The sequence below is a fragment of the Chiroxiphia lanceolata genome, chromosome Z (assembly GCF_009829145.1).
Source record: "Chiroxiphia lanceolata isolate bChiLan1 chromosome Z, bChiLan1.pri, whole genome shotgun sequence".
Classification (NCBI taxonomy): Eukaryota; Metazoa; Chordata; class Aves; order Passeriformes; family Pipridae; genus Chiroxiphia; species Chiroxiphia lanceolata.
This window is the reverse complement of record NC_045671.1, coordinates 21309387-21436254: the sequence shown is the minus strand read 5'-3', so window position 1 is coordinate 21436254 and position 126868 is coordinate 21309387. Positions and strand designations below refer to the sequence as shown.

The following is a 126868-nucleotide window of genomic DNA, read 5'->3' as shown; positions in this document are numbered from 1 at the left end:
AATAAGCAGGGTTTAAAATAAGGGAGAACTGGTTTTTGCTGGCTTTTGAACTGAAACAACTACATCACATTTTAAATCAACTTGGAAAGAAGACCAACTCTGCATGCAGGCAAGCCTTTAAGCTTCAACTTGTTTGTGTGATGTACAGACTAGACAGAACAAAGGGTATAATTGTTCTCTCACCAGCTCTAATCCACACATCTCTTTCTTCACTTGTTATTCTCTGCTGGACCTGTGAGGTCATCTCAGTTTGACTGGTCATTTGTGACTGCAATAATAATTTTTTAGAAGATGCCACATGTGGTGAAAATACCTGTCCTAATACTGTTAACAGCATGGTGAAAGACAGGCTGTTCACCTGGTCAGGGCTGAAAGTAGACTCTGCAAGTGCTGTTTTCCTTGTTTGGGGCTGATTTCTGTCTCATGTCTATTTGCCAGCATAACGTGATGTCAGATTTCAAAACTACTCGGAGGAAGGATTTGCACTTACAGCTGCACACTGATGAGTGCCCCTTCTGATTCCCTTCCCCCAGCTCATTAACATGCATGTCTTCCCTTATTGGTGTTAGCCATTATGTGAACAGCTGGTAACTGTTCTGTTTTTCTTCTCAACAAAAAGAGGGCTTCACAGCCATGAGGAAAATTAGTATTAGGTACAAGTAATTTTTAATACTGACTCCAGGTCCATTAATTTTTTCATTATCGTTATCATCATCATCATGGCAAGGGTGGGCAAGTAGGCTGCAGGCCTGATTCTCATCTCACTGGGAGAAGTATAAAGGGAGAGAAAGTCTTTCAAAGGCAGCAGAGTTACACCAATGCAACAGTGGTAAGTGCAGATCAGGGTCTGACTCTCATTACATTTTTCATGGCTGCCTCTAAAATATGAGTGGTTTCTCTTCCAAATCCATTTTAACTGTAATTAACTGTAATGAAGATTTTTTTTTCCTACTTGTATTCCTCAAATAGGTGCTCCACCAAAGATTTTAAATGACCTCTCTGACTGCATATCATGATCAAGGTAGAAATTATTTCTCTCACGTATGTAAGGAGAGTAATAGGATAATTGGTAACTAGACATATTTGCTGGGATTCTGACTTTGATTTTTTCCTCAGTAGTTGACTGGTTAAGATGGAATATGTATTTTTAGTGGACTATCATGGTTGTATTCAGCAAGGACAGGTCAAAAGATGTTGTGAACTGTCTGAAATACTCTAGAATTTAGATCTCCACCTTCCAGGTTGGATTTTTTAATTATTTGGGAGAGTTATAATCTTCCATGGTTTTCATCCACATATTTTCCATTTTCTCTTCTCCATCCATAAGCCTGAGAACATATTTACTTTCCATAGGAACCAACAACAATATACTCTTTAATTTTTTCCCTGGTGTGGGAAGATCAGTTATGTAAGCTGTAGTGAGATAAAAGAATACAAGAGCTGAACTTCTGTCTGGCAGAACCAGTTCAACTCTTCCTAACTACAAGTGCCTTTACTAAGACAAAGTCTCCAGAAGTAGTGTCTGATGGATCTAGAAATTGCTATAGGAGATTTCCATATGAATAAGAGTTCTCATGCTGTCTGGGATGAATTTAATTCTTTTTTTTAACAGTAAGAATAATTAATAATTGTAGAACCATATTCTTAGTAGTGTGCACTTCTTACACATTGAACGCAGCTGATAACAGACTGTAAATAAAATAATTGTGGAAAAGAGACAACATGAAGCATATTCTGTGCATATGTAAAATTACATTTTTCCTGAAAAATATGGTACTCTAAAGCTGTGATATATGATCACTACAGATTAGACCAGACTCAATTCTTTTTACAGGTTAAATACAAGTGCAAAGTAGTGAATGGCCTGGTCTTTAAACCAAAAAGCCCCAGTATGTTTCTGCAATTAAGTTAAAATATAGCTTGATGCCACAGGTATTGGAAATCAGTTCAGATCTTACTTCTGTCCCCATCATATCTTCCTCTGTACCACTATTCTCTCTTATTATTTTTCATTTGATTCTAATCTCCCATTCCAAAGAAAAGTAATTTACAACAAATTGGTAGAATGGTTTTAAATGAACAGAAGTCTGTAACCAGTCAGATGACATGAAAATTAAGGAAATGCTGGGAACACAGTGCCAAAATATAAATAATGAAATTGGGTTTGAATGTTGAGTTATTTCCCTGTCTTCCAAATGAAAACAGGCATATAGTGATTAATTGTCCGAACAAAGTCAATGAGACAGTACGTCTTCTGCTCAGTTTTTCCCTGTAGGATCGCATTTCCATCTCTGGAACTGTTTATTCTCAGCCACCAGAGGGTGCCCTGATAGCAATATTACCGAGAATTTATAAATAATCGTTTCAGGGATTTTTGGCTTCTGTGGAGCTAGCCGTGGCTTTAATTCTCAAGTTCCTGCTTGTTTTGGCTGGTTTGTTTGCTTGCTTATTTTCCCTTTGTCTCTTTATTTAGAGCTTCTGCAAGGTGAGAAGTTCTTGCTGAACGAGTTAATACTTCATCACCTTGACGTTATTTTAATGGCATTTGTCAGCACAGCACAAATAGTCTCACTGTGTAGCTCCTCACATCATGGCCAAACATGACTTACTACTCCACAAATGTAAATTCAGCATTAAACAACGGCTTCCAGGTGATTAAAATAGATGTGGTAGAATCGAGGACCACTTCAGGGTAGGGAAATTTGTAGCACTTGGTTCATGCCCTCCTCTGTCCACTACCAGACATAAGCATATTTGTCTTCTCCAAACTTGCCAACTTCTATTTCCCATGCGAGGAGATATTCCATGTCCTAAAACTATTCACATTGTCACCCATACTAAAAAGCCTAAGCAAATATACAGAACTTGCATAAGCCTCATGCATGATGAGTGTTGCAGTTCTTCCTGTAAGTACATTTCACTGCACTATGTAATGTCACCATCCTGTGTTAAAAACCTCCAACAGGTGGGAGCTGTTGTTGTGACTTTGAGAACTTTGTCTGTAGACTCTTTCATACTCTCCAGGAATCATATACTGGTTGAGCTCAGTCATCTGAGCAATTGTGATTGCCCTGTGAGTGAAAGATCACTATCATGATTTACTGTTCCAGCAGTATGAGCGACTCGGAGAGAAGGGGAACATCATCAGCCTTTAAAAGAACTGTTTGATGGAATAGGGAGAAAGCATAAAGCAGAAACCTGATTTAAGGGATCACCACTTAATTACAGGAAAATTAGGTAGACAAAGCAAACAGCATAGTCCACAATCTTGGAGGTGAGAGAAAGATAGAGACGGAAGGCAGTAGTTTGAAAAACTGTTATTGCTCAGGAAAATTATTATTTGGAATGGAAAGCCAAGGTGTGTCCCTGTAGACAGGTAGGGCAAAAACTGCAAGAGAGAAAATGCTCAAAGAGAGAAGAGGAAATAGATACAGGGAAGAGAGAAGTAATGAGATGAATTTGGAAGTTTGAAGGGAAACTGAGGCAGAATAGTCTCTGCAAAAGCACATTTTAATGAAAATTAACAGGTACTGTCATAAGTCTAAGGCAGCACAATTTTTTTCCTGGAGTTCGTTTCTTTCTTTAGCTGAAGTTGTGGTATTCATTATTATCTGAAATTACCCACTATGGAAAAATAATCACTCTCATACAATGCACTGAGAAATCCATTATGTCATTTTAAAGGTCAGATTTGAAAATGGATTTGAACTTGGTTTATTGATATGAGCCTGAAAACATTGCACACAGTGATTTCTGACTGCAAATAAAGAATATTTTACCTGAGTTGTGGGTGAAAATGGCCTGAGTCAGCAAACAAGTTGCAAATAGTTGTATACTGTTGCAAATGGTCTTGCATCCTAGATTTTTCTAGAAGATGTTGTTCTCAAGTAGGTAGGACTGCCCTCTGACCTGTGATCTCATGTGCTCATTCTGTTACCAGAAACGAGTTGAGGAAGAGTGGCAGCTTTCATACTCTTTGTCCTTGCATCAGAAGTTGTCACTCAATTGAGTAGTGCCTTTGCCTTTGTGACTTTTGCAGATAGTGCTTTGCTTTTGGAGACCTCATAGTCTGTGTGGTGTGATTTTCCAACCTCAGGGGCCTGTAAGCAAATCAGTCAGTCAGTCTGTGCCTCCTAGGGGCTGAGCCCAGGGTGCTCAGACATCTTCCCAAGAAGGAAGCAGATACATCCCCCTACTACACAGCCATGCCAAGCATGTACAGCAACCCAGCACCATGGTAGAACACGGGAAGATAGGGAGGAGCTGGTTATCACCACTCCAGCAATTCATCCATACCCCTCTGAAGTCTACAGTCTGGATGAGCTGCAGGCTGCAACCAGACTGGGAGTCCTTGGCTTACAGATAATCATGTTACCACTTTTTGAGTAGAACTGTTGATATGCAGCAAGCCGTTCAATGACTCATGTCCCGCAGTTTTATCAATTTCAGACTGCTTTCAGGACAGAGGCACCAAGGTGCTGTGCATGGGGTCACTGCACCTCTTTGTTGCTGCCCTCCCAGCATTATGTGTTGAACCCACCACAGCCTGTGGTGGTTTTGCCATGTGCAAAAGACTTCTCTGCCCTTTGTGCAGATATAATTTTAACACACCTACTACCACAGCTGGAAAGAGAGACTAAGCTGTAGTGAAGACTCTTGGATGCTTCTTGGAGGACAACACAAATTATCTTTGGTGCTTGTGGAAATAAACAGATTGCAGCTGTTGTACTAAAGACAGCACCGTGCAGCTCAGAGAAGAATGTATAGTTCTGCCACCAGATCCTTCAAAAACCAGTATATTTTATTATGCTTTTTATGATTTTTTGAAGTGTTTCTGCTCTTCAATTCCTCTACTCTGGAAATTGTTTTTCTCCAAGCCTGACATAACTACAGCTAGCTTTGTAGACACCATTGAGACAAATATATATAAAGGATATACAATTTTAATGTGACATGAAGTAGAATGGTTCGGTGACTTTTTTTCCTGCCAACTGCTGGACTAGAAAATCTTCCTGATATTTCTAAAATTAATTCATTTCAACCATTCCTAGAGTAACTCTTTCTTGTGTGTGTTTACACTGGTTCATCCATGTGTATAATAGACAGCAAAATGCCAAGAAGAGGGTTGAACTTTCTAAATTGAGTCTGTTTGTAGATAGCCATGACTTTCACATCTGAATACCATTTTTTGGTGGAATGGCTCTGGGTTAGACATTATAACATGCAAGGGAAAGGATTCTTCTGCTGCGTCTGTCTCAGTAGTTGTTCAGAAGTGATTGTGTTTGTGCAAGATCATCGCATTATTGCAAAGAGATCAAAAAATCAGATTATTTCTGTACAGTGGGCTGGGTAGTGCTTTCTTAGAGCAATAATACTGGAGAGGTTTCAAATGCACCTGTTAAAATATTTGTATTCTAGCAGGTGCCAAAGCATTCCTTTGTAAACATTGTATTAACACGTCTTGCACAGGCATATTGTCTTTTGTCCCAGAACTAATGAGTTTTAAAAATGTCAGTGACTCACATGAAGTTTGTATTCATCATAGTTATCTTGGCATGAGCCCTGTGCCTGTCTATCCATGCATGGATGTCACACAAGTACACAGTGTGTGACGTAATCATCATCTTTGACAAAGGATTTCTTACAACACAGTCCTGCTGTGGAATGCTCTAAAATAGTGGAATTCACACTTGTGTGTTTGAAGCATTGCCCTGAGAGATTATAGGCACAGAATGATTCATGCTGCTTTCTTTTTTTGTGCTCCATCCAAGTAACAGGATTCTGCCAAGTATTTGTAGCTCTAGAAAGCCATGCTCATGTCTTTCCAGGACAGAAGTATCTTCAGTAAGTATGCAACCTGCCAAGATGAGAAGAAGAATTTTCCTACAATGGCTAAGATGAATACTGCTAATATTATTTCATAGCAAAATTTGTGTCAGTGAATACTCAACAGCAAATTCCCAAAGTTATTAGTTACTGTTTGTTCATGGGAGACAGTAAAAAGTGTCAAGAACTTTGCTTGAGCTAGGGAAAATTTTTATTTTATGCTACTTTTAACATGAGTTTGCTCTGCAATGCCTTATTTTTTGAAGAACACAGCAGTACAGTCAGGAATTTACTGGGTTTCTTTCAACTGAAATTAGATATTCTGAAATTAATTTTCTGAATTAGAGAATGTTTCCTTCCTCTGATTCTCCTAGTGGCACAGTTTATTACAGAGCCAGGAGTGGACCATATGGTCCACAAAAGCTTTGTGCTGGATAGTGGTAGAACAAAACATTGTCTTCATGTGAACTTCACTGAGAAAAAGACCTGTCATATACTTGAGAGCAAGCAAATCTCATCTGAAATACATGGTGAAGTGTATGTTCCCTATTCTAGACAAAAATAGCTTAGAATGCTTAATTCTGCTAGACTGGCTCCTTGAGTTGGGTTTTCAGTATCTATAGCTCTTCCTCATAGTGTTGTGTAGTGTTCTCTTCTGATTTGCAGTAAGTCTAGAGAAAAGTGATACCCCACGTGAGTATTTGCCTCGTGTGATGTTTGAGGCTTTCTGGCTTGTAGTTTACAAATTTTACTGTGTTATTTTTATCCTAATTTTATATTTAATTACTTTTTATTTACTTCATAAGAACAGAAAATAACCCCATTAGACCGTCAGTTGAGGACACATCAACAATAAATTGTTTGTCTGTCAGCCAATGAACCACTCCAAGGCAAGACAAGAAGCTACTGTACATATCAACTGATGCAATTTATAGCATCAGCTGATATGTACTTAAAATATTATGGCATTGACTGCATACAAAGATTACACTGTAAAAGATTAACTAGGGTAAATTAAATAATTGATACACTCTGAAGCCTATAGATAAGAGGATTGATGAAGGCTCCTGGAGTCTTTTACTCATGCTAGCAGTCCCATCAAAGTCAAATGCTATCAGCACTCTCTGAAGTCTGCTGGAAAAACTTTGAACTGAGACCCCTTACTCTGAAGGGCAACCATTCCATTCCATCCCCTTGTTTCTGCAGGTCAGGCTCAAGAAGTAGGACTCAGAGTGATTCAACAATTTCATGCCTTTGTTGTTGTTGTTGTTTTTGGTCAGAAAGTCTATGGAGATGTGGCAGTATGGGATCAAATCAGCCCTTCATTTCCTCTGAAAGCTTTTGAGACAGCACTAAGCAGTGGAAAAGCTTGGCAGTACAATATGTGTCCAAGAATCAGGCACTGAAATGCAGCTATAAAGCCCACAGCTTTGTCAACTTTATGTTTTATATAAAATGGCAGTGAATTGTTCAGGAATGAAAATCTATTACTATTGTTACTATTATTTATCAACGTTATTATTATTATTACTATTATTGAATGATACTTCCTCTCTGAAAAATTATTGTTTCTTAGCCAGTGCCACAAGCAATACTTTTTTGAGTACATATCACATGACAAACCTCTGTCAGGCAGTGTCTTGTTCATCCAGCTGTGCTCTACCAGAGACTGTTGTTAGATATGTATTTGCCTCAGCCTCTAACATCACTTGTCAATGATTTTTTTTTCTGTTTGTCCTTGTGATGACCTGAAAACCTGAAGAGAGATTAAATCCAAGCTAGCATATAAGGACTAGATTAAAAAAAATTAATGAATGAGAAATGCAGGGAAAGGACTGTGAGGAAACTACAAAAATTCTACTTTGCTGTATCCAAAACGTAGTGTTGTGGGCACTGTTGAGCCCCTGTGTCCAGATGAGCACCCTGCCCTGATTGTGATGCTGGTTTTGGGTAAGATCCTTCTTCCTTCTCCTGGGTCTCTGTTGCAAAGACAGCATGGCTGCACAGCATGGCAGAAGTAATAAATAGTACCTAATTTGTGCACCTGGGGAAAGCAGGGTCCCAGAGCAGACTGTGATGCTTGCTTCTCTGACATTCATTTGAAATTACTGGGCAAAGCTGATTCTGAGATTTCCAGCTGGCTGTTTGACACCTGGTGCTTGTACAGAGGTGCTGAAGAAGAAAGGTTATACCTCCTCTGAGACCATATCAGGGCTGCAGTCCCATGTATCCAAGAACATGGGTGTTTGCAGCTGAGGCTGTAGCAAACCTCTCATCCACCTCGTCCATGCAGGACCAGAACCTTTGAGAGAGGGCCAAGGACATGAGCTCCCTGACAATAGCTCTTGCAGAGGTACAGCCACAGAAGGGGGGATGGTGTTCTGACCTGCTTTTGAGGACATTTCCATATATGCATTGTCTAGGGTTTCTGGGGAGCTCAAGGATTATATTTGCTGACTGTGTGTCTTTTCCCCTAGAAGTAGGGCAGCTCTTCACAGTCCCTAGCCTCAATCTGACATAACTTGCTAACCCACACTGGTTCTGCTTCTCCCCTCTAGAACTAATTTTCTGCACAGGTTCAGTGTGTTGAGTTTATTCTGTGTTGTGATCAGGGGGGGATTTTTTGTGGTTTTGGCTAGACAGTTGTTGTGACTTGACCACTACTTATCCCACAGCTCCTAGTCATCTTTAATGTTGCTTTGCTTTTGTGACATTCACATGCTCTCCACTGCCTTATGTGCAAGCCTTTGACTTTTTCTGAGTAGGGATTGCTTTTTGTGGTGTTATCTGAATATCCTGTGGAGTTCCCTCATTGAGGCCTTGCATACCACTACAGAGCATTGACAATATTAATGAACTCAGCAGAAATAGCAATACTGCAAAAGGGAAAACAGCCATTAGCTGTTTTTAAGACATGAGGGAAGAGTACCGAAGTGAGACCATCAGGACAAGTGCAAAGGTGTCATTCCCAAGATGATGTTTTCCACCTACATGGCACTTGCTGTAAAATACAATATCTCAAAGATGAAAATAAGCTGCTTGAAGTATGTTTTTGATCCCACCTCTGGCAGTTGAGATTTGCTCCAGATCATGGTCATGCTGCTCTCTCTCAACTCCAGGCAGTTTGTCTCCCCTTTCCTCGACCGAGGGGTTGGATTTTACAGGAGGATCCTGCAAAGCACTAGCAACGGGCTATCAGCTCCGCTGTCTCCCAAAGGCTGTGTAACTCTTAGCATGCAGAACCATGCCAGGCTCAGAGCACTTTGTTCGCCGGACTTTCCCGAGAGCTTTCCCCCATTACTAAATGTTCCCGGTCAGGACAAACAATGATATGTACAGGGCGAAGGGATGCGCCGGGTGGTCAGGATAACTCGGGAAAGCCCTTTGGCGCTCCTTCCCCACTGGAGCCTCGGTGGCGAAACTCATCTTCCTGGAGCGCTTCCAGCAAAGCAAGGTCGGGCGGGCGCAGGAGCTCCGGAAGGCGGGTCAGCCCCGGGGAAGGTGGTGGCGGCGACGCCCGCCCCTCTCACCTGGGCAGCCGGGACGGAGCGCCGGCTCTGCTCCCTTCCGCTCCTCGGAGGATGAACGGGCCGGAGAGGAAGGTAAGGGGAAGCCAGGTGGGTCAGGGGGTGGAGGGGCGATCCCCGGGGCTGACCTCTGCTCCGGGGCACCCGAAGCCGGGACACGGTGGCGTCGGATGCTGACACGCTGCGGGCGGCGCAGCGGGGTCGGAGGGGATGTGTCCTATGGCCAGTGCCGCCGCGGCGTCTGCCCGGCCCCGCTCAGCGCGGCTCGGCTTGGCAAGAGCTGTGCTCAGCGGTGGCCGGAGCCCCAGAGCCTAAGGGTGACCACTCGAGAGGGATTTGCTGTGTAGATATTCAAATGTTCCCGGAGTAGAATCAATCAAGGGAGCAGAGTTGTGTCGTTAAAGTAATAAAGAGTGAAGAGTAAGGAAACGACCACTGAATGGGGACTGTTCAGTGCTGGCGGGAGAGCTGCAGTTGCTTTTCTTAACTTTGAGCACTGTGAAGTACTTGATTCCATCCAAACCAAAGGGTTTGCTGGAGAGCAGCAGCCTCAGCCTTTTAAATGTAATCACTATTGTCCTAGAAAATTTGCTTGTAACTAGAAGTATCTGACTACTGTGCTGGGAAAAGTTAAGCTCCTCCAGGGTAATAATGCTAATACCAATTGCTACTGCTGGTAGCTGAAGACTGTCGTTGCTATGTGTTTCTATATGTTACTCTTCTTCTTCAAAGCAGTGTAGTAAAGGTATACTGTGTCTCTCAATATAACACTGATACTAAGAACAATACCAGCTTGGCCCATTCTAAAGAAAATGACTGCAAATGTCCATCCCCAGGAGGGAATCTTCATCCCTGGGGCAGCTCACCACTTGTGAGGAGTGAGGAGCAAAAGCCCAGGACTGCATCTTTCCCTATCCTTAGAGAGGGAGAAACAGCTGTCGACAGAGGAGAGCAGGAACCAATGCTCTTCCTTGCTCACACACAAAGGGGTGGAGAAGGTAGAGAGTGAAGGAAGGCCTCCTGCCTCTCTGTGCACTCTCAGCACAGTTTGTGCCTCACAACACTTTCAGTGGCAAGGGCTGCTCATGGAAAGGGAACCAGACTGAGTTCCCTCTTCAGCTTTGCTCCCTTGAAACAAGCTTCTCCATGAGTCAGTTTCCCCACTTGCAAAATAATGTAAAGGATTTTATAAACTTCTGGGGAAAACTGAGATAACTCGCATTGTCCAAGCCAGTCATAATCTGAGTGTTAAAGGAAGGCCAAAGGCAAGTCCTATAGTGAGTTTAGCAATCAATCCCAGCGAACTCCTTCTGACCGAACAATTCCTACCTGAAGGTATCTTATTGTAGGATGTTGCTAATAGGAAGCTGTTATTTGTAGCAGTCACAGACACAGTGTAACACACCCATGGTAAATTAAAACAGTTTTGCTGCAACAAGTGATTTTTCAAAGTTATGAAATGAAAGTTTGGGGCAGGAATTAAAAAAATAGGATGGTTTTGGTTGAGCTGGAGAAAGGTCATTGCTTTCAGTGATGTTGCTCTTTATTTCATTGTTTAGAGAGTCATTGGATTTGTGAACTGAAAAACACATTTTGCTCTTTCTCAGGCAAAAGAAATAACCTTCACCATCTGTATTTAATATCTTTTTGTTTTGCAAGTGCTATCATTTATTGTATTTTTGATGAGTAAAAGCATGAGATTAACATTGTATAATATAGATTATCAAATACTGTAAAGGTGGGGATTTTTTAACAAAACAGAGGTATGCAGAAAAGAATTCTATTCTAGCTGTCGTGGCTATTATTTTTCTCATATCTAGTTTAACTTAAAACACAGCATGTAGTCTGGATAATTTACTTTGCTCTAATCTGGGTATGCAGCATGTTAGTTTTTACTGTAGTTTAGAAATTTTTTGGACCAATACGAAAGGACTGAGCCTCCTAACTGTTGAGCTTCCTAAGAGCCTAGTGATTTTTATTTTTTTTTCTTTTGGTACAGGCTTATTTATACATTCTTAAACTGGTTTTACAGTAAATGAACCATGAATAGAGGTAACTGTCGTCTATAACTGGTTGTCAAGTACCAGATTTTCATGTCTCTGTAAAATGCAACCTCTGAAGTAGTATATTCTTACTGCAATGAACTGGGATTTAGAGATGTTACTTCCAATAATGCCAACATAAACTTAGCAATCTACTCGTAGCATAAAGACTTAATATTGAGGTCAGAGAGAAACCTATGCCTGGCTTTGGAAGGGATATAAAGTTTGGAGGAGCATATATTCCTTGTTTTGGAGGGATTTGCAGGTGTAAACACCATAGAGAATGTATACCCACTGTTTTCTGCTAGAAAAAAACATACAAGATGTTTCAGGGTTCCACTGCCACATTCCACAATCAGTCATATGCTTAAATTCATCATGCTGAAATTAGTCATGTGTAAGAAATTGGTTTCCTGTGAGCATAAAATTTGTTAGGATTTATAAAATTGCAGTTAAAGCCAGTGAACACTCTTTAGTAGTGAAAAAACTGATACATATGAATATTTTCCAGTGTCTGGATGTACTGACTTCATTCTAGGGCCATACTAAATATGCGTTTCTGAGGGCACTACATCAACTGTTCCTTGTGTAAGTCATTGGTTGAATTAGCACGTGCTGCTCACAGTAAAGCCTTCTGCTTTAGTGGACATCTGTCAAAGCATCCTGGAGCAAGATGACTGCAGGAGCATGACTTGAGTGTGCTACAAGAGGTGGTGCAAGTGTGCATGCATGTGTTTTAAATATTTCCTCTTTCTCCTTGTTCAGTTAATTCATGGTTGTCTTCTCACAGGCAAGATTCAGGAAGAGTACTAATGTTAGGAAAAATAATCTTTAACTTTTCATTTCTTCAGTTCCTACTTCAGCAAGAGACAGTCATCCTTCTCCTCTGCACCCACTCACTCAGTTCCACTTCTGTTTCTGCTCACACTAATCGTCACTTGTTTGTTCTGTCTCTCTAAGTTCCTTCTGAGCCCCGTGTTTCTGAGGAGAGACTGGGAGAGTTGGGATTGCTCAGCCTGGAGAAGAGAAGACTCAAAGCATATCTCATCAATGTTTAACTGAAGGAAAGGTGCAAAGAGGACAGAGCCAGGCTCTTTTTCAGTGGTGCCGAGTGAGAGGTCCAGAGGCAATGGACATAGAACAATTTGGAACATGGGAGGTTTTCTCTGAACATCATCAGGGAACTGTGAAGGTGACTGAGCACTGGAATAATTAGTCCAGAGGGGTGGTCTTCATCTTTGGAGATATTAAAAAACATCCAGATATGCCCATCCCCAGCAAAACAATTGAGATGGCCCTTCTTGTGCTGTGAGAGTTGGGCTGGATGACCCTTCCAAACTCAGCCATCCTGTGATTCTGATGTCAGGCAAAGCATTGTTACTCTACCCACTCTTCTGTTGCTTTTCAGCAGTCCATACAGTTCCCCATCCTGCAGCCTTCACTCCTCTCAAGCACTCTGGCACTTTGCACAGGCAAGCTCATCTTCTTTAGTGATGCCCATTACCCTAAAATAAACAGTACAGGGAGAGCTACTTGAGGATTGCATTTAGCAAAGCTTCTCAAGAGTTGTGACTTCTTATTCCTACAACTTATTTTCTGACATCAACTCAAATGTTATACCTAAGCAAGGGAAATGCATGTGAGAATGGGCAGATACCTGCAATGCTGTCTGAAATCAATTGCAAAGTTGTCACAGAATTCAGTAGGAACAGGGCAGAAACTGGAATACTGAGATGTTAAGGAAACCTGGGTATGGAGTGACTGATGAAATATCTGATAACTGATATCAGTTCAGAAAAATGGACTGTGAATAGCCAGCAACACAGTTTAGGGTGTGACAACATTTTCACCAAGCTCTGTCTGCAAAGTCAAAATATGGTTTATGTTCACATCCTTTACTAAAATTCTAAATGCTGTTGATTCCTGGGCTGGTTAAATTCCCATGAACAAAGTCTCAAACTATATAGTCAACAACTCTTAGATATCTTTTGGGGAACATTGTTTACACTAGTGTATGGGGTTTGAGTGGCATTCCTGAACTCCTACTCTAGTGCAAATCTCAGATGTAGTCTTCAGCAAATCTTCAACTTTAATTTCCCAACCAATAGTAGAAAAGAAGAGAGACTTGAAAATATTGCAAGGAATACACATAAGTGGCTGCTCTTTTGTTATTAAATGAGCTTTTAGGACACATTTATCTCCAACTAGGTGCATTATGCTCTGAGAGACTGTGAGGTCTCATCCAGAACTGCAGACTGAGCAGCAAGAAAGGCTGCATGGTTGGGTGATGAAGCACAGTCTGCTTCATTTTACTTACACTGAGCCTGTGTTCAAAGTGATCCTCAAAGACAGCCACCAGCAGAGCAGTGTGGCAGCAGGCAAACATGCAAACACGTGCAGGATGTGAGCCACAACTTGATTTGTGAACATTGACAACTAGCAGGGAAAACAATTACCTAGAAAAATTTGATTACCAGGGCAACAGGGGCTCTCTGTGGTAACCGGAAAAGGTAGAATACTATGTCAAACAGGTTGGTGATCTCAGTCTAGTTTCTTAATGGCTGAGTGCCGGTCTATATTTCCATAATTGCAATGACCCATGAACTAGATCAGCAGAAACAGAGTCTAAATGCTTAAAGTCTCTCTAAACGGAGGCATTTTAGCTGTGAAACTTCTGAATAAACTTCTGAATAAACTGATACCTAATCCATGAAAGCACTTCAGGAGCATTAAGAGCACAAATAACATGTTCAAACCACTTTATCATTCAACATTACAAACTTTGCACCAACCATGCTTCACATTTCTAGTATTTTTACATCACTCATTAAAAATGAGGTGGAGAAACGGCAATCACACATCAGCTAACACTCCAAGATGAAGAAAAGGTGTATACACAAGTGTTCATTGGTAACTGAGTGTCAGATAAAATACTTTCTTAGGCAGGCAGCATACTGCTTGGATGACATTACCAATTCCTGAAGGATTTATTATGTGCCATTGAAAACAGAGAGATTTAAACTAAAATCTTGCAAAGACTTAAAACCCACATGTTTAGTTTTACACCTCCTACATAGTTTCACTGAGGTCAATGAAACTATTCACTGTGGAAAGCTAAGAAGGTGTGTAAATCTCTGCAGCATTAAATATTTTGCTTGATTATCTCCCCAGGGACTGAAAACAGGGATTGGCAGCTATCAGACATCTAGGGTAAAATGGCAACTTGTGTCATTGAATATTGGCTTAATTGAAAAACAGCATTAAGAGTTGTAGAACAATTGTGGCCTTTTTTCCTAACTTGCAGTGAGTGCTGTGTGGCTCCAAACTGCTCCCTGCAATACCCCCAAGAAACTGACATTTGCTCACCCATGACTAAGGCACATTTTGACTGTCAAAATAAGTTTTGAGAGAGAGAGAGAGAGAGAGAGAGAAATGTCGTACATACCCAAGGCTTGAAAGTAGACTCTCTGCCCGGGTCGCGAGAAAGCTGCATCGCCGATGGTGATGCTTCTCCTCCTCCCCCTCCTCCTTCCCCTCCTTTTCCCCCCTGACTGGGTGCAGACTCGGTGGCCGCCAGCGCTTCGTAAGACGCAGCCGAGGAGGGGAAGGGGCTTAGCGGACCTGGGATCCCCGGAGGCGGCGCGGAGGGCCGGGCGGGGGTGCCGGGGAGGTGCCGGAGGGGCGGGAGCGGCCGGGGCAGCGCTGGCGGGGGGAGGCGCCGGTGCCGCCGGCGCGGGGTGCGCGGCGCAGGGGCGGCGGCCCCGCAGCCCGGGCGGGCGGGCGGCAGGTGTGAGCGGAGCGGAGCGGGCCGGCGGTGCAGCGGGGCGGGGTGGGTGGGGAAGGGAAGGGATGGGCTGCGCCCCTAGCATCCACGTCTCGCATAGCGGTGTGATTTACTGCCGGGACTCGGAGGAGTCCAACTCCCCCCACCAGACCACCACCATCTCGCAGGGCACCGCCACCCTGCACGGCCTCTTCGTCAAGACAGACGCAGCCGACTCCATTCCCTCCGTCCTCGCTTACCAGAGCCGGCAGCCGCCGCCCTCCGCCGCCCCCCGCCGCAAGGAGCGCAGGGAGTCCGGAGGCGCCTCCGCCCGGTCCAGGACGCCCCACTGCTGCAGCGTCGAGGCGGAGACCCAGACCAGCAGCTCCAGCGTCAAGGTAAGTGGTGGCCGCTCCAGAGGGGTCTCCAGCGGGGCCGCTGTGGGTCCCCGCCGGCCGCGGCAGAGGGAGGGCAGTGCGCGGAGCCGGCGCCTCCTCCGCTGGAGGATGCTCGGCGGGCGGGATGCAGCTGCCGGGAGCGGTGCCCTGGTGCCCACTGACTCACCGCAGCTGCAGCGGCCGGGCCGGGCCGGGCTGGCACTGCTGCGGGGGGGGCCGCCACTCCTGGAGCTCGCCCGGGGGGGAGCAGCGGCCACCGGGCCCCTCGGGCTCCCTCCGCCTCTCTCTGCCCCGCTGATCCTCGCTTCGGAGCGGCTCCGGGGCGCCCTTTGCTGGGATCAGTCCTGGACACCCCGCGAGCGGGGAAAGGGTTCGTTTCGAGCCTCTGTGACTGATAGCAGAGAGTAGGCGCCTCTGGGAGAGGCGGAATAAAATCTACTCCCGTGTAATTCTCAACTGCAGCAAACCCGTACCCGCTGCTAGGTTTACTTCACCCCTTTTCCTGCCCCCGTGTCTGGTTCGAATGAACTGTTGCTGCGAGGCGTGGATGTTCGGCTGAGAACAGAATCACTGTGATGCGCACACGTATGCAAGTGCACCTTGCTGGCGTAGGGCTGTGAGGATGCTCCCAGAAGGGCGGCAGGGTCTGTGTCTGTAGGGTATCTGAAAGGCTTGGGTCTCCCTCTCAGTACCTAAGGCAGGTACTGCTGCGACCTGCTTGTCAACGTCTTCACTTAAGTTTAGCACTTTAAAAGAGATGAATGTGCTGGTTTTTTTTTTTCTTTTCCTTCCCCCCCCCCCCCCCCCCCGATCACAGTAGGTTTTTCATTAACTTCTCTGAAAGCTTTCTAGAAAGTAAGTTTTACTTTGTTGCCCTCTTCCAAAGCTTATTATTAAAAAAAATGGTGTCATGATCCTACCTGCACATCAGATTTCTTTTGTTATAAAACAGGATACCATGTCACAAAGTAATTCCATGGGCTTAAACAGATTGAAATATTTTGTTAAAAGATAATGAAGAAATTAAAAAGTTTTATTTCTTTATAATTTAAAAAATCCAGAAATCATCTTTAGGAAAACATAAGTGAGATAGGTCAAAGAAAAAAACCACCGAATACCCCCATAATCCACTGTCAGTTTGTTTATTCAAATGCTGAGAAACTTGCAGAATTGTCTGCGGTCAAATTGACCATTTCACTCATTTAGAAGAACCTGGACAAAGTTCAAGAACAACTGGAATAAAAAAATTGTGTTTCTTGGATTCAGGGATTTTGTTGTTTGGGTTTTTTTTTTACATTTCAAAGTGGAATATTTAACACAAAATAAAATTTCTTTTTTTAATGTGGAGGAGAACAAAATAGAAATACTTTCACAATAAAATTGAGAATTGAAAAAAAATGTTAAAGTGGTAATTCAGTTCTTAATAATTATTTATGATTTGCTGTTACATCATGTGCTCTTATAAACAAATATATTTGTCAACTTTCTGGTTATTAAAACTGAAAATATTTCAGATGTTTTTGAACTTTGTCATTGGCACTGTAATCTTATTGATTCAACAAGGCCAAGTACTGTCTGGGTCTTGCCCTTGGGTCACAACAACCCCAGGCAGCACTACAGGCTGGGGCAGAGTGCCTGGAAAGCTGCCAAGAGAAAAAGGACTGGGGGTGGGGAGAAGGGGGAAGTGTGAGAGTGCTGGTCAACAGCATGTGAACATGAGCCAGCAGTGTGTCCAGGTGTCCAAGAAGGCCAATGGCATCCTGGCAATAGTGTGGCGAGCAGGTTCAGGGGAGGAATCATCCTTCTGTACTTGGCACTGGTGAGGATGTACCTCAAATCAGGGGCCAGTTCTGGGCCCCTCACCACAGGAAAGATAATGAGGTGCTGGAGCAAGTCTAGAGAAGGGCAACAGGGCTGTTCAAGAGTCTGAAGCATAAATCATATGAGGAATAGCTGAGGAAGCTGGGAGTGTTTCTCCTGGAGAAAGGATGCCCAGGTGAGACCTTATCACTCTCTACAACTACCTGAAAGGAGGATGTAGCCAGGTGGAGGTCAGCCTTTTCAGGTGACAGGATGAGAGGAAATGGCCTCAAGTTGCACTAGGTGTGGTTCAGGTTGAACATCAGTAAGAATTTCTTCATGGAAAGTGTTGTGAAGCATTGGAATGGGCTGCTAAGAGAGGTAGTGGAGTCACTATCCCAGGAAGTGTTCAAGAAACGATTGGCTGTGGCACTTAGTGCCACAGTGTAGTTGACAAGGGGGATTGGTCAAAAGTCGGACCCAATGATTTTGGACATCTTTTCCAACCTAAATGATTCTGTGATTCTGTAATTATTTTCTATAGTTTCAGTTCTTTTTACTAATTATGGGTTTGTTAGGTTTTCTGGTTTTGGGGTTTTTTTAAAGTTATTGACAAACCGTTTCAATTATATAGTAGAAATATTCTCATTGTTATAAAAATTAAGATATGTAAAATTTTTTATACCATTTTTAAAATTGAATTAGAGACTCCATTCTTACTGCCAATCTTGGCACAGTTTCATACAGGTTGTCTGACTAAAGCAAGGTTGACTATTACAGAACTATCATAAAGGCAAAATCATATATGATACCTGATGGGCTGTAAGTGGAAAAGTGTGGAAATATGTTTCTCTAGTAGTATATGATAATAATATTTATTTCCATAGAAGTTCAAAATGAAAGAAAATATTTACAGAATATTACAGAAGGAGTATCTAGCAATACTACGTGGTTTTAACTGCTTAGTTGCATGTATCAGCCATATTTGATATTCCATACCATGTGGTGTCATGCTCAGTATGTAAAGAGGGGGGAAGAAGGAGGAAGAGAAGGATGTTTGAAGTGATGGCATTTGTCTTCCCAAATCACCATTACCTGTGATGGGGTTCTTCTCTCCTGGAGATGGCTGTACACCTGCCTGCCCATGGGAAGTAGTGAATTAATTCCCTGTTTTGCTTTGCTCACATATGTATCTTTTTCTCTGCCTATTAAAGTGTCTGTATCTCAAGTCACGAGTTATTTCACTTTTACTCTTCAGATTCTCTCCCCATCCTGCTGGTGGTAGAGTGAATGATAGCTGCCTGAGGCTCAGTTGCCATCTGGGGTTAAACCACCACAAAATCTCATCTAACTCTGTTCAGGGGACAAAACAATGGTCAAATGGCTGTGGGCACTATTATGCATTAATATGATTTTCCAGTTGTGTAACTGGTTAACCCACTTAAACCATGCTGCTTGGTGTTTTGTGTTGTAAACTGATCTTTAATTGTTTACACAATCAAGTATTGCATTATTTACATTTGACCCTGTCTTTATACAATGTTTTAAAACTAATCCACATCATAATATGAAACAGGCATTACAATAAATCAACCTGCAATGATTTCAACCCTATTCAATTTAAATAAAACACCAAAAAGGACCTCAAACCAAAACCAAACCAAACCAAAAAAAAAAAAAAAAAGACAAAGCCAAAAAAAACCCCCAAACACACAACGATCCCACGTCAGTTAGAATATATGACTTATCTAAACCTTACTTTTAAAGTCTATCTGATCTGTATTCGTTTGGGGTGAGATAGTGTTACAAAGGCAAGAGTATTTTTTCGTTTTCTTCTCCTTTCCTTAATGACAAGTTCTGAACTTTCAGAGCCATGAGATGTGTTGGTCCTATCCTACTCACAGTGATTATGAGTAACCATTCAGCAGTTCTGGTATGTGTGTGAGTTTCTTTGTGGATTGAAAGCTTGGTAACTAATATCTAAAGCTTGCTGACAAAGATCTTGAGTGGACTTGTTAAGTATTAGAAGATGCACCTGCACCCTGATTTGGAAAAGGACCCATGGTTTCTGGTGCCCAGCCATACACTGTGTTACTAAGGTACTTGGTCAGAAGCACTCAAAAAACAGACATTCCTTGCCCCTGTTCCTTCCTTAATAAAACTAAACAGTATCAAAACAAAGAGTATTAATATCTCAAACCTTACCTCAGCTTTATATAAAGATACAAGGCATTTAGCTTACATCACTGAAGTATAGCTTTGAACATGGAAAGATGCTAACGTATAAAGGCTGATTGACCCATTGCTCAACTATTGCTGGTTCTGAAGTGCAACAGAACCAGCAAGGTTTAGCAAGGAGTAAACAGTTTCTTGGACACTTCCTTGGAGATTTAAAAAGGTAAAAAATGTTTACCTTATCTTTGTTTACAAGTACATCTTTTAATTATGGCCAAATCTTAAGCAGAAGTGTGTGAATAGATTCTCCTTTCTTGAACATCTTGAGGCTTTGGCATTAGCCAAACTTTAAAAACTACAACAACAGACAAGTTTCAAAGCTCTTGTTGCTAACATGTAAGCTAGATGGAAAAAAAACCCCAAATCATCCGCAGTCTTCTATTGATTACTTTATTGTATTTTTCATCTTGAAATTACAAGAACAGCAGGTGTAATGGTTTGGGTTTTCTTATGGTGTGTTCTTTGTGGAAGAGAAAGGTCTGTTTATGAACCTCCCTTGGTCAGTCACAATAGGAGCAGGTTTTGACAGTTTTCAGACTTTTTATAGCAAAATGTTTATTAGAAGCAAAGCTCAGAAATAAGAAAAAAATACATGGGACGGTATCTCTTACCAGAATTGGTCTGTGTTAAGTTCCAAGGTGGAAGTGTTGGAGTGGGTATATCCTTCTCAAAATGTCAAGAACCTATCTTTTACAATTTTTTTTCTTATATCTGGGGGAATATGTAAAAGAATGCAGCTGCCAAATACAAACTGGAGAGCTTTGAAAAATCCAGGTACTGAGAAAGTCGCATCAGGTCCAGAGAAATGCAGAAAAGCATTGCCTTGATTTTGAGTACAGTTCTTCCCTTTAAAGCAGGATCATGTGTAAGAAAAATCGCTGTATTTCCTGTTCTGTTTGAAGTATACTCTTGTTTAATTGTCTGCTAGTAAGTTCTGTAGCATATAAAACACACCAGACAAGACATTTCTTGAACATAGTTCAAGCAGAAAAGATTGTGGAGGCCAAAAAGTATTGAAATATGTTATGATGCAGAGCCTTGTTAATTCAGGCTAGATGTTCTATAAGAGGTGCTGGCCTGAATAACTCTTACCATAAAGGATATTGCTAGTATAGAAGTGGCTCTTCTATGACTAAGCCCAGACATCTTAAATGAATACACTAAAAGGACTTTCGTAAAGATTTACTGTTCTTTATCTGACCTTTCCATTCCTCCTTCAAATGATTCAGGTAAACTTCAGCAAGCCCTGTAGTTATGCTTTTAAGCAATGCTAGACAGAAGAAGTGTTACAGAACAGATAATACCGTTTCTTCAGAAAATATTAAAGCACTTGGCAAAAAGAAGCTTGGTGGATTAAAATGTGACTGCACATTGAGTCACGCAGCATTCTAGACTTCCAAAACTGTTCTTGATGATATGCATTTATATAATTAAATATAAAATGGGCACACACACGTATAGGAAAAGTGTTGGAAGCTTGTAAGAGAGCCACGAGCCTCAACCATTTCATCACTGGAAGTCAGCAGAGTCCCATGGCCCCTCTAAGTTCTCCGGTAAAAAGTTATTTTGGAACATTTGCTTTCAGTGCCCAAAATACCAAGCAGTTTTGAGCAAACTGACCATTATTAGCTTGTGTTTTCCAGTTTTTACTGTTTGCTATGGGCAAAATGAGACTGAGGTTTTCACCTTCCGCTTGATGTGAATCTTTTTACAGTTTCTAACACTCCATGATTGTGCTGGATGCAGATGAAAGGGATTTAAAATAAAACTGACCACACAGCTGAAAGACATAATGCAAGCTGAGGAGTTGTACCAGATATCTTGGGGAATAGTGCATGTTCTTATCATGCAGGAGATAGGTTTCAATTCCTGCAGCTGAGAATGTTTAATAATCATTAGGGTGTGATACTATGTGGGCACATAGTTTCCCATTTTTGTCCTTCAGGTGAGGAATAATCTAGTTTTCTATCATATTTTAAGTAGTGGTTTAGACAACAGAGAATTTAAGCAGGTTGAAGTAAATGTGTATACATGATCTGCAGGTAGACTAAGAGAGGTACGACTACCAAACACCTCTTGGAGACATTTCCTTCCAGCTGATTTGAGTGTCCCTTCTGTGTCTTGGACATCTATCACAATGAGATGATGAGCTAGACCTTTTTGCTGTAATGAGCATGTAAACACCTGATTCTCAAAAATGTTTCCTGTTCCTGATGGGGATCCTTCAACTTCTCTGGGGCTTTGTTATTTTAGACAGGTTTCTGTATTTCCATGGATTCCCAGATCAGATAGTAGTACCAGGCTGGATCATAGGCAACATAGGCACTCCTGAAGTAAGGAGTAATGCAAGTCTATATTTTCAATAATTTGGCAATGCTCTGTGAAGTAGTTCTTAATTTGCTGCCAGATCTCAGTGTACTTTACTATCTATGTAGAGTATTCTCTGCCTGTATCTCCTCTCTGCATGTTTGTCACTCCTCTTATGTTTTTGGAAGATTCAACTCTATCTCAACTCTAACTCAACTCTGTCTACAGGGTTTTTCAGTGTAGCCCGAAGTGTATGTAAAATGTGTAGAATTATCTTTAGTGTACATGTAATTTTCTGAAATTGCCTTTAGCAAAGACTGTATGTAGCTGTGTGTCTCCTAGAAAAAAACATGTGAAGTGTTTTATGGTGTAGCAGAGTTTAACTGTCTTTAGTGAGTCTTGCCATGGTAACCAAAGTCAGGATTATGGCTTCAGAAAATCAACAATCACATTTACTGATGTAAAGATAAAAGTACAGAACATTATGAAAGGCAGCCTGTGTGTTTGAAGTGGTTGAGGGCATGAGTTTATAGTAACAACTGCCACCTGATGATCCCTTGTGTAGTACTGTCTCCTCTGGCACAGATCGATAGGGGTATTTCTAGCCCACTAAGTCATCAGTCTGGCAGGGCAGCAACACAACACCTGACTGTCCCCTTGCTTTTCTGAGGGCATCTTCCTTGGGGTGATCTCACAGACCGCAAAGCACAATGAGCTGATTCTATAGGAGCTTCCACAACTCCCCCAAAACACTGATGCTTTTGGATTGTGAAGCTTGAGTCATCTTTCCATCTGTGTGAGGAAGAAGTGCTGTCCAAAGATACATTATTAATTCTGAGTAAGGTGACATGCTGTACAGCTTTTTGGAGACAGTGTCTAGTGCAGGTAACTTTCTTCACTTGTGAGGTCCATTTGCTTATGAACTTTATTTTTCCCTTTCAGGTCAGCCATTTATGTCAACCACAACCTTAGCCTTCAGCATCCAATTATTTATAAATTACTTTCTCACCCATGTTGTCAGCTATAAAAGAACAAAATGCATTAGAGACATGCTGTTCCTTTGGGTTACCTCTGACTCTGTGAATAGAGAGGTACTCTGGAGAATAGTCAAAAAAAATCCCTGCCTATCTCTACGCACTGATTTGGCTTTCCAGTGACAAATATTTCATATCTTGAGTATAGAATGGGTAGAGTGTAGATTTATGCTGAGAAACCCCTCAGCTAAATGGTGCTACTTTAGAATCACTCTCTATATTAAATTCCTAATAATGTGAGTTACTCACTTGGAAAATGCAGAACTAATTTTGATGTAGATTTGGGATTCATTGACCTCTTGCCCTGGATTCATGCTGCATCTGAAGAGGCAGTTTGCTTTCTAACAGAATGGGAAAACTGGACCAACACTGGTTGGTTTCATAGCATGGAAGAGTGGAGTAGGAATTGCAAAGATCTGGGCCGCCTGGACTCCAGCACACAGAATTCACAGAGAATGCAGCCAAGTGTAAGCATGAGTATAGATATTATAAAACTGTTTAAATAAGGATTCCAAAGAAACAACACTTAGCTGAGAAACTCTACATTAGTAGGGTCAGCAAAGTCCACTGCTGAAATGGGCAGAATGGAGTACTGAAGCAATGTAGCTGTTAGAAATCAAGGTATTCAAGGTATTTGTAAGTCTGGGACAAACTGCTCACAGCCGGTTTGCATATAGAGCTGTAACCTGTTAGATTTAATTACTATTTATTAGTTTATATTTGGAGGGGTGAGTTCTGATTTCTATCTCGTTATATACATGTTTTAATCAAATAGTGATATACTTACCTGGGGCATACTTTTCAGTGCTGTTAAAAAATCAGTTTAGTTGTGTGTGGAATTGGGCATGAGGTCTCTGTTGTTAGCTTTGGAGCTGCTTCCAGCAGTCAATTTTCCCTTTGCTCTTAGGTCAGCCATTTTGCCACAGGGCCATTGAAAGTGGTTTTCCTCTTCCCCTGTCACAAATTTGGATGGCTGTCTGAGGGCATTATGAACTTGAATGTTGTCAATGGCCATTGTTCCCCTGCAGTTATGTTTAATAATCATTGCATCCATTTTGAAATGCAATTTATCAAGCCATTGTGCTAGACAGAAAGCCAAGAAATCTCTTTTAGAAAAGGAGAGATAAAATTAGACTTTAACTTTTTGTGTGTGTTTTTTTCCAAAGTTAGTCAAATTTCTTTTGAGATCCCAAGGTAGGTGGTAATGTAATGGCTAGGGTTTTTTCTGGAGATGAGACACTCAAGTGCAAGTCTCTGTTTTGAAAGAGTCTAAAGAGATTCTCCCACGAGAGTACCCTGCTTCCTGGACCGTTGGCTATTGTGGGTTTCTCTTCCTCTTGCCTCTGGCATGGCTTCCCTGAAATCCATGCATTCCAAAGAATCCTGCCTGAAGAATTACTACTTCCTCCTTGTTGCAAAGACAGATGTTTCTTTAACAACTGTTTAATTATATTGTGAAATAATATAAGGTTTCAGGAAAATGTGGTTATATTCCATTTCAGAATAAAACCATTCCCATGTGTTAAATGGTTAGGGCTGTGTTAGTGTTCCACGCAGTGTGGTGACTCATGGAAGTGGAGTAGCTGCCATGTTGAGTACCTTGTTGTGGCCTCGTTTCAGCCTGCTTCATTTTGCCTCAGATTGCAAAGTGAGGGAGGCCAGGATAGCAAGACATCTCAAACTTTAGAACTCTTACATTCTCATGGACATGTTGTGGTGGGCTGCAGCTGCTGAACAGCACTCCATCCCCATGGAGCTCTGGATGGCAGCTGCAGTGCACTGGTGGAGACCTTGGATATCTTTTGCTACCTTTTTTCTAGAGTCTTGTGCAGACATGAAAAGGTCAGCTGGAGTACTATAACAGTGTGGTGGATGGTTAGAGAAGACATGGATGAAGTGAAGATCTGAGATGAGCTAAGCAATGAGACATCATTGTTCAAGCAGGAAAAAAAATGTTCAATTTAGCCTAAGCTGGAGTGGTTGTGGAAGGGGCATCTGTTGTGGGCTGGAGGAGGCCAGGACAGAGTGTTGTGCCAAAGGGGGTGGGGATGAAGGGGCCTGTGGGTAGAGAGGTATCTTAGGGGGAAAAAAAAAAGATCTGTTTTGGTGGCACAGGATGCCTTTGACACTGGTAAGTCTTGAGGATATGTAATGTCGAATCTAGTGATTTCTGTCCAGATCTTATAATAGCTGCACAACAAAAATGTATCTTACCGCTCAGTGCTAAGCATCATATTGACTGATGCAACAGGAAATGCCTAGATGGTGTTCTGTGTACAAAACTGTAGTAGTGTATCCACTGCTACCTAAAGTCATTTACTAGTCTGTGATTGTCTGGGTTTTATAAACGATCCCATCACAACGGCAGAGGACTCCATCTAAGTCTTGCAATTAAACATTTGAAAGCAAGAGAAGTAGCTAGTATTTCTCTAGACAAATTGAAGACTCCTAACCAACTGTCAGTTCAAGCTCTATATTCTCTAAGGAGAAAAAAAACCTCTTACCTCCGTATGTTTTTTATTCCTTGTCAGAAGTACTACTCCAGACAAGCTGTGCTGGTTTGTTGTAATATCCTGATAGTCGCAAGAAGAATGTTGGTAGCTAAATCAATGCTTTTACTATAAGACAGGAAAAAGAGCTTGCTGGGAGGATCTTGTTGCACTAAAGAGAGTTTTCACAAAAGAGGGGGAAAAGGTACTCCCCCGAAAACCAAAATAACAACAACAAAACAATACCAAAACAAAACACCAAGCAGAACATAAGAATGAAAATTGTTCTAATATGGAGATACTTCTGGTATAACCGGTTCTGATATTCTGGGAACTTCTGTGATAACTTTGTGTAATGACAGGATGCACTCCTGTTTTGCAACCACAACTAGAAGATTGCCAGCAGAGGATTCACAGGGTGTATTACCTCTGTGGGTCTGGTGCATAGGAAGGAATTTAATCTTAGTGGTAGGTTTTTCTTTCAAAAATTATTTTGGATAAATAACCACTGTATTTGGTGCAACAGTTTCTTTGATATATTCTGGCATTTTTCTTATTTCAGTGTGAGAGAGTTTTTACTCCTCTGGTCCTTCAGGTGGGCTTGGATTGAGCAACACAACTTAAGGGTTTTTTCACACTGTTAGTGGCTTAAAAAAAGATGTTTATAGATATTGTTTAAGACTCACACTCAAGACAAAAGAAGTCTTAAAAATAATATGTTTAAAATTCTATCATTTTAAGTTAGATTCTGTGCATCATGGTATTAGAGATATCAGACTTCTTTCAGGTTTGTGAAAGTGAAATATCATAAAATTATCAATAGCAGAAGAACTAGTGGTACTGATCAGGCCTTCTCAACCAGAAAGGGTGTCTGTTTGCAGATACACATTAACTAGAACAGCCAATGCACATACAGATCTCTTTTGGCTCTTTAGCATTTTAGTGGCGTAGGGACTATCCATACAGTTCAAAGAGTGCAGTAATGAACTGTCTTCAAAGAAGGGTTTTCGTGGGTTCCACCAGATTTATACAAGAGGCTATTTTTAGATCAAGAATTTTTTGCCCCCTTAGAGCTATGAGACATCTGTGGCCTTGCCTTAGATTTTAAAAATCTGTCTTGCTGAAAGTAACTTCTTTAGTCCATCCTTTCATGTTTGCTTTGTTGTTATATTTGTTTGGTTGCAAATATCTGCAAATCTGCAGACAGCTTAAAACTGAAAAAGGTTCTATATTTCTGTAGCTCACATGTAAAATCTTACCAGTGAACACTGTTTTCCTGCATGGTTGATGCAGATGGCTGCCTCTCAAAGGATGACCCTTAATCACCACACTCACGGCTTATTCTCTGATGTCAATACAGAGCGCAGTTCACCTATCCACATGTATGTTTGCAAATTGCTGTATGATACATATATGTTTTTTGTTCTGTAGCCTGTTAAATGGCAAATGAGTAAAGAATGTCTTCTTTGTTTTATTTGGGAACACGTCATATAGCTGCGCAGGATCCACTGGAACAAAATGAAAGAAAATAGAGGCAGCTTGCTCACAGTTGCAAGGTGTTTTTGTTTGAGTTGCTAATATTGTAAAATGGATATATGCAGATATATATGATCATCTTTGAGTTTAGTCTGGAGAGCTACTCCAACAAGATACTGTCATCAGGCAGATTTAGGAATATCTGACTCGGAAAGAGCAGCAATAAACTTTTGTGCACTTCAGAAATTTTTAGGAGAGAGATCAGGTTAACTCTCATTGTCTGCACTTTGTAAGAACATTTAACAGAGCTAGCTTTCTAACCAAACAGAACTAACAGAACATGAAGAAGATGAATGTGATTATTCTTATTATATTTATCAATTAGTACTCTAGAATTTTTGTATATCATTGAAGGAAGAGGAACATTTTATTTCAAAATTTAACAAAAGAGCTTAAAATAAGAACAGTAAAAACCTGGTATCATTTTGCACTTCCAGCTGCAGTACAGAAACGTGAAATTCATACATGTAGTCTAGCGGTCCCAGTTCAGAAGTCACCATGTCATTTGTTAGGATGCAATCTAGAAAGACTACACTTCATCAGAGAGATGAAGATCTGGCCTTTTTAAGATAGGCAATGGGCAAATTTAATTTTTTTTTTTACATTTCCCCACATTTTATTTTTAATTCAATAAAAATAAATGATTGGGCCCTGATAACCCCCCTGGTTAAGGGGTTATCAAGGACCAGAACAGCTGGCATTATATCACCCACACAGCCCTTAGTTATTTTAGCTGTAGTTGGGCTGGGCAATGGTACTTCTTTGAATGGTTTGTTCCTAACCCTCCCTGACAGGTGTTCAGCATTTCTTGATGTGTGAAGGAGATCGTAGCAGAGCATAGGTGCATCATGCGAGATTTGCATCACTTGGAGATGCCAGCAGTGGTTCTTGCCACCACTCCCTTTGGTTGATCTGCCACTCTCTCTCTTACAGGGTTTTTAATTTTTTGCCTGTTCTTTCAGCACGGGGTTACCAAGGAAGTGATCACAGAGGAAGAAGATAGTCTGCCTTCTTTGAACAATGGGAGATCCTTTCATACGTTTGTGCACATACTTGCTGTGTGCTTATCTGCAGGTTGGGTGAGCCATCTGCTGGCGCCTCTCCTCTAGTTTTGTTTGGTTTTATTCCCTCCCAATCCTCCCCCACCCACCTACCCATTTGACCAGTTGTAGAGGGATTGCCATTGCTGAGAATGGGATCAAAGCAGGATACATTTAAATGTGCGGACAGTTCATATCCTGTGTCTACCAGCTGCCTTCAATCATTCTTTCTCACTCTGAAGGAGAGGTGTTCTCTATCTATTCTAAGTATTATCTAAACTGATTAGTATCTGACAATGTAGGTATATCTTCTTTTCTGCTACCAGCATACATGCCATGAACAGGAAAAAATCATGACACAAATGTGTGATATAGAGCAGTACCTTCATGCTGCCTGTCACAGGATTAAGCATAAAACAAGGAAGAACCTTCTGTGCGTCTTCTCTAACCTCCTTCCAAACTTTTGCTGCTTGTCTGCTCAAAAAGTCTTGGCAACTGACTTGTATGCCAATGGGAAGTTAGTGTGAATTGGATTTCCTGTTTGTTTGAAAATTTCAATTCAACAAGTGAAATATTTCAAGGACAAAATTCTGGGAAAATGTTTCAAGTAAGTCAGAACTTACTATAGTCAGTTTGAGATTCTGTTTATATTTTGATAAAAATCTTCACCTGATTTACTACTTCTTCTAGAGGCTTTATTTTTAATAGATTAGTATTTTCTGGTTGCTGGGAGGATCCAGCTGAAAATTTCTCGCTGTCTGGCATTGCTAACTTCACTTGATGCTGCAATGCAGAGGTCCAAAGACACGTTACCATAGAGATACCTACAGTAGTTTTAAACCAACTTTAGGTTACTAAAGTTTGAGTGCTAATGATTACTGCAACATCAGCTGTAGAACACACACTGTGAGGCTGGATATACACTTCATCAGCTGACTGCACTGACTACACCTAACTGGAGCCCAATGATGTTCCCTTTGGAGACTGGAAGAGTAGGACTGAGATCTTACAGCTCTTGCTGAGACGCTACCAGTGTTGTACTAAGAGACCTGACCAGGTGCATAAACACCAAGTTGTGCCACTATTATAAGGGAGAAGTAAGTGGCCTTGAACAACTGGGTCAGCTCTACAAAGGCCCAGTGGCTCCCAAGATGGGATTGCAGTGCTTGCTGCTGCTCTTCCTCCTTGCTTAGTAGCTGACATGTTTTTTTTACTTTTTTCAATGATGTTGCATCTTGGGCAGACGTTGCACTGTTAGATCAATATTCAGGATGAAAAATAAAATGAGTGATTATTTACTCTCCTCACCATTAGCCATAACATCATCTATGTTGTTAGAGGTCTGGTTTCGCTGTGTGTGTTTAATGCTTGCAGATGTGTTCAGTGAGAACATGCAGAAATGAAAATCTATTCCCTTTTGAAGGAAAAGGTGAAATGGAACACTAAAATGAAGAGTTTAGCAATCAATCTTTAAATAAATATGTTTTCTGATTTGGTATGCTTCTGACCCCAAGTCAGTGAAAAGACACTAAGCAAGGTGGGTGAGTAGGTTGTTACTGGTTCTGTTGTCGTTATGTTTCTTTTCATAGAGTACCTAGTCATATGAGGCAGCACACGAATGAAAAGCTTACCTGATATTGCTGTCAGCAACAGAAAGGTAAAGTGAATGACAACTGGTCGTGTGTGTTCTGCTGTACATATAAATTCATGAAGACTTCTGTACTGCTTTGTGCTGTATACATTTCAGTGATAAGTAATAATCTCAGGCAGAAATGTCTGCAGTCTGCCTGTCAGAGCAACATAGACAATCATTAAACCAAGAAATCTTAAATAAGATAGGCACTCTTGCAGCTGTTTCATTTTCTCAGAATTGGTATTTACAGTAGAGCTCACTTATAAATCCTTTCCAAGTACAGTGTATTTATTCTGTTTGTACAGTCACAGCATCTGCACTAGGTTCCAGGGAAAATAAAATTATTTGTGGTGGATACCAGTGAAATTACTGTGTTCATAGTATAATCTTTGTTACTTGAACCTGTGTAAAATTTCACTGCAATTTTAGCAAGTGTCTTATGCAACAAAGATAACTCAAAGTAACTGGCCTGCATTAGAAATGGAGGAATAGTTTTTATTTGCTGTGAACATAAGTAAGGTTTCCTCACTTTCTTAATGTGATAACATGATCAATAACTACTAACCCATTAGGTTTTATTACATGTAGAAGCAGGGTAAACTTTTTTTATGATCTGATATAGGAAAAGCTTGAGATTTTGGTGTCTCAAGTTCTGAGATGACCCAACGCCTCTAATGATGTGGCTTTTTCCCCCCAAGATAAGTGGTTGCAGAGAGATTTTCTGCTTTGTGATAAGGGTTCCTGCAGCACCACAGAGGCTGTCTCAGTGTTGCCGAGTGGAAGAAAATTCCAAGTTGATGGTTCCCAACCCAGAGATGAAGATGCCATTCCGTAGAAAAAATGGAAACTGTTCCTAAATTTGCTTTTAGTTTTCCTTCGGAGACTTCCAAATATATATTTCTTAGCTTACTCATGGCGTTTTGAGGCAATCATGGTTTAAATGTGATAAAAGTGACTGAATAAAGTAAAAATATCTCTGCATGCATCATGATTGAAATTAAATACCAGATTAGGGAATGACTTTTTTAATTTTTATTTTTAATGGCAAAGGATGTTTGTTGAGGCAGTTTTAGTGAAGTGAAACATAAAAAGAAGACCATTAACACAAATGTATTTCATTGGAACTCTTACAGAAAAAACTGTATCTGCAAATCACCTCTCTGCTGGAAGCTGCAAGAGGAATTTAAACGTAAGAAACTTCTAAACCATGAAATATTAAGCATAACCTAGCACTTAGGCTTTTATGGGGAAAATGGTGCTTTTCAGCGTTTCATATGTATTCAGTACACATTTTTTAAAAATTGATACTGAAATGGGTCAACAGTGCATGCTTCTGTAAACTCCCCGTACTTTCATCACTGGCAAAATGACTTCTCACCTTCTTTCTTATCTTACTGCTAACTTTCGGGAGGGCTCCTTTTCTGAGGTCTCTTTAAAATCAAATTATCTGAATATGGATCTGAGAAGCAGCAGTCTCAGTTTCTGCAGGGAAAAAAACAAACTACTAGACAAGATGCATGTAAGTGGTGTGTCATGGCCACTTGTCTTTTAGAGTACACAAGGCAAATTGCCATTTCAGAACAGATCTCTCTGCACGGTAAGTCCATCAAGCTGACTATAAAATTGCCTTGAAGTCTATCAGAGCTGTTGTCTCTGACCTACTGCAGATTCACACCTACTGCAGTGGTGTGTCAAGGCCACTTGTCTTTTAGAATACACAAGTCAAATTCCCACTTCAGAACAGATCTGTCTGCAAGGTAAGTCCACCATGCTGACTGTAAAATTGCCTTCCAGACTATCAAGGCTGTTGTCTCAGACCTACTGTAGATTCAGGGATATGTTGATTCACACTAACTTTGAAAATATGACTTTATCTACCTTGAGGACTTAAAAATGGCTTTGCTTTATTTTTAATAAAAGTTTTCTGAGTAATCTGTACCTGCTATATGGCAGTTTCTGTGAAAAACATAATGACTGCAAATTGCAGAATGTGTCAGACTGTGCCGTGCTTCGCAGCTATGTATAAAAAAAGGAGCTAGTGTTCCATGGAGCACATAGCATGAGTTCAGAGCGACTCTGAAAAAAATAAGTAAAAGAGAGATTTTTAGGGGATTAATAACTAAGAAAATTACTTCTATATGTTTTGGAAATCTCAAGGTCTGCAGTGGGGAATGCAGGAGGTGTCACACTTGCTTATTCTAGTGTGATACATATTATCCTGTGTTGATCATTTTCAGAGTCATGATGTTGGCTTGGTGGCTTGGTCTGACCCAGTGCAGCTGTTGTTGCGTGTTTGCAATCCTGGCCTTCATTGAAGCCTGACTTAGCAAAATATTTAAGCACGCGAGTAGAACCATCCAGCTTGACTGGAAAAACCAGAACACCAGTTTGACTTACATTTCCACAGGGTCATTGCACCAGAAGTCTAAAACAGCCTTGGGGTGGTCATAACCTGTGTCTGGCAGCTAATATAGAGCGATTGGTAAGCTCCATGTCACTACAAAGGTCTAAAAAGGAAAAGTATTATTTTCACATATGCAGTAGAAGAGCTGCATATGTGAAAATTCATTGTTTAGTAGTATGCAGATCTGAAAACTTGAGGTCTAAATTCTGTGAGGAGGAGTAGTATTTTTTATATTTGCAGTACCTTAATGGAAATAATCAGGGATGCTCTTATGTTACTCAGTGTGAGAATCCAGAAATCTATGTTGTCACTTCATTACAGGGTTTCTGCAGGTGGGACCAGTGAGCTAGTCAGAGTGTTTTATGTGTGCCCAAAAATGAACTTTTATGGTCATCAACTGTAACAATTACAGACGTTTTAGTACAGATGAGGAGGCCTCCCAGCCCAATGTCTCTTACTTACTTTCAGTAAAGCATTTTAACTTTAACAGTAACTTGCTATGTGAAGTAAAATAAAATTTCTGGACTCTTGGATGAGAAAGCTGGCCCCTGCAATTGTAGGAAGCCACCTTCTGTATCTCCTTTGGTTTCATCAAAGCTTTGAAAAAGTTTTTTTCAGGTCTTCTCTGAGTTTACTGATGGGAGTCCTAAGCTGCCATTTCTGCTTTCCCTGATATATTCAGCTAAGAAGCTTCTAACAGATAGCAACATACATAAGTAATAGTGGCTCTCTGTGTTGTTTGAATTTCAGGCTCATTTCTAGACTCGTGCAGTCAAGGTTCTCTGCTACCCTACCTACCTCGCAGTTGCTTTTTTTTTCCTGCAGTTTTTTTAATACCTTTACCTCTGGCATTCCAACAATCCCCTTCATCAGTCTTGAACAGGAGAGGTTTATTAAGTTTTCTTCTCTAGAAATATCTTTTTTAATATTTGTATGTTTTATATATTTATATGGGTTTATATTTTTGTATGTTTTTATATTTTTGATGTGGTTTTTATCCATGGTTATATTAGGGTGTGCCCCATACATTTTGTAAAATGGTATTGATTTCATCGTCTGTTCAATATAACTCAATGTCTTTGTTCTTCCATAAAACTCTGTCACAGACTTTCAGCATGAGTGGTCTGAGTGCCCGATCACTTTCCCTGTTCTCTTGGCAGCTCATTTCCCCCAGTTTATGCCAATCAAATATTCCTTAACTTTGAAAACTAAATGCAACTCAGCAAGAAACTTAGAGAAGTTATTGTTTCCTGTCTTGTGATATGCACTTGTGAATAAGTACAGTATTAACAGGAAAATGTCATATTTCCCTGCAGAGTCCATCCAAAGACAGTTGTAAAATAAAGATGTCATGAGAGAGAGATATAACAGAAAACTTCAGGAATATGTTTTTGTGTTGTAATCTCATGGACTGTAGTGTAAGAGTGTAAATAACATGCATAAGCAGTTATTCATTGGAGTTGTACATGATATGGAGTGTAACCCACTAAAATGAAGAGATCACGACTTATAAAATCTCTGTTCGTGAAAATGTTTGTCTGTGAATTGAAACTAAAATATTTTATGGCTTTCAGAGATAGTATTTCTAAATAAAGTTGTTTGGAAAGTGTCACGCTTTTGACTGTGCATGTGATCTCTTGGAGAGGAGATTAATACTTGTCTATGGTTCATGATATGTATATAGTTCCTGTTGCTTAATAAGGGTTTAATTCTGTGAAATGCTGAGCATTTGGGCCATGCTGCCTTTAACTGTGCAAGAAGCCCTTTTTGTCTCCAGCAGTATTGCTCATAAAATAAAATTAAACAATCACTGAACTGAATTCGGCTTCTGCAATATCAGGCACATTGAAAATAGGCAACTGTAACTATTCTTTAGGGAGACAAAGTTCGGCAGTTAACACTGCACTCAGCCAGAACTTCTACTTTCAGGTGTGGATGTTCATACTGTGCATATGCAGAAGCTGTAGGAGAAGATTAGTTGTCATGATTTTTGTGAGAGGGTTGTGCTTCACTATTTGTGGAGAATGTAACAGTGCCATTTTTTTATCTTCTCAGTAATGTGTTGGTAGTAAGTTGCATAATTACATCCTAATGACGGTGGACTAAAATGACTATATTGTGTTCAAATAGATATCAGTACATAAAGACTGGAGTAGCATTAAGAGCACTCTGTAGAACATGGCATGACTCTTATAATGCTGGATCTGAAATGTGGCACTTAACTTAGTGGTGCTTCTCCTTGTTAAGACTGGAACAAAATGTCCAAAAGAAGTTTTTTTCCAGAAAGCTTTTAATTTCACACACATACACTGTGTAAATAGTGATGAGTAATACCAAAATCAGTATTGCTTATTGCATAAGTTATAAATTGCTCTAGCGCAGCAGAACAGAGGAAGGACTATGCTTAGGCCTTCTTTCTATGCTTTTGCAGAGCTTAATGGGATTGCAACTGTATGCAAAAGTTAAACACTAAAATTAGATTGCTGATCCTACCAGCATTTACATGACTAGAGTAATGGGAGTGAAATTATCATGACTGCATTCAATTTTGTAAGACTTAGTAATTAATTTTCCAGATTTATCAGGCCATTTCTTACTTCTGCAAGGTATGAATTCTTCAGGTACATCTATCACCAGCTACTCTATTCCTCTGCATCAGAGCTCCCTCTTCCTCTGACCTATACCTACCTACCTTGTAGAAATACTGCTTCTACTTTTCCTCGGTCTTCATCCATATTTGGATAGGGCTTATAGATTATCAGCCCGTGTGCCCTATTATGAGACATATTATAAAAGCGATAGGTGATTTCTGTCTCTGAGGATTATAAACTAAAATAGATGAGACCAAGCTTCATAAACAATTTAGTCTTGAATGACAAAATAGAGAGGGTGAAAAATGCTGGGTTTGGGTAACATCTATGTGGCTTAGTTAGATGACTCACCAGTGGGCAAGACAATGTGCGCATCTCAGAAGGTGATATCTGGATATCAGTCTTGGAATATTTGAGACATGATTGCTGCCGTCTGCAGCAGCTTTGTCAAAACTAAAATAGAAACTTAAACTGAATTAAATGTGATCATGAATTATTCAGTCCATCATGGGAACCTTGGAGCTGTTTATTTGATGAGAATTTGGCTTTGATTTTCATTGTCTGCACAATTTTTAGTGTGAGATATGGCAGAGACTTTCATGTTGATAATTTGTAGTTGCACAATAACAGACAGTACAGCATCACTTGTGATACTTCAGATGGTAGGGTCTGCTCTTGAAATAATTCTATTTGTGGATTCTAATTAAAAGAGTGACAGCAAACTATTAATTTTGACATATATTTAAATGCTATTTTGGATTTCAGAGTCAATATTACGTGGTAATGGGAAAAGTGTCCATATGTACCTGTTATCCTAAAAACTTGGGAACATTTAATTTTGTTTATTGCTATTTGTACTGTGTATTTGCAATTTGGAGTGTTGGGGTTTGTATTTTGTTTTTGTTTGTTTGTTTTGATAGAGTTTCTAGGTATAATTCTAAGACATATCTTGCAGATGCTAACATTTAATTAAAAGGCCAAACTAGTTGTTTCAGCTGGCTGTCCCCAGACTCGAACAAACAGGACAGAAGTGCTGTAAAACAAACCCTATCTGACTGTGAAGGAGCAAGGAAGAGGCACCATTATGTCTTCAAAGGACATATTCCTGTTCTTTAGATACAATACCCTTTTCTTTACTGGAGCTTATTTTGGTATTTTTGTGAAATGTAGATCAAGTTCAATGCTGAGTTTTTTCTAAGTGAAACACAATTCAGAAAACTTCAATAAATGCCTCACTCTCATCAGAACATGTTTGTTCTGGTTTTGTTGGGTTTTTTTGTCCCTTTGTTCCAGTAGAGGAATGTAGTGTTTTATAGAGGTTTTAGGCTGAGATAGTATGTAGATGCATTGCTGTAGCTGGCAAAAAATGATAGGAGCAGACCTCTTTGAACCAGGAAAAGAATTCTTCCAGCTATGCGTACCCAAGAGAAGAAATAAAAGGAGGTGATACTAAGCCAAGCTCTGATGGTGACATCCATCATGCATCTCTGAAGAAGCAGCCTTCTACCCACTCCAGCCTTAGGCGATATTGATAGCTAGTAGTATCTACAGTGAATAGTGTTGGAGAAATGGTAGATTAAAAACGTAGGCAAATACCTTGGGTCAAAAAAATTTTTTTTTTCCTTTAACCCTTGGAGTAGAGTCCATAATGCCTACGTGTGCACTTGCACATCAGTATTTCAGCGCTGCTGAGCTCTTTGGGCTGGAAGTCAGTTTAAAGAAGACAGAAGTTCTCCATCAACCTGCACCTCAGGAAGTCTTCCATCATTCCCATATCACCATTGGCCAATCAGAGCTCAAATCAGTCCAGGCAGTTTAATTACCTAGGTAGCCTCATCTCCTCGGATGGTAAGATTGACGGAGAGATAGACAACAGGTTAGCAAAGGCATAGAGTGCTTTTGGAAAGCTTCATAAAAGAGTTTGGTGAAATAACACCTGAAGAAAAGTACGAAGATCAGTGTTTACAGAGGCCATTGTGCTGTCTACTCTTTATATGGATCTGAATTATGGGTCATCTACCGCCACCACCTGCGACTCCTAGAACGCTTCCATCAACACTGTCTCCACACAATCCTAAACATCCACTGATCAGATTATTGAGCCAATACATCTGTTCTAGAACAAGCAGCAATCACAAGTATTGAGGCCATGTTATGAGAACACAGCTGTGTTGGGGCAGGGCACGTCTCAGGGATGAAGGACCACCACCTCTCTAAGATCTTGCTTTATGGTGAACTTACCACTGGCTGCTGCACAAGAGGAGCCCCAAAGAGAAGATACAAGGACTCCCTGAAACAACATCTCAGCCTTGGCCATATTGATCACCATAACTGGTCTACGCTGGCCTCCAGTCGGGAGATCTGGAGACACACCATCTATAACGCTGTGGATGCTTTTGAGAAAGCACGCAGGATCACCCTTGAGGGGAAAAGACAACGCAGAAAGAATCGGCCTTGCAGAATATACCACCTAAGGACTCTTTCTGCTGTGCCTTTTGCAACTGGACATGTCTATCTCGTATTGGCCTTTTTAGCCACCAACGCGCTTGCAACAAACATGGGTAGAGCCCTTCCCAAATCTTCATTTGCGAAACCCAGCCATGATGATGATTTCAGGTGCTGCGTCTGACTGTTCTCAGGCTATTGAGGGGCTAGTCTTAGTGATTTTGTTCACTTTCAATAAAATTCTGTATAGTTTATGTTAAACATGGAAGCCAAGACAACAATATTTATGTCCTTCAGTAAGAAAACAGATAGGTGATTTACTACTGTAACAGTAGCATTAAATTAATTGAGAGCATGCTATTTCTTGTCTATTATGGTTTAGGAATGGCATCCTTCAATTTAGTATCCTGCTAAAACCACACTGCTGCTTCCCCTCCTCCCCCTCCAGCTGGAGGCACAAAAGAAAAGATGGTGGGTTGAGATAAGAACAGTTTACTGGAAACAGCGATGAGATAAGAAAACAAACAGTAACAGTAACAATATAATAGCAAAAGGTATAAGAGAAAGAAACACGAAAAGCCCCCGACAACAAACAGTGCTGGACCACTCCATCCACCAAGTTTTCTTGCCTGGAAGGAACCCTTCTTCCAGGAATAGAGAGAGTCCTTCCCTCCTGCCCCCAGCAATGATGTGAGTGGTATAGAATAAATACAGGGTCTTGGCCATGCCCCCTCCCAGCTACTCCAAAAAAATTAATCCTGTCATGTCTGAAACCAGGGCATTGTCAACATCTATCTGAATTAAAATATTTTCAACAAGGAGCAACAGAAGCCAGCAATACATTGATGAAGAGAAAGGAGACAGATTACCCTTTCCTAGTAGAAGTAGACTTGCGGAAAACTCCTGAATATTCACATAGTAAAATACATAACTTCTTCCTTGCTAATTTTCAAGAAGAGTTTCAAATGTGATAACTCTCTTCCAGCAAGCTCTTGCTGACATCACAGAACCCTGGAGATATGCCTCCCACAACCCAGCACAGAAGTAGAACTTAGGATTTGGTTTTGGCAAAGCCAAGGGAACCAAACAGTCTCTAGGGCAAATGCTGATCTCAGAGACTCTCAGGTGCATGCAGACACTGCCAGATGCTTTTTGTTAGTCAGTGTTTGGAAGACAAAGTTAATTTTAATTTTGAAGTAATTGTTTGATTGCAGACTAACTGTATGCTTTCTAAGTTATGAGTATTTACCTAGACCAAGAGGTGGTGAAGAAGATTGTGCTTATTTCACTAACATCTTGCTGCAGATTTATGCTCTAGCTGTTTCCATTCATGTATCTATTATCATATTATCTGAAATTTCTGATATTGAAACGCTCTTCAATTTTTTTTATCAATTTTAGTAGCCATGCACAGAACTGATGCTACTGTATTGAACCATAGGTCTGTCTGCCTGTTATCTTGTCTCGGGTAAGCACAAGGAGCCTTACGCAACAGGTAGAGAAGAGCATAGACGGAGAGGGATTGTTCCCTGGGCCTCTTTTAACCTATAACTGAGGGGCTTGTGAATTGAAGTATGTTCCTACTGATGTGTTCTGCAGCAACACAGGGGCCTACACTTGGTAAATTTTGTTCAACTGCTGTTTTAAACAACACCCCCTCCAGTGGCCTGCTTTAAGGGAAACATCATATTTCTTGTATTGTGGATACTATTGATGATCATTCTTTGTTCTGCCCTACACTGTTCATGATTTCATAGATGCCTATTCCATTCCTTAGATAGCTCTCTTCTGGCAGAAGCAGCCTAGTCTTTTTAGTTATCAAAAAATGCCTTGGAATACAGTGATTATTCTTGTTGCTTTCTCTTTAATTTTTCTAGTTTTGGTTAATTTATCTCAAGGAAAACAAAAGATTATGTACAGCATTGAAAGCGTGGGTTCACCATAAATTTACATGGTAGCATAAGGTTGTTTTTTTGGATCTTTGTTCCTATCCTCACAGTAGTTACTTTTTTGGCTAGTTCAACATACAAAGATGAAAATAGGAATAATTTTTAAATCTTTCTATCTATAGTCTTGAATTTTGCTCTCTCGTAAACACCAGTGCATGTATTTCTGAAACAATTCAGGCTTAGTTGCTGTGTTTTTTGCTAGGGTTGGTGTACAGAGATTTGATTGGATCCCCCCATAAATTGGATTGGATTCCCCACTAATGTGTGTGACTCATGCTCCTTCAAATTTGAGAATGGACAGTAATTACAAACAGATTTACAGAAAGAGATCTCACCATGCCAAGACCCACAAGTCTTGGGCAGATTCTGTTTACTTTGATAGATGTTTGGAAAAGTTTGTTTTCCCCTTGCATCTTCACACTGCAAGGACATAAACATAACTTACCTGCCATGCATATTTAGTGACGTGAAATGTGTGTGCTGACAAAATAAACACACTTTCAGAGAAAATTCTGTTGACAAAGTCGATATTCAAAATAAACTTGATGTCATTGGTGACTGCATTCTGTAGTTGGTTTTCTTTCCACAAATCTAAGAACATTGTAGTTTGGGAGTTAAACCATTTGTCCAGTAAATAGATTTTAATTCCTTTCTTGTCCGTACAGGCTGTGGTGTAATTGCCTGCACAGCAGCCATGCTGAAAAGGGATCCTTGACCTGTGATAGCATTGTGATAGCACTACTTGGAGGGACTAGATGACCTTCAGGGGTCTCTTTAGGCCAAAAGTTTTGTGATTCATTGCTGTTCCGCTGAGTATCTCAAGCCATTAATCAGGCCCTTCTTTTTCAGATTCTGAATATCTGGGAGAAGGGGAGGCCATTTCCTACCGCTGTAGATTTTGAAACGCTGTACATGGTCAGTGGAGAAAAGTATGATCTTAATTTACATGTCCTGCTGTTTTGTGAACAGGAAAGCATAACCTGAGATGAGTTATAAGCATCAAGCTTAGGTGGTGTAAGGAACAGTATCACTGTGCTTGCCCTGGTTTTGCATTTTTTAGTTTACATCTGCTTTTGGCCACTTCTGAAGATCAGTTATTGGGCCAAGATTTGTTCGTCTGACCAATTTTTGATTGTTTCTCACAGTGTTTCTAAAAAGAACATGGGAATTTGTTTAGACGTCTCCCCAGAGATTTACAGTGTTTTATTAAGGAACATCCTAATCAAATATGTTCAACTAACTGTGTCTTGGACACCAATTCTGTTTTCTGCTGACATCAAGAATCAGAATTTTTGAGTGGTCTTAGTAGCACCTAGGTGCGAATCATGACCATTGAATCCATACGAGAAAAATCTGCATGATGAGAAACTGTGTGTACAATCCTGCAGGATTGCTTCGATATTCTGTTGAAAGCCTTAATCAGCAAATTATAGAACTGAAATACGTCTGGACTACCCTCTATGGATTAAGGGGTTTTGAGCGTTTGTGCCACTGACAGGTCCATAAGTAGCTGCTGCTGTGAGCAGAATTGAGGGCTGCCCACAATAGTAGTTTGTTTGTCAAATGTAGCTCCGTAATGGCTGAACTAGTGTCTTTTCCACTTGATTGTTCTATTGTCCCATTATGACAATGCATTCGCGAGGCAGCCACTAGTGAAGTATGACCAGAATGCAAAAAGTCCTAAAATAATATTAAATAATATTCTTTCTTAGGTTTTCCTTTTATCAGACACATTATATTAGAGCTCATAGGATTATTTTACAAGTGTCAACTTGCTTGTTCAAGCAGTCATCTAAAATCTCTAGCAACCTGACAGAGGTACAGTTTTCTTTCTCAGTTTTTGTTGTCCTTAGGATGATCCATTGATTGTGACTGTTTGTACTAGCTGCCCTTTGTTCCCTTTTCTCTTCTCCATGTCTTTCAGAGATTTGTGTGCATCCCACTGGTTCACTTTTCTTCCCTTACCAATGATTTTAAATTGAAATAGGAAGTTTATGCTATCACTGCTGCCTGTAATTGTTTGATGAATGAATTATATTGCACAGGGAAAAGGAGTGAGATACAAAGAAAACAGACCTCTGGTTTTGAATGCTTACTTTCCTAATTTCTTATTTGAAGCAGAATACAAGAAACAGTATAGAGAGGAGTGAAATGAAGGAAGAAAGATAGAAATCTTGACATCTGTTCCTGAAGCTGATTCTGATCAGACAGATCTTTTCAGCTTTACCCAGAAGCAGTTGTAGGAGCTGACTCTGAGAACCAAACATAAAAACATTCAATATGTTATCAACTTTGTAATTCACAGAAATTCAACTTCAGGCATTTGATCCTTACTTTGATGTTTTTATGAGGACTTCTGCTTATCTCCAGAACTGCTGCCAATCTCAGCTCTACTAAGCTAGGAAGTCTTGGCACATGGCTCACACTAAAGAATACGTGGAGTTCACAGCCAGACATCTCTATGGCAGGTCCCCTGAAGTTAGGTTGATATTCTCAGAGCATAAGGGAAATGCAGAGATGACAGTGGGCTGGTGCATCTGGTGTATGATAGCCTATGGTTAGCCATGCTTGGTTTCCAATGCTTCTCTCCCAGATGAGTGCTCTCCCACCAGGTGAAGACAAGATTGGTGGGAAAGAGGGAGTGGGAAAGAAAGTTAGGCTTCTTTTCAGACACAAGTCACTGCAAAAAAGGTGTTCAAGGGTCATGATTGAGAGTATGCAACAGGAGCCTGATTTCCTCACCCAGAGGTGAAAATGGTCACGAAAGGGAAGGCTCTACTTTCCCTTGACTTTGTTCCTCTCCCTGGTAAATTTTCAATTCTCTTGTGTGCAGGGGCATAGCTTTAACTGGAGGCATCGGGGTGGCCTCATCCCAGTTCTGCTCGCTTTTGAGAAGCAGAAGGACCAGACACAGATTTGTGAACTCTACCCTTGAGCTATATGCACTTACAAAGCACAGTAGAGCCTGCCAAACCTAGATGTCTGTGGATTTGGGGTCCAGTTTTTTGCCTGTGTACGTAGTGTTTTCATGCTGCATGCCTCAATGTGTGTTGTCACATATGTCACAAACAGGCTACTTCTTCAAAATTCATATGTATTTTTTTTAGCCAGTTCCTATGTATCTGATGGGTCAGGCATCTGTTACAGATGCTTGCAGAGATTGCAGTGGCTGTGTTGACAATGATGAAACCTTATTTCTTCTAAACGGTATGTGTGTTTGATCATTATTTTCAGAAATAAATAACATGACCTTGCATTAACCTCAGAGTTGAGCTATTCAACTATGTAATGCTCCTCTGGACTCCTTGGAAAGGTAGCAGCTGGCTGGCATGAGGGGAGCAGCTTGTGGAGTAGAGTGAGTTGGCAGTCCTCTAGTGGGAGCCAAGAAAATGAGGGGCATGAGCAGCTGGGGAAGCAGATGCAAAAGTTAACTGGAAACCACAGCAAGGGGAATTCAACAGGAAAAAAAAGAAAAAAAAGGACCAACAGATTCTGACAACAGAGGTGGCAGAGAACAGTGGTTCCCGAAAGACAGTAGCTGTACTGGTGGGTGGAGAGGATAAACAGAGGCAGCAGGTCAAATGAATGAGGGAGGGAAAGATGGTGTCTGAAAAAGCCACAGAGGTCAAGCCAGAAGGCGTCTAGTTCAGAACCAACTCATCAGCAGTATGAGTGTGTAGTGATTTGTCCTACTTAGTCTTTGACAGCTTATCATTTAGGGACTTTTTGACTCAGAGGTGGAAAGAACTTTGTAAATCTGTCCACAAATTGCTGAACAGGTCAAGTGATATTCTTTGTAACAGTTGAAGCTGGAAAAGAAACACGAGGAGACTCCAAACAGAGAAAGAGTTGCGAAGTGTTAAACTACACAAAATGCCAGTGGGTTTGAGTTGAAAGGACCAGAAGTGATAAAAAAGTAAAAGGTGATAAAGACTGGGATATAGTTCTGCTAAAGAAGGCAAGACAAGAAAAGGAGTGTGACTGCTAACAGTGGGAGAGAAGCTGGGCACCCTGGTCAGGTGTGCTGTAGCAAGCAGAGGAGCAGGACACCAGCTCCAGGCCAGGGGTGTTAGAAAATAGCTCTGTGTCCTGTGTCTCATAAGGGAATTCAAGCTGGCTAAGGCCTGTGTTGAGGTCATACATGGTTGTAATTCTTTTCAGGACTGTAGTTTGGCCAGAGGAAAAAAAAAAAAAGAAAAAAAACCAAGGGATTTGAGATTGAAAATAGTGGTACAATCAAAAGTGGAAATGGTAAGAGCCAAAGGACAGGCTGAGTTGTCAGCTCTCACCAGTGGTGTGGATGGAGAAAGTGAGCTGGAGAGAAGTGCAAATGAGCCCTAGCAAAGATGGGAGATGTAACCAGGGGAAAACTGGGTCAAAAAGAGAGTCCTGTTACCCATTTGCTAAACCAAAGGTACAGAGGTCTGAAAACATACTACAAAGGTGAAGGAAGGGATGCAACAGTGTGAGAGTAACTAAAGAAAAAAAGATACAGAGGGAAGGAGCCTTCAGGGCAAAAGGGTGTCCAAAGGGACCTTGGCATCTGTGTGATGCTTCTCAACTGGCACATCCATCCTGAGCCTTTTCAGGAGGCTGAACTCACAACACCTTTGTGTAGTGGGTTGACCCTGGCCAGATACCATACACACTAAAGCTGTTCTCTCACTCTCCCTCTGCAACTGGACAGAGGAGAGAGAACAAAAACAGCTAAGGATTCATGAGCTGAGATAACAGCTGGAGAGGTCACTCACTGATCACCTTCACAGGCAAAACAGACTCAAAGTGGGGATAGTACTTAAATTTATTACTAACAGGATAAGAGCCAAAGAGTGAAAATAAAACAGTCTTAAAACACCTTCCTCTCCCCCGTCCTTCCTTCCATGTTCTCTCCCTCCTCCCCTCCAGCAGTGCAGGGGGAATGGGGGTTGTGGTCAGTTGTTGTTTCTGCCGCTGCTCAGAGAGGAGTCCTTCCCCCCCTGCTCCCATGGGATCCCTCCCACGGGACACAGTCCTTGATGGACCTCTCCAGTGTGAGTCCATCCCTCAGGCAGCAGTTTCTTCCTGTAGTGGTTTGGATTTTGTTTTCCCCCCAGAGGCTAAGAAAGTGGTAGCCCCCAAGGGGTGGAAACCCCTGGAAGTTTTGAAATTCTGCCCAATAGGCGCTCCTGCAAAAATGTAAACATATCACAACCAGACCGGAAGAGAAGAGTTGTAGTTTTGGTTGGAAGAGGTGGCCATGTTGTAGAGTCACGAGGAAGGGCTCTGAGCCCCTAGGGGCCTCTGGGCCCCCCCCCCCCCCGATTGGGGCTGCAGGGACGTGGAACAGTGTTAAGCTGGACTATGTATCTGTAGCTATGAACTGGGGAATGGTTCTTCACTGTGAGCAGCAACCAGAGATACTGAAAGCCGTGGCAGCCAGCACTGACCAGAGGAAAAGCGGTGGCACAGAGCCAAGAGATAAGAGAGCAGCAAAACAACCATGCAGCAAAGCAGACAGAACTTCTGCAAGCTGGGAGAGAAAACAGCAGCAGAGAACGAACTAAGTTCTACAGGGAGAGAGTTTGGGGGTAAGAACTGCAAAACTCCTAAACTTTCTTTGAGATCCCTCCAAGATGGAGGGGGTGGACTCTTACTGATTAGAAGTCCTAAATGGGTAAAGGAGCTAAGAAGCTCGGTTGTCCTGAGAGCTCAGCCAGGACAGTGTATAGGAGGTTGACCTTGGGGCCCTCCTTTGCTGCAAGCTGTAAAGAAGCTCACAGCCATCTTGAGGCAGGGCACAGAAGCTCTTCAAGGAGCTGGAGTCTCCTGAAGATACCAGACCGTCACGAAGACCCCCTGCGTCTCGTGATATGACCGTGGTGATAGCGACCTTTGTCTGGGGTGAACGCAGCCCACGGAAGACCCCTTTGCCTGCATCAAGGGGCTGAGAGGAGCTTGGAGGCCTCCCTTGTGAGTGCTGGCAGAAATCCAGCCATCAGCTGCTGCATGAGAAAAGGACAGATGACTGCTGCCTTAGAGACATTGCTGCTCTGAAGAAGGGATCTGTCCTTCTTTCCCTCCTGGACTTTTATTTGGAGGGGAGAAGATCTGATCCATTGTAAATACTATATGTCATGGTAGAGATAGTTGTGATCGTGTGTATAATGTTTATAATATTTATTTTTACAGTCATTGTAATATATTCCCTTTCCCCCATTCTGAGTCTGGTTGTGTTTTGTCTGGAAAAACCCATCTCACATTGGATTGAGATGTGGGAGGGGGAATGGCTAGGGAATTGGATTTTGAGGCTATCTCAAACCATGACACTTCCCAAACTCCTGTCCCATGGGTCACTCCTCCATGGGATGCATGAAGGAGGCTGTGACCCTATGGGAGGCCCAAGATGGAGCAGGGTCCTACCAGGACCTGCAGCCCATGGAGAGGGAAGCCCACGCTGGAGCAGGTTTTTCCCGAGTAGGACTTGTGTCGCCTGTGGGGGACCCACATCAGTACAGCTCCACCATGAAGGACTGCACCCCATGGAGGAGTGACCCATGGGACAGCAGTTTGGAAGAACTGCTGCTCGAGGATGGACTCACACTGGAGAGGTCCATCAAGGACTGTGTCCCGTGGGAGGGATCCCATGGGAGCAGGGGGGAAGGACTCCTCTCTCTGAGCAGCGGCAGAAACAACAACTGACCACAACCCCCATTCCCCCTGCACTGCTGGAGGGAGGAGGGAGAACATGGAAGGAAGGACGGGGAGGAAGGTGTTTTTAAGACTGTTTTATTTCTCACTCTTTGGCTCTTATCCTGTTAGTAATAAATTTAAGTACTATCCCCACTTTGAGTCTGTTTTGCCTGTGAAGGTGATCAGTGAGTGACCTCTCCCAGCTGTTATCTCAGCTCATGAATCCTTAGCTGTTTTTTGTTCTCTCTCCTGTCCAGTTGCAGAGGGAGAGTGAGAGAACAGCTTTAGTGTGTACTTGGTATCTGGCCAGGGTCAACCCACTACACCTTGCTTCACTGCTTGTTTGGCTGCAGCTGCAGTTGTTGCTTTGGAGCAGCACAGAATTATGCAAGAAGATTTTTCTGTAGTAATTAGTCAACACTAATTACAGTGGTGTGTTGGTAATTATTGATGATTCATAAACTGCAGGGGCTGTAAGTCTGCAGGCATAAGGGGGTAAAGATTTTTGTACTGATAATTTAGAAAGGTGGAAATTTAACGAAGCAGTAACTGCATTTTGCCTAATGTCACTGCTATGATAGTAAGGTAATTGATGATCACTGATTTACAAAAAGCATAATAGTTAAGAAAGTGCCATTGATTTTGTCTAATTATTTGATTAATAATTCCTGTGGAGATTGCTTAGGACGTTATAATGGTATGAAAATAATATTAGGCAGTTTAAAATGTTAAACCAAAATTTTTTTCACTTTTTTAAGCTTTTAGTGTTTCCAGGTCGTTACTTTTTATTTTTATTTCTTTGCTTCCAACACTGTGTCTGTTCCTCTGCTCACTGAAATTGGGGATTTTCTCACTGTCCTCTTTGGAATCAGGCTTATCTCTCCTTGTTTTACCAGAAAAGTCTGTTATGAGCTACTACACCAATTGATTTAGACTGCAGATCTATTAACAGTCCTTCCTAGCAGTCAGTCACATAATGAGAGCTTCATTTAAATTGGAAATCAGCAATGTGATATTCCCTTATGTGAGAAAACGAACAGCAGTCACGGTATCACTGCTATGCCATGTCCACATGGTCACATTCTTCTGGAAGTTCAGAAGATGTGGAATTTGTTCCTTTAGGCCCATGAGAGATCCATAGGACATTTGTGAAGGCCAGACACATGTCATTATTCTTGTTGCCTCCTGTAGCTGAGTTTCGAAAAAGTGAGTCAGTCACTTATACCCACAGTAATTTGGGCATATAAATCCAAGGGTCTGATTCAGCTTGTAAAACAAGACTCAGGAAGGAGTATTTCAGATGTACCTTTTGCTATATTTGACAAGAAGGTTTATTTATCCTTCCCATACTCAAGTTCATTACCAGTCTTAATTTGACAGTTCCATCTGTTTCCATGTGTTGTATAAGTAATGAAGTTAGTAATTTTGGGGACTTAAAGGCTATACATGGCAATCTTTCATATATAACAGTACCTATTTTGCATCCCTCTGTGGTTCTGACCCTATCATGTCTGCACAGAGCAGGACAGGGACAAGTTCACCTACATCAGAAGGCTCAGATTTCCCAATTTTCATCATGCTTTCCTGCTGTTAGCAAAGGCAGGAACACTCTGAAATTGAAAGGAAGGGAGGAAAGAGAGAAAGACCCTGATTTTTATGTTCTTTTTTTCTTATGTTTTCTATTCCTGAGGCTGACACAGAAGCAGCAGGGAGAAAAACTCTGAGTCAGAGTCTGAGTGAGTGGATTATTTTGTTGTTGTTGTTTTACAATAAACAGGATAAGAAAAGTGGCTAATCTATAAAGTAATCTCTGTAAAGGATCTGATAGACTTGCCTGCATTGATCTATGTCTTGGAGACAGTTATTCCATTTTTGGCAATACAGAGTGACTAAAACTGGATGTCCTCTGAAGTGGAAGGAAGTGGAAGGCATTCATTTACAATGTGAGTTCCCTAGCGTATTTCCCTAGCATTAATAAATGGATAATAAATAATATCTGTGTCCTAGCATACACAGATGTATCTGTGTTCTTTTGTTGAAAAATCCCAGGGTCTTGATCCACACATTCTGAGACAGTTTGAGCTGTGCACTGTCAAAAAAGAAGCTTTTGCTCTGACACTGACCCAGATCTGTTGTGTAGTCTTACAGATTTTCTAAACATTCTTTTTTTAATAAAAATAAATCAAGATAAAAAAATGTATTGAAGAGTTTCCTAGATAGCACCAGTGGAGTGTGAATGTACTGTTTTTCTTTCTTGGCTGAAGGGGAAGAGAGGGTGGGAGCTTTCAGAGAACTGTTTATCTGATCTTACTCTCAAGTCATGGTTTATGATAGGTGCTTTCATTTCTGTTGAGATACGCTTACAGGCACTAAGCTACATTCTGCTACAGCGGGAGCTCAAGTGGGAAGTGAAGCTTTTCTGTGAGAAAGGGAGAGGTTAACTACATTTATTTGGGGGCAGTTCTTGCTTTGGAGAACAGTGGCAGGCTTTGTAGTTTAATCTTTTGGAGTAGTGCCCATTACCACCTTCTGTAGTTGTTGGGCTGAGAAGAATCGTGCGCAGTGGTGCATGAAAGCCCAACGTGCCAGTCGTAGCTATACATAATACCACAGTCTCACGTGTAGGCAAGGCTGTTAATACTTCACAGTATTGTACTGTCAGAAGGAAAATGTTGAATACTGGTACCTTCAATCATTTTGAATATTGTACATATTCCTTTGAAAAATGCATTTTTAAAGTATTAAGTGTTGCCTGTGTAAAAGGCTCAAACTTATTGAGCATCACAGAGCAAAACGCCACAGAAATAATGCTCCAGGATTCCTATGTGTCAGGGAATGGCCCTGGGACTCTGTCTCTTTGACCAAATTAGGATTTTGGTCAAATTACATGTCTTGGGGGGTGATTGCTTTAATTTGCTTACCCCAGGCACCTGGGGTAACTGGTAACTGGGAAAGCAAAAGAATCTGCCCTTTAGGAGGTTGGTAACTTGCAACTAATTCTCCATATGCATGAGAGGAACAACATTTTAAGGGTTCAAAGACTCAAAAGTATGTGCATCTGTGGGAAGACATATGTATTGTTCTGTTGCTTAACAACCTTCTGTAGCTAATGGTCTGAAGTGAAACAAACCAGTGGTGTACAGGAGAAGTGTATTGAAATGTATCAAGATACAAAAAGTATTAAGGTAGTCCAGCTCCTAGGAAATATAACAAACAGAGCAGCCACCACCTACATCTACTGGCTTTCTTGCAGTAGGTTTAAATTATGATGTGCTCTCATGTCTTCTGAAAATGTCATGGCTCACATGGTAGTGATGTTTTTACCTGAAAACTAAATTTGTTCTGGGAAACAGCTTTAAATCTGCAACTCAAACAAGTTCCCTTGTCTGAAAAGTCTCTTCTTTCCTGATCAAACTCATTAAAACATTATTATTTAGTTTATGTCACAAGACCTTTAATACAAGTTCTGTATTACATTCAAATGAATAGGGCAATTTTTAGCCAGAAATAAATGGCTTTCTGTAGTCTTAAGCAACATACAAGTCCTTCTATGTAACTAAAGTACTCTTTTGGGGAGAGAGGGAAAAGGAAGTGGTGTTTCTTGGTTCCTTGTTTAAAACCCTACAATTTTTAACTTGCAGGCAAATAAAGCAAAATTAGGAATTTGGTGAATGATCATGTAAGATACACTTCAAAGCAGCCAAATTGAGGCTGCTAGTCATATGCCAGCCTACCTTTGAGCCTTTTTCGTGGTTCTGTTCTATCTTTCCTTCTTGCATGTAAAATGCTATCTTATTAAGACCTGGACTGAAAAAAATATCTATATTGCTCTTCTTTAGCAGGCTTCAACTACAGAAATACAAGTTGGGCCCATGAGACTGACACAATACCCAATTCAGGTAAGATGCTCCTTCAGGTTCTTGATACAGCCAATTCAGTGTTAATAGTTATAGTTAAGTATCTTATTTTCATTTCACTTGTACAAGGACTGTGAGATGGGTAATAGGTGTTTTGCTGTATCTGATTGCTTGAGAAGAGATTTACAAGTAAATTAAGCTGGTAAACAATATGCTTAGATTTCATTAATGTCCCATCATACCCATATGTCCTGTCACTAGGAGTATGTGTGTATGTGCATTAACAAGGGAAAGAGCTTCCTCTGTGCATATTAAAATTATTCAGTTCTGATATACCAAAGCGGAGAGATTCATGGAGTTTAAGTACACATCCAGGTTTTCTGGGTTTGCACAACAGGACAGAGAACTGTAACAGGGCAAAGAACTGTGGTTCTACAGATCCAAGAAATCATATGACTTCCAACAAAACAGGTTGAACTTCAGCTTAAGGAGCAACAGCTGTCACCTATACCTGCTTCTTCTTCTGTAGGTTTTATTCCTGTGACAGTAAACAGATGGCAAGTGTTATTTTTTTTTTAGCTTATAGCAGGTGTTGGAACTCTCAGATTATAGGAAATTAAATAGTTTTAAGCTTTAACATTGTTCTAGTGATACATAATTCATTTGAATTAACGTTGGAGTCACTTAATTCTATAAAATATGGAGACATTTAGTCACCATCACCTTTTCTGTGAAAAATCTATGTGTGTAAAAAATGCTATTCTTGGGGAAACTAAATTGTATATATGCATCATAGAGCTTTACATTTTTATGACTCTATTAAGCATCTTAATTATGACTTTATTCAATGAAATATTTGTTGATATTGTAACAAGATTGTGGAACAGTGGCTTCAGCAATAGAACAGACTTTGGTTTTGCAAGGAATTTCAACATAGAAATGTAGAACTCTTCACAGAATAATATTCTTTAAACCATGATCATCTGAGAAAGATGCTAAAGCAGTCCTTTAGCAACTACAAATACTCTCAGTCCTTATGTCAGTGTATTGCATTGTAGAAATTGGATTTGCCAAAGTATCATCGTATCAGTGTTAGCCGTTACAAGTGAAGATTTTTCATATAAGAAACAAAAGTGGTATTTTTTTAGTTTTAAATCTGACATTCTTCTTGCTATCTTGCCAGATGGGGATATTTTTTGTCCCTTCATAGCAGAAGTGAGAATCGGTGTAAAAATCCGTGTTAAGTAAAGCAGAAATCATTCTTTAAGTAAAATCATTAACCGAAGAATTTTCCACAAAGACGTTGCCATACACTAACTTATTATGGTAAAGGTAAAACACTTCATGTAAACCCACCTCCTTTGTTTGTGGAACACACCATATTGCCTCAGATAATTTGGCAAGTGTTACACACATCCATACATTTAAAAAATGTGTGCTAATCTTTTATTCCATCGTAACAATGCAATTACATGTTTCTCTGTGCAGTGCAAACAGCTACTGAATATCACATTTTAAATGTCTGTTTGTGGGTGATTAATGTTTACAATTGTCTGAGAAGCAAGTTCAGTTAGTTAAAACAATTGCCACTGGGACTTTTCTATTTTTCTTAGCAAAGTTCATTTTATTCTGGTGTGTGTTTTATGCTATTATGGGACACCTGTGCCAACCTTGAAATGGCACACATTTTTTGTCTGAGAGGTGACCTTACTTGTGACCTTATGGCTGTGACCTGCCATAAACCTTTTAATAGATTCCTCACTGGACTTTATGACTGTATATGTTGGAGAAAAAATCCTTTGGTTTATACTGGATCATGACCCAGGTGCTTCTGGCCTTAAGAGGCAAGGGGGAGAGTCTAAAGTAAATGAACAAGCCCTAGCCATCCTAACATGCCACATATAGCTTGCACATCTGCCCCAGTTTTGCACCAAGGCTTGCAAATAGGAATGGTTGGATTCTGAGACCTTAGAAATGACCATGATAAAAGTACATGTAAATGTGCCCTTTCTGGAGGACAGAGGAGGTAGGTGGTTTTCATAAACATTTAGTGCACATTAAAAAGGTGTTGTATCTTGTTGCGGAAGTGTTTATTAGGGCTGATAAACGTTTGGGTGTGCACTTATTCAAATGCTTCATTTTCTCCACTTTTTAGAATATTCATTTGCCATAATATCTTTCACAGCATTGACATCAAACTCCATTTCTGGTCTGATGATTTTGAAATTCCCTGATGAGCTGCAAATGAACCATATTGATGCACAGCGTTTTATTGTTTCCTCATGCCAATTTTTGGACTAAAATTTTTGTAACTTAATTCAGGGATACTATGTCTTTTCCACCTTAAAAGTCTCTTGCTGGGATATGATGATGTGAAAATAATTAAATAACTTCTTAAGTTGCTGTAATTTTCTGTTTTCTTTGAGTATCCTGCATGTCCTAAGCTGGTGTCCCTTATTTTATTTCAAGCTCTTTAGAGCAAATTTCTGTCCATTTTCTATATTTGTACAATAAACTGGGAGCAAGATGTGCAATAGTTGTGTGAAGCAAGTACTTAGAAAGAGAGTAAAAAGTACATCACCAAAATTATAAAGGTCTCTCCACAAAGAAAGTTCATGGTGCTCCTAAACCAGGGCAGCACTGATTTTTACAGTAACACTGGCAAATTATGCAGCAAAAAATAACTACCTGCATTTTTTTTTGCCAAGGGACAGAGATCAAATTCAAGCATTTCCTTGATCGTGTTGTTTATATGAGTTGTTATACTTTTATCTTGACTTTGAGAAAGTATCTTACTATACTTCTATACTTCTAGTTAGGTTATGTTTTGGTGATTAATAGTAAGCTTCATACAATGCTAATGAGAAAGCATAGTAGTAAAACTTTAAAACAACGTTTAACGTTAATATTCTCGGAAGGACTTGCACACTGATAATTAGCTACCAGTGAGAGATTGGGTGGTTTAATTAAGCTGCGTTATTTTACAGCTGGTAAATTATTGTATTTTGCAATCCTTTCTTTCCAAACTGGAAGTGCTGAGAGAAGGAAGATACAAAATATGCACACCCCCATGCCAAATTTTTCTGAACCATATTGTTTCAAACAAAGGAACAAAGTAAAACTAATGGCAGCTGGAACCAAACAGAAGATTCTGTCTGAGTAGGCACTTCACCCAAGAATGGGCAGACAAAGTCTGCAGCTTGACCACATCGCTGCTTTCCATGGCTGGAAAAAAAATCAAGCATTAGGTAGAATGACAACACTCACCTTGGATGTTGTGTGTCAGTAAACCAAATCTAGTTATTATTAGTTGCAATCAAAACTGTTTCTAATAAATTGAAATTTCCTAAGTTGTTTCTTAATAATTATGGAAATTCTGAGCACATAATTTTCTTTTGAAAATTATGTTTAATGAAACCTTGACTGGTTGTTCTGTCACAGTAACACTGATTGATTTTTTAATTGTTTAGAATTCAACAATCCAGATAGCTCAGGATAAGAGGAATATGCTCACCTTTTCTAACTTCTAGACTGATGGTGTTGAAATTCATGGGCTGACACCACAGCTGCACAAAGCAGCACAGATGAAAGGTTACTGATTTCTCTTATGGGCATTTGGAGAAAAATTTTGCGAATTTTTCACAGACAGGTTATTTCATTGAAGTCAGGGATGACTTTTATTTGTGAAATGAACAGGATTTTGCTTTATAAGTGATTACTATCTAGCTGCTGCCTTTCAGTGCAATTTAAATAGCTGTGGACAAACTTTTGACTTTGTGAGCCCTTCTTTTTCACAGTATATTTGCACTAAATTAGCCCTTTTCTTCTCTGACACACAGAGCAGCATGGTCAGTTACCTGTCGCTATGGTAAATATGCAAATTGTAATGAGGAATGTCTGCGTGACTTGTGTTCCTTGCTGAATGAATTGTACTCTGATAATGTATGTATTCTAGAAGTGGATAAAAAATTTATTCTCTCCTAAAAACATTTTCTCTTACATGAGAAGCACAGAAACAGCCCTTTTCAGTCTCTATTCTGCATGTCAGTTAGCAAACAGACTTCGTACAGCATCTCCTTGCTTTTCAGAATGGCATCTCCGTACACATCCTATCCAATTTTGCGTGAGCAGTTCCTTAAGTGTTCAGCTGAAATTGTTGAAACTACCTCATATATTCAGGGACAATGTGGGACAATTTATTGAGTACAAAATTGTGATGTTTGATTTTCCACACACACACACTTAATCCTATCCAAAACTGCTCTTTTCAGTATTGAAATAATATTGGTTATGAATAAAACTGTGCTATGTTAATTGTTTTTCCCTTTTCAGGGAAAAGTGATGATTAGTTACATTTCAGACAGTTCCTTACAATCAAAAGTGTGCATAGCTTGGATGGCCTGATGGGAGTGACAATGATATTTGAACACTCTGGGTGGTTACTGAATGAATTGGAACAGGAGGTAGGAAAGAATCATCATCTAGCAAGCTAGTTTTGTCCTGAAAACCAGACCTACTCAATTAACTATTGATTATCTATTGATGACCTCTCTATCCATTAAGAAAGTTGTACTACTGTATCAGCTGCTTTACAAGCTGTGCTTCAACCTTCCCACTTTCAAAACAGACTCAGTCTTTCGTAGAGCAGAAGTGTTTGTTAAGATTTGCACCATGCAGAGGACTACTTCGTGTGTTTAATGTGGTGCTGCTGTTTTGGATCCTTTGCAGGTTTTGCTCGTCTTTGCAAAAGAAGACAACCAAAGCAATGGTTTCTGGTGGGCTTGTGACAGAGCTGGATACAGGTGCAATATTGCCTGGACTCCAGAGTCAGCACTTGAATGTTTTCTTGATAAGCACCAGGAAATAATTGTTATAGATCACAGGAACTCCAGATATTTTGATGCAGAAGATATCTGCAGGTAACTTAAATGACCTTATGCTTCTCCTGAGCTTCAGAATATATTGTACAAAATAAAACCTCTGAATTTTAAAACAAAAATAGTGAAAAAGAAACAAAAATGAACACCCAAAATTACAAGAAAATGGAAGTTGGGGAACTGAGACTAGAAGGTTTGCATACATCTGTAAGAGAATAACAATATGACAACCACACTTTTGGCAAAGATGAATTGCAGAATTGTCTTTAGGTCATGGGCTTCTATCAGAGCATAAGCCAGAGCTGTTGTGAAATTATTCCTTCTATCTGTGTCTGTTTTTTTCCTATCTTACTGCTACAGCAAAGTCTGAAGCTGCAGACTTCAAAGGAGCATGTTTGGCCACTAGGTCAGGCACTGCCAGTTCTCTGCAGAACTTCACATCACTCCTCTGGTCCACATGATTCTATCTAAGCAGTATTTGTGCACTTGCAAGTGCTTAGTATTGGGATGCTTTGCTAAAATACACTGTTTCAGCTGAAGAATACATTTTGCACCATACTGTACTTCTAGTCTACCATGACCTGAAATTTGCCACGTTTATGACAAGGGGCATTTTAATGCTCAATACTCATGCTGATGTAAGTTTTTCTGAAAGACCAACAAACAAAAATAAAGACTGTTTATTCAGGACAGCGTGATATGAGTGGAAAAACTTACTTTTCACCTGTAAAAGTGAATGGAGTGTTCTGGTAATTGGTTGTAATTTTTTTTTTCAGTTTCCCAATACTATGCAAGGTGCTAAATTTTGTTTATTCAGCAATTAATAAATGATAGTCTGTCATAATTTGCTATACCCACTTTTCTTACTTGCATACCTCAAAAGCACTTCTCACCCTCTAAAAAATTTTAAAATGTCTAGAAGGACAGCGGTATATATGAGAAGTGGTAGAGATTCTTGTTTAAATTAGCTAGCGGGTATTGAAAATGTGCTGGATTTCTCAGCTCACGCATTCAGGGCAGTCTGCCCCAAAAAAGTTGAGTACACAGGGCAAACAAAGAGTGGGTTTGAAAAGCTGCTGTTTGTGCTATGTGTTTTTGGAGCTCTTGCCTTCTGCGCTGCATAGAGCAAAAGGAATCTAGCAGCAAAATGAAAATGGTTTGTCTAAGTGAGGATAGGTAGGTTTGGCAGTGCAATATCCTGTTTTCTAGCCTCAATGGTGTTTTCAGTCATGGTTTCATTTATATTTTCAATGAAGATACTCAGAGTAACATTGAGAAACCAGTGAGTGTAGCTGAGAAATTTTTGTCTCCTCAGGTCTATTCGTGCTGTAGAGCCATCAGAGCATACTGTAATACTTGCTGTGGTTCCACGCATGTAAGTATTACTGGTTTGTGAGAGATTTTGATTTTACTTTATAAGAATATTATGCGTAATAGTTATCTAATAAGAAAGCATCTTACTAACAAGTTTAACAGAGTAAGTTTAATAATTTTTACCTGAAATGGGCTAGTGATGTTTTATGTTTTATTGAGTGTTTGATAACTTTCCTTTCATGCACACTAGTATTATCCCTATCAGATTCAGAATGGTTTGTATACTAAGAAAATTAGAAAGATATATGTTAGTTTCTAAAAGAAAAAAAAATCCAAACCAAAACCAGAAAGCTGTATATTACTTTCTAAAGGAAATAACTAGGTCAATTAACACACTGTGGTTTTTAGGGAATGAGGTAATGGAGCAAAATTCAATCCTGTTTATGCTATAATTACCAGAATGTTATCCTGAAATCCTTATTCATAGTTCATACTCCACATGTTCAGGGAGAGTTCTTACTGACTTAAATACATCTTCATCAAATACCTTCAGACACCCTGATTAGAACTCTACACACTACTGAATCCATTGTCATTTTAATAATTTCCTAGATCAGTTAAAATATTAGGAAATAGAGTGACAAGAGAACTATTCCTGTCAAGATTAAAAATAGACTAAATTTGCTACTGAGCAAGATTTTACAACTTGCTTTACCTTTTTCTTAATAACTTTTTTTGAGATTATTTCTAAGATATATCAGGATGTCTTTTATTCTCTTTCTTTTTGTAATCCCCTGACTGTGAAGAGACACAGGACTTCTGTAGAGGATCTGTCAGGTTTGCTGTAGGAATAACTATCAGGTTGTAGTAATAGCTGCAGATACCTATAAAAGAAGACTGTAGCATCAACTTCTGTAATGGTATGATTTTATGTATGTATTTTATGCAAACTGTTCTTACTCAGTTTGTTATGTTTAGATAATTTGTCAAATTTATACTATCTAATTCTTTAATGTTGTGTGACCATACAATATACCAGTCGTGTTTACTGTCTGTACTGATGATCTGGATGAGGGGATTGAATGCACCCTCAGTCATTCTGCAGGTGATACAGAATTGAGTGGAAGTGTTGATCTGCTGGAGAGTAGGAAGGCTCCACAGAGGGATCTGGACAGGCTGGATTGATGGACTGAGGCCAATGGTATGAGGTTCAACAAGGCCAAGTGCTGGGTCCTGCCCTTGGGTCACAACAACCCCAGGCAGCACCACAGGCGGGGGAGGAGTGGCTGGAAAGTGTACCAGCAGAAAAGGACACCCCGATGGGTGCTGGTTAAACAGCAGCTGAACATGAGCCAGCAGTGCCCAGGTGGCCAAGAAGGCCAATGGTATCCTGGCCTGTATCAGAAATAGCACAGTCAGCAGGACCAGGGAAGTGGTCCTCCCCTGCGCTTGGCACTGGTGAGGCCACATCTCAAATCCTGTGTCCAGCTCTGAGCCCCTCAATTCAAGAAGGACATTGAGGTGCTGGAGTGAGTCCAGAGAAGAGCAGAGCTGGGGAAGGGGTTGGAGCATGTGTCATATGAGGAGTGGCTGAAGGAGCTGGGGGTGTTTAGTCTGGAGAAAAGGAGGCTCGGAGGGGGGACCTTATTGCTCCCTACAGCCACCTGAAAGGAGGCTGTAGCGGGGTGAGGCTCAGTCTTTTCTCTCAAATAGTAAGGGATCTGACAAGAGGAAATAGCCTCAAGTTGTGCCAAGTGAGGTTTAGATTGGATATTATGAAAAATTTCTTCACTGAAAGGATTGCAAAGAATTGGATCAGGCTGCCCAGGAATCACCAGCCCTGGACATACTTAGAGGACATGTAGATGTGGTACTTGGGACATGGTTTAGTAGTGGACTTGGCAGTGCAGGGTTAAAGGTTGGACTTGATGATCTTAACAGTCTTTTCCAACCTGAATGATTCTATGATTCTGTGATTTTGTTTCGCAGATCTGCTGACCAAGAAGAGACCTCTGTTCTTCCCCTTCTTGATGCAGGCTTTGATAGGGTAAGTATAATTTGCCCATGTAATACAGAAACCATATAGTAACTTCATAAATTACAGACAATTCTACTTCCTCAAACTGAAAACTATACATCCTCTTCTGTCAAAAATTTATTGATAAGAAACCTGTGACAGTTGATTTGGTATTCTTTTCTTTTCAACAGTGTATTCCAGAAGCATGTGAAATAAGAGACATTGTGATGTAGCTAATCCTTTCAGAATAGCAAGAGTACTGAAATTAATTTCTTGTGGTCTGACTGGGCGGCGAGTGGGTTTTGTTTATGAGTGCATTAGAAAACAATGATGGGAGACTGATGAACATGTGCTGCATATTGCAGCATGCTGACTAGTCACCCCAACATCTCTGCATGTCTCAGACTGCTGGGATTCCTCTTCCAGTGGGACTACAAACCTGGTCCAGCTCCTGATGTGAAGAAGAATTTATTTTTTTTCCCGTCAGGTCTGTTGTCTTGGTTTGCACTAGTTCTTCTCAGGACAGAGTTAGAAGCTCTCCTGTACAGGCAGCAGAAGTAAAGATAACTATTCATACTGTTTCTCAAAACATCTTTGTAGGAGAGAGCAGAAAAGCAGGAGTTCTCAGTTCTGAATATCTAGGTTTCTTACCCTCTTCTAATCTTTGTGTGAATGGCTTTGGATGGGCATGAATGTTATGTTGCTATATTATAAATCAGCGGTATTATTTAAGTTCATTATGTACTTAGGCAACAGAAGTGCATCAGTGGACACTGTAGTTAGAGAGAATTAACTATACATTGTCCTAAAATACATATAGTTAGGACAATGAATTGTAGTAAGGAATATCAGAGAAGGAGTGGAATTAACTCAGGTAGAATCTCATGCTCAGATGCTCAGATGTCCAGTATCTGAGCTAACTCACATTCAGCCCAAGTTTGTTTACATAGCAGAACATGCACCAGAATTACCATTTTCAGATCATCTCAAAATAAAAAGAGGTACTAGGTCTTGCCTCTCCTGCCAGGGTATTGTGAAGGCAAATGATTTGAAGGCCAAAACCTTTCTAAAGCACATAGACACTCTGAAAATTGGAAAAGGTGAATCTAAGAGAAAGGTCAGCTCAAGAATGCCAGTACTTTCTTAGTGATCTCAAAAAAAAAAAAAATTTAATAGTTTTCAAAGAAAACTTTATTACTTCTCAGTTCTAGTGTTTCATTTTAAAATTATGCAGGGCAATGTTTCATGAGCTAGATTATAACTGTAGGTGTAGTACTGAGTAAAACAGAGGAGACACTCTGCAGCATCGAGACACATTCCAGTGGCACACTGTCTGCCTAGGAAAATAAAATCTTTTTGTACCTGATAGCTGCTCTAATCATTCCCTCTTGCTGTCCCAAATTTATCAGAGAGCTTGTATAATATAATAATTCCCTATCGGAATTATTTTCAAGACTTTAAAACACACCTGATGTCAAACATTCCATTTTTGCAGTGGTATAGACATAGGAACTATTTCTGCTTGGATAGATAGGGATCGGTAAGGACTAAATCCATTAACACATGAAACTGCACCACACGATTTAAAAATACCTTTCTTCAAGAGAGATGGTATTTGCAGGGAATCTCTTCCTCTGGAGCAAAAATGAAATTTATTTTTGGAAAATCATACCTGTTTAAATAATAATTTTTTCTTGTTTACTTATTTCTGTTTTTTCTTCCTCGTTCTCAAGAAAGACTATTTTATTGCATCTTCTGATTTTCCCCCCATATCATTAACCGCTTTTGTGTTTGTGTATTAATGCTGTTGTTAGTCCAGTATATTAATTATGCTGATTTTTTTTTCCTCTCAACCTCAGAAATCTAATAGTGGTGACCTACTTAGGATGGATTAATTTGAATAAGTGATTTAGCTTCCTGACTGATTTTTAGCTATGATTTCAATCGGCAAACAGGGGATCTGAATGTTTGCAATTATTGAATTACAGTCTTGTCTTGTATTTTGAACTTTTTTTCCTAAATAAATGTTGATTCTCGTTGACCAGATACTATTAAAACTCTCTGGATTGGAATAAAAGAAGTCTTTAATGTTAAACCTAGTACCAATTGCTAAGCAGGAAGAATAATGCACTCCTACTAGCTAATGATTCCAGTGGCTTGTGTGAAGTTCTGTATAGAGCAACAATGGAATCCAATTATAATGAAGTAAAAAATAATTTAAGGGTATATGTTAGTTAAATGAAAATATACTGTATAAATATGAAACTTTTTAAAAAGAAACTGTTGTTGTCTGCCTCTAATGTTTGAGAGTTAATAGATCTTCCTTTTCTTGTGTCACATTAGGGGCAGAGATTAAAAAAAGGAAATGTTTCCTGCTATTTTCAGGTCCCAATTGATTTCTTTGCTTTGAGTCAGCCAGTGAATGAATGGCATCAGCACTGTAAACTTAAATAAACTGATTCTGTACATCTGCAGAAGACTATACAACACTTAAGAGCAGGTTTAGCACTTCAGTAAGCTGTAGTTCTTGGTTCTTAGCAAAGATTTGTGCCAAGAGTTTTGTCAGTAAACAGCAGTGGTTTAGTTTTGTCAGTAAACTGCACTGCTTTAAAAAGCTGTTTATAAAGAGACTTAATATATCTAGTAAGTCTAGTTTATAAAATAAGATTGCCATCAATGATAAATTTTATATTATTGATAGATTTGTTCTTATATTGTTTTAAATTTAGCACAAAGTTGAATATTTAAAAGAGCACCCTAAAACTGAAAATCTAAATCTACAGTGCTATAGAAGTTTGTTTGCAGACAGTTTGTTATGCAAAAACACAATGCTATTTGTACCTTTGCTTCTGCCAGCTTGATACTGTGTGCTTTGTCTTCCCTTAGTGTGTGAAATGAGAGTTACAGAAATACGTTAAGATCTTTGCATTAAGGAGTGAAACTGACCCATGCTGACAGTTGTTTTTAATTTTATTTTTTTACGTTTTGCTTAAAACTTGGAATTAAGCCATTGGTCCCCACAGTTTTTATACAGGAGAAGCACAGATTCCTTAAAAGCTATTTTTTGTTCCTTGGAGGTTTGCATGCTACCTCTTGACTCTGCATGCAGCTGTGCCATGAGAACTAGTGACAACACAAGGTATTTCATGTGGTAACTAAAGTCAGTGCACGTGATCATCAATAAACTTTATTTTAAGTCAAAGAATCTACTTCTTTTGTAGCAACGTAAAATTTCTGATTTCAGCAGGATCAAGCACAAGAACTTTTAGATTACTACCTGTGCCTGACAAAGAGACAAGATCTCTCCTGTCTGGAGTAAAAGTTTGTTCACTGTTGTTAGCATGCTCCTTACATTACATACTTTTCTGCACTTCTGAATTCACATTGACAGCTCAGTGAGATTACTTGTGAATCAAAGTCACTTCTGAGCTTTAGCTACAATATTTGCTTGGAAAAAAAAGCCAAATAATTTTTTTTTCTCTCTATTTTTTAGCATGAATGTTTTATGTCTCTAAGGTTTTCCATTTCCATTCTGAATTAAGGATAGATGTTCCAAATGAAACATCAAGGCAATACTGGTTTTGTGTAAGACTGTTTTGGGGTTTTTTTAGATTTTCTGTTTCTAACTGGGTTGCTAGAACCAAATGGAAAATCCACAGTTGAGGTTTTAGCGTATTTTTATACTTGTTTTGTACGTAGATAGCCATGTTGTCTTAAAAACTAGGAACTCATTCCTGAGGAACAGGTGATTATTCAACACAAAAGGTACAACAAAAGCTTATTTCTACAGAATCACAAGGTGGTTGAGGTTGGAAGGGTCCTTGGGGGGGGTCATCTTACCCAATCTCCCTACTGAAGTAGAGACACCTGAGGTAGGTTGCCCAGGACCATGCCACACAGGTTTTGAAGATCTCCAAATCTCCCTGGGCAACCTATGCCAGTGCTTGGTCACCCTCACAGTAAAAAAAAGTGTTGCCTGATATTCAGAGGTAATCTCATGTGCTTCTGTTTGTGCCTGTTGCCTCTGGTCTTGTCACTGGGCACCACTGGAAAGAGGCTGGCTCTGTCCTCTTACAATCACTCTTCAGATATTTATGTACCTTGATGAGTTCCCCAGTTCAGCCTTCTGTTCTCCAGGCTGAACAGTCCCATCCAGACTGAACAGTCCCAGCTCTCTCAGCCTTTCCCCACAGAAGAGGTGTTTAATCACCCTTGTGGCCCTTTGCTGGCCTCACGCCAGCTCTCTTTATAAGGTCAGAGTTTTAAATGCAGGAACAGAAATAACAGTTTAAAACCATTCCGATCTATTTCATGCACTCTTGATTTGTTTTCCAGCAATTCATGGAGAACAGCGTAACTGCTTGTTACAATGAACTGGTTCAAATAGAACATGGGGAAGTGCGATCTCAGTTCAAATTACGGTAAGTAGAAGTGTAAAAACTGCAAACATCAACCTCTTGGTCTAAGTAATTATATCAGGTTGCTTCCTGCTTCTTCCCAGCTATGCATATGTGTTTTGCATGTGCATGTTAACTAATACTTTTGTATTTTCTCTTTCTGTTATGTTGTAAAGGACAAACTTAAGTGTCTTAGTAACTGGTACCCTGAGAAATCTTGGTCAGAAAACTGTGAATTTACATGATGGTAGAACTTCACAAAGTCATTCTTGATCTTGTGTGTCTAAGATTTTATATTTAATAGCTTGAGCTGAATACAATCTTGAGTATTTACTTGCTTGGGCAAGACTTGGTGGGTCAGGACCACAGTTTTTTATCATAATGAGAAAATAAATTACTTTCATTCTCTTATCACTTTTTCCTAAATGTGATTAATTTTATATTTAATATAGTTGCTTATGCATGCATGTAGATACTTTTGCAATGCAAGTACATGAAAGAAAAAGCCCTTGAAGTTGAGTGTAATGCAGAGCAGGGGTCATTCTCCGTGTCTTAAATTCCAGTAACAGAAAATACTACCATTTTGCCACAGGTTTCAGTGGCTCTGTTTAAGAAATAGATTTTTGAACATTTTCTTTGCAAACTGATCCCTAAGTGACTTCATATTTTCAAGTGATTGTGTGTTCGTGCATGCAGAATGTAATTATAATAAAATTTCCAGGGAAAAAAATCTAATTTGGGCTTACACAATTTTAATAGTTGTTTTCCAAAACTCAGCAGGAGAATAAGGAGCTATGACATTTTAGAAGTTAAATTTTAGCAGTTAATTATTAGTTGTGTGGTCCTGACTTGGTTCATTGTTAGTTGCAAATGCAAGATTAAATAAGCATCTTCTGAATGAAGTCAGCGTAGATCAGAAACATCAATTTATATGGAAAGATTAAGCTGTCATTTAAACACACAACACTTGTATTTCACATTTTATTTCAAGAACAAGATCCAAATACATTTTGTGCGTCTCTACATGAGTAGTATCAAATATGAATGCAAATAATTAGAACTCCAAGCCAGGGAGCATGATTCATATTGGCTACCATATTTTTCCGTAAGTTCATTTACAGTCGTTAAAGTTCATTAAAATTGGAAGGAAACAATGTCAGTCCCTGATGGCATTTAATCTACTGACAGTTCTTTCATCCATATTGTTTATGGAAACAGCAGCAATTCTGCTTGCTCTTGGTCTTTTGTATGGAGTTACATAAACTGTGAGCCTACTTCATTTTAATTTATGTAAATAATATTATATAAAATTCATCCTGTGTTATCATGTCTTTGTATATTAATAATAAACATTATATATATTTTTGTGGATTTATATGCATCCACATCACCTCTGAACATGACTCTTTTGGGAACCTTTGGCAGCACTGTAAAATAATATGGAAAGAAAAGGTGGTATCTTTGGGTTTGCTACTGGCACTACCAGATGCAGTCTCAGAATAATTAAGTAAAGAGTTTAGCAGATGTAGGCACAATATAGCTGAGCAGCTAAACCTTGTCATCTAACAAGCACAAGTAATACTTACAAGCAACTTTTGTACTAAAATCAGGGGGGTAATAAGGTAACCTTTTAAAAGGTAAACTTTCTGAAAAGCTGTATTTGTAACCTGGAAAAGCTGATGTCTCATTCCTACCTCTGCCTTATTTGGCAGGTGCCATTAAAAACTAAACAGAACTGGTATTTGGAAATGCTATTTAGTTACCAATTTTTTTTCACTCATGGTTTAATTAAGTGGGTAAAAAAATGTTGTACTGTATGTCTGTCCCACTTGTTGCTGGTCTGTAGTTCTTCTCTACAGCTTTGTAACAGTGAAAGGGAAGAGATGCAGAAGTTAGTCTATGGAATTAAACCTGGGATATTTCAAGTGTTCAGACACAAGAAACATGGTGAAAGAGTAGAACCAGCTCAAGAAAATAGATACGGTCATGTCAATAGTCAGAAATGTCTTTCCTTTCCTAGCAGGGACTCTGCTTCTCCGCATTGTTGCTTCTGGTTTGAAAATTGGTTGGACGTCTGTGTGTCAATCAAAGAGGATATGGGCTTGTAATTTTGCTGGCTTGATTGCCAGATCAAATGAAAATACTAAGGCTTGAATAGTGAAAACATACCTGTATGTTTTCATACAGAAAGTTTACATTTGTAATGACATTTGTTTGCAGCTGTCACTGAGATAAATCTGTCACTGAGATAAATCAGTTACTTCACACAGCACAAAATCACACTTGGGAACCAGCTTGGATTGCTAGAAAATCACTTGTAAAAGCTCCTTTAATTATATGAATTGAAATACTGCTGACATCTTCTGGATATCACTTTTTGTCTAGAAAACTTCATCAATGTGGCTACATGGCAGTGTTTCTGTGTATATCTCTTCATGCATCCTATTTGGGTTAGAGTTAATTCCATGATAAGAGGAAGTAGAAACATCCTGTATTTCTTAGTTCTCTAGTCATTGGTACTAACTCAAACTCTACTATGCAGTCTTGGAGCAAGATGTTTCTTTTAAGTAATAACTGTATACAAGAATGTTCATGCATTTTTGCTCCCTGCAGTGAGAGGCATATAAAAGGTAATTATTATTAGTTTGTCTTTAGTCCAAATCAAAGATGAAATACTGACATCTATCAAAGCAAGTATGCCAGGTTGTTTCTTTTAGTAGGCACTTTCCCTGCCCATGGCAGCGGGGCTGGAAAGAGATCTTTTTTCAGGTCCCTTTCAATCCAAACCATCCTGTGATTCTATAAGACATACTTTTTTTTCCTTAGCATTAGGAGCCTATATTAATGTTAAGGCCATTTGTATAAATCATAATTTAAGCAACTTAAATTTTGTAGCAAGAAGATAAGGCTTTTGTTTTCATGCATTAGTTCAAGGATAGCCCTGAAAAAAAAATGGGTAATAAAGATCATTTGGCCCTTAAAAATCAGGATGTATGGAAATCAAGTCATTGCATTATTTTGGGAGCAGGAAAATTGACATTTTTTGGACTAGAACTTTGAGATGGCTTAGATTGTTTCCTTTAACTATGTTGTATTACAGCTTCTTTGACAGTGCCAATCTATTTACTTATTGAAAACTTTGTATATATCTGCTATGATGATTTTTGTGTTCCCAATCTTTAATGATCACAAAACTTTCTGATGTAACAGTAGTATGTTAGTTTTACTGCTAATTGTTAGTTCCTGCTGTTCAAAACATGTATGTAGATAAAAATATATTAAGATGCTGCAGTGCCTATAAGCACTTTTACAATGTGGTCTGCAGTAAAAGCATGTTAACAAGGCTGTCTGAGGCTGGATGTTCTGAAAAAAGTCATACTGAAGATAGTGACATGGTTTAGTCAAAACAACTGCAACTTTGTGATTCATCCACCGATAAGTACAATTTCATAATGTATTTATAGTGAACAAAATGTTCTAACAATAAAACTAATGTGCTAATCCTTTGCTAATTTCAGAGCTTGTAATGCAGTGTTTACAGCATTAGACCATTGTCAGGAAGCTGTAGAAATAACCAGTGAAGATCATGTCATTCAGGTAGGGGGGGAAACTTTAACTATTTTATAGAATTGGAAAAGAAGAACCCCAAAGAGATCTTTGCACAGTAGTTCCTGTTCTATTTCAGTATTTTAGTTTTGTTGCCCATTAGAAAACCTTGTGGAATTAAGTGCCTCATTTTTGGATGATGCACATTGACGCCTGCTGAATAAGACTTTTCCTTCAGTAACTGTATTTAGATTATAATTTTCAGTAAAGTAATGTTGTCTATGGTAAAACCTGTATTATTCTCTTTCTGTACTTTCTGATAGGAGGTTACATATCGCTTGCTGTGTTCAGCTTCTTACTTGAATAAAATGTTTCACCATCACATAGTATTTTTATATGAGAAACACCTAATTGTAGGGATGTGTGGTTGTGGTTTTAGCCATATAACTTGTCACACTTTGATAGTTAAATGTGAGTAATTATCCTTTAAGTACATTTCTTTAGATACTGACATAAAGTACTTTTGTCTTGGCAGTATGTTAACCCAGCCTTTGAACAGATGATGGGATACCACAAGGGAGAGCTTATTGGCAAGGAACTTACTGAATTACCTAAAAGCGATAAAAACTGCGCAGATCTTTTAGACAACATAAACACATTCATTAAAAAAGGAAAGGTAAGCAAATAAAACAATCTCATTGCTACAGATTCTGCTTTATTTTTATTTATATATTTATTATTCTGCATTATTTTTATCACTCTAGGTTTAAGAACACAAGGTGTGTTCTTCATGAGTGTACATATAAGACCACAATTCTGCTCCTTAGATGTCTAAGGAGCACAACAGCCCATGTCACAGACAAGTGACTACAGATTTCATTAGCTTTGCTTTTAGGATCTGACTGAACTCCTACTGATCTGTTGGCTTAAGATCAGTATCAGAATGTTTTCTCTGTTTCTATTTTGCTTATAGCCCATGGAGTTTTTGTTAGTTGGAATGTAACAGTTTGTCCCTCAGTCAGTCTCTCAGGTGGCTGAATCATCCAACCACACTCTGCTCTGTCAAACTGCAGAGCCTTCACTGACTGCATACTTGAAGCACCAAAAAGTATTGGCACTCAGTGGGGTTTGTTTTTCTAACTACAGTTAGAATTCTATCTTCAGAGCCCTGTGAACTCCTGTTGTTGTGGTGATGGGCCTGGCAATATGTTCCCCTAATCCAAGCAACAGTCTCTTATCCCATCTCCTACAGGTTGCAGAAGTATCTTTCCCTGTCTCACATTCTGCTTCAAGAACTTTGGGGAGTTCTTGAACCTTTGAATCACTTCCAGCAATGATCTGAACTGGAGTCACTGTCTGGAGTTGTTTGCAGTTGACCTGCAGGCCACTCCTGCTGTGCTCCTCCTCATTTATATGGGCTGCCCAGCAGCTCGCACTGCCTACTCAAAGGTATCTTCCACCCATTTTCCAATTTAATCCTACTCTGCTGCCATGTAGTTCTCTCCTTAAAAATATTTCTTCTCTGAGGTTAGTTGAAGGACGTCTTTAGGTCAAGGACTTTTGAAATTTAGCATACATATTGCTTGGCAACCGACAACTTCAAAGCTGAATGGTGCTCAGTACAGTTTGTTTCTGCTGGTCCTAAGGGAGGTACCGTCTGGATGTGTTGCAACCACTGCCGCTTATGGTGGTACCTAGCAAGAATGTTTGTAACCCCTCTAAGTAGATGATTCCTGAAGTTCTTTGTAAAAGTTGCATGCACTCTCATAAGAGAAACATAGTTACCCTGTCCTTATGTTAGCAAATGACTGTTAAAGGTACTATTCTCTAGTAATAAATTTTGTACTATTTTAGAAAAGACAACCATGAAATAAAATGTAACAATTTACTATGTAAGGATTATGCAATAATAAATGAAGATTTGACTGCAAGCTATATATTCTTAGATGCTGTCTCTGTTGTGTGTGTTTCCTTAGGAATGGCAAGGAGTTTACTACGCAAGAAGAAAATCAGGAGACAGTATCCAGCAGCATGTGAAGATAACACCTGTGATAGGTCAAGGAGGGTAACTAACTTGTCCAGAACATATCTGCTTTCTGGTTTTTAGGGCCTTCTTTCTGCTTTCTCAATCTGTAAGTTTGGCATGAACCTCCATGTATTTAGCAGCTGGGCAATCCCCTTGTTTGTGTGTGTGCTTGCACATGCTCCCACCTTTGCAGTGTAGAATCGGCACATTGCCAAATTCAGCTCCCAGATGTGCAGGAGAATTCCTGAAGGAACAAAAGGATCAGGTGTCCTGGGACAAAAACATCACTGTAATGCTGAAGAAGTGCTGGTCACCCAGTCATCTCGCTGGTGTTGGGTTTGGTATCTGGTTTTCTGAGGGCATGGAGATCTCTGCTATAGAAAATAGCAGTGTATCACTTCACTTCTCTCTTTACCATTTGATATGGTAACAAGTGATTATTTCTGTTGCTAGGAAAATAAGACACTTTGTGTCCCTCAAAAGGCTGCATTGCACAAACGAAAACACAAACAGGTATTGTATTTCTTTCATGTGATAATTTTCATAGCTTTTAGTAAATAATATATTTGGCTTATCAATTTTTGCAAGCAGATGTAATCTATATTTACAATGAGATTCTCATTGATTGTTGGAGCAAGCAAGAGAACTTCAGCAAGGCTTGTACATGTTTGTTCTTAAATAAAGTGTAGCCCATGCAGCGCACCTGAGACTTCACACACTCATTAGAACAAGTGTTCTGGAGGGGTGTCATTCAAGCCATAACCCAAGTAAACCAGCAGCAGCAGCTGACCCAGGTGTCTACAATCCAGGCACACATCCACACCAGCTGGTCCTGCGGGGAGATGTTTGCTGTAATCTGCTCCTGGTGTCCACCCACTGACAATGTCTGAGGAAAATGATCATATCACATGCTTTGGCCCAAAAATACTCTAGTACATGCCCTGTAAAAAAGTCTGAAATTCTGTGAGCAAAGAGTGAAATCTGTCTTTAGCTTGTGGTCTGTAAGGGTGAAATAGGAAGTGCCTGGCAACATTTTAGACCAAGGATGTGCTTGGGAAACATTATATGTTTCCATATTGTTTCTGGAAGGGGTTATGTATCTTATTTAGACTTTTATGTGTTTTTCACCTCATATAGGTAAAGACACTTATGCAGAAAAAGTATTTAGAAAGTCACAAGTATGTCTAGTTGTCCCTTCTTTAGAAGAACAATACTGAATATTAACACATTATTGGAATACCACTACTACTGGAAGAATTTCATAGGTGGTAGTCTGTAAAATTTGCCCACTGAAACTATCCTCTTTGCATAAGTTTTGTGGAGGCAGGTAGTCAAGGAAGAAAACTGCATAACTTTTGGAAGAACTTTGAAGTTTTATCACTGAAAAGTAAGACTCATAATACTGTAAACTAACCTCATCTTTGAATTAACCATGGTTTTTAGTATTAGCAGCAAAGTAGTGACAGTCACAGTATTTTTCAAAATCTCAGGCTAGAGTGCAACTGAGTTTTGTAACAGAAGCAGTGATAAAGTTATGTATTCTAATGTATTCTCTTTAATTCATTGTTTAAAGCTCTTCATTGTTTTTTCATTATAGTTGCTTTGATTTGAAAGTGAGATACAATTTGATCTTTTTTTCTTTAAAAAACACAGCTGAAAGACTGGTACAGAGAAGTGTAGACATGATACTGTACTCTTTTTGCAAGATAATGAGTACAACACAATTACAAATTTGCAGCCTTCTGTAAAAAACAGCAGTAGGAATATAGAAAAAGTCCTTTTCTGGTTTTCTTTGCCCAGTTCATTGGAATATGGAAAAAAGTCCTTTTCTGGTTTTCTTTGCCCAGTTTATTGGACTGCCTAAGCCAATAAGAATCACAGACTAATTTATCTTGAAAGGGACCTTAAAGATCACCTAGTTCCAAGCCTCTTGCCACAGGGGACACCTTCCACTAGACCAAGTTGGTCAAAGCCCCATCCAACCTGACCTTGAACACTTCCAGGGATGGGGCATTTACAACCTCCCTGGGCAACCTGTGCCAGTGCCTCACCACTCTGACAGTAAAAATTTCTTCCTGATACCTAATCTAAACCTGCCATCTTTCTGTTTGAAGCTGTCCCTCCTTGTCCTATCACTAGACACGCTTGAAAAGCCCCTCTCCAGTTCTCTTGCAGGCCCCTTTAGGTACTGAAAGGTCTCCACGAAGCCACTTCTTCTCCAGGCTGAAACAACCCCAGCTCTCTCATCTTTTCCACATGGGAGGGCGCTGCAGCCCTCTGGTCATCTCTGTGCCCTCCTCTGGCCCTCCTCCAACGAGTTCATATCTTTCTTATGCTGGGGCCCATCCAGCGTGTCAACCACCCCACAAAGCTTGGGGTCCTGATGGTGCACCTGATCCCACTGTCCATGTCCCTGACAAAGATGTTAAATAATCTGGTCCTAATACAGACCCTTGAGGGCACCACTCCTCACTCCTCTCCACATGGACACTGAGCCATTGACCACAACTCTTCATTGGAACCATTCAGTCAATTCCTTATCCACTGAGTGGTCCACTTGTCAAATCCAGGTCTCTCTATTTTAAAGTCAAGGATGTGCAAGGAAGTATCAAATGCCTTTGCATAAGCCCATTAGAGACATCCCCTCATCTACCAATGCCATAACCCTATTGTAGGAAGCCACCAATTCTGTCAGGCATGATTGGTCCTTAATGAAGCTGTGCTGGCTGTCACCATCACCTCCTTATTTTCCATATTCCTTAGCATAGTTCCAGGAAGATCCGCTCCATGACTTACAGGGCACAGAGATGAGACTGATTGGCCTGTAGTTCCCCAGGTCTTCTTTTTTTTTTTTTTTTTTTTGATATTTAGAAATAAGGGTTTAAGTTCCCCCTTCCAGTCACTAGGAACTTCACGGGGCTGCCATGACTTCTCAAATATAATGGATAGTGCCTTAGCCACTTCTTCCACCACTCCCTCAGGACCCCATGGATGCCATAGGTATCTGTGCACTTGTGCACCTTCAGGTTCCTTAATGTTCTCAAACCTGTTCCTACAGTGGTTAGTTTTTCATTCTCCCAGTCCCTGCCTCTACCTCCTGCAACTCGGGCAGTGTGGCGGAGCACTGCCAGTGAAGACCAAAGCAAAAATATCATTGAGTACCTCAGCTTCTCCACATCCTGGTAACCAGGTCTCCTGTCTCTTCCAAAAAGGGCCCACGTGTTCCTAGTCTGTCTTCTGTTCACCAACGTACCTATAACAGCTTTCTTGTTGCTCTCGACATCCCTGGCCAGATTTAATTCTATCAGGTTTCAGCTTCCTAACCTGATCCTGGTGCTCAGACACTCTCTCTGAATTCTTCCCGTCCTTGCTTCCACCTTCAGTAGGCTTCTTTCTTGTCTTTAGTTTATCATGAGTATTTTGTTCATCCATATAGGCCTCTTGGCATTTCTGCCTGACTTTTCTTTGTTGGGATGCATCACTTTGAGCTTGGAAGATGATCTCTGAATATTAACCAGCTTTCTTGGGCCTCTCTTCCTTCCATGGCTTTATCCCATGGAACTCTTCCAAGCAGATCCTGCAGAGGCCAAAGTCTGCTCTCCCAAAGTCCAGGGCAGTGAGCTTGCTGTGTGCCCTCCTCACTGTCCTGAGGATCTTGAACTCTCCATTTCATGGTTGCTGACGCCCAGGCGTCCTTGAACTTCCCCTGCCCTATCAGCCCCTCCTTGTCGATGAGAAACAACGGGATCTTATGAAACAAATTTTATTCTGCAACTTGTGTCCAAGGTGACATTTATGTCTCTGTACTGCTGGCACTGATAGAAAGCACCACCTTCATTGTCTTTTTAGTATTCATTCATAAGCAGTACTGGTGAATTGGAGCACAAATTTGATAGTTCTGGGGAGCTTTACACATTTGGTATCCCAGGGAAATGGCCTTTCGAAGGTTCCTCCACAGATATAGAGGTCTGCCACAAAGGCTAAAGACCACAGCCTAAACAGAAAGCATGGTGTGTGGAAATGTAGGTCCCTTGGGGAAAAAACAAGGTGCACTCCAACACAGCTATGTAATTATTCTTGTTTCACTTCTGTGGTTGAAATACCTCCTGCCTGTAGGAGATTACTGGACACTGCAGTATTCCTAACATCCATGCCTGAATACTTGCAGCAGTAGAACATTTCTTTACCCTAAAAAAATTAGGTTCTTTTTCAAGCCACAGATAAATCTTCATGGCAGGATAAAAGGAAATCAAACAAACTATTTATTTAGTTACAGAGCAGTAAAAGCTGTCATGATTCAAATTTTGATGCAAATGCATTGACATAATTTTAAATGCTGGATTTCAGCATTCAGACAATGTATGTTGACTTCAAAACATCCTTAAATATTATGCATTGTTTCACCTTAAACAAAAGCAGATATTTGCCATTACCGACAGCTTCTGTAAGGGATATCATAGTATTATTAGGGATCACTGTGCAGAAACCTTCATGTATTTCTGCGCCAGATTTATAACATACAAAAATTTAGCATGCTAGATTTATGCATGGAAAAAATTTATGTAAGAGAGTACTAAGCATTTTTACAGTGAAGATTTATGAATAGAGATTGACTTTCATGTGACTATTTCCATGTGCTGAAGCCTAGGTAATTATTAATGCTGCTGTTGTCAATTCGAGACCTGGTAGGATTGAGTCCAGTGTTTGCACATTCATAAATTTAAAACAGAGGTGTTGTTTCTCTCTTAAGAACATATTGACCCAAGATTACTGTGTGACTGTCTTCATAACTTACCTTACACAGCTCTTTCAGGACATGGCCTGCAGAAGGGGAAGAGAGTATTCAGAACAGAAAAGTGGGTTTATTTTTTTTAGTAGAGCACTTGGAAGACTGTGCCAATGTTTCTGCCAGCTGTGCAGTAGACCAGAGATATAGATCCATTGGCTCTGAGAGAAGCTCCAGGCTGGGACCAGAACAAGCAGTTCAGATGCATTGTGTCACTGCACCATATCTGATGAGATTCCTTAATCTTACTCTGTATGGACAAGATCGTTTCTCTTTGAGTTTTTGCCAGGTTACAAGAGAAGTGTTTAAATTTATTTTTGGAGGAAAAGTCACTTCTTATGTTCCCTTGAACAAAATTTATATGAACATGAGCACAGGATTTCCCTCTCCTCTTTTTTTTTTCTTCATTAGAAAACCATATCTGAATTTTATGGGAGTTTTTCCTTTCCATTTTCTTCTCTTTCCCTTTCACCCTCTTTAACTGCTCCCCTCCACTGCAAAGAGGAAAAACGATAGTGTCTGCAAGAATGACAGAAAAGAGAATGTGTATCAGAGTAATGTGTATACAGAGAGTATGTCTATCTTCTCTAGTGAGCTGAGTAAAAAAAGTAATGCATTATTTTTAGTCCTTCTCAGTGTCTCTGTTAGCTCTAATGAAATATATAATGTGCTAATTTTAGAAGGAAGACTTGAGGAACTGACATTTTTGTTCAGGTTTCCTATTAACAGCAAAATACTTTCTTGTAACCGCGTAACAAAGGAAAGGGTGAAGTGATTAGGAGGTATTAACTGCCATGAATTGGAGGCTGCTTTTTTTTCTGAGCAGAATGGAAAAGCAGAGGAATATAATCTGTGTTATTGTAGTCCAAGCAATATGTGTAAATTTAAGATGATGGAAATATCCTATGTAAATTCTAAGAAAGCTTGGAATATCTGTTGTTGGAGCTACCGAAGTTCTCTCAGAAGCACAATAATTAAGATTTGTGTTTAACTTCTTCATTCATGAGAATGATTAAAAATTACTTGGAAATAAAGTTCCGATAAATGACCCTTCATTTGCCAGAGAGTTGTTTTATAACTGAGTTTTCTGAAGTCAAGTTTATTAGTGACCTGTGAAAGGATACATGCAAAATTAGCTTAGATAGTGCTAAGAAAATGGTTTTTAAAGTGCAAAATTAATATTTGGGATTTTTTTTATTTTTTGCATTTCACTCTTTCAGGTTCATATGCAATTTTGCACTTAAACAATACCTAAAAAAGATATCCGTTCTCTTGCAAACACAGGCATTAAACAGGAACTTAGTATAAAAAGCACTATTGTATCTGCAATTATCTGCATGACATATCTGCTTCCTTTCATATTATTTCTCTACATCTAACTGCACCTAAAGAAGATTCTTTGCCATACACCTTCTTTTTAAAAACAACTGAATGAAAAATTCTGGATAAGAAGAGTGTTGAATGTAGCCTGTTTAAGTATTTTTGTATTCTTCTGCCTTACATACATATTTTACTCCAATCTTCAGGTCTACAAGAGTCACCATGAAGAGAAGTACACAGGAGACAACTCTCAATCAGGTTAGAATACTTTTACTTCTATATGCTGCTGTGCTGGAGGTCTTGGCAGGGTTCTTTCCCTCTGTCCAGTCAGTAGTCAGAGCTGATGGTCAGTGACGGATGCCAGCTGCCACTGATGTTGCACCATGAATTGCATTTATAATCCATAATCAATAACCAATAATAATACAATCAACAATAATTCAGTCTCCTGTGCAGAGCTCTTGCTGCGCATTTGAAGTTAGGATGCATTGCTCTTCATTGTATTAAAACACTGTCTCATCCTGAGGCTGGTGTGCCTTGGCACCCCTTTGTGTTTGAAATGTGGAATGTGCTGATTTGTGCCAGCACACCTGCCCTAGTGTTTTCCAAGTTTAGGACCTGTCAGCAGGCCCCAGCACAGGGCTAAGACAGTTGTCTGAGGTGTCCAGGCCTGAGCTAGTCAGTTTGTCAGTGGTGAGTTGTTGCAGGATGTCTGCAAAACCCTTGCCCTGTGTCTCAGGTGGGTTTACTTACTTGCAGACAGCACATTCCAGCTCTCATGGACTTCTGCAGACAGCTTTTGACTAAAAGTGTGGAGCATAAGGGGATAGGTAATCCCTTCTTCCAGTGCTGTGTAGTGTTTGGAATAACACTTTTGCTTGAAGGAGGAGGCACCAAAGGCCAATTTTAAGCTTGTGACTCTATAATCTCAGCCAGACGCAGCACTGACGTCTTACTATGAGTGAACAGGTTCTCATGCACTATTACCTTCTGGCACTTGATGCTGTTCCTGCTTTGAAAGATGGACAACGTTGCTGTGCAATGTCAGGCAACTTCTGATTTTCACATGGGAAGAGGATATAACATACCACAAATGTTACACAATGACTGTTTAACATCTCCTGCTTTTTCAAGTAGCCCAGGATGCATACAAACCAACAGAGAGCTCTGTGATGCCAAACAGCAGTGGGCAGGGGGAAGAAGAGACAATATATAATTGGCTGCTCTCATTCCCATTGCTGCCATTAGAATTGATCCACAGTATTTTAAAATGCTTACTCCCCTGTCCCTGTAATAAAAGCAGATTTTCTTCATACTGTTTCTTTCCTGCAAACAAGAAGGTGAGAAAGCCTATGAATTAAGCCAAAGGACAACTGTTACTAGTTAAAACATTTTTACTAGCTTATTAATATTTTAGGTTTGCTCATTTTTGTGACAGATTTACACAGTACTTGGAAGCCCCATTCCATTGATGCCATGTTGATGACTAAGGTGCAGTGAACACAGACAAACTTAGAGCATGTGACGTAGGTTATCCTTCCCTGAGGTCCATGGCTGTGCTCCAAGAATAAATTTCCAGAACTTATCCATGGGTATATACCAGTATGTGATGAGCATAGAAAAGTAATCCATGAGTATTGTGCTGTTTGTGATGGTGTGATTTGTACCAAATCTGGATGATGAGATATTCTGCTCACTAGGTGAAGAAAATTTTTTTATTTAGGCATTGAAATATTTACAGATGAAATTGTAGAATGGCAGAGAGTAGCTTTTAGGTGCCTGTCACTCTTGGGGTGGCACTAGCAAAATTTCTGACTTGCTAGTTGGCATTTAACACAAGGAGAGTTGTCAACTATAGCCACTCACAGCTATGTTTATGTGTAAATCCTTGCTCCCACTCTAGTGCCTTATGATAAACTAATCCAAATGTTAATGCAGGAATGGGGTTTCTAAGAGGAGTACTATAAAATAAACAAATAAAATGATTTAACATGCATTAGTTATGCCCTGCTCTTAGATGTCAATAGAGGAAAATGCTTTCAGTTTCTCCAGTTTGGACTACAGCAAAATAAGAAGACCTAAGCTATCTTATAAATCTGTAGTAGAAAAAGAATTAAGACAGAAACTGTATTTCAGTAATTTTTAAGATGGGCAGACTTTTAATTCTGGAGAATCATATATTAACATTTTATTTTGCTAAAGACAGGCTGCCTACATCCTGTCTTGTGACATGGTCTTTATGTTGAGAATACCAATGTCATGATATTTCTGATTCTTCAGATGGTTTTATCTGCTTTTAAAAGCTTATTGTGGTCTCTGATCCTTGAGTGGCATTTCAGACACTCTTGCAAAGAGGTGAATAGATGCATGGTTGTTGTTTTTCAACAGAAGGGAGAACTGAAGATTGTAATGTTTTGGAGGAAAATTAAATTTTACCACATTTTTTTTTTTGAGGCTCTTTCCTGGCATTTCATCCAGCTTTTGAATTTGGCTGGATGTGATAATTTCTCTGCTTTAGCAAACATTAGTTTCAAGAATAACAGCTTTTTGCACGGTTAATTTTCACAGCAACCAAACTGCTTGTTTATAATCATTCTCAGCATGCTAGATTTTTCTTTAACACAGTGTACAAAAAATTACTGCAATAAAAGCAAAGCTGTCTGAGTCTGAATTATGCTTGGGCTCGAAGAGTGTAGACTGAGATGGGACTTTTCTCACTTGGCTAAAGTTTTAGGCTGTTAAACTCAGTCTTGTTCAGTGGCTGATGGGAAGCAAAAGGGCCTTGCAGGAGGGGTTCAACACACCTGCCTGAGACATCTCTCCTGAAGCAGGTTCTCTGATAACCACCTTAGACATCAAGAGCCTGCAAGACTGCTGCTTTAGGAAGCTAAACTTAGGTGAAGCAAGTCTCCTGTTCCATAAGGCATCTTGACTTCCTTTTGAAACACCTTTCCAGGTGACTTCGGACATATTGCTTTACATTGATAGACACTGAGTTCCTTGTTCTGATGTGCAGAGATTACAGTATTTCCCCCGCTTATGTCATATTGTTAAGATCATTTAATTAAATTTTCATAACTTTAGATGGAAGAAGCTTTGTAGATGTTTTACTTGATGCATTTTTAAAGCTTTTGTTTTGTATTTACAGAATCCAATTCCTACAAATGCAAGAACAGAAGGAAAGACTCAGTTGATGTTAAGTCAATAACATCTCAAAGTAGTGATGGTAAGAAAGTAAACTGTCAAGAATTATATATATTGATATATAATAAGTATATTATATATTTACAAATAAAGAAAGAACAGACTTGGCCTAGGCAATAAAACTGCAGAAGATGAACCAGATTCATAGCTGATTAAAGAGAAATTACTCCATCTTTTTATAACTGCTGCAAAATTTTTTTCTTCTAATTTACAAAACAGTGCCCCAGCCACGAGTACCAGCATCACTATATGATGCATGGCAGTGCAGAGTGCCTTCATAGAGAGGAGTAGCTGTGCCAAGGGATAGAAGAAACCTTCTAAAAGTGTGTGATGAAGTGTTAGGCCACCTCCCTCAGAAAGCTTCAGCCTGTGCTCCTGAACCAGTATTTTGGTTTATTAGTGTTGAACATGAAGGGATTTATTGCTGCTGGTTACTTGAGAGCAGTACTTCTACTCCTAATCCCATTTGTGACTGGTTGCTGGGGCTGGGACGGTGGTGGCAGAGATTATCTTCTGCCCCTCTATGTAATGAGGGAAGGACAGCTTATGGGAAGCAGGAATGGGTTTCATGAGACCAGTTGTATCACCAGGATGAGGGACTTACACTCACAGGAGGAGCCATGTCTGACAGAGACCCACTGCAATCAAAGAGCAACTGGCAGGTACTGGGCATGAAACATAATAGGTACAGCTTCATTCCAAAGTGAAGAACACATGGAAAATCTGATAGTAAAAGTAAGGAGTGCTGCCAAGGAGGTCAACAACAGAGCAAGAAATGAAACAGTAAAGTAAGAACCTGCAGGCGAAAATACAGAAGTGGAACATGAGGCTGGATTCTGTTGTGCTGTTCCCCAGCCTTCTGCTCTTTAAATGCTGCCATCTGATTTATAGTCTGTGGCTCTCTTGAACAGCAGCTCCAAGTTTACAGACCCGACGGTACTCTTCAATGGCAAGGATTCACTCAATGACCATAGAAGCTCCTATCACAAAGGTAAGTCCTGAACACTGACTTTTCCACAATCTCAGGAGTCTGGAGTTGCTCTCATAGGGAAGTATGTAGTTGGTGAACAGACAACCTGCACTTTGTATTTAACAGTATAATATAAATAACTTTTTTTTATCCATACTACTTTCTACATCTCATCATTGCATTCCAAATCCTAGTCATAAGAAAGAATATGAAAAAGGGGGAAAGCGTGCCCTTGTTAGATGCACTGCTGCTAGCAGGAAGGGGACACTGTTCTGTTGGGCTGTGTATGTGTAGGAGGATGTGCTTCTAGTCTCACCTTTGCTCTTGCTATTGATATTTATAAGATAGCACACAGAGGAGGGAGCACCTGCACCATGTTCTGTCTCCCCCACTTTCCTGCAGTATTTGTTCACTGTGTTACACAAAACTCTGTTGCAAACCAGCTGCATAGTCACTTGTAACACACACCAGGTATCTCCCACCCTCATTTTTAACTCTCTCCCCATCTGTTCTTGCTCTCATCAAGCACTTACTTTCCAGTACTACTGTGACTGTAAGAACTTTTCCTTATCCTCAGTCATACCTGCAGGGAGGCCTGTAGTGCCCTTGCAACAGCCCCTGATTGCTGGAGAAGACAGCACTGGGGCTTTCTTCCGCTCAGTCCTGGCAGGGCCAGGAGCAGCCCTTGCTGCTGCTGTGTCATTGCTGCATTCCCAGATTGTGGCTGAGGCACGAGGTGGGGTTCAAACAGCCATCCTCTTCTTCTACAGCTAAGCTCTTTCTGCTCTCTGCCCTTTATTTTTCATGGAGAAAACTAAGGCTTTACATCCTATGTCAGGATATCTGAGTCACATCCAGGAATTTACTTGTTTGTTTGGGTTTTCCTCTAGGGATTGAATGATTGCTTCAGAGCAGAACTGGATACGCTGAAGGACTGGGACATTGCTAGTTTTTGGTCCACCCACTTGCAACTATTTCAGATATTTCACACCCTTCTGCTTTCACTTCCCAGGAGTCTGACAGTTAAAAATAGTAGATGGATACCAAGAAATCTGAGCACAAATTTACATTTTCAGAGTTGTACTTCAAGGGTTGGGAGAATTTGCACTCCATTTGCTAAATGAGAATTAGCATAATCAAGTCAAGAATAAAGAGTTTGTAATAAGAAAAGAAAAAAGTGCCATTCACTTTTCTTTGCCTGCCTCCTTAATCTGCTTTCAGGTTATCAACATAATTAATGCTGCCCAGGAAAACAGCCCCATCACAGTAGCAGAGGCCTTGGACAGAGTTCTGGAAATCCTGCGGACAACAGAGCTTTACTCCCCTCAGCTAGGTACCAAAGATGAAGATCCTCACACAAGTGATCTTGTTGGAGGTCTGATGACTGTGAGTAAAATTAGTAAAGATTAAGTTACTACTGTAAGTGTCCTATACCACCCTTCAGTGCTCTGCTGTGCTAAAATGTCCCAAGCAATGGGAAGGGGATTCATCACCATTACACGTTAGGATTTCGACCTCTTTATCAGCAGTAGACACTAAGATGTAGTAAGATATGGCCACATCTCAGTCCATTGGGTGCATTCATCCTCATATATAAGTGAACACGGTTGCCACTAGAAATTGTATCATCCAGTCTGATTTGTCTCAGGAGATACTGAAGGAGATACCTTTTAGAAACTCTAGAAGCTTATATGGGATTAGAGGGATTGCTCTACAGCTGGTCCAGTGTAGGAGTGAGGTTGCTTTAATCAGGTTCTCACTTTGGTCCTGTAACACCAGCAAGAGACAGACTGTCTATATTTCATCAAGGATTTACTCATTTTTTAATGTACACTGAGCTAATTCCTGCCAAAATAATATAAAGAAAATGAAAAATAAATTTTAGTGGCTAATTTGAATGATGAAATCCTGCAGGTGCCAAAGAAAGGGTCAAAGAGGGCAATATACTGTATAGTTAATAATATCCTTCTGGAGATCTCATACCAGTCTTCTTGGGATCCTTTCATGTCTATTTTGAAAAATCTTAAAACAAGGATGGTGCTTATAACGCTACAGTAAGAGCAGTGGTTTTAGTACCCAGGAATAGTAGCTAAAGAGAAAATGCATGTAGTGTTTTGGCAACTAGTGATGCATGGTCATTCTCCCTAAAACTTATGATAAACTTGTTTTTTTTTCCAGGATGGCTTAAGAAGACTGTCAGGAAATGAGTATGTGTTTTCTAAGAGTAAGCCACCATTTTAAACTTCCTTTGCATGTGTGACTTCCTTTGTCAACGCTGCTGACATAGAGCTTCGGGCTTATTTGCAGTGGCATATATGCCTTTGGAAATGGTTGGCTAAATGACTGCAGAACAAGTGCTAGATTGCCTCCATTTTGGAGTTGAAGCAGGTTCAAATAATTAAAATAAGGCATTTTGAGATGTTAGCAAAAAAACTGTCAAAGAAATGTTCACTGATCTTTTTGGTTAATGTTCAAACGTAATAAACCATTTATATTATAGGCATTTACAGACTTCTTCATGTAAGGAAAAGGTTGTTTTTCTTGAAAAAGAGTTGTTTTCTAAATGGAATTCCGCAGGGGGTTGCAGTAGTGTAGGGGGAATAATCCAGAAATGTGTTGATTCCCAAATTCCATTTCAACAGATGTGAACCTGAGCCACAGTCACCTTCCCGTGCCAAACACCATCAATGATGTTCCACCCTGTATTGCACAGCTCCTAGATAATGAGGAAACCTGGGACTTCAATATTTTTGAGTTGGAGGCTGTTACAAATAAAAGGTACTGGACTCCTTGCCCTAGGTGCCCAGAGAAAGGCTGTTGATGAGCTGTAGCAGAAAGTGCTTTGCTCTGGAAAAACTGAAGCAAGACATAGTAAATCTGTGACAGCTGTTTTGCTTGACTTATATCCACTCTATCCAGGTGACACTGTTTGGCACAGTCTGATGTTGCTACATGTTAGATGTCCTGCAGATGCCTCTTTTTCCTGCTCATGTAAAAATGGTCATGCTGGAAAAAGCAAGCCTCTTCCCTCCCTCACCTAAATCATCCTATGATTTGGGAAGGTCTGAGGCAACTGTGGCTTTTGATTATAGGGATAAAAAAATGGAATGGAGGATAAACCAGTGATACGATCAAGAGACATCAGTAGTTTTGAGGTCATGCAGACTGCAAAAATAATCATGTCACCCACAGAGAAAAGTGGTTTTCATTCCAAGACACAAAGAATCAGAGACTATCCAGTCTTTTGTACTCTCTTTGCAGAAAATGGCGATTTTAGGAATGTGCCTGGGTTTAATCTGCAGATGTTGGGTTTTGATTATGCCTTTCGCAGATCAGAGGCTCTGCAGATCATCTTGTATGAGTGAGAAATATTACTGATGGACTCTCTCACAGGCAATGCAGCGTAAATGATAACCCAGAGTGGATCTGGATTTAAGAACCAAAAATATTAGAGGTTTTATATTTACTGTTTCACACATGAACTGCCCATCATTACACACACACACACACATATACACACACAGCAGTTTACATTTGATATTTGACCTTTTTTTGTCTTACGGCTTCTTAGTCTTTGGGATGTCTCCATGTCATGTTCAAAGACTGCTTTTCCTCCTCAGGAAAAAAATAAATGTATTTTTTTTGACTGACAGATACTAAAAACCACAAAAGACCTGGGCTTTTAAGATGTTTTTTCTGAAGCCACAGGAATTGTTCAAACTCTAATGGAACTGCACCATTTCCACAAAACATATTAAAATAAATGTCTAAAAGGATGGTAGATACAATAATTTGTAACCTTGGCCAGGCTTTTGAGAGGCTATAGATGTTCAATTTAAAAATGTTTAACATTCCCCACCCTTTTTAAGGTCTTGTTGTTTTCTTCATCAAATATATTGCTTTTAGAACAACACAAGTTCCTAATTTACAACAGTGCTTTTTTCTTCTATTATTTTTCAGGCCATTAGTGTATTTGGGCTTAAAAGTTTTTGCCCGGTTTGGGGTCTCTGAGTTTTTAAACTGCTCAGAAGTAACGCTGCGGGCATGGCTGCAGGTCATTGAAGCCAACTACCATTCCTCCAACTCCTACCACAACTCCACACACGCAGCAGATGTCCTGCATGCTACCGCCTTCTTCCTTGGCAAGGAGAGAGTTAAGGTAGAACCCTCACCTAGGAGTCCTCTGGGCTAGGGTTTCAGTGTGTTTACCATTTTATGTGTGTCATCCAAAAGTCACATGTTTAAATAATTGTCCTGGCTTCATAAACTCTCTCTGCCCTTGAAGTCTTCCTGTGAAGCCAGCAAGCACATACAGTTTCTCTAAAGTCTGTTTATACAAATTAATTTTTTTAAGTAGCAATAATGGGGGTGGGGAGGGAATCTGGCTCTTTTCTCTGTCTTGATTAGTAACACTCGTAATAAAGTTTTGCAAAAGCTTTGGAGAGGGAAGTGTGAGCTATTCTCCCTGATACCCAATGATAAGATGAGTGGGGATAGTTCAAAGCTGTGCCAGGGGAGGTTCAGACTGGACATCAGGAAGCATTTCTTTACTGAGTGGTCACAGGCTTCATAGAAAGGTGGCTGATGCCCTGATCCTGTCAATGTTTAAGGGCATTTGGGCAACAACATGCTTTAACTTTTGGTCAGCCCCGAAGTGGTCAGGCAGTTGGGCTAATGATCATTGTAGGTCACTTCCAAATGAAACAGTCTGTACCACTGTATTCAAAGATAAAAGGTGTGAAGAGGCAGAGACAGTACAGATGCATTCAGGCAAGCACACACAGAGGGAATCTCTAGATGATCTATCCATTAGAGAATTTCATGCCAAGATATTGCTTAGGTGACAGCATAGTAAAAAGCTTCTTTAAAGAAAAGAGTATATGGGTAGGGGTGGGAGTGAGAGTTTTATAGTAGTTAATTTGTGGGCACACTGAGTGGAAAATGATTGCAAGGAGGTAGGATCCTTACACTGAAGCTTATGTTTGCATAATCAAGGGTACCTAGAAATGATCAGAAAATATTTACCATAATTTTTGTGCCACATCATAATTTTTCTCTCTTCCTGTAGGGAAGTCTGGACCATTTAGATGAGGTAGCTGCATTAATAGCTGCCACCATTCATGATGTAGACCACCCTGGACGGACCAACTCTTTCCTGTGCAATGCAGGCAGTGAATTAGCTGTCCTTTACAATGATACAGCTGTATTAGAGAGTCATCACACAGCACTGGCGTTTCAGCTTACAACTAAAGACAGCAAATGCAACATTTTCAAGAATATTGATAGGTGTGTCTTCTGGCGAAGAGGAGTGCCCGTGTGTGGATTGCTTGTTTGGCAGTTTTAGTTTGGGGTAGAATGAGAGCCTACCTTCTAAACAAGAATATCTTATAGAGATGTTCAATAATCTTTTATGGACTACATTAACATCATCCAGTTGACAACCTCAAGACTGCATTTTGGCCCACAGCCTTTTGGTTGCAGGAGCCTAGAAATTACTTTTCTGTGGTATATTTTTCCACCCCAGCAGCTAGATGCTGCATGCCGTGTCTGCACAAGGTCCTATGCTTCCAAGCACTACTGCATTCACATGGGGCAGAACGGGTAGTGGCAGACCGACACAAAGTTCTGGGAGATCTGGAGGCTCCCTGTGGCATGCTGTAGCCTGGGAATTCCATTGCATGAACCTAGCTTTTGCAGGGACAAGGTGAGAGGGAAAGAGATCTGAAAGGGAAACAGCCTGACCCCAAACAGCGTTGTTTTTGAAAAACCTGAGCTTTGAGTTCCAAGCTAGCATACAGTCACATGGATGTGTTGGTGCCATTCTGGGACAACTTGTCTTAGTGTTACAGCATTATGAAACTGAGTTGTAAATTTTTACTAACCTCAGGGGATTGATTTTCATCAGGCAAAAATAACAGAGCTGGAGGAACCCAGAGAGGAACGATCTAGTCCATTCCTCCATCCCTAGACTGTTCCTGTCTCTGAAGGTGCCAGCTCACATGGTGAGCCCTTGAGCAGCATTTTGCAGCACTGCCTAGGCAGGTATGAGGAAAGGACAGAGCTCTGTCTGGCAGGCTTGTGAGCAGGAACTCTTTTTCTTTCCTAGAAATCGCTATCGGACATTGCGCCAGGCCATTATCGATATGGTTTTGGCAACAGAGATGACGAAGCACTTTGAGCATGTGAACAAATTTGTGAACAGTATCAACAAGCCTATGGCACCTGAGGAGACCAGCCCACACGTAAGTGCTTGGGGGACTTTACACCATCAGGCATTTCAGTTAGGTTCTTCCAAGACAACTTAAAGTATCATTTTCATTCCCCTTGATTAATTTGCATTGTGGTAATGCCCAAAATGACACAATTGGATTTGTGACCTCACACATCAAAGTTTGAAAAAATACTTTCATTTTCTTGTTTTCTATGTCTGGCTCTGTCCTTAGCTCATTTAAGCATTTCATTTATAAGCTTTGTCTTCAAAGCCATCTTGTATTCAGAAAATATGCAGGTGGGTGTTGTTTTACATGGAAAATTCTGTGCATAAAGCCAGGTTGGCACTTGTGCCTATGGTCCTGTCTCCAAACAGTGGGATTTGCCTGAGCATAGGGTTGTAACTGAGGAACCTACCTTGATGGTTTTGGGACTGTGTAATCTGGAGCCTTCGAGGCCTGAAGAATACATTCCTGAGACCTCTCCACTCCTGACTGTACCAAGAGATGGCCAGGCCTTTATTCCTGTCAGTTACACACCCTAATGCTCCAGCCAGGGTATGTTTCATAAGCTGCCTCTGAGTTTCCCATGCCCCTCTTACCTTCTTTTGTTGCCTTTCAAGGCTGAGCATTCAGGGCCTGACAGGGTTCTCCAGGGCAGTGTTACCTGAGGAAAGACTACCTTAGCCCACCTTAGTGAAAATAGTGCTTTGCTGGAAACACTGAAAAAAAAATCAGACAAAATTGAAAGTCAATGATACTAAAAATAAATAGAAGTCGCTTCTGGTAGTTATCTGTAACTGGATTTTTTGCAGTGTAGGGTGTCAAGGGTACAGAAATCAGTCAGGACTGGTAGGGTTTATGACTTTAGAGACAGCATTATGTCAGTTGAACTGAACTACTTCTAGGAACTGCTGAGCTCCACTCTCCCAACAGTTTGAGCTGGAAATCACAAATGCTGCTGAACTTACCTCACAATAGAAGTGCAGCACAGAACCACTTGTACTACAGACTGGTTGTTTCCCCCCAGTATTAAGTTGTTCTTTACTGTTAACAGTGGCTCTTTCTATTTTTGTCTTGAACAGCAGTTAAGGTGCAGGGTTAATTTGGCAGCTCTTTGCTGGGCTATCCATGCTGAAAAAGAATTAACTGCTAAACATAAAGTTAGAAGATTAGTGCCTGAACTGGCAAAAGTCACTACAAAATATCTCTCCATAAACCACAGCGACATTAATTTAGTTGCTGTGGTAGAAAGTACTTATATTCAGTTTTTGACTCAGGAGTTGAATTTAGCAGTGAAGGGAGAACATAATCACACAAATATTTTGAGAACAGCGTTAATGCCATGATGAGCTGAGGTGTAGGCTTTTTATTACTCTACAAGGAACATAACATACCTGTGCCCTTCTAAACTATTCAAGACTCAGAATATGATGCCAGAGTGCACTTGTAACAACTACCTTGTCACGTCCACCTGCTCTCCAGAGCAGTCAGTAAGCAGTTTGATATTCTACTGTCTACCAAGTAGAGACTTTCTGCAGTCAGTCTGCTGCCCTTGTGTTTTCTTAGTGTTAATCTCATAGATTACCTAAGACTGCACCCTCGCTCATAACTAAAACCAAAAATGATTCCAGGCTCAAATTTAAACACTCAGCACTGAGGATCATTTATGACCTAGCAGTTGGGGGATGCATCTGCTATCATGGTCCTCTTCCAAGAGGACAAGTCTAGGATACAGAGAAAGTGACTTCCTACCTGATAAAGAGCCTGTAGCTCTTTATTTTACAAACTTAGCTATTAATTCTCACAATCTTCATAACTGTAATATGTACTGGGGTTACAATTAGTTACTTAGCAAGGCTGTAGTTCTCAGACATCACTTTCTTCTCCAAATTCCTGGTGCTCTGCATGACATCAGAAGGCAGCAGACTGGGTGCCTGCTTACCGCCCAAGTGCAGTAGAGCTGATAATGACACCCTCACTCCTGCCAGCAGGGGATGTGGCCCCTGGTCACTGTAACCATCTCTGCTTTACAGAGTGAAGGCAGCGACACTGAATGTACAGCCAATATAAAGAATTTTCCAGACAACCAGACACTGATCAAGCGCATGATGATTAAATGTGCAGATGTAGCAAATCCATGTCGCCCTCTAGAGCTGTGTATTGAATGGGCAGGGAGGATTTCAGAGGAGTATTTCGCACAGGTACGTATACTTTTATGATTTGACCATTATATTATGTAAGAAAATGCACATCAGCTGCTGGTCTACTGTTCCACACAGGGTCTGCTTGGTGTGACCAGAGTCCAGATGTGGGGTTTTTTTATTCCCAGAACTGGCCCATCAGTTTCATGCAGAAGAATTCACGCCAGGCAGTTAGCTAGTTTGCTCACCATGAAGCTCATTGTACAGAATGGTGAAAAGGAAGTTTTACATTTTCAACTTTCTTCGTCTGGCCAAAACAAAATTATTTGATTAGTCTTAGTCAATTTAATTGGCTGAAATTCAAGACCATCACCATTCTAGCTTCTAGTCCCAATGAAGAAGCATGAAGATGCATGTCTGATGCAGCCCTCAGCTGAACCACTGGCATGGCCCTTTCTCTTCTAAGGTAGGACACGAACTATTGTCAGTGTAGGCAGATGAGTAGTAGAGGCACATGGCCAGTGTAAATACTTATGGCATGGGATCTCTCCAGACAGAACTGAAAGCTCAAGTTCACTTCTTCACATTCATTTTTTTCTGACAGAAATGTACCAGCTTCCTGAAAGTGAAATATTCTTTTAGTTCTTTACTTGAACAACTGATAAAAATCTTAGCTTTTTTTTTGCCACTAATGGTACAGAAATCAGCAGCTATGAGTGGAAAGGCAGAAAAGTGGGCATGCCTACCATACAAATTCAGATCATACATTTGATAGTTATTACTAAAAGAAAATTGTAGCAAGTACTTAGGACATGTCTGAATTTCATTTTAATCACAGTGAATAAATTCTGTTATGTCCTAAGTAAGATCAAGGATCACTTAGGCACTAGCCTACATGCAGCAATGTGAGGTGCTCAGAACTGTTCTGCTGTTCATTCACCTGCTAATTTTGAGGACTGCTCTGCTGCTAATTCCAGCATAGGTGCTCCCCATACAGCTTAAAATGGGGCTTCTTTTTGGTTTGTAATTTAGTTCTACGAAACAGCTGAGGTGATTTGATCCTCCATCATACTAAGTGCAACAAAACCAGCCCTGTTTCAGTTGCAGACACAGAGTTAAAGGGCATACCTTTACTTGCATTCATCTTATAACTTGATACCAGCAGAGAAAGTAGCCTCGGCAACAGCCTCTTCTTACTTAAAAGACAAATGGTTTGAAACAGCCAGTAGAGATGTGGAAAAATGGAGAGACCACTCCTCTGCTAAAGGACTCTGCAACCCAATTTTCCATTTTTTAGCTGGTGTACCCTAATCACCTGATTAGGGTGATTAAGCATTCTGTCTTGCTGGAGCTAAGTGCAATCACAGAACTACAAAAATAAGAGTACTTGTGGAAGGGAAGGGATGTTGATTTCAGTCCCTGTTCCAGATGAAATACCACACATGAAACTGAGGCAGTTCACCTCAGTGGTTCTAAGGTTTGTATCAAATCTCCTATTGCAATTCATCTAATCCCCTAAGCTTTGCTACTCCAGCATGGAAGTCAGGAAAGCTTTAGTGGCTAACTGGAGTTTTGTCTTCTTAGACTGATGAAGAGAAGAGACAGGGTCTGCCTGTTGTAATGCCAGTATTTGACAGAAACACCTGCAGCATCCCCAAGTCTCAGATTTCCTTCATTGATTATTTTATAACAGATATGTTTGATGCGTGGGATGGTAAGTACTTCTGCTTACTTCTTCTTCCTTGCTCTGAAGCAGATATTCCTACAGACTAAAATGACTCACCTCAAACTGGCCTGGAGTCCATTTTTTTGAGGGTCGGTACCTGTATATAAGCAGTACAGCACAGGATATCGTGCAGTGATACTGCTGAAACCTGTTTCACTGCACAAAACACACGCTTTATAAAGTTGAGCACTTACCAGGCAATCTACGTAGAGGAAGAGTAATGGCTTAAAAATAAGCTTTTTCTCATCTACTTTTTTTCCTTTAGCAACGTATTTCTTCTGAGCAGCAGAAACTAAGACCAATGTGGTTGCGTGTTAGCATAATTTAATAAAGTCATCCTGCATTAAGAAAGGGATTTTCTTGAAAGAGAAACACACTAAAAAAATCTTTCCCCTTTTAGTATTAGTTTAAGGAGCTAAAGGAACAAAAGAAGTAGGAGAATGCCAATTTCAGACGACGTTGGGCTGCTCTTCTGCCCATTCTGTATACATAGTACAACTGTTTCTCCTGTTCTTTCAGCATTTGCACATCTGCCTGTTTTGATGCAACACTTGGCTAATAACTATAAACACTGGAAAACACTGGATGATTTAAAGTGCAAGAGTCTGAGGCTTCCATCAGAAAACAACAACTGACACAAAATCAAAAAAAAGACCTCTTGCTCTACCAGTTTCACTGTGAATCACTTATGGACTCTTGGTTACAAAGGGGATGATATTACCTTTCCAGTGAATTAAGACTACGTAACAAGAAAGAAATATTTCATGTGTAATTTTTAAGCTTCTCTGAATTCTACAGAAAAATGTTTTTCAATGAGGCTATATAATCCACAGATGACTAAGTGCTCTTTGGAAATAATATTTTGTGGCAGCATATGTACTTCTGAAACTAATTTCTAATACTGAATATGCACTTGTTGAATCTTGTAGTTGATACAACTGTATTCACTAACACTTCACACAACTGTTTCTCAGACAGAGGGGCAATGTAGTCACCAGGAGAGTGAGAACAGCCTGACAAATAAGCATAAAAATTTCCCACTTATCTCATATAAATTTGTTCCAATTCTATCAATGTTGTTCAGCTCTCTGAACCATACTTCTAAAAAGAATATGCACAATAGAACAATAAAACCTCAATAAACTGGATATAGTAAAAAACTCAAAGCTGGCACCTTTTAAATCAACCTTCTTATTATAGAGATTCTCTCTCAGAGCACCACCTGTTCTTTCTTTTTCATATAAAATCTTGGTAGGAGTCAATGTCCCCTAAAACTGATCACATAATGACGGAAAATAAGCATGTTCTGTATAGCTGGTGCCATCCCCATGGTTCTCTGCCATCTTACAGACATTATCATGCAAGATCTCATCACATTTTACATGAAAACTATTGTGGCACTTGATCACCATCCTTTTTTTATAAAGTGGAGTTTGTATGCATGGTCATCACTTTTATTAAACTGATCTAAATTTTATGATATGTTCAATATTGTGCTACTTCTAGGATGAACCTGTTGCTTTTTAAAAAAAATTTCCAGAGTTATAATTTATAACAGCATTACAGATTTTACTGCTTTATCCTCCTAATAAACTGATGGTTTGTTTTGTGATGTAAAAAGTACTTCAAAGTATGTAAATAAGTTAGAAATCAAACATAGTTTTTCATTAGTTTTAAGATATGAAATTTATGCTAAGGCTTTCAAAGCACAAATGCATATTTTTGTACATCTCATTTAATCACAGGCAGAACATGAGTTCAAATTTTAGATTATTCAGTTAATAAATACGAGCAGAACTGCTGATTTTTAACACTGTGCACTCCAGGCTTCAGGCAAGACTGTCAAAGCTGTGGCTGCAGTTGAAGCAGCAGTCCACTCCCCCATGCTGTATTAAGAATCAAACTGGATAAAGAAAAAAAAAAAAAGGCAAACAGCATTGAGACTGCTGTGGTAACATAGTGACAATGCTGTTACTGCAGGTAGCTTACATAATGTGCCAACCTTTTTTGTATGTTTTGTACCAAGTTCTGAAACAAAAGGAACATTCATAAAATGTATGTGCAGAGAAATGTATATAAGCTATATTTTTGTTTAGAATTGTAACAGATCCTTACTTTTGTCATAGCTAAGGCAGGTTGCTGTGTATTAAATGCTGCGTTGTGTATACTTGAAGAACTGTGTTTCTGGTGAAGTGTGTTTTCCTCATTCTTTCCTATTATCTATGGCAACATTCTTCAATGGATTTTTATTCAGATTAGTTGAACCTCTGTTTTCTAATACTGTAAACTGTTTGCTTTTCCCATTTCTTTATTTAGAACTAGTGCTCTCGGTGGTTGTACCTTAACTATTCTGATAACTGAATGCTCACTGCAGCTTGCATTAGAGAAAAGAATTTCCTAAGATTCAAAGCTTAATTTGTTAAATACAGCAACACTGTAAGACCACATCCATGTAAAACATTTCAATTCATAATTTTTGTCACACTTCTGTCACAAGAAAAAAAAAATGTGAACAGTGGAAGGAATCTAAAAAATAAAGTTCAACTTGTGAACAAGAACCGAGGCCAAGGTGTTAATGTGGAATCAATACATTGTTGCAAGATCACGTGTTTCTTCCCACAGTCAGACTAAGAAAAAAAAGAGCAATCTCTGTGGAGATAGGTCCTCTTTAGGAGCAAAATAAATCAGCACAGATTAATTGTCATCTGCCAGTTGTGTCAGATCTCCTAAACTAGTCCAGTGACTAACAGCTGCTTGTTTCATGCTATTGTCAGTGCACAGATGTGTAAAACAGTCACCTCAGAGTTGTAAAAGTATTAAGAGTAGGTCTGATATTTACTTTTATGGTGTGAACATACAGAATTCTGTGTTATCGCAAGGTGGAAAAAAGTTTAAAACTACAAAAGTAAGAAGTAAAAATTCTCATCTGGTCACCATAATTCTGCTCATTGCACCTCCCAACAGCCAAGTGACAAACTCTCATTTAACAGAGGAATGGGACAGTATACTGTTACTATGTTCACTGTACGCTCGAAGTTCATTTGTAAAACAAAGAACTCAATTTAATACTTTCAACTCAACCATCTTTAAAGGAAGAGATCCTTGGGAGATCTATTGCCAATGGAGTGTATCTGAGAACAATGGCACTTCTGATAGATATAAATATTTATACATGCATGTAGGACTATTTAAGGATGAATTACATCCCTGTAAATTGCACAGTGAGTTTTGTGACAAGAACTGTTTAGTTAAATAGGTCTGTTTTCCTACCAGGTATTCACTTAAAAGCAGTCACATAAAAAGGAAACAGTTGTTCTCATGCTATAAGAGAGAATAAAAATATGAGCTTTCTTCTCTCTAGCTATAACTGATGATAGCAGTATTCTCTCCAAATAATCTAATTTTTATAAGCTTTCACTTTAAAGGTTTAGTAACAATGTGTAAACACACTTTATAAACAACTGAACAGTTCTCAGTTGAAACAAGGCAAAGAGCCGAAATAAAACTTCATCTCCCCAGCTTGTGCTGGGGAAGCCAAAAATGCAACGAAGACCAGCTGAAACGATGCAGACTTAACATGCCTTTCTCTCTCCAGTTTAATACCATAAAACCAGAAGTATGGTATCCTCAGGTGCAATCCAAATGCTTTTCCTAGGCTGGTCAAAAGAAGAGCCAATGAGCAAGGAACATGCAGTTCAAGTTTTAACACCGATTTAACCTTCCTGAATTGAAAGGCAGCAGTTTAACAATTTCCCCACCTGTTTTGTGGTTTTGAAATAAGTTATTTTGAATTCTCTACTCAAAATAAGGTTACCAATAGGTAATTAGTTGACTGAGGTAGGAAAAAAATACAGCTCAAAATCTTATTGTCCCTCTGCTCTACCTTCTAGAGAGTATGGTCAGACTCAAGAGGCAAAGCTTGGCTTCTGGGTAGTAGGAGGAAGGCAAGTGCCCACAGCCACTGGAGGAAGACAAGTCTAAAAGGCTCCTTGGTTTCTTCTAGGAAACTAGGAGCTTCCTCCTTTTCTTCTACTCTTGCCAGGATCTGCTTAGCCCTTTGTTTTAATTGCACTTACTGCAAACACTGTATCTTAAGTACCAAGTTACACCCTTGTAGTCTCTTGTACTGAAACCAATTCTTATAGATTCAAAGGGAAGAGATGGCATTCAAAAGCTGCACAAGACTTAGTCCTAAACCATTAAGTACTGGATCTTCTGAGTAGACCTGAGGACAGTAGCACCCACTAAGTTCCCAAATTCTCCCTTTCCCTAGTTCTTCTTGTTCAAATGGTAACTTATCACTCATTATCTCATTCTCCCTCACCCTTTCTTTTTATCAGTTCTGGGGTTAACTTTGCTTTTTTCTGTTGCTTTGTTTGCTTTGGGGTTGGTTTGTGGTTCTTCAGCTTTTGTCTTTTTGTCACTGTATTTTGGGGTTTATGCTGCAGATTTTTTGCCATGCCTCCTTTCTGCACATAGCACTGTGGATACCCCTAACTGTTTTAGTTATGATTCATCTGAGGATTTTCACAAATCTTGACATTCACCCATGTGGGAACAACATTAGAAACTATTTAATGAGCCATCATTATCTTCAGTCTTTCAAGAGAACACCATTTCTGCTGACAGAGTAAGCCAACATGCAAAATTCTCCTTTCAGAAGAGTAATAGCAACTAATAAAATTTCCAGTATAGTACATGACATCAAGTGTAAGCGTTACTGGTAGTCAGATTCCCAGTAGCTCAGACATTACCTTACACTCAGGTTTAACACACATCCACTTTACATATATGTAGCCTGTATTCAAGCAATTTAAAGTTTGAGCTGCAAATCACCATTTTGTGCCAATTTTTGAAATAGTGTTAAACTGCGGAGGCTAGATTCTCGTTCACCATCCTTCCACAAAATAATGAGGTGGTCAGCAGAGCATGTAGCCAATCCCAGTTCACCAAAGTACAGGAACATCTGCAATGAAACAATTATTATTACCATGATGCTTGCATGAGATGGTCAACTTGCTTAACTATTTAGTTTACAGCTGGACTAAACAAATACACATATCTGAAATGGCTTTGCTTATAGATAGGTATGCAAAATGACACTGTATACTGTACATTTGAGAGATCATAAAATCACTACACAAAAAAAACTCTTTAAACAGCACTTCATACTGCAAGATCTTTTTAAAATAGTACTAAAGCCTCATGGACAGAAAGCACTAAAAGCAATTTGTTCCAAGTCAGCAACAGAAGAGTGAATGACTTGTCTGAACTTTGATCTGGTTTCTTAGGAACAGAAGCCTGTTCTGTTCATTGGGTACACTGTCCCCTTCCCTACAACACAAGACTACTAGCACCAGGCCTGGAAGGATCAAAGAGCAAACAATTGTGACAGACATCAGCACATACCTGATCACACAGAGGAAGTCAAACATGCAAGAAATACAACACAGGAGAAAAGTACAGCAGCAGTGGAGGGATTTTGCAAGACCAGTGGAGCTGACAAGTCATGAGGTCATTCCTGACTTCTGAGACCTTCACAAGGCTGCCCAAAATTAACCACTAACTGCAGTTCAACACAATAGCCAACAGCGATGTCCCTATGGCATGCTCACAGTGCCCTGTCCCTTCATTTTCTTGAAGGGATCTGGTCAGGGAAAGCATTCAGGACAAGGTTTACCTGCTCTGGGAACAGCCACTTACTAGTTATGGAGTTCCAGTAGAAATAGTCTGCCAAACCCTCATTTTGGCCACCACATTTTCTTCCTCAACAGCTCCAGTATGCCCATAGTTTAAAAAAAACCCCATGATTTTCCACATGTAGAAGGTTGCAGGAAATCACATCCACCATCATCTCCATTACCCCTTGACTCTGCAGCATCCCAGCCAAGACCCAACATACGTCTCTCACTTTCTTATGCTGTGTCCCTCACTGAATTACACACTATGTCCTCTTTCTTAGATAGCAACTTTCCAAGTCAATAATAAGACCCCTTTTAACCATTTTTCAAAAGAAAGATAACAGAAAGGTTCACCACCTTAGCTTTTAAAGAAAAACTTTCAGGTTTTGGCAGCAGCAGTTCTGAAGTCCCATCAGTCTCATGAATACTTGCGAGCAAAGCTACTCCAGAATCACACCGCTCCTCTCTATCTGCCCTTCCCCCTGCTCCTTCCAAGAATGTGTACAGAAGTCCACTGTAAGAAAGTGATTTCTTACTCCAACAGATTGTCAAACACAGAAAGGTGTGGAGGGAAAATGCCATTTAAAACAAAAACATATTATATTAGGCATACAGAAGGACGGAATGGTAACTGATCTAACATTAAAAGACCTCCTTAATGCTCACAGCACAGAAGGCTAAGACATTACTGAATGTGTTTTGTTTTGCATAAGCCCTTGTTTAGATTGTGAACTTAGATGAAATCTGGGTCACGCATGTGGTTCCCAGTTGTACTGTCTGCAGTCTATAAAAGAAACCAAATACACTACCAGATTATCTGTAGCATGTATGTGCATATATGCACACACAATCCTCAGGCATCATTGAGCAAGCTCTCACTAGAATATTAAGTCAGTATGTATTACTGTTTTCATACTGCACTAAATATACCACACAATGTGCTCCCAGCCTCCAGACCCAGACAGTCAAAAGTTACAGCTTTACAGCTGTTTTCTCTAATTTACGCTGTCAAATTTACATTGCTTACTAACATTCACTTTTTCTTGTTCTTACTAAAGCTGACCTACCTGCACAGCTGATGAATGACCAATCAAATCCCCAACCAGCTCCAAGAAATACATAGGTGTATTCTCCTGCATCTTCTTGGCAGCTTGATTTGCCTGCTTGTTTGCCCTTCCAAAGCCCCACATGTTGAAAAACCCTGGGGGAAGAAAAGTCTCTCATTTGGTAAAAATAACAAATACAATTTATTTCCTCTAGCTGAAGAGTCACATAAAATCTAAAACCAAGACAGTCTACATGGCAAAATGACAGAAGCACTGTACTTTGCAGCATTTTTATATCTGCATTATTCATCTTGAGGGAGGAAGGAAACACAGCTACTTGTCCTAATTAGATATAATTTAGTAAACATGCTGAATTACACACCTGGATGAGACAATACACATATTTAAGAAGAAACACAAAGACTTCCTAAATGAACTAACCGAACAGCAAAGATAGATGCAGGACACTGATGTTCACCTTTGCTTTGTGCTCCTAAACTGTTACTTGTGCAAAGAGGAGAAAAATGAGGCACCAGTCTCTCCCGTATGTCCTGCACTACAGCATTAAAGTGTTGGCTCATTGGCTTCTTCATTCAGATTTAAAACTATCAGCCAAACTGGACTGTAAAGATAGTACTCCACTAGCACAGCCACAGCCAACAGGGGAACTATGCAATAGTACTGACAGAAGTAAGAAAGCTTGGTTCCGTTCACTGTGCAGTTCAGACTTTATTCCCAAACCTTCCCTCAGCCCCATCAGCACACAAAACTAGAAGTGTGCTAAACCATGGCCCTGGTGCAAGAGAGGTAACTGGTAAGATGAACAACCTCTCAGGGGATCCCTAGAATAAAAATAGAGCAAATCAACAGCAGCATCTCACTGGTTTCTTTCAAACATCTCGATTCACAGAAGTTATCAATTTCCAATGTGAAGCCAAACACCACCTGTCACTGTGTAGATAAGCCATCACCAGCAATACTGAAGACAGAACATTTCTGAAAAAAATGTTTCTAAATCAAGCCAGGCAGCAAAAATATATTTGCAAAAGTTACCAACAGGAGATGAACAGCCAGGTAGACAAGATACATCAAGAAAATTATTCACAGCTTGAATAAAAAAGTTCCTAAAAGAGAGCAAGTCTACTGCTGTTCCCAGTTCTTAATACTAATTATATTGTCCAGAGCACCTGTTTAAGGCCACAACTGCCAGTGTGCAGAGAAGTTGCTGGCCTGGTCAAAAAGTACCAAGCACTACAAGGGAACTCCTGTCACTGCTCAAGCATAAGCAGAAAATACACAGGAGACAGAAGCAGGGTCAGGCCACTGTGAATAAATATAGAGAGACTCTCAGAACAAGTAGAAATGAGACAAGGCAGGCCATCTGGAATTAAATATAACCAAGGATGTGAAAGACAACAAGAAGGGCTTCTTCAAATACATCAGTAACAAAGGGAAAACTAAGGATAATGTGGACCCGTTACTAAATGGAGGGGGAACCCTGGTAACAGAGGATGCAGAGAAGGCTGAGTTATTGATCTTTGTATCAGTCTTCACTGACAAGGCCAGCCCTCAGGAATCTCTGACCTGGGAGACCAGGTAAAGGAATGCTGGAAGAAAGACTTTCCCTTAGTCAAGGAGGATTGGGTTAGAGACCACCTAGAAAATCTGACATCCACAAGTCCATGGGCCCTGACGGGATGCACCAGGGCTGAAAGAGTTGACAGACACCATAGCAAGGTGCTCACAATCATCTTTGAATGGAGATCAGGAGAGATGTCTGATGACTGAAGATAGCAAATGTCAACCCAGTCTTCAAAGGGGCAAGAAGGAGGACCCAGGGAACTACCAGCCAGTCAGCCTCAGCCGGATCCCTGCAAAGGTGATCGAGCAACTCATTCTGGAGGACATCTCTATCCACACAGAGGACAAGAAAGTGATCAGGAGTAGTCAGCATGGGCTCACTAAAGTCATGTTTGACCAACTTGATTGTCTTCTGCGATGAAGCACTCTCTACCTAGATGGATGAGGGGAGAGCAGTGGGTATTGTCTACCTCAACTTTAGCACAGCTTTCAACACTGTCTTTCACAACATCCTTACAGGCAAACTCAGGAACGGTAGGCTGGATCAGTGGACAGTGAGATGGATTGACAACTGGCTGAGCAGCAGATCCCCGAGGCACAGGGTCTAGCTGGAGGCCTGTCACTAGTGGTGTCCCCCAAGGTTCAATGCTGGGACCAGTATTGTTTAACTTGTTCACCCATGACTTGGATGAGGGGACAGATGCCTCCTCAGCAAGTTCACTGATGACACAAAGCCAGGAGGAGTGGCCGATACCCCAGAGGGCTGTGTTGCCCTTCAGAAGGACCTCGACAGGTTGGAGAGATGGGCAGAGAAGAACTGTCTGAAAGTCAACAAGGGCAATAAGGTGTCCTGGTGGACAACAAGGTGTCCATGAGCCAGCAGTGAGGCCTTGTGGTCAAGAAGACTAGTGATATCCTGGGGTGCATTAGGAAAAGCACTGCTGGGAGCAAATGCTGGGTATGTTGAGGGAGCTGACCCTGCTGCTCTACTCAGCCCTGGTGAGGCTTCACCTGGAGTTTTGTGTCCAATTCTGGATTCCTCAGGACAAGAGAGACATGGAGCTCCTGGAGCGGGTCCAACTACAAAGATGATGAGGGGACTGGAGCATCTGGAAAGGCTGAGGGAACCGAGCCTGTTCAGCCTCGAGAAGAGACAACTGAGAGGAGACCTCATCAATGTCTAAGTACCTGAAGGAAGGGTGCCAAGAGGGTGGATCCAGGCTCTTCTTGCTGGTGCCAAGCATAGGAAAAGAGGCAATGGGCAGAAACTGCTGCACAGGAAGTTTCACCTGAGTATACAGAACAACTTATTTACTGTGCGAGTGACCGTGCACTGAAACAGACTGCCCAGAGAGTAATGGAGAGTTGTGGAGTCTCCCTCACCGGAGATACTCAAGTACCACACACAATCCTGTGCCATGTGCTCTGGGATGACCCTGCTTTAGCAGGGAGGTTTGACCAGATGACCCACTGTGGTCACTTCCAACCTGATCCATTCTGTGATTCTGTGAATGTCTGTACTTGAGGAAAATGCTGCTCTAACACCAGCAACTAGCCCTGAAGACTCCAATGCCCAGAGGTAGTATGCAAGTGAGGTTGTATACAGCCTCAAAGTGAGTCCCAATATCATTCAAAGTTCAAAGAGGAGATGTGGAAAACAATTCCTTTTTTTTGTGCCAGCTGCTCATCTGCAAGTTTTTCTAGATTTCTGCACATAGTTCTGCAACTATTTAATCTTGCATGGTAGAGGATTCAGCACTATTTGGTACAAACAGGGAAGGATGAAGGTTCATCAGGAGAGGTCCTAATTTTTGTTAAACTGGCTGATACAACTGCAAACTTTAAATAAGCTTATGGTACAGAACTGCTTCACCCAGACCTTTTAATATCCCATATCAGATTTTGGGGGGCTTGTATACCCATCCCTTCTTCAGTTTATCACCCAGACCTGTTATCAGTTGGTTGAACACAATATATTATCTCTTCTCTACAAAGCTTGAAAGCCTCTCTATTCCTATATGGTGAATATTGGGTCTCCTGTTATGTTTTGAAACGTTCTTTTCACCCCCCACTACTAGCAAACCTGTCGGAACTGGTTCAGCTGGCAGCTGCTGCTTTTCTCTGAGTTCCCAAATGCGCACACTGCCATCTTCTGAGCAGGAGATCAGCTGCCTGTAAAAACAGTTGATAAGCAACACTAGCATTGGATACTTATCTGTGCAAATCACCTTGTGATGTTTCTATAAAAGAGACAGCAAGTTGCCTCAAAGTGCATCTGTAGCAGAACAAACTATAACAGGCTTGTAGAATAGGTGGAAAAAAATAAACATTTTCCACCCCCTTTTAAAAGCATACCACTATGTAAAACAAAACATAAGTTTAGACTCTGCAAACACAGTTCGACTAAATGGTGTCCATAAGCTTATTTTCATTAAGCAAAAACCTTTTCTTACGGAAAAATAACAAAAGGAAAGGTACCCTATTTCATTACACACTTGGAAAAGCACATGCATTTACACAATCAAGGCCCCAATTTTTATCTTCTGATAGACTTTTGCTCCACTGAACAAGAGTATAAAGGGATCTAACACAACTACTATTAGAATATACATATATATATATGCAGCAAATTGTCCAAGTTGGCTCTCAAATCAAGATCCAGCTAGAAATTCATCACTAATGAACAAAGGCTGGAAGTTACTACTTTTTGTTAAAATATTTCAATTGTTACAAAACATTTAGTGAAAAATATTTACTGAATATGTCATATGCCTTTGCTTTATAGAAGTAAAATGCCATTAAGCTGTATTTTCACAATGCAGACAAAAGTGCTTTATCAGGTCTGATTTTGAAAATAGCTGAGATATTTTCAGCCTGTGTACCAGTCTGGATATACTGGATTATAGTTTTTTCCCGTTGAATTACAATGATGAATTTTCAAAAACCAGATCAACAAGCTCTACCTAATAAAAGCAGATCAAACTGCAGATAAGTCCCTGCCCTAGAAATTAGATGCAGCTTTGCAGTCTGTCTAGTCACCCTTTCAAGTTTTGCTTTTCTTTATTGCATTAACTAAATGTACTATGACTTGTACCTGTTTGGAAGCTTCTCGATGTGCAGCACAGAGGAGTCGTGAGCAGTTCTCTGGCAGGCAATCACACACTTCATTTGAAGATTATATACGTATATGCCTTTCCCAACAGCAGCAAACACATACTGGAAAAAAAATTTAATGGAACAACTTGCAGAAACAGATACTGAAAAATCATCCCACATGTAACAGATTTCCAGAGATACTGTGATGTCATCTAGCCTGCACTATCCAGCTTGTTTCTGTCCTCATGTTGCTGCCTTATCCCAAACATACGAAATCAGTAAGTTATATAAAAAAATATGGATTTTTTTTTGAGCAAATGTGCAATATCCTCCTATGCTCTAAGCAGTTATTTAGTGTCTGTATTTTTAACCTGTACCTTACCATCCAAGCAGTAATCAAGGATACCAACAAATCAATACAATTCTGCAATTAAACATTTACTTTCTTACACTAAAATAATGCTCTGTGTTTTGAAAAACTTTTGTTTTATCAAGAAAGCCTGAGAATACAGGAAGCTTTTGAAATTTAACTGAAGCCGGACAAGGAGGCCTTGTTCAAGTATTTCAACTCTACTGAGTACAGAAAAGGAACTCTCTCACAGGAAAGTACTACACAATAGTGCATTTTGCATTCAATGCTTTTCTTCAGAAGAGTGCAGGCATTCCATCCTACAACCATCATGACCCTAAAGCCAGAAACAGCTTATACATCTTTGGACCTGGACCCTCTTGTGACTTCTGACGATCTTAGAGTGGGCAAATGTACAATCATATGTATGTACAGATGATTAATATTCAGTACCAGGAGCGTGCAAAATACTTCCATTCAATACATTTTTGCAGTTTTGAACGTACCTTGTTTAGGTGATGTATGCTGGAACATTTCCCTGAATGGCCTGCTTCCACTTACACAACCCAAACATCAATGTCTCATAATCAGTTCACACTACACATCTGTCAATATTTTGTAAAAATTGTAACCCACTGTCTTTGACTAAGATTTTCTATATATATATTCAATGATGTTTTGACTGTTCAAAACTCTTTATCCAGGGTTTTGTTCAGAGTTTTGGCTTTTTTCTTATGCACATCTGCTGTGGAAGTACTGAAACTAAACAGATTTCTGATAGCACCATTATCGAATCAAGAGGAAAAATAACCCACTGAGTCATTTTGTATTATTTTCCTAGTTTTGTGTGAGCTTCAAATTCAGTGGCCTTCCACATCACTCTTCCACCATGAGTCACACAGTCTTACAGCTTTGCAAAATATGCTTTTCATGGAGCACTCTTCTTTTTTCACAAGCCCTGGCAAAATTCCGGTCATCTCAAACCCCAAGAAAATAAAAGATGATGAAGCATAAATTGTACATCTATCTTAAAAGGTAACTAAACACAAACACACGCTTATCAGGGCACCAGACGCACTCCCTAGCACTGTTTCCCAGTATTGCCAAACCTATACCACCCCATTTGTTTCTGAATCATGTTTTGCCTACAATCTCAGTGTCAAACCAGACACATGCATCTTCTCCAACCACCCAACTACCAAGCCTGGAAAACAGAGAAAACACATATTTGGCATTATTTTTTTTAACATGAAGAACAGCGTTCCACTTTTAGACTGCACGTAACAAAGTAATACGTTATAAAAATACATTTCTTCACCACTTTTTAAGTAGGACCTTTACAATACAGACAGTTCTGCCTTAAAACAGCTTCTATTTCAGGATTAACGCTAGAACCACCTTTACTTCTCACCATTCAAAACTCTCACGACGAATGAAATTCACAGCAATTTGTTTAGTTCAGTTCCACGCAGGGAAGAAAGCCTTCAGTAGCCTCAGATTCCACGTTCAATGTTATAACAACTTCTGACCTTCTCAAAATTCTTTTCCCCTCCCTTAAAACACATCTTGTGTAGCTTTCAAGCAGAAAATCAAAGTATTTTAAAGCCATATTATAGATTTCACCCTAAATAAAATTTGCTTTTGGCTCATTGTAGAAATAAGCATTGATAACACTGCAAATCCTACCTTTAGATACAACCACATCTTTTTTTCTGCCCACAACCCATAATGTTTCTCTCTCCAGGGTTTTAGGAATTCAGGCTTTTCCACAGCTTTTACTTTGTTATAGCTCATATCTCTGAATCCATTTCCAGGAATCCCTTTCTTAATCATTCCCCAGTAACTGACCTACGTGACAACTACGAAACGTCTTTTACATTGCCACTAACAGTTGGTAACATTTCACAAAAGTAAGTAATAACCTGACAACTTTTAGTGTTTGCTGAACAATAACTGGGTTCTGACAGAGTATTCTGATCAAGAACTTATGTCCAAAGCATTATTACAGTAGCCTGGATCCTGTATACATATTTGTGTATACAATTGAGTATGGCCCATCAGAACAGTAGGAGCAATATTGATTTACTATTAAGCATAGACATATGCCTATTCTTAAATTCACTCCATAGTACCTTCAAATATAAATGTTCGAAGGTGCATTATTGTGAAAACTGCATTTCCAGAAGAATGGAATATGAAAGATGTATGCCATCAAAACATACACCTCCTATTTATTTTTTTTGGTGGTACTATAAACAGCTAATAAATCTTTGTCAGTCAAAAAGAAATGCTGTTGTTGAAAGTCCATTATGTTAGTTCCCAATACCATCAACATATTATAACCTTCAGTTAGCTCAACAGCCAATATTTTATATAAAAACTGTTGACTGTATAAAATTAGCTGTGCACATTTAGAAGAAATCTCTCATATTAAAACAAGGAAACTGAAAACACAAAGCAGTTGGTCTTCTGTGGTAAGGTCATCCTAGCTTACTTGAATTAGTTTACTGTATTTAAAGCTTTTTACCTCCTCATCAGACGTTAGGTGTTGAACTGAAGTTTCACTTGGGCTTTGGGATAACTTTATTTCTGGCTGTACATCTGGATGGACAGAGGAGTCCCAGAAGTTGCATTCAGATGCCTGCTTTGTCCAGTCAAGTGCATCCCAAACTATTAGCTCACCTACGTGAGAGCCGGTCACAAAAGTCAAGTCTGCAGGGGGGGAAAAAACCATTATATTCCAAAGTGACATTTCACACAAAGTTACAACCCTAGAAAGGTAAGAGTGTTCACTTTCGTGTAAAGCTATGTACAATGTGCAGTACATAACTGACCGGACTAAACCCCCTTTCTTTGAGTAAATACTCATTTTATTACCTAGCACACCTCAGATGAGCAAAAGGAGATGAGCTCTCCTCAAAATTAGGAAGGAGAACATTCACTGACCACAGTGCACAGTACTGCATAGCAAAGGCAAGGAACACCACCAGAAGTATGTACAAGTACTTGAACTCCATTTCTACATAAAAAGCCCTTCTATTCCTTGGACAAGTGTTTGGACACCCCTCAGAAGCAACAAAGTATGTCTATGCCATAAACAGAATTACAGATCACAAATTAAGTGGATGGCAAGACTGAAAGTAGCTCGTCATGAATTTGTTTTTCATACCTGGGAAGGAACCACTACAGCAATATTTAATGCAGGTAGCAGATTGTCTCTTTAAGCCAAACATTGCTTGTTCTTCGTAATCCAAAAGGAGGCAATAATGACAACAGTTAAGCCCAGAAACAAGTACCATAGAATCCAAGTTTTCTTTTTTTTCCAGCTTCTTGTTACCTCTGTAACAAAGCCCCTTTGTGCCAACCAGGCCGACACAGATACACTCAAGGACAAATACTTTCTATTACACCAGTAATAACTTGTTCTGGATTCTGTGGGTGCTCCATAAAAAAAAAAAAAAGACAAGAACAGAGTAGAAGGGGCTGAATTTCAGGTAATAGCTCAGTATTGCCCTAATGAGCAGCAGAGACTGTATCATCTTCCAGACCCTCTACAATTTCTATGCAGGCCCACAACTGCACCCTCAGAACCTTCAGTTATCTTGGGACAACAACTGCAAGGAACACTGCCTCGCATATCCCATTTTAAGAGTCAGAAGGAGCAAGGGAAAAAGTAGCATTTTTAACTTTTTTAACAGAAAGAAGACCCAGAGCTCCATTTTCATCAAAGACATTACCTCTCTTCAACACTGCAACTTGCCTGGTTTCATCCCATTGTTAATCCATAAACAATGCAATTATATTTTGACATGTCACTACCTTTGCAGCTACACAAGATAGTACATCCACTAGTAAAGTAGTTTCACTCCAGTTAAAACTTTGGTCCCAAAAAAACTCCATAGGTTTATCCCAGTGGTAACTAACAAAAGCAGTAACATTACAAAACGACTCTTACCATTGACGCTGACTAATGACAAAATGTTATCCTGATGGTCAACAAGGCGCTTTACTTCAAGGACATTCCAACCTTCAGACTCATTGTTAGAATCAGTCAACCTAAAAATTACTTCAAAGAAAGAGAAATTGTCTAAATAAACTCTTTCATTCAGAATAAGATGGAACTATACTTAAATAAAACAGATCATTTTCAGACAGGTACAAACTAAAACATAAGTGAGACGAGACTTATGGTCACCATGACACCAAAAAATGGGAATGAATTATTTCAGTGTTATCATTAAGGCCTCTTACTACAGCAACTCTAGGATAAAACATTTCAGCCTTGTTACTCTGAAATTTATAGACCTGGTCAACATCAGAAGCTGTAGAAAGCAGAAGTGAAAAGTATTAGACATCTTTATGGATAAGTAAACTAAAAGTGAAACGTTTCTTGAGGACTCATCTCACTGAAATTCAAAAGGATGCAATATTCTCTAGTAAGACAATTGAGATCATCAGGAATTAAGACTTTATTTTAACCAGTCTTGGAATTTCTTTTCTATCTCAACGGTACTGCAAAAGAAGTGTGGGAAGTTTAGATGGAAGTTTGTATTGTATCCCTATGCCTAAACACAAGAGGACTATTCTTAATTTGTTCCTGATTCTTTGATCAAAGTATCAGGTTGCTAATTTTTCAACTAAGTATTTAATCATCTTGAGCAACATCTGCTTTTTTGCTGATATAATGCTCTACTTTTGCTCCTGGATTTTATTCCCTATTTTGAAATTTCAGTAATTTTACACAGCACTTACCAAAAAGACTCTCCACCAACAGCTAGCCAATTACTTCCAGTTTGCATACATAGATAATTCTGTCTCCAACTGAGCAAAAGAAATCATCACACTGTCTCATTATAGCTTCTGATCCTGGGATAAAGAGGCTCTAGTGAAGCCTAGTATCTGACAGCTCAGATAAGCAGACCCAGACCTTCTGCACTAGGACAAATGTCAATTGCCCCAGTCAGATCTGGACAGGTGGCATTAACACTGAGTGAGTTGGCGGAGGAGCTCGCCAAGCCACTCTCTGTCATTTATCATCAGTCCTGGTTAACCAGGGAGGTCCCAGTCAGCTGGAGGTTGACCAGTGTGACATCCACCTACAAGACAGGTCAGAAGGATCCAGGGAATTACAGGCCTGTCAGCCTGATCTCAGTGCCAGGGAAGGTAATGGAACAAATTATCTTGAGTGTGATCACACAGAACATCCAAGACAACCAGGGAACCAGGACCAGCCAGCATGGGTTTAAGAAAGGCAAGTCCTGCTTGACCAACATGAGCCATCAGTGTGCCCAGGTGGCCAAGAAGGCCAATGGCATCCTGGCCTGTATCAGCACTGCGGCCAGCAAGACCAGGGCAGTGATTGTCCCTCTGTACTCAGCACTGGTGAGGTTGCACCTCAAATCCAGCTGTGTTCAGCTCTGGGCCCCTCACTTCATCCAGAGAAGGGCAAGAGAGATAGCAAAGGCTCTGGAGCACAAGCCCTAAGAGCAAGGAGCTCAGGTTGTTTAGCATGAAAAAAAGCAGGTTCAAAGAGACCTCACCACTCCCTATAGCTACCTGAGAGGAGGTTGTGGCGAAGTGGGGACTGGCATCTTCTCCCAGGTGACAAGTGACAGGACAAAAGGAAGTGGTCTCAAGTTGCACCAGGTGAGGTTCAGGTTGGATATCAGGAAGAATTTTTTCACTGAAAGGGTGGTCAGGCATTGGAATGGGCTGCCCAGGGATATGGTGGAGTCATCATCCCTGGAGGTGTTCCAAGAAATGGCTGGACATGGCACTTAGTGCAATGGTTTAATTGGCATGGTGGTGTTCAAGGTTGGACTTGATATCTTCAAAGTCTTTTCCAACCTTAATAATTCCATGATTCTAAATATAGAAAAGCTTCATCTATAAGATTCCTCAATAAGATTAGTACTGTCTCCTCTTCGTAAAGAATGGAAAAAGAAGGTTGCTGATCACACTCTAATACCATTTACTTTCCCTATACAATTCCAGCAGTGTGTTTTTCACACACATCTCTGATAAGCAGCTGTTATAGAGGAATATGAACACTTCACATAAATGCAACATACTCACTTAGCTCTTTGCCTACAGCTGCTGCAACACAGTTTTTGGGCAACTCAACCAAAGCACTGATACCTTTGAAAAAAAAACAGGGGATAAGAGAGGAAAGGATAACCACTGGTTATAACACAGCAAACTGTTAATTCCTTATTAATAAAGTTCTTAACAATCTTCCTTCCACTTGGAAATTATAATCAAAACAGAAGCATATTGCCTGAAATAAAAGTTAAATGCCATCAGAATTGAATAGGTTATCTCAAACAGAGGCAAGCTCAGGACTTTTGGTCCCGAATCCAGCAGAATTCTGGACATCAAACTTGCAGTGAAACTGAAAGTAAATTATCTTTTTATTTTAAATACAGTTAAGATATCTATGTCCTAATGCTGGACAGTATTAAGGACACCATGGTAATTATTAAGATTCTAAACAAAGGTAGTACCAAAGTTATTAGATACTGTACATACCTCAATACACACAATTCTAAAACACTGTGCAGAGCCAGCAGAAGAAGAGTAAGGCCTAAGACGTCCAACTTGCTTTCTGTCTTAATTGTTAGTCTGTCTTAATCCTGCACAGAATTTTCCCCGTCTGTGCCACCACACCACTAAAGAAAAATTCCCCAAGGAATAAGCAATCTCTTTCCCCACAAAGGAAGCATGAGATTAGGATAGAAGACAAGGCCCATGCTACACATCCCATTGACTCCTTGTACCAAAGTTTCAATAGTACTTCATACAAAGCACCACAGCAACACTACCAGCTGGTATTTAGCATAATACTTCATAATATTTCATAATCAATACTTTCAAAAGAAGTATTAATATCCTCAAAGATTCAGAAGGCTTTGCCTACCACTACTCTATTCCATGACAAAAATAAGGACAATACTAGTTCCACCTTTATATGTGATTCACAGCTTTACAGGTATCTTGGTAAAGCACGGTAATAACATGTGACAATTTCCTTCTATGGACATACAAAATATAAATTTATTAATATAAAAGCATGATTGACATTGATATCTGATTACATTTATTACATTCCTATCAAAACCCGCATTTTCTACATAAAAAGTACTGAATCTTAATAATAAAAAGTAATCTCTACTGTTCTACTTCTACAAAGCTCACTTAGGAATAACAGAACTCCCACCTGATCACACAAAAAGCCAGTCAAAGAATCTGGTACATGTTACAGCAAACACATATAGACCAGCATCCAAGGTCTATCCCTGTAAGTCTAAGCTATTGTACAGTTACTGAGATTTGACATATCCTAAAATTCACACAGTACAGGAGACTAAAAGCAGTCTTAATTCTGAAACTATTAAGTCTGACATTTAAAAAAAGAGCGAGTGGCTCTAATAAATAATGTTATCATTAGAATTAAAGGAAATTTGCCAAGTTGGTTTTGCATCATTATACAGATCCATTTTACTTGCACTTTAACAGCTATAATGAGTCATTTACATTCTTACCTGCATCAGTAAGATGACTGGTCTTACACAAGAGATCTAATTTTCGGTTCCAAACACACAGATCACTCCCTCCAGACAACCATACATCCAGTCTTTGAAGAACTGTCAAACACTGCAGAACAAAAATCAGATATATGTCTCCTGCAAAAGTTCTACAGGGAATTTCTCAGTAAAATGATCATGAGCTTTAGTTAAATAAATCTGTTAAGTACTATGAAGCACAGTATCAAGGTATCACTTCCCTGAGAAACACAGATTTAATTACATGCTACATTTTTCATCAACAATGCAAAACCTTATTTTTTCATTGATTTTTTCCCTACTATTAAGAGTCAACAACTAATTTAAAGGTAGGTTGTTTTTTGCAACACAGTAACAGAACCAAGTCATACCAGTTACCTTTGTTCTACATCCTTTCAAAAAGAAAATTGAGGTATTGAGAGTCTGAAAAACACCCACTTCTCAGCCACTCATTATGTACCACTGCTTACACCAAACATTGCTGTTCATTTTAACACACCTGCCCATAGGACCTACAAAACAACAGACATTCATAGGGTTTCTTTAGCATACCTTTACAGTAGAATGGAAACACGACACTTTCTGAACCTGTCTGCCACTAGTGCAGTCCCAAACCTGTCTTTATTCATTAAGGAAACTGAAAGGTTTCTATGCATTATAAATATAACTGCTGTGTTTGTGACAGATTAGGAAAGAGGTATGCAGTGTCTCAGTATTCTAAACTCTGTCTTTTCAATATTTGGCCTAAATGGCATATTAATAAAGGTCTGTTATGGATTCATTTTTGTAGCAAGGACTGCACCTACTTGTGAGCAATAACTAGTAAAACTCCTGTGTAACCCAATTACACCTAGTGGGTATTACTGGCCAATCCATCTTGAGACAGCCTGCAGCCTGTCTCAGTGCTACCTTCAAAAGAAAAAATCACAAAAAGCTGATAGAAATTTGAATATTCTCTAGATCAAAGGATACAATAACTGTTCTATCAGCTGAGGCTGTTATAATCAAATGTCTTTTTTCTTCAAAAGCATCTGACGAAGAAAATGGTGCTATAGCTGTAATTTTGTGTGTGTGTCCATGAAGTTCAAAAAGTTTTTCTCCAGTCTGAAAAACAAAACCATGGAAAACTAAGTGTAAAACATGCAAAATGCCTACTGTAGCATAAAACATAGGTACCACATGACTTTTGAAAGCAAGAATTTTTAAGAGTCTCAAATCTCCCTTTCTAAAGTAACTTATGAATTTGCTTCTTACTACCTTCAATGCTATTAAAGATTAAATAAGATACCAAGCGTAGGTTTAAAGGACATAACACAAATTACTCTCAGAGTAAAAAACCCTCTAAAAGCCCTTAAGACCAAAATTCTGTATTAAGTTCATTTAATTTTAATGCAAATACTGGCCATTCACCCATGAACACTTTGGTAATTCAGATTTGTTGACAAACCCTCTCCTGAAAAAGTTTTTTTTTTTTAATTATTAGAAAAATTTGACCTATATTTATGGCAAACACAGTACTGCCAATTTCCTGCCAGCTTTATTTAGCATGTACATCATCTACAGATTCAAGATGGTGCTTTGGACAACCACAGCTACTTCTGCTGTGTTTAGAAGGCAAAACTCCACAAACAAACATAGAGAAGCATACTGGCATTTTAAACGTGCAACTAAAATACAGGGTTATCATAGCTGCAAACTTCTTTACAGTTGCAGGTTAACATTTTAAACTAATAAAAATCCTACAGAAGTAGAAAATGGAACTCAGTTCATAAGCTGAATATCTAAGTGACAAACTGCTCAGAACACTGGGTATATATATTCACATATACGGGTTTTAATATTCAAGACCCCTTTACTTTTCCAAATTATAGAATTAAAAAATCACAAAAGGCCTTCAACTACAGCAAAGCACTAATTAAAACTGCTCAAAAGAGAGAAATTTCAAGTCTCCCCTTCTGTATTTTAAAATTACACCATCATAAATGTCACTTAAATTTTTCAGAAGATTTTTAAAAAATTTACAGTCTGAGTTTTTTTCTTCCTCAATTTGAATGTTTGATACACTTTAGACAGTACAGCATGTCTCCCCTTCAGACTTCTTATTGAACAATGTAACTCATATACCAGACCTCCTTAACACAGGTCTAATGCTCATTCCTTCTACAATTTTGTCAATGATACAGAGACACAGAGCAGAAGACCAGAACAGCAGGTGTCACTAACAGAGCACTATTTCCATGATAAAACTAATGTCTTTGTAAGGTTTTCAAAAGTTACAAGATTTTTATCACAGCAAGCAATTAAGGCCCTGTTCCTGTACTGCATGAAATGTTGAACTTCTACTCACTTTGGTATCTTTCCAATAGAGTTTTGTGCTAGTTCACCATTTAGCCTAATCAGTTATACTACAAAGAGGTATTACTAGTAAAGCTACTGAAATGTACTTAAAACTTAAGTATATATAAAAATCCTGGCAGGTTTGGGATCTTCTTATATATTTGTTGAGTTACTAGTCAACATTTTGGTGTTAACAGCAAACACAGAACACACTTTTAAAGAGTAATTAAAGGCACACATTGATACACACTTCCGCTTTTCACATCATCATTTCATCTAAAATCTCTCTAAAATCACTATGTCTTCCCAAAACATTCTAACTTTCAAAACTTATCCTTCTCTTGAGTTCACACAATTTTTAATACCCTAACTCTCCTTTGTAAACTAAAATTTAAGAAGCTCCCTCCACTTGTACATTTTCAAACAGCTTTGCAGCAATTCTTATTTATTCTGCTTTTTCATTTCTAGACATTTCTAACTCCTCTCCATAACTTCTACCCTCTCCAGAACACACAAGCCAGCCCCCAAAAAATCACCTAACCTGAGCATTCCATAGACATACGATTCCATCATCTCCTGCAGATGCAAACCTGAAGAAAAAGAGGTAAAAAAACCACAACTGAAAACTTCAATATAGCATAATGTAATGGAAAAGTAGTAAACGGTTACGGAAAAAAAATACTTACAAGATATATCAGGCTCTGTCTTTACAGAATAAACATGTATTTGTAAATCCCAATTATAGTTTCTAAACTAAAGTCAGTACATTTGAATAGGTATTTATCAACATATACTTAATATAAGAACAAGATGTAGGAATCCCAATATGTACTATTATAAAAAGAACCCCATACAAAAGAACCAATTCTCTTGTTTAAAAATATGAGATCTGAAACACCAAATAACAGTGAACTCTAAAATCAAATACTATTAGTCAGAGTCAACTATAAGACATCTAACAAGTTACAAACCACTTGTCTGGGTTCAGCCCAGGAACTGAAACAGGAGCCAGGCCTAAAAGAGTTAACTGAGATATCTTGGCCTGCTAAGAAACCTCAATACCTGTTTTGCTAGAAGAACATTTTAGGAGCACTGGTTAATATCATGTTCTGTTCTGCTCACTGGACCAAAGGCCTTATTATAGAAAGAATAGGAGTAGTACACACACAGAAATAAATTAGGTAAACTAGACGTTTGAATAAGATCTAGAAGGCCCAGAGCCAGGATTTTGCAAGCTTGAAGAATTCAGGTCACCTAATTGAAGAGGTCAAATTGAGGAAGACATCCATGGCGACCACCATGGATGAAGGCTTGAGGTGAAGACCCCCACAGCAGAAAATTGCGCATGTCTGGGAAAGACTCTGCCCAGAGACCAGCCTACTTATTAATATGTATAATAAATGATGTAAGCATGTATCTAAAGTGTATAAAATGGCTTAGTTTTGCACTTGCAAGTCGAGTAAGTTTGTCCAGCACGAGCTGGCTTGCTCCCAACGTTGAATAAACAAATACCTTGCTGCTTAAAGACAAAAAAGTCCCTGAGCAGTTTCTCAGACCAATTTTTTGGATTCAGAACAGAGTAGTCCAGTATTTACCATTGTAATGTAGAGTGTGGCTTAAAAGAACTTCGAAGGGCAACACATTTAAGGTGCTAAATTTGACTTCTGATAAAAATCCACATGAAAGGCATACCATATGAGGAAAACACAAATTCCAATTAGCATGTTAATCTCACATGAACCAAGTCTGACTTGAATTCAACCTTTTTCTCTAGGTTAGAGTGACTATCTAACCATCTGCCTACATATGCTCCTTATAGGACATCTCATTCTTTTCCAGTCAAGATCACTACCATCTGTAACCCTGTCAGTTTCCTGAAGAAGGAAGGAATGGTCAAACGAGCAACAAAAAAACTGTTCTTAAAATGTGTTATGAACTCTGTTTAATTTAATGTATCAAATGCTAGGGCGTCACATGCAATTTTATTTCAGTCCACTTTTTGGAAGACTCTTGCTCAGGCTTAGTCTTCTTTAGTGATCTTCTAATCAATATGACCCTTACTTCATGTTCGAAAAGTACAAGAGCAAAGAAGAAAGAAAAAAAAAGCAAAAAAAAGCCCACCAGCTTTCTGTTACATTCATATAGGATTTATTTAGTACCTTCAAAAACCAATCTGAGAAAATTTTCCACTCACTGGTTTTAGCTGAGCCACTGAGAAAACAAGAAAATCCTTCTGCAAAATTCTCACTAAGATGATATTATCTAAAGACCTGAAGCATGAAATTTGGCTTACAATAGTTGACAAAAAGCACACAATGGAATAGCTGCAGAAACTAAATAAAAACATTTCAGAATCTGAGTAACAATACTAATTTTACTGAAAAGAATCAAGTGAATAATATTATCAGGTGTTTAACAATCCAGAAAATACCATATTCTTGATAAATAAAAACTCAGAATTACTGTCCAGTGAAGCAACTCTATTAAACTTCTCAAACTCTCAGAATGTTAACCAGCTATATAACTTACTCCCTATCCATATGCTATTTTACAGCCTATATTAAATGCAGCCACCCAGACTTTAGCTTTACAAAGATTATCATTAGTTTAGTTTCAGTAATTTACCTGCCATCAAAGAAAGAAGCCCAAAATGGCAAGCAGTTTCTTTGTATCACACAGCAATTTAAGAATACTCTGGTATTTCTACAAAAATCAATTACCTCTATGCAGTAAGTGTTTTGAGAAAACATACTTTGATAAAGAGTTATTTTAATAATTGGTCTGGGTCAAAAAGGACTGAAAAAAAGCCACAAGATTCTTTCATTTTTGTAGGAATTTTCTGGTGGACTACTACAATGCGGAAAAATAAACTTTATGGTAACACATGTAACTTTTCTAATATATATATATTTTATGACATTAAGAATAAAAACGGACACGCTAAAGATCCTCCATGGAGTCTTCTGTGAAATTTATATATAGAGATATTATGAATCTTATTAGAAAACAGGATTCTGTGGGCATTCCTGAATTGGAAGAGACCACCTGCATGATCTCCTCCAATCAATGTGAATGGGGAAGGAGAGAACCTTCCTTCACAAAACACCTGCTATACACTGCTAGGATTAAAACAAGCTGTTATCCATGTTAACTTTGTGTAGTGTATTGATGAATATATTAGAAATTCCCTTCTGAGTCTAATCCATAAAAGATATAAATTACTACAGCTCCTTAACAGAACTATTCTTGCCTATTACTTACATTCTTAATCTCTAAATGTTTTCTATTTTATTCTCCACATCAGCCAAGAGTCACTACATTTTATTACTGACTAAAGAATTCACCACCTTACTTTTAAGGCAGAAAATTATTTCTTCTCTTCTACGATTAAGTATAATTAAAGAATATGAAAGGCTAATTTAGAGAAAACTAGAATAGAAGCCAGGTTGTAATGCACAACTATCATAATACAATCTCTCAGACACATTTCCAAAGTGACAAAGGTAAATACAATGACTTCATCTCTGCTTATTAACTAGTTTTCCAGTTTTTAGATAACTCTGTCCTCGGAAGATAGATAACTCAAGTCTTCACAAGAATAGAACAGATAAAAATTGTCAGGGAATATACAAAAAACTGCACATATCTGAAAACTGACCGAGAGAAACAAAGGAATGATCAGGTTTCAAAGAAGTACAGCTTGGAAGAGAAATGAAATGCAGAGATTAGGCATGTGATGAATTTTGCTAAGCAGTCATTCTGAATAAAGTGGTGAAAATTTCAATATTTGAAAATTTAAAAAAACCCTGCATTAACTAAGGCTCAAGTGAATTAAGTACTATGGCTTTGGAAGAAAGTACAGTAGAAGATGGGAACGAAAGGAACAGCAACCATCGCTCAGTATTGTTGAAGATGTCACGGCTAATTGCTACAGTGTACCTAAAGGAGCCTATTACATTCTTTCATAGAACCAAAAGGTGAAATAACAGCTATTCTCAATTCAGAAATGCAAAACACATGTATCTGCTCAGAGCAGAAGAAGACACTACTGCATGTTGTCCTGTGAGAAAGAGTTCATATGCATGTACAGAAGGGAACGCTCAAATAGGAACAGACTAAAAAGAACATTTCTTCCCAACAAGTGACTTGGCACCAAGAAACCTAACTCATTCACCATTATTTTCTCATTAAAGTAAACCTTAAAAGAGAAGCCAAAAGACACAGTAACATACCAAGAAAAGGGAGTGTTCATCCCTTGCTTTTTTAACTCAAATTTTTCCTGCCCTTCCCCACCAAAAATAAAAAGGGAAGATTACAAATATTACTACATATTAACAAATATTCTCTGAAGTATTGCCAAGGACACTATGAAACAATTCAAAGTGGCATTTCATACCTGCAGTCATCTATTTGCACTAGAAATCGTACTATATCTTGATGACCTTTCAACACGAGGAGCTCCGTGTAAGGATTCCGTGTTTGTTCTTCACCAACTGTCTGTACAGAAGATTTCTAAAATTCATAAAAAATGAGTTAAATTTATTTGGTACTGACATAATTATTTTCATCAGGTCTTTGTAACTTCTAACAACCTAGACTCAGGTGTGAAGTTCCTGAAATACCATTTTGCCTGAACGAAAATCATTACAAAATATAATTTCTTATTATTTCAAGTAAATAATAGCTTTCTATTGCACGCATTTTAAATTATAATATGGCATTTTCTGTTTAACAAAATATTTTGTACTGCTTTAATTGCTGATACAGCATGATGAAAACCCAGTTTAGTTATGAGCTGTCATGTGGAGCCAGCTTCATGACTCAATTCACCATACACTCAGTTTTTCATTAAATTACACATCTTATGAGACGTTTGTGAATCTTTCATATCTTTCATCTGCTGTTCAATTTTAAAATCCTATATAAAGACAACATATTTAAAACAAATAAGAACAAATGCTGCTCTGTTACATAATATATAAATCATCCATTGCTACTCTATTCACAAAATACCAAAGCCAACCACTTAAAAAAATGTAGAGAACGATTAATCATTTTATAGAACAGCATTTGCAATTACCCCCACCTAGACTATTAATTAAAAGGACAATCAATCACTTGGAACAAGCTGATCATCAGGTAGGGTCAATAAAATATTGCACAGAACTGCACTTTCAAGGAATAATAGTTCTGCCAATCTCAATCATCAGTTTGCTTCAAGACAACTTTTTTGTAATTAATGTCTTACACATTCTGGAACAACTTACTGTAAGACATTATTTTTTAAAAAAACAGAACAGCTCAATAGTAACTCAGTGGCAGCACTCTTCTCCTTCTGGATTTATTTTACATGACAGTCAACATCATCTTACTTCCAAGACTGTCTCCCCTTTGAGGACTTCAACAGAACCTACACTGTAAAACAGTAACTAAAGAACACTGTACAGCACACAGCATACATGACAGGTAATACCACAGCAAAGACAAACACATTATCCTCAAAAATTTGAACATCTTCTTGCTAGATTAATAAATTATTTTCTATTACTTTGATATTGGTACTATGATACTATTCTTCATAAGCTAAGAATGACAAGGTGAAAAAATGGTGAAAGAAACCTGTGTTTATTTTAAAAATTAAGAGTTCCTATTTTTTAAATTAAGTTCTTGTGATTTTATCTCGGTTTTGTGCTATCTGATGCATTTCATGAAGTAACTGTTCCTCATTTTATGCAATCACGTGTGAATAGCAGTTTCCTTCTAAAATAATGCAAGTAGAATCTGCATGGCTATAAAGAAAAGCTGGACAAACATGAAAACCTGGAGTCAGCTGTCAAAGGTAATCAAAACATGCCTTAAAAAATGAGAGTTCTACATAGTCTAAGCAAATCTCAGTACATTAGCAATACTGTACCAAGGAAACAGACATTAATATTCAGCAAAACATAGGGTTAAATGAGAATTCTTTCTCTGAAGAAATCTACTTTTTTATAGAAACTGTTAACTGGACTCTCTTATAGCAATCCTGTTTTTAGAAGGGAAAGCTGGAGAGTGATGCTAATGGAATCCATTCCCAACTTGCATGTTTTTATGCAGGACCTGTCAGCATCACTACAGTAATCAGAAAAAAAAAAAAAAAAAAAAAAAAAAAAAATTAATCTGAACTTCATAACTTCCTATAAACCCCCATGATGTAAAGTGTTTAAAAGTGGGATTTTCAAATGCAATTCACCAAAAACATGGAATACAAGAGTTCACATACATACTGATTTTATGCACCGTGGAGCATGACAAATTAGCTACTATTGGCCATGATGCTCCATTTCCAGAACCACCCTGTCTAAGATGAACATCATGGCCATCAACTGAAGAGATTCAGGAGCTTGAGTCTAAATGACTTTCAATTCCACTGTAAAAATAAAAATGGGCATGGAGAAATTTACCTTTCATGAACTCAGGATAGCCTTGCTAGAGGTTTTCTCTATTCACCCAGTGCAATGCCACTCTACACATCTGTCTGAAGTCATAGCACGTGAAACAAATACCCTAAGTCCATAGCCCACACACTGCTATGGGCTTTCTTACCTACTTAAGAACTAGTTATGAAGATGATTAGATGAAACAATATTACATAAAGCGGGGGGGGAAGTTTAGAAACTAACCTTTAGCAATATCTGTTATTCAGTTTTTCCTCAGAGAAGCAAAATTAGTACTGTCATCCCACAAACCAGTGGTAACAATGGGAACAAAAGTCCTGTGGGTCAGGTTTAATCAAGCTATGAATGGAAGAACTGGGCCACATCTTGATTCATGTTCATGCTTTATTAAAACACGGTATAACTAAACTATAGCCAGAGTTTAAACTTTGTGCTATTTTCTAGCACATCTTACAAAACTGCATCATATTTCCCATCCTCCTTTCAAAAACAACTGCACACAAACCTGCTAAATATGACTGCAATGCAACCAGCACTTTGACTGGTGACAAAAGTCAGAGACATTCCCACACATCATCGTTCCAAACTGGCACAAATCCAAACTTCCACCAAAGTAAATACTGGTATTTGAAGTCATCTATGACACTGGCACACTTGCTCATGAACAGCAGCTGGAAAACAATTACTTCCTCATACTTGTCTAAATTACAAAAGCACTATGTGTATAGAGTCCAGTAATATTGTTAATTAACTCTTGTTAAGTCTCTGAGAACTTCACCAAGCTCTTAGAGACACGAAAATCTCAACAATCTCTCCCCCAAATCTAGTAAAACTCTTAACCTGAGTAGCAGGAAGGATGTCAGTGTACAGTGCACTACGTAACAAACCGTGTTTCATGGATGAGAAACTAAGAAGTGCTAGAAGACTACTACGAACTACTATAACACATAAACAAGAAGTTACTGCAAATAACAAGTCACTGCCTACAATTTATATCATCAGTCTGACTGAGAGCAGGACTTATACGCAGTTCTTGCAGCTACACAACACAGGCCCCGCCGAGAAAGGGGGAGGGAGTCGGGATGCTCCCAACAGCTCCCTGGCGTGCTCAGCGTGGGTGTTCTGCTCTTCACAGAATCAGCTGGGTTCAAAAAGACGTTTGAGATCAAGCCCAACCTATGACCAAACACCATCATGTCAAAGAGACCGTGGCACTAAAGTGCCACGCCCAGTCGTCTCCTGAACACCTCCAAGGACGGTGACTCCACCACCCACCTGGGCACCCCATTCTAATATCTAATCATCCCTTCTGTGAAGAAATTTTTCCTGATGTCCAACCTGAACCTCCCCTGGAGCAGTCTGGGGCCATTTCTGCTCATCCTGTCACTTGTCACTTGTTGCCTGGGAGAAGTCACCGACCCACACCTAGCTACAACTTCCTTTCAAGTAGTTGTAAAGTGATGAGGTCTCCCCTGAGCCTCCTCTTCTCCAGGCTGAACAAACCCAGTCCCCTCAGCTGCTCCTCGTAGGACTTGTGCTCCAGCCCCTTCACCAGCTCCACTGCCTTTCTCTGGACACGCTCCAGCACCTCCTGATCTAAGGGACCCAGAAATGAACACAGTACTCGAGGTTCGCTTCTGCGCTTCTGCCCTCCTCTCATTCTCCTCCACGAAGCCGGTAACCAGTTCTGTCAGCCCGAAGGCCCCGCAGGCCGAGAGCCGGCGCGGAGCACGGCCCAGACCCACCCAGTGGGAAACACCACGGCCCAGTGCATCCCGACCTCACGGCACTGCCCGCTCCAAGCCTAAGGCTCCGCAGGGAGCGGCCTCACCTCGGCCAGGCCCTGCGGCTCCCGGCCGCCGCCGATCAGCCACCGCAGCATCGGGAGCGGAGCCGGCCCGGCTTCTCCCGCGCCACCGCAGCGCTCAGGCACAGGCCGCTCAATCGAGCGCCGCGCCGAGACCCGCCCGCTGGCGGGCGAGGCCGGGCACGGCCGGAGCAGCCGATGGCCGAGCGGCTGCCCCGTGAGTGGCGGCGTGGGCAGAGCTCCGCACAGGTGGCAATTAAACATTTACTGGCGTTTTACCTCCTGTCAGGATGGCATAACAAACATGAGTAAACTCACCTGATTTGTTGTCCTGCTGCTCTTCCACAGAATCACAGGCTCATGGAATGGGCCAGGTTGGGACGGACCACAGTGGATCGATCTTCTGGTCCAACCTCCCTGCCCAAGCAAGGTCATCCCAGAGCACATGGAACAGGATTGTGTGCGGGTGGTTTTTGAATATCTGCAGTGAGGGAGACTCCACAACCTCTCTGGGCAATCCGTTCAGTGCTCCATCGCCCACCCATTGCCTCTTGTCCTATTGCTCAGCACCACTCGGAAGAGCCTGGCTCCATCCTTTTGATACCCACCCTCTAGATAATTATAGACACTGATGAAGTAATGCAGTAATCTTGGAAGCCTTTTTGAGTCTTAGATGAACATGGAGCAAGATCATAAAACCCATCCCAAAAGGCCACACAAGCCTCCATTCTCAAACAGACATCTGTGACAAAGAAACCCCCAAGGTGCACAGATATGTCCAACAGGCACTGCTCTGAGCATCTGAATATACACAGGTCATTGCCCTGCTGCTTTTTCACCCATGTTTTTTCAGAAGCAACACCACACAATCCCTGAGATTTTCCCTAGGGCAGGAGATTATAGTGCTTTTCTAAATTATAGGATCATAGAATGGCTTGGATTGGAAGGGACCTTAGACATCATCTATTTCCAACGCCCCTGCCGTGGGCAGGGACACCTTTCACTAGACCAAGTTGCTCAAAGGCCCACCCAATCCGGCCTTGAACACCTCCAGGGATGGGGCATCTACAACTTCTCTGGGCAACCTGTTCCAGTGCCTCACCACCCTCAAGTAAAGAATTTCTTCCTTGTATTCAATCTAAATTTACCCTCTTTCAGTTCAAAGCCACTACCCCTGGTCCTGTCACTTTGTGCCCTTGTAAAAAGAACCTCTCCAGCTTTCTTGTAGGTTCCCTTTAGGTACTGGAAGGCTGCCAGTAGACTCAGATCATTCTCTTCTCCAGCCTGAACGATCTCAATATTCACAGTCGTTCTCTGTAGGAGAGGTGTCCACCCCTCCTGAACTTCTATTGGTGACCAGCCTGTGTGTGTAAAGCATGGGATGCATCCTAGATCTAGGATGAAATGACACTATAGCAACATAAGTTTGACAAGTATTGGTGATGTGTAACCTGAGTATTACCACTTGTTAACTGATGTGAATTCTTTGCATCTTCACAACAAACTGAAGGTGATGACAGCCATAAACCAGTTTTAAAGCAGATGTTTATCTCCTTTAGCATACTTCTGCTTTTCCATTTCTGTTCAATTATGCTGATTCTCATCTCAGAGGTGATGTTCCTGCAGGCTAAGGGCAAAGCCAATGGGATATCTTTGGGATGCAGACACTCCCACCAAGTTTTCCACAGTAATGTTTTGCTGTCACCTATCTGCTCTTCAGTAGTCTCCTTGAATAATTTGGTATTTTCTCCAAACTGGCAAGTGTTGACGCACTTTGTTGCATTTCATTTATTGAACGGAAGGACTGCACAGCATGACACTACCTACAGTTGACCTGTAATCCTCAAATATGGTATTCATAGTGGTACCTCCAAACAGAAAAAAGAGTGGGAAGAGCACTTCCTACACCAGATGCGGGGACAGCAAATGCTGCTTACTCAGGTTAGCAACATGAGTAAGGTTGTTATTGTTTAATGCAGTGAGTAAAATACACTGCTTGACTTTACCCTCGTCATTTTAACCTATTCTGCTGTATCACAGTCCACACATCGGAAGAAAGAGGATAGAAAAAAACACAGTGTGGTACTATGCCAAACACCATGTTTGTAGATAAGTGCTGAGATTTGAACTTCATGGCAGCTTCAGAGGCTCTGGGTGTTGCACTGTCTTTGTAAAGACCGTGCTGGGATATATTTTTCAAGACTGGAAATGCACCAGGTTCCTGCAGGGTGAACAAGAAGACTTGCATAGCTTTCATAATGTATTAGCAAGTTTTTGGCAGCAGGGGGCTAAGGGATGGCTTCTGTGAGAAGCTGCCAGAAGCTTCCCCTTTGTCTGATGGAGCCAGTGCCAGCCCGCTGCAAGACAGATCCACCACTGGCCAAGGCTGAGCCCACCAGTGACAGTGGTAGCACCTCTGGGATAACATATTCAAGAAGAAGGGGGAAAAACCTGTGCAACAGCAACAGCAGCCCAAGAGAGGACGGAGAATATGTGTGAGGAACAGCTCTGCAGACACCAAGGCTAGTGAAGGAGCAGCAGGTGGTTCTCCAAGCACCAGAGCAGAGATTCCTCTGCAGCCCGTGGTGCAGACGATGGTGAGGCAGCTTACTGTGATTTGATTAGCAATAAATTAAACTAAATTTTCCACAAGTTGAGTCTGTTTTCCACATGACAGTGATTGGTGAGTGATGTTTTCCTGTCCTTATCTTGACCCACAAAACTTTGGTCATATTTTCTCTCCCCTGTACAGCTGAGAAGCAGAGTGAAAGAGCAGCTTGGTGGACACCTGACACCCAGCATGGTCAGCCCACCACAGATAAGCTTCAGGAGAGTGCTTTTCATCATATTAATTAGAACTGACTTCAGAATTCTACTTCTGAGCATCTTTAAATGCTTTATTTAAAGAATTAACTAATAACACAGTCTCCTTCCAGCACTTTTTCTCCATTTTCCACTTCGCTATCTTTTTAGGTTGTATGAATTTATGTATACTTCTTTTTTGAATACTTCTTGTACTCTAAAAAAACCAGTTTTTGTTATTTCAAACATCTAATGTACTGTACACTTCTTGGAATCAGAAGCAACCTCTCTGTTTCCCCGTATGGTTTGTACAGGTGCTATGTTTGTCATGTCTGGGTGAAGAGTGCAATCAGAAACAGCATTCCAGTTCCTAGGCCAAGATGCAACGTCTTCTGCAGTGTAAGGGCTTGTTGCTGTCAACCATCGGCAAAGGATTGTGCTCAGACTCTTAAACTATATGGAAATGATGGGCTAGTGCTAATGTGGCATTGCTTTTGTCCAGGCTTTTGTAGCCGAATGGAATATTTTTTCTTCCCACCTTCTAGCACGATGACTTTCCTTTTAACTTGCCCCAGTGAGATCCTGGCCTCTGCCGCAGTAACTAGGCATAGAAACTGTGATTGGGTTATCTCTTGCTCTCTTAACTAACATTTACAATGTGTCACATTAATTGCATACCTCTTATAAATTGCTGGAGCCTATTGCAGTTTCCTCAACTTATCACAGCTCAAATTTTTCTACAGATTTTATTCATTGAATAGAATTGCTAGAAACAACTGAACAATTTACAATCAGTCTTATTGTAAAAATTAGTTGGAGAGATCTTTACAAAGGAGGTAGTGGAAAACATTATTTTATTGGTGATTTCTCCAAATCAGACTGTGTACCTTGAAATATAGTTGTGATTCAGTTTCAAAATCCATACCTAATCCAGACAATATTTTCCTTCCTGTCTAATAAATATATCAGTTGAAAAGTGCCTGCAAGGATTTCATGCTCTGCCAAGATCATATACAGTCCAAAACACTTTACATATTAAAGAAACAAAGTTAGAAGCAGAGTAGTGCAGCCAAGAGATGATATTTCAGTGGACAGCATATGTTATAGTCCTCCACAACCAGCATATGTGTCTTAAAAGTGCATGCCACTGTTCCTTATATTCAATGGTGGTTAAATCCACCCCCTCAGGAAATGGCTAACTTTGTATTCCCCAATCCAGTGAGTGATACAGAAGCTCAGATATCCATTATTCCTGCAGAGAAGTTGTCCCTTCATTCCATGGACCCTCTTAGAGGTATGATGTGGCCCTGGGTGATGGGGGATAGCACAGCTAAGTGTCACATGCATTGGTCTGGTGCTTGAGTTCACTTAGTGACTGAAGGTGATTAAAAGAGCTGAGAAAAAAGTGGCCCCCATGGCTCTTGCTGGTGCTGTGTTACATCTGCAATGTGCCACCAGGGCATTCCTTCCAGAATCTGATGCATTTGATCACATCACCACCTATCTCACATCTAACCCTCAGGAGAGGAGTAGGAGATCATCCAGCAGCATCACCTGAGCACATTGATTTCCCTCTCCTGGCCTTAGTCCTGGTTGCACTAGACCTGGGATATTAGCTTGATTTAGGTAAGTCTGAATCTAAACTCTAGGAACTTGTGAGGGAATGGAACTTACACATGGTAATTAACCCCATGAATCCTAAGAGGATCTCTGCAGCTCCAGTCATGGTGTTATATCTGAGAGCAGAAGTGATTCCCCCCTGAAGAAAGGATCATCTGCTTCTGTCAAGAAATGTTGGAATTGTTCATGAGCCAAAGAAGTGTATGGGTTCACATTCATAGACACGAGTAAATAATTTTGCATTTTAGTAGTTTTTTGGGGGTGCAAGAAAAGGCTATCAGTCAGTGGTTTCATCTACCCTTGAAGACACATTAGAAATTCATGTTGCCCAATTATATGGGGTCACCTTTGCATGCTGTCTTCTCTCTCTGTTGATCAAGTGATCTATGATGTATAGAAATACGCAGTAACTCTGCCTCTAGAGACAGGCATCCTTCATGGTCCACCTTGCCACAAGGACAACCAAGTTCCCAGATCTCTGGCCCTGGAGCAGCTCACTAGGTGGAAGGATCCAACAGTAGGTACCTGAGTACTTTATGGTCTTATGACTGTGATGCTGCTCATCATACAAGCTGAGATGGAGTCACATAGTCCACTACTCCCATCCACCTTTCATGGAAAATTTCAGCAGATTAGGGAGAAGTGGAGAAGGGTATTGCACGGCTCCTGACCAAGGGAAAACTAAATGGAGACTTGGTGAACATCTCAAGAACATCTCCTCTCTCCCTTTGGCTTTAGATTTAACATCTTAGTGTGCAAAATGAGTATTCATTTCTCCTATCTGTTCAGATTCTGAAAAGTTCACCAAAAGAGCAGATAAATCCTAGTAGTGGGGAGAGGCTACTAACATGCTTTTAAGAGCTATCATTTGTATTTTGTTCTAATTTCTGGCAAAGATTCATATCAGTTCTTGCTTTTGTCACAGTGGGTTCACAGTCCCTAAATTAAAGTTGTGGAAAGACTTCCTTTTAATACTAATTTAATGAATTAGAGAAATTGTCTGTATATTTCTATTTTCAATGCTTTGATTTGCTGCTTTTTGCAGTTTATTTGTTCTTGAACAATCATTTTTCCCCTTCCATGAACTGAGACCTCTGCTTGATGTAATCTAGTGGTTTCTATGATATTTTGTGAATAAATACGCTTATTTTTATGTTTCTTCTGTTTGATTTACATTCATCTGTGAAAAATAGTGTCTTTTACAGGGCCATAATGCTGTGTTTCTCTTTGCAAAGCAAATTGGTTTGCTTCTTCAGTGCCCATTTCTTGTACTATGTTCTTGCTGAAGGACTAAGGAAGCAGGTGCCATAAAATGGAATAACACCTTCATGAATTTTTAAAAGTCTGACTGTACTTTGTGAAGAAAATGGAGTGAATGCTTTTTTTTTTATCTGACAGTACAAATCGCAAGCTACTGTGCTCTCAAGTGGAGTGTGATGGCAATATAAGCCCCCAGGTGGCATTCTAACCTTGTTTTTCTAAATCATTTGTTTTCATAAGGAATGGATCTGAATCTTTTGTTTAAAAAGAAATTTTCTTCGCCCTCATGGTCGATTTGAACAAAGGAATTAAAGCCATAAGCTGATCTCTTTTTTTTGAGGTTTCCATCTTGTACACATTTTAGGGATCCAAACGCAGTAGCCTCAAACCCAGATAGAAATATGAGAGATGTTTGATGCAATCATGTAAATTATACTGTATTCCAAGATATTAAGGTCCATAAGCTGATGATATCCTGCAACAGCTATCCAAAAAAAATACCATTTGAATTTTGAAGATCATGATTGCAGTAAAATACATTAGAACAAATTCGTGAGAAAAGTATGAATCCAATTACAACCTTACAACACATGGCTATTAACTGACACTGGGTTACAATGAAAACCAGGCAGAATTCAGTATGACTACATTAAGCCGATATGATTCTTGTGGGATTTCTATTCCCTTCCAGGAGTAACAGGTAGACTTCTGCAAAGAGCACAACTTGCACCTTTTAACTTAGGCACCCTGTTTAGGTACTGAGGGTGCTGATGGTTCATCTTCAGCTCCCTCTTTCACCAGAGGAGGGGTGGTTCCCACAGTGGTTGACTCACACTACCCCAGGTAACTCCTCATCTGTGTTGTTCCCTGTGAAGCATTTCTTTCTCCATCAGCTTCACGGTTCAAAGGCTGAGGTCTATGTCACTCTTGTAGTGTTTATTCCCTTTCAGTTATCTCATGTCCAGCCGTTACTGTGCTAGTGAACACCTATGTGCTTTCTTCCACACTGTCTTGTACATATAGGAGGAGTGCCCACAAAAAAGCCCTGACAGCTACCCCTCAAATCCTTTCTTCTAACTCTTTTTTGCAACAAAACCGACAACTTCCTTAGAAACCACTGGGCTAATGTGCTGCAAGTAGTCTTACAGTGCTGACCAAATCTGTCACCTAATTGTGTGCACCGTGGGCTGCCCCATCTGAAACTCTTTGCGACCTCTGTTTATATTTGGATTATAACATCTTTGAAAGGAAAACTGTTTCAGTTTTTATTTGTGTAGCACTCTGGCAAATGGGATCTTTGGCCCTCTTTAGGATTCCAGTGGGATAGAGCAGCATAAATACACAGTAATCATATTTAATAAAGCAAATGCATCTAATTTAAATTACTGCTTAAAATACATCGGTATATAATAGGTCATAAATAAAACCCGACCTACTCACTGCCCTGGATATCTTTCAGAGTGTACTTTAGGAGTCTCTAAGTCAGAGTATCATCAATCACAATTCCTAAAGCAATGAAACCCAAATTGCTGCAGCAGTGTTAGACTGGGTAACCAGAAGGCACAGAGGAAATGTTTGAAGTTCAAACTTTCATCTGTCTTTGTTGTGTTTCAGCCCTAAAGCTCTCAATGATCTTTCTAAAAAGTCATTTCACTATATTTTTATGAACAAAGTTGTAGTTTATACTAGTCACTAGCAGGTAGGATCTCGACTTTGAATTGGACAAATGAAAAGTTTCTTGAATTTGAACAGATTTTGAAAGAAAGCCATGTATGTTTGTTCACAAAGGCTTATGAACAACCCCTTTTAGACTGTCATGTACTGTGCATGTAACATATTTCTATTTAGTTGCTTTTCTATTTGTCAAACATTTTTCATCCTAAGATTTCTAGTGACATTTAAGTATTGCTATGCTTAAGTGCTACGGATACACTTACAATTTTAACAGCCTGTCCCCTTCACGGTAAGTGCAAAAATAGTCACAAGGTATTGTCTTCTTCCCCAATTCAGAAATGCTTGAGAGAATCCTTTGGCCTTACCAAAAAAAGAAAAAATTCCTCTTGAGGGGTAAAGTATAGCCTGACAGATGATCACAGTAAAGTTTCATGCATGTAGCAAATTGATCCAAAATGGAAAAAGCCTCACTGTCTTAGCCATAGTGAATACTATGTTGGCTACAGCAAAAGCCTGCAATACCTATAGCACATTAAGTCATCACAATGAGAGGACAGGTCACTTCTTAGTGCCTTCTGGGACCTTGCCAAAGAAGAAGTTGTTGAATGTCCTCTACTGTTAATTGTTTAATTCCATTGGGGTGACACTCAGTTCCTGGCCATATGAATACAGGGTGATGTGACTGTGCAACTAATCTCTGCGGCTGCCATAGTGAGATATTTATAGTACAGGTATGGATTTATAAAGACCAACATACAGTATGCTCAGCAAGACCTGACACACCACGTCAGGTGCAAGTTTAGTCCTCCACTCAAAAAACACTAATTCACACCCATGCATGGTCACGGCGTAGTCACCTTAATCTCAAGGCTTGTCACATCATATGACATCAGAAATTCAGCTCAACCAGACACAAGTAAAAAGGGAACAACAGCATTCCCTTGTGTATCATGGAGACACTAGAAGGAAACTGGAAACTGGGAACTGGGAAGGGTTTTTAATTAAAAGCAACGTTTTGGTCAGAGAAGCCTCCTGAGGGGCTGTGCAGTGGCACACAGGCAGTCTCAGAAGGGGCCTGTAGGCGCAGAGGTGGTCGTTACCCTTGGAAATCCCTTCCTGTGCTCCTGTCAGGGTGCACCAGGCTGGCACAAGACCACTAGAAATCTAGTTCAGCCATACAATTAAATGGGAATAAAAGATACATATACGTTGCTCTGATCTCTGGTGGTGATGGGGAAATTTCACTATTTATTTGACAAGGTCCAATCTAGCAACATGTTTCCATCACTTTTCCAATGTGCACTATCTGAATTGTGTTACCAAAATATTAAAAGTGAAGTCTGGGTATAAGAATGTTGCCCAAACACCACGTGAGCCACATGCCAACTGGATTTCATGCCCTTTCCATTATGCAAGAAAAATCTTCCTGCTCAGATTAACAGAATAAAGCCAAAGTCTTGAATATTATACATTATTTTATTAATTTATTCCAATAAAGTTACTGGGAATTTGGCAATTAAGTATCTGAAGGAGTA

The 126868-nt window shown here is 39.8% G+C and overlaps 2 protein-coding genes and 1 long non-coding RNA gene across 5 annotated transcripts; 1 reads left to right on the top strand and 2 right to left on the bottom strand.

The window, feature by feature from the left end:
* Positions 1-11341: 11341 nt before the first annotated feature.
* On the bottom strand, positions 11342-15025 carry LOC116780160. The gene is made up of 2 exons (XR_004354357.1): positions 14841-15025; positions 11342-12900 (listed from the first exon to the last, which is right to left on the bottom strand). It is a non-coding gene; the product is annotated as an uncharacterized LOC116780160 (long non-coding RNA).
* A 217-nt stretch (positions 15026-15242) lies between these two features.
* Positions 15243-90639, top strand: PDE8B (phosphodiesterase 8B). Of its 2 annotated transcripts, none has more exons than XM_032674716.1 (22): positions 15243-15556; positions 49531-49587; positions 54274-54464; positions 55738-55797; positions 57726-57783; positions 62089-62174; positions 65669-65747; positions 66232-66372; positions 67673-67761; positions 68176-68226; positions 74025-74086; positions 76977-77054; positions 77947-78023; positions 79224-79388; positions 80181-80226; positions 80645-80780; positions 81963-82161; positions 83071-83288; positions 84109-84244; positions 86248-86415; positions 87940-88069; positions 88601-90639. In XM_032674716.1, exons 1-22 carry the CDS (start codon positions 15245-15247, stop codon positions 88714-88716), a joined length of 2655 nt encoding a protein of 884 aa, XP_032530607.1. In that variant the 5' UTR covers positions 15243-15244; the 3' UTR covers positions 88717-90639. The 2 variants fall into 2 exon arrangements, with proteins under 2 accessions (XP_032530607.1, XP_032530606.1); XM_032674715.1 differs by having other exon boundaries at positions 49528-49587; positions 68176-68242; positions 74041-74086.
* A 1992-nt stretch (positions 90640-92631) lies between these two features.
* On the bottom strand, positions 92632-118129 carry WDR41 (WD repeat domain 41). 2 transcript variants are annotated; one of them, XM_032674713.1, is made up of 13 exons: positions 118002-118129; positions 114130-114245; positions 110275-110323; positions 108369-108500; positions 107949-108011; positions 107376-107487; positions 105910-105972; positions 103790-103900; positions 102362-102546; positions 99484-99605; positions 98473-98561; positions 94830-94963; positions 92632-93047 (listed from the first exon to the last, which is right to left on the bottom strand). In XM_032674713.1, exons 1-13 carry the CDS (start codon positions 118050-118052, stop codon positions 92895-92897), a joined length of 1380 nt encoding a protein of 459 aa, XP_032530604.1. In that variant the 5' UTR covers positions 118053-118129; the 3' UTR covers positions 92632-92894. The 2 variants fall into 2 exon arrangements, with proteins under 2 accessions (XP_032530604.1, XP_032530605.1); XM_032674714.1 differs by lacking the exon at positions 105910-105972 and having other exon boundaries at positions 118002-118101.
* Between the last annotated feature and the right edge of the window lie 8739 nt (positions 118130-126868).

What these genes read in the sequence shown, in the direction of transcription:
- WDR41 (XM_032674713.1), bottom strand. Translation starts at nt 118,052, where the DNA reads ATGCTGCGGTGGCTGATCGGCGGCGGCCGGGAGCCGCAGGGCCTGGCC. An exon ending in AGCTGTAGGCAAAGAGCTAA is followed by an intron (nt 103,901 to 105,909) that starts GTGAGTATGTTG and finishes CTTTCTTTGAAG; the next exon opens with TAATTTTTAGGTTGACTGAT. An exon ending in ATCGAGAAGCTTCCAAACAG is followed by an intron (nt 98,562 to 99,483) that starts GTACAAGTCATA and finishes CTGTTTTTACAG; the next exon opens with GCAGCTGATCTCCTGCTCAG.
- PDE8B (XM_032674715.1), top strand. Translation starts at nt 15,245, where the DNA reads ATGGGCTGCGCCCCTAGCATCCACGTCTCGCATAGCGGTGTGATTTAC. An exon ending in AAAACACAAACAGGTATTGT is followed by an intron (nt 68,243 to 74,040) that starts ATTTCTTTCATG and finishes CTTCAGGTCTAC; the next exon opens with AAGAGTCACCATGAAGAGAA. An exon ending in ATTTTCAAGAATATTGATAG is followed by an intron (nt 83,289 to 84,108) that starts GTGTGTCTTCTG and finishes TTTCTTTCCTAG; the next exon opens with AAATCGCTATCGGACATTGC.